The 117243-nt window shown below is 39.8% G+C and overlaps 2 protein-coding genes across 3 annotated transcripts; both read right to left on the reverse strand.

Moving 5' to 3' along the window:
• Nucleotides 1–962: 962 nt before the first annotated feature.
• sema3e (sema domain, immunoglobulin domain (Ig), short basic domain, secreted, (semaphorin) 3E) lies at nt 963–29525 on the reverse strand. Of its 2 annotated transcripts, none has more exons than XM_084733808.1 (17): nt 28410–29525; nt 16251–16411; nt 15858–15917; nt 13769–13888; nt 11245–11338; nt 10834–10950; nt 10159–10301; nt 9950–10064; nt 8911–8980; nt 8682–8826; nt 8121–8346; nt 7272–7363; nt 6834–6875; nt 5865–6031; nt 5478–5545; nt 5016–5149; nt 963–3949 (listed from the first exon to the last, which is right to left on the reverse strand). In XM_084733808.1, exons 1-17 carry the CDS (start codon nt 28513–28515, stop codon nt 3449–3451), a joined length of 2361 nt encoding a protein of 786 aa, XP_084589934.1. In that variant the 5' UTR covers nt 28516–29525; the 3' UTR covers nt 963–3448. The 2 variants fall into 2 exon arrangements, with proteins under 2 accessions (XP_084589934.1, XP_084589933.1); XM_084733807.1 differs by having other exon boundaries at nt 5478–5548.
• Nucleotides 29526–47478: 17953 nt separating this feature from the next.
• Nucleotides 47479–78142, reverse strand: sema3ab (sema domain, immunoglobulin domain (Ig), short basic domain, secreted, (semaphorin) 3Ab). Its single transcript, XM_084735133.1, has 17 exons — nt 77324–78142; nt 66658–66818; nt 66144–66206; nt 62240–62359; nt 61245–61335; nt 60320–60439; nt 59351–59493; nt 57250–57364; nt 57061–57130; nt 56817–56961; nt 56479–56698; nt 56234–56325; nt 56080–56121; nt 55278–55435; nt 53490–53557; nt 51449–51594; nt 47479–50853 (listed from the first exon to the last, which is right to left on the reverse strand). The coding sequence occupies exons 1-17, from the start codon at nt 77439–77441 to the stop codon at nt 50305–50307; spliced, it is 2421 nt and encodes an 806-aa protein (XP_084591259.1). The 5' UTR covers nt 77442–78142; the 3' UTR covers nt 47479–50304.
• Between the last annotated feature and the right edge of the window lie 39101 nt (nt 78143–117243).

A 117243-nucleotide genomic window follows, 5' to 3' on the forward strand; every position in this document is an offset into this window, starting at 1 on the left:
AGATCAATGAATGGATTGGGAGCATTTCATTACATTGAATTAGCCTCATGAACCTTAAAATGTATGTATTTCAGGAAAATAAATATGTGCAGCTCCAGATTCAAGTGTGCATCTGTTCCCCAAGATGCTCAGATGGCATCTATCAATGGGGTCAGAAGCTCCATCCAGCAGGCAAATGCCAGCTTCAGTCCCAGAAGAGGAGAGGACACTTTGAGCTTAACTAAGAGGACCAGTCTCCTACATGAGAGTGTGATATATGGGTGGCTACAGGGACCATTGGCTACAGGGACCCAAGGGCCAGAGTAACTGTGTTAAAACTTGACAGAGAGAGGAGAGCGAGCTTTGATGAGGAGGGGAGCTGAACTGGTTCAGAGCCTGTTGCTATGGTAGCCATGTGGAATAAATCAGCAGCATGAATTCCATTCTCAAATGCCTTCAGCACCCCACCGGCTCAGGTAGACCTAGACAGAATTTGAATGAGTATGGAATCCCAGTACGCAACTCATTGTGAGAAAAAAAAAATCATTACCAGTCCTTACTGGTTGTACTAGATTTTGTTAGAACTGCAACTAATGATTATTTCAGTTTTCTCAATTCATTAGTTTGTCGTTTGGTTCATAAAATACAAGAAAATGGTAAAAAAAAAAAAAAATCAGTGTTTCACAAATCCCAAGATGAAGTTCTCAAATGTCATGTTTTGTCAACAACCCAAAAACATTCAGTTGATTGTCATAGAGGACCAAAGAAACCAGAAAATTTTCGCATCTGAGAAACTGAAATAGGAGAATTTCTTTTAAAAAAAAAAGAGTCAAAACAATGAATTGACTATCAAAATAGTTGGATATTATTTTAATAGTCAATTAGGTTTTTGCAGGTGCAGAATTTGTATTTCTCCAGTATATGGCACACTTTGCACGATTTTTTTTAAATAATAACTCTTTGTAATAATGAAAAAGAAAATATTTCAGTTAATTTAATTTTATTTTTGCTGAAATCAAGTGAGTACTGCACAATGGAGATGCACCTAAATCTAAATACATTATTGGAAATATATTTCATAATTAATCATATGCCCATAATTAATCATTTTGATGCTTTGTATGTACAACAATTGCATTGCCAGTGACTATTAGATCAGAAAAAAATATTCACCCAATTAAACAAGACCTCTGGTGTTAGCCACACACAATTTTGGTTTTCTATCCGAACACAGATACACAGACAGATCATTTTGTTGCTTGACCAGAGACAGGTACAAATACTGACGTCTCTGTGCACCTCCACTACACAATGTTCTCTCTTTACCTCTTTCTTTCTGCATCATTGGCTCAGTTACGGGTGTGTATGTGTGAGTGTGTGTGCACGTGGACTGAGCATACTTTGTCATTATTGATGGCTAAACTACAGAGGTGACACCGAGGAAGGATGGTCCATCATTTTTTAATGGCAGGTATTTATAAGGAGTAATAAGCAGACACAGTACTTTCAATCTTAGTCTTAGTTGAAGAATATTCAAGGAGAATGACAAGTGGTGATATATTCCGGCCTTGACAGAGACCAAGCGATTGTTTTTTTGTTTTTTTTAACCACATTATGAATACGGTAAAGACAACAAGGTCAAAAGTATAAAGTGACAAAATGAAGAGATCAATAAGGCACGACATGGGAAAAGAAGTGATCCTCCAGACTGTATTATTAGCACAACCACCAATATATTTCACTAACATCAGTTTGTTTGATGTTTCTGTCGTCTCAGAATGAACTGAATATTCATGAGGCTGACTCATCAGTTTTGCTAATGACACGCTTGGACGGTCACCCTAACATTTGTCTTTTTTTTTTTCTTCTGAGCAAATTGTGGTGTTCTACATTGCTGTTTGTGATGGTAATTATGAATCCCATCTGCAACATCATTACAGACCAACAAAAGGGGGAAGGAAGGAGTGATAGAGGGAGGAAGGGAGAATAAGTTTAAGAGAAAAAGGGAAAGAGGAGGGACTGACTTTTTGAATACACAGTTATAGCTGATGTGCACGTTAAGACCACCCTGAAGTTTAGATAAATAAAATATACAATACATACAATACTGTTGGTACATTTGTAGACACTCAATAATAATAATAAGAATCATAATGATATCCACTGATAGGACCACTTTTCATCTACTGTAACAGTTTTTACAAGTGCTTAAATAGTCATTATTTCCATTGAGGGCATAATTATAACTAAAACATGCCTCAAATATCCATAATAGTGGCATTGCAACATCTTACTGTATGCACTGTGGCCATTGGAACCACATACTCCACAGCCATGACCACATTATAATCAAATCTTAGAGCTCTAAGCATTTTTCACTGTACAAAAACAACAACAACACTATATTTTCCAGTTTACGACATCTAAACAACTACAGAACTCAGCTGCACTTTATTTTCCAGTACCCTAATCAGATGTAACAGGCTGTACTTTGTATTAAATTAGCAAAAAAAAAACTTGAAATAATATTATTACACTTATTCAGAGGGTAGTTAGGGATACATTTCACTTAGGTTACAGCACAGCACAATAATGTGTCCCTAATTACCCTCTAATAAAGTCTAATAAGGGTGTAACAGTGGAAATTAATGAACTTTAGTTTACAGTACAGTTCTGTTGTAATGTGTCCTAATTTTCCTCTAATAAGGGTCTAATAAAGGGTTGAATACTGTCTAATAAAGAACATATTATTTCTAGTTTTAGTCTATTTTGATACAAAGTACAGGTTGTTACATCTAATTAGTGTACTGCAAAATAAAGTGTGACCAGGAACTCAAAGTAGAGATCAAGAAAATAAGTTATCATAGTACCAAAAAAGATAAGAAGGCCGTTACCTTTAACATAGCTGTTTTCTCTCATAATAGATACAGTAAGAGTTTGTCATATCAAGCCATTGAATGAGAGGTGGAGCAGAGGTTTCGTGTAGCAGTCTCTGTGTGCGTTTGGATCGACAGCTGGGTTGGGCTGGGTCAGTCCACTGGAGCTGATATATTTATATTCTGTCTCTTCGGATCAGAGGCAACATCGCCTAATCAGTCGTCCATCTTTTTCCCAGGGCCTCTGCTCTGCACTTACAACTGACATTCATAGTATTTACCCTGGGTCTGCACCAGATAATCAGTTTACCCAACACAAAAAGGCAAAATGCTGCTTCTTAAAATAAGTGGGAACATCACAGTCAAACTACTGAGTGATAAATGTAGCTACAAAAGCAAGGCAACCTGCTACTGTTGTTTTTCTGTTCTGCTCTTGTTGAAAGCAAAGTGGAAACCTTTTACATGGTGCAAACATTGATTGAGTCTGACCTTTGGACTGTGTGTGTGTGTGTGTATGCGTGTGTGTGTGCGTGTGTGTGTGGGTTGGGTGGGGGGGGGCATGTTAGTATATGTGCAGTCAGTCTGTGCTCTCCTCAGGTGTCTAAGGTGTGCCTGGGCGCTCGGTGGGAGTTCTCCTCTGCTCTCCCTTTCCCTCTTTTCTCGCCGCTGGGAGGAACATACTTCCTTTTGGTCTTTTTACGTTTCTTATCCGTGCACCACACTCTCTCGCAGTACTCCTCTACTCTCTGGGCGTCCCCGTAGCCAATCAGCTGCAGAAACTCCTTGTACCACAGCCTGGAGTGGGGCCCTGGGACTGACGATGGTATCAGAGCCCTGGGGCTGATGCTGGGGCCTGGTGGGGGGCCCGCTGAGTAGTGGCATGGAGCTGCAGCTTTCTCTCCCTCCTCGTCATTAGGCCTGTGGATTGCTGACTCCACCCTCTCCCCTCTGAGCACGTGTAGAGAAACGCGTAATAATGTGTGCACGTATCCGTGCTCCACAGTCTGGCAGACGTACACACCAGCATCAGAGCTCCTCACTCGTAAAAACAGCAGCCCATGGGAGGTCATGATGACCCGCTCATCACCTCGAACCTACATGGAGAAATAAAAAGCAGAATATTTTTTTTCTTGCCATTGATGTTGCCATTATTTGAGTCCAGCAATTCAGACATCTGCTGCACTGCTGCAGCATTTGTTCTTCTCCCGAGAGGAATTTTAATTAAAAAAACCTGCAGAACTAAATTAAGGAAAGGATAAATTAAGGGATGGTAGTACTTCAATAGTGCACTCAATACAGCTACTCTGTACTTAAGGTTCTCTGAGCCATATAACCATTCCAGGTTTCTGTTTGCTGTACATGGTGCATGTATAGATATAATGTTTAAATAGAAATGTTAGAGACATAAAACATTCAAATTAATTCTTAAGCTTTTCCCAAGATTTTGAAATGAGTGGCACTGAGACTTAAGTCACCACCACAGTACAATCAATGAGAAAGAAATATTATTTGTGGCACTCCATGCATGGAAAACTAAATATAAATACTCAACAGCATCAACATATATTTCCAGAAGTGATATCCCAGTTACTCATGACAGTTTACAATCCTCACAAGGCAAATGTAAATACGTTACTGCCTTGAGCACAACAAATGAAATTACATTCAGCTGTACGTCAAACTATCTGCATGGTCAGATGGATCAGTGGGGGTAAGAGGAACAATATGTTTTTGAAATTGGAGTACACTGTTAGTGGCAAAATATGATTTGTGTTAACACTAGAACAGTTTTCAAATTTATATTTGAAATAACTTAATTGAATTAAAAATACAGTGCTAAATACCAGTAAGCAGAACAAAACCCAGTGATACATCCTGGAAATATTATATTATTTATTTATGCTTTTTTAAGATTATTTTTAGATCCTTTTGCCTCTATTTGATAAGGACAGCTCAAGATATTGGCTGCAGGCAGGAGTCGAACCGGCAGCCATTGCAGTGGACTGATAGCCTCAATATACTGTATGGGGCTTATGCTCTACCAACTGAGCTACAGGTGTGCCTATTTATTTTTTATATTTTAGATCAGGTGTCTAGCCTTTTTTTTGCTCAGTAAGTTGACATTTGAATTGTTTTCATGCACGGTTCCATTAAACTCACCTCATGTCTGTCTCCTCCTTTCTGTAAGAACCAGAGGACCTTTGCTTGAAGTGATCGAGGGACGCACTCGAGTAAAGTGCTGTTGCTCTCTACACCGTACACCAGCCTCTCCTCAGCTCTGTGCCATTGTTCATCTACACACACGCACACGCACACACACACACACAAATACAAGATAGTGAGCACAGGACACGACAAGGACCTGCTATGACCTTTCATCATATCTATAGAGTGGATTGTTCCACCCCAGTCTTCTGCCACAGTAGAAACACGCTAACCTCATGAGGAGTTGATATTATGTCATATTCAGTCCAGTGCTTCTGAAAATCTGCATCATTTCATTGCTTGCACACAGTATTTGTCTGACAAAATTCTGAGATATCGGTGCATACACACAAGCATGCCCATGCACACACACACTCACAAAAACACACACATCACACAGTCATTTTATACACTAACCATCAATTTGCAGCCCATTGCACAGCTGGACGGCGTTGCCATGGCGCACATCCTGCCGCCTGAATCGTCTGCTGAGATGGGAGCAAGGGAAGCAGAGAGAGTCATTTTGAACATGTGATGAGGTGGGTGAAAGGAAAGAAAGAAAGAGAGCAGAGAGGGAGAAAGGCAGAGGGAAAGGGTAAAGGAGGTGATCAGGTGCATACTGATCAACATTACATAACACCTGGCTGTCATGTCTCTAGGAGCCTGTGACTTGATAAACCAGCCTGTGACATTCAGGCCAAGATGCAATGATGGTGCTGGCAAAGGTGTGAAGAGCTGATATCACACAAACTCATCTGCAGGGAGAAAAAAGAGCTGTCTCAGAGGGTGTGTGTGTGCTGTTACCTCTTGGTGTAGATTCCAGCAGGGTAATATCTGGAGCAGGTGAGACCATCCCAGGCACAGTAGGGGTCTCTTGCTAGACAACAATCAGCACATTCTGAGCCATACAGGTCACACTGATGCAGTCTGACCTGGGCCACGCCCACTTCTGAGCCCACATACAGCTGTTGCTGTGGAGACAACAACAGGGGGCATTAATATCAAGATATGGTTTGAGTGGAATCAAAGTTTATGTACATGCTTTCTGTCTTTGACTCATTTATCTGGGTTACACAGTGGTAATGGATTTGGAAAAACACAAATAATGTGATGAAAATTTCCTCTAGCAAAGTTGCTCATTATCATGCAGAAACAGTCAGCTCCATCATTACCTGGACATGGTTAAAAAGGACGTATCTGCCTTAATCAATCAAACATTTAATGCACCAGGATTCCCTTAAACTGAAGGATATTATATATACCTCTATATCTTTATCATAGAGTTTATATTTCCATTGCAAAACAGAATCTTTAGATTTATAAAACATTTTTTCCATATCTAATTTTTCAATAGCCCCCAGTTCAAGGGGAGGTGGTGGTGAGCCTCAGACAGTTCAGAAAACTTGGTTTAGCTAAAACTGAAAAGTATGAGCATGAAAAAATATATATCTTAAGTAAATAAATGCCAGTCACCCATGTTATACTTTGTAGGCACAACAATAGCATTACCAATGAATAGGAAAATGTCCCATTGTATACCACAACCACTTGTGGTGTTCCATGCAAATACAGATACAGATAAATTTATTGGTTTGAACAAATACAGACACAAATGATGACATCTCTTTGCTCCTCTACCTTGTAGCCACATGTATTCTACATATAAATAATGTCAATAAAAGTAATGAAAACTGTTGCAATGTTAACATCTTGTGGCTACACAATAGTATTGCATGACTTAACAACAAAACAGGATTGAGACTGTGCTCTTACCCTTTTAGGTGATATTATGATCTCTCTAATTGGTGCTGGCACCTGCAAACAGGAAACATTTCAAAGTATTTCAGAAATGAAGCTGAATCAGTGGGTCATAATATGCTATAAGCATAAATTAACAAGAGCTGACACAAAGTTCTTTGTCACTGCAGGCTTTCTGTCATGCTTCTATCCATCCCAAATCAGCTCTTAATTAAAATGGCAGCAGCCACTGCCTGCAGACTAGATTTTTTGTGTATTCCAATCACTCTGAAGATCTCTCAGTAGGCTGGCTGCCCTCTCATGATGGAGAGGACGCAAATTAGCAATCATTGATTTCAAAACAATCTGTCTAATAGTGCAACTGCAATAATAATGGGCTGTGATATACAAGCAGTAAAATGCTCAGTTAAAAGTCTACTTTGCTTTCACATTTTCTAGCTAAAAATAGAGTACCTTGAATACTTGCAGCTCTTCCAGCAGCACCTCCTCCATAGTGTCTGTGTCTTTGTTGTAGATGGTGATAACTTTCAGCACCACTGAGTCATCTAATGGAAGAAGACATTCGTGTTACGTACACAAAGGTTTTACAGGTAATAGCAGGAAATTCTTCTCTTTTTCACAACCAGTAGAAAATTTCAGGCTCATAACTGCCTCAGTTTATGCAGCAACTGCTACAATAGTGTTTCACATAACGGTAACACTTTATTTAAAGGGATGTGCATAAGACTGCCATTACACAGTCATAACCATGTCATGGCACCTGTCATGAACATGAAAGAATCTTTATTAATGTTTATGTCTGTGCCATTTGGTTATTAATGTAATTTTAAAGCAAAGTTGGCATTGTTTGACAACTTGACATTAACCAAGACAAAAATGCCTTATGCCCTATTACTATTTGACATTTTTATCAAGATAACATAACCTGTCAATATCTGTCATGACAACTTGACATTTTAAAACTTAAAGAAACAGTTTTAGATTAATTAATGCAGCACTGGTTAATGTCAAGCTCATAACAAAGACATGTTTTGTTGATGTCAAGTTATCATAGCAAAGACATTACTGGCTTGATTAATGTTAAGTTGTCATAACAAAGACAACTCAAACAATGCCAACTTTGCACTTAAAATGACATAATTAACTGACACTTAATGACAACAACCATAAACATTCATAGAGACTTCTTTGTGTTCATGATTTCTTTCGTTATGTAAGGAGTAACATGCATATTGTTAGTGCACTGGATTCTGCATTATCGTAGCATGTATTCATTTTTGACATTATTTACAGTTTGTGTACCAGTGCCGATGTAGAGAACATGGTAATGTCCATCCTGTGCTTGGACTCTGTCCACAGCGATCTGTGTCAGCTTTCTCCTGCCTGGCTCAGTCTGCAGCAGGACAGGTCTACGGTGTTGGGGAAGCACTGGACGATACATCACGGGATGAGAACGCACAAACCGCAGAACCTCATCAGGAAACTCCTTTGAGCTAGAGAAGCCACCACCATTCACTTTACTGGCACACTATTGAAGAAATGGTGTGCCAGAAATAAAGAGAGCAAAGGCGGGAGCAGGGGCAGAGATAGAAGAAGGCCATTAATTGCATTGGAACTTTATACAGTGTAGAAAAAAGCTGACATGCTGTAGTCTGGCTCAGACTGTCCCTGTATGACCTGCTGAGGTAGCTACAACAGTACTGACATTCACCACAGCTGGCCTACATGCTCTCAACACTGTCCCTCTCAAAGGACGTCTGTCGTAGACACAGACTAATAGAGAGTGCTGTGAATGCATAATGTTGTTGTGCGTCAGGCAGTGAAATCCTATAAACATTCCTATATCCAGACTTTAAGACTCACTGATCCAGGTCGAGGGTAGGGGACTCTGTCCTCGTAAGGTGTCCAGTGATGCTCAGGTCTCTCTCGGTAAGCAAATGGACCGTTAAAGGCTGCTCTGATATCCTCCATGCGATAGACACATACTGCATAGCCTTTAAACACCGCACTGCAAAAGAAGGTTTTATGAGTGATTTGATGAATGATAGAATTGTGACTGTATAATGTAATGCTGATGTCATCGTCCTCTCACCTTGTTGTGCTAAATAGGCCAAAGATTTCTGGGTTTTTTCCATCCTTGTTCTTGAGCACAAATACATCCTCTGAAACACCAAATGCAGAGGTTATTAGCTGGTTGAGGTATTTTGCAGGTTGATATTTCTGTGTTTTGGTGAAATGAAAACTTCCCCCTGAGAGGTGACTAAACCAGAGGTTCCCAAACATTTTTAAATCAATATTAAATCTAGGATCACAGTCAATTAAAATAGCCACCCCTATTTCACTACTTGCTGTTCCAACCTCTAAAAATGTGATAGAAATTAAAATATTGTCACATATGGACACATTCAGAATCATTACGACTTTTTACGTTATCATCTCACATGCAGCTCACTTTATGCCCCAAAAACATATTTGACAAAAGTGCGACGACTACTAGGAAAAGCTTTAGCCGGGGGCAGCCATATTGTAAGTGTTACACCTGCTAAACATCAGTTAGCATTGTCATTGTTAGCATGTTTGCATGCTCACCTTAGTTTTTAGCTCAAAGCACTGTTGGGCAAAGTCCAACTTCAAAGAGCTGGTAGTAAAAAGTAGAGTGCCTTGGGGAGCTACGTAAATCAAGGTCTTAAGATTAGCTTGAGAACAGCTTGGGAAACAGGTTAAAATCTCTTTCATCCTGCAGCAGACAGAATATGTTTTCCATCCAGATGGTCAGGAGAGTTGTGTGGATTTTGGAAATGTCTTCAGAACAGCAGTAAATGACTTTCAGGGTTTTTCAAAGATCACTGTTTATTTATTTTTCAGGGAATGTAATGCTTGGCTCTCGACTTGAATACAATAGTAATACATTAGATGCACAATGGGGTGTTACACTACTGGCTGTGCATCTTATGGGAACAAGTGTTGAAATATGTTGCTGCACTATTAAGTACTGGTTACCACTATTGCATGAAAATCCCTGAGAATCTCAAGGGATGTAGATGCAGATGTGTGTGCTACTATTAAACAATAAAAACTCATTAACAACAAATAAATAAGATAGCATGCAAACAATCTCTTTGTAGCCCTACCAAGCTCATCAAAGTGTGTGTCAATGCCATTTGGTCCGGCCACAGAGCAGATAAGGCGAGTTTTCAGGAAGGAGCTCCATCTATTCACCAGCATCCTCTGCCCTCCTTGATCATTCTGAGAGATGGAGGCAGATATGGAATGTGAGAGCAGTACTTTGGCTTTAGCAGGATCAGGCCCAGAAATCTTTAGACAGCATTAGCATTCTCACCGCACAGACCCGCCCGACACGTGTATATACGGCCTTGTTCAGCCCCTCAGCATCCGTCTCCCGCTCAGTGAAGAAGAAGTAAACTTTATCATCATCTCTGTCATCATTGTCAGGAATAACTGCTGACCCCACAAACTTTGGTTCTGTTGGAAGAAGAATTTGCAACAGAGACTTGGACTGAAAAATGTGAAGTTAAGTTAAAAACAGTTAAATTGTGGAGGTAGAAGTAGTGATTAGGTACTGAAGCCTGTTACAAACTGTTAATTTTAAACTAATACTCATTTTAGCTATTTTATGGTGGCTATTTCTTAAAATTTTTCAAACCAGGTCTGAGAAAAATCTCTGTGAAGAAATTGTTTAATTATTTTAAAGAAAAGTTCATGAATCCTCAAACAGAACCAGTCGTGACGAGAACAGTTATATCGCCATCGTGTGGACAGCATATAGTACACTCATTAAATGCATTAAGTTGCATTAAGGGTCCTTTTTACCCAAAGAACACCCTTTGAAAGAAAGAGTTCTTCAAGGAACGCTGAGATCTTTGAAGTACATTCTCACAAACAAAATATTTACACTATAAACATGCTTAAGATTTATTTCCACAAATACTATATCTTTTGGCACTCTCTTGAATTTAAAGGGAAATGTGATAATTTTCCTGTAATATAAACCAACCGTTGAGTTGCTGCCTGTCGTCTCTTTCAGTGCGTGTGTAGGTCTGGTTGTTAAGTCGACACAAAGCACCGTCATTCTCCCAGTAGTCAGTGTATAGGCCAATATACAGTTCTCCTCCTAATACACACACACACACACACACACACACACACACACACACACACAAACCCCCTCAATTAATACCAATGCATATGTTATAAAAAGTTCAACCCATTTTGCTGTGATTAAAGTGCTGGCATGAAAAGAGACCACAAGATGGCAGTATCGACTCTCAATACTGCCTCCTCAGCATGGAAGCATGGTATGTATTCATCCAGCTGTAATGAAAACATGCATTGCAGTCTCACAACTGTGCTTTTAGCTCAGCTGATGGTGAGGTGATGACAAGCAATAGAGTGATCAGTGTCTTACTGGAGAGAGTGGACGTGCAGGGACTGTTAGGATCGTATGGACAGCGTCCTCTGCCACTCATTACACTGTCTTCTTCTAGAGCAAACTGTCTGCCCTGAGGACAACACATACAGAAAAAGGCACAATTATTCATACACAAATATACGTGAATATAAAATACTGTAAGCACACACCCGAAAGCCTTGCAAAGGCTTTTCCAGCAACCAGCAAACCACAGTAGGTGACGTGTGGAGAGACAGATAGAAGTGAATTAGAGAGCAGGGGGATCAGAAAGTGATGGATGAGAAGAAGGAAGAAAGATAGATGAGACAAGGAGTGATGGATGACCAAATGAAGGACTGTTGTCTGAATGTGTATAACCCACCATTCACTGCTCTTTTATCATAGTGGGTTCAGTATGTCTACTCTTCTCATCCTGATGTCCTGCACAGCAGGTGGCAGAAACGCACACATGTACATATATACACACTCTGAACTCCCTCTAGAACCACAGCTCATATGCTGTGGGCCACAACAGTGTTTATGACTGTCACTGCCAGATCAGAGGGGGTGTCACATAGTGATTTATGAGTAGCCAAGGAGCCCTACTGTGCTGTGACTACGGCCCTGTGTTTGACTGCAACACAAGTCAGTTTCTGGGTTAAACTCATCCATCATGTGATGTGGTCTATCAAAAATAAAGGTAAAATAGGTAAAATTGGCTGAATCAATACTACTCTGCATGCAGGACTCTGAAATGTGGGCTGTTTTTTTCATTTCTTGATGCATTAATACTTGATTTGTTGGTCAGTGGCTAGTTTGATGAATGGCGATTGTATTTTCTATCATGGTTTATCGTTATCTAAATATTATTCAGCTCAACCTCAACGGTAATTGCAGAGTAAATGTAATCTCATACGCCATGTATGAAATTTATGTGAGGCAATCTCCGAGAGATTAAGTTGCTTATCCTGGAGTTTGTTCATTCTGTGAGCATTCCAATAGTATGAGAGATGGTTGAGCTTGGTTCCTGGACTGGTCGACCTAGTGGACCAGTGTTGGAATGCAGGGTGGAAACCTTCTCCCCTCCTCTTTACTCTCTAAATCCACACAAACACACACACACACCTAAGGCTGTTCCATGTTTGACATCTGGGAGATAAGTGTATATGTGTCATACTGTAGACAAACATTCTCGCACAGATGTATGCAGGCAATTTTGAATGGACACCAGTATGCACGGAAAACACTCCCCCGTGCTCAAATCCCACTCAGGCAGTTGAGACACACATTTAAAATTGACCCCAGAGTGAGAAAGAACATTAGTTATCCCTGACCTAAAATATTCTCCTACAGAAAGCAGCACCTGGCCTGTTCTCCTTCTACCTGGATAGCAGTGGTGTCAGCTTTTTTAAAAAAATGAGAACTGTGTGTGTCAAACTGAGGACAACAAAAACAACACCCGCTCTTACTCACTGTCTTTTCTGTCTCTGTCTCCACCTCACATCATGCTTTCACTTGTTGCTAGGAGGATAAACTCAACCACAGTAGCATTTGCTAAGAGTTTAACAGCTCTTCGATCCAAGCTGAACTAACAACGCTAGGAACCCCTGGCAAAAACATTATCAAAACAGTGTGAAGACAGTTTTGGCTAAGGTCATCTGAAGAATCTAGAGTAGAGTAGAGGAGCACAATAGGAAATTGGACTGTCTGTACAACCAAGGAATCTCCAACATTTTCTTTTAAATAATCATCTGTTTTGTCTTTTGCAAATCTGATGCTCACTAAAGGCAACCACAGTTTTTAAAGCGGGCAAAGTAAGAAACAGCATGACGTTGTTATTGGGCAGAAACCTTGTATGTCCAAAACTGTTACTTTTCAGGAAATTAAATGCTTTAAAAAAGTATTTTTCATAGGATTGAAGCAGAAAAATTCTGTCAGAAAGAGTTTCTGGCAGAAAGCCCTGAAGGCTAACTTGTCTCATGTGCATGGCATGCAAGATGGAAGCAGAGTGGAGATAGTAGGTTTTTGAGGATCTAATGGAGTTACAATGTTACAAGCACATTTTAATATTTTTCATTGGTTACATATTTAGAAACAGACAGATGTAAAGGATGACTTATAGCATTGATTTTTGAAAAACAAAAATCAAGAAAAACAAAAATCAGAATATGGAGATATGAGGTTTCTGCTTGACAGCAATGATAACTAAAATATACACCATGGATAAACAGACAAGTAATGTCAAAGTGCTGTATGACTTTGAATCCCACTAAAACAGTGTTTCCCAATCCTGCTCCTCAGGGCCCACTGTCCTGCATATTTTAGATGTTGTCCTGCTCCAACACACCTGATTCAAATGATCAGGTTGTTATCAGGCTTCTGCAGAGGCTTGATGACGAGCTGATCATGTGAATCAGGTGTGTTGGAGCAGAGAAACATCTAAAACATGCAGGACAGTGGGCCCTGAGGACCAGGATTGGGAAACACTGCACTAAAACATTTAATTTTTAAACCAAAGTCTAATTCTGTCTCTGGGACTCACCTGGCCTGTGTGTCCCACCCTGACCAGGGCACAGATGGGGTTAAAGGCTCCTGTTCCACAGACCAGCAAATGGGTCTGGTTGTACTGTTGCAAGACCTTGATGTAGTTTGCACACTCCGGCTGGAAGAAATACAGAGACGAAGCAGTCGGTGGGTGAGGTGGTGTGGGGAGGAGGGTGGGTGAATGAGAGGTCAGAGGTCATGAGGGCGGATTGAGACCAAGTAGTGAAGATAGTGTGATGGAAAAATGCCAGGCTTTTTACTGCACCATCAATAACATCAATACTTCAGGTTAAACAAAGGTTAATGAGCACAGTGAGGTATGTAAATAAATCCATACATGCTGACAGTATCTATCTCTATAATGGCTCTATCTACCTATATAATAAATTAAATAGAAGATGCACTCAGGAGAGTGCCGATCTCTGCCAGGCATGATGGCGATGCATCTACTGCCAGATGCAACCAGCAGAGATTTGCAATGTTTTGAGCAGATTCTTTGTATACTATAGTCTCAGTTTTGCATGCATAGTGAGTCGTGTATTTAAACCAAGCGTTCTGGGTTTGCCTAACTTTATATCTTAATCAGAAAACAAAAAAGCAGGACAATAAGTCCAAACAATTTAAACACTGTTATTGATGTCAAACATTTTATTTATTAAGAACATTACAAGCAGTGAGGTATAGAAGTCTAAATTTTTGGAGAAACTTAACAGAAGCTGAAATTCCAAATAATTTATCACTTGTCCAGACTGTAAACATCATATCACCATCTCACTCGCATGACGATAGCATCAACACCACAGTGAAGTGTCTGTCTATCAGGGATCAATACTGTCCACAAATTTTAAAGAAAATGAGCAGCCAAACTTTCTTTTTGAATATGCCTTATCTTTTTTCCCATCAACACAATGCAGATGACTGTGTGTGTGTGTGTGTGTGTGTGTGTGTGTGTGTGTGTGTGTGTGTGTGTGTGTGTGTGTGTGTGTGTGTGTGTGTGCAGTGAGTGTGGCTGAGCAAAAGAGACAAAAGAAATAAAGAGAATGCCGGTAGCTGTGCTATGGGTGTTGATGATCAGAAAAGAGGTATAAAAGTTTAAAGGTTAGCAGTGAAGTTGTCTAATGGCAGTAAATGTACAGGAACTTCAAGAAGTTCCCATGTCTGTGGGATTACAAACTAAAGTGGTACTGGAGCACACACTGCTCTCCCTAGGTTACAATATGTGGATAAATATATGTATTCAGTGCCTCTTTATGGGGAACCAACCTCATATTTGTTGGCATATTGACAAAAAGTAGACTTGAAGTCTAAAAAACAATTTGTCATGTTTATACCCCTGAGGCCCAGCTGAGGCGTGACATGCATGGAGCTGGTGCAAACAGCTGCATAGATTAAAATGAGGGTGTTTCTGTTGCGTGAGACGTACAAATGAAAAATGGATTGGACTTGTTTGCAGTCGAGTCAGGGACTTACACTTGACCTTTCTTGTTTGTGGGTTGCAGCCTGCATGACCCAGTGGAGTTTGTGGCTACTCAGAAGGTTAGGCTAATATTTTGGCACAATGCTGATTAGACCAACCCCACTAAGTGAATTTAATTCTGACAGGTAACCAGTGTCATCTTCAATTATTTAATTTAATTTTTTATGTATTATAACAATGGCCAAAATATGGGCTGCAACACGCTAGGTAAGCCTTGTTTTTAGCCTAGCAGTTTTTGATGACTTTCCACCCAGACCTACCAGCTGGGTAAGAGGAGTGAAGAGTAGCAATTGGTATAAAACAGCGGAGTCAATAAAATAGTTTTTTCAAGTCTTTTTTAAAATTGTGAATCACCACAAGCATTAGATGTCTTTGAGTATACAGTAACAAATGTGCACAAACAACGTTAGGCTGACAGATCCAGTAGTATGTGAGATGGTGGACAAGCGGCAGCCATGGTGGTCATGCATGACCCATCTTTTACACCTGGTAGTGATACTTTGACATTGTAAGAGATTATAGATGCTCTTGATAATTAACATCAGGCATACTACCAGTGCCCATTTGAGAACATTTATTTGTATGCAGTTATGTAGAGAGTGTCTCTTACCTTTTCCCTCCCCTTCATCAAGCACTCTTCTATCTGAGATTCTGTACTGGCCCACTGGATCTGAAAGAAAACACAGTTGCACTAAAAAAAAATCAGCTGTGATGTTTCATCCTGAGCTAAAAAAGAAATTGTGAAATATTTTGTAAATGCATAGACAATTTGACCAAACAACTATTATTTCCACTGCATTATTCTCAACTGCGCAATAATCTCACAGGGTTATTATGACACCTTTACAGCTTCTCAGTAAAAAAAAGAACTGTTTTATACTGAACACAGACCTTTGCAGACCCACACATGCACATAAAGTTTGGCTAACCTATTGCCCTATGGGTGTATGAGTTCAATATGTCTCACTTCCTAACAGGCATAGAGGGATGAAAACAAGCCCACCTCTCTCTGGTGTGTGTTAACCCGGTCCAGGCTAAGGGAGTACAGAGCATTCTTGGCCCCAACATAAAGCCTCTCATGGCCCTCATCCAGCAGCATGGTCTGGGGCTGAAGAGATGCTCCATGTCCCTGGAACACCCAGGTCCTGTTCAACTGCCAAAGCTCTACAGACAACAACACACACACACACACAAAGACAAAATAATTATAGCAACACAATAGAAGTCTGCAATTTAGGTAGGGATGGTTCCCTGATTAGATAGGCAGAGTTTTAATTTCAAACGTGCATTCTCATCTTGCTGCTTGCCTGTGCTAACCAGCATGATCAAATTTGACCAAACCCCTTCCTCGAGGGATTTGTAACTTCTCCAGTAACCTGCATTTGAGTCCCATGGCCAAGGGCACATTGCAGCATGTGTTTCTGATTCAGAGCTTCCCCAAGAGAGCAGAGAGCAATAGCCGGGTTATCTTTCCATCTCATCTCGCACTCTTGTGTGGCACCCATGCTTCCTTTCTCTCAATTCAGCTATACAACTATGTGTCATTTGCACGATCATAGACCTGCAACGCATTTTGTTTATATCATCAGTAAATGTTCACATGTATAAACAATCAGAGCTTGAAGACAACCTCCCAGGCACCAGTACGTACCAAAAAATTGCTTTCGGGATTAATGCTGATAACTCTTGACCAAGCTAAACTGAGAGGACACTTTGGCAGCCATGAAGGAACGGATGAAAGAAGCGGGATATGAGTCCTGGGAAAGATGTTGTGATTAATGGGAGGGACATTTGATGTACACAGTATGGTCTCTTTTACCAGGGGGAAGCAAGTTTTATCAGACAGGAAACGGAACCACTCTCTTTATCTGCCATTAGTTTGAGATCAGCAGCCACACCCTGCCAGTCTTGCTTTAGGTGATTTGAAATCCGTTTGTAAAAAGGAAGCAGTGGACCATGGCAAATATGTCATCACATATAAACACACGCTCATCAGAATAACCACAGAGCAAGTACACACACACAGATAGTTTGCATGCACACACACCCAGTAGTATCTACCTGATTGAACCTGACAGGCTGCTCCTCTATACCTGCTCTCTGTGAGCTTCTGGAGAGGTTGAGGGTGAAGGATTTAAACTAAATGAAGCCCCAGAGGTGTGCATTTCCTCTGAGTCGCACTGGCCTGAAAAACCTTTCATTAACACATGACCGGGTTGAACCGGTTGTCCTTGTAAAAGAAGAAAAAGGGGGATCTGGAGTGTGTTAGCAGAGGTTCTGAAACCTCAGACAGACTCAAGCAGACAAGGCAAGGTTTGTGATCAGATTTATAGCACTAACATTGCACAGGCTGTATTTGCTACTTGCAATGTAGTGTGACATAGAGGCTATTAAGGTGACCAGACTTCTAAAATGAAAACCAGAGACATTTCCACTTCAGCTGTCAATATATCATTAAAATAGCCAAAGTTATTATCCATTACATAAGAAAATGGTTTACTATATTTTTGACCATGGTATTTATACTGTAGTAACCTATGGTGCAAGCTGAGTGATAAAATTGGATACGAACTAATAATAATAATAATAATAATGTTACCTTTGTCATCAAACTTCACAGTTAGCTTGGCATGGATTTACCTTTTGTTTTGTGTTTTTGAGCATTTTGATAATCACTTCAGTGTCTTACATAACCGTTACCAAGGTTAGCTAGCTAGCGAGCATGGCTATCTTCATTCAAGCTCAACAGAAACAAAATAAAACTCCCCAAAAAAACATCTTGGCTCGTCTTTCCACTGCTCACTAACTCGCCGACTCTGGCTGGTCAAAATAAATCCTTAATTCACACAGTTAGATGTGAAAATATTAGCAGAGGAGCGAGAGGAAGGTTGGACATCAAACAAGCAGCGGGTAGAAACGGCATGCACAGCCAGAATATTTTCACATCTAACACAGTGAATTAAAGATTTATTTCAACCAGTCGAGAGCTGGTGAATTTTGGATCAGAAGAAAGGTTTACTCCATCCATGCACTCCTCTTCTTAAACGAAGAAAGGAAAAACCATCAGCTATACACACACGACTGTAACACTATGCCAACCTTTAAAACCTCAAATAATGCCGAGATGTCTCTACATGCTGGGGTTGCAGGGGGTAATCGCGTGATTTGCTTTCTTAGCATCTGTATATTTTTAGTGACACTCGATCTCCAGGGTAGCCAGAGCTATTGAGTGTTTATCCCATTTCTGTAGATTACTCATAGCAACCAGCATACATTCTGCAGCGGGTTTTATTTGTTTAACATGGGATTAGGTATCCACAGAGGAGAGGGTGACTGTGTATATTTTGTTGCTATTAAGATCTCTGTGTTGGAGACAAGCGACTGTTTGTTTTAGAAGCATTAGATCTGGGCTGGTTAGGTGGCAGAGAGTGAGGGGATGTGGCAGTGGTGTTCTGCCAGGGCTCAGACATGCTTCCTGTAATTATCTAATCCACACACACTTGGAGCTCTTTCTCTCTCTCTCACACACACACACACACACACACACACACACACACACACACACACACACACACACACACACACAAACCGCACTGTCTTGCCCTCTATCTCTCAGCTCCCTCTAAGTTAAGCCGAACTTGGATCAAGGACAGTCCTCTAACATTCCACTCCTACTTTTCTACAAGTGTTCAGCCGCCTCTCAAACAATCAGCTCCTTCTTTATGTAGACTCAAATCTGCTACCACTTATTCAGATGACAGACTTAGACGGCTATTTAAAGCGATGAAGTAAACAGTGAATGCGCCAAACCCTTTTTTTCCATCTACTTTTCACTTGTCTTTGTTAATAATGGTGAGCGGCAGATGATTTATGTGGACACACAGCGAGATGCATAGAGATGCACAACCTCTCTCACACACACCTAAACACAAATACAGATACATTTCATTCAATGATTTTGTTTACATATGTATAATTGTAAATATGATATTTCAGAGGCAGCGTTTGACTTTGAGTTGAAATCTTTCCATGCCGTGCACATGATTCAACAAAAGGAGGAAACCCTAACAATAACCAGATGGAAACTTCAAACAGACAGACAGAAAGAAAGAAAGAAAGAAAGAAAGAAAAAGAGAAAGAAAGAAATGTGAGTTTTTTATGAATAATTTATTGAGATAAAAAATATTAAAGCAAAGGTGATTCCCAAGCCCAAGTCTTCATAATCCCAAACCTTTTTAAAAGCATCCAAACCATTTTAACATATTATTACAACAACACACATGCTCCAACCAATGAACTATCACACCCCTGTACTCTATCCATTTCTTTCCTGTTTGCTTGGCCAAACATGTAATTCAGCAGTCTTCTCCTTTTTTTAACCACAAGAAAAACCAAATGTAAGCATATGTTCAGTAAAATGTTCTTCAACAGATGTCAATAAAGTGCTAAGTGCTCTAAATAAGGACTTTAATCTAGAACATTGTATATAACAATGAAATGTGGTCTCTCTTATAGAACAAAAAGGACTGAGACTGTATAGGATTAAACACTGACACAAATGCATTCACTGCCACAAGTCCATGTAAAATACACCACTGTAAATCACCAGTGTTTTTGGTTGTAGTGGTTTATAAAGCAAGCTCCATATGTTTTACTTCATACTGGACTTTGAGAAAATCTCCATTCAAAGACAGAACAGATCTTTGAATTTAAGTTTTTTCTTATTGACACAAAATCTCAAAAATCATGTCATTTTTATCTATATAGAACAATTGCTGGTTGAAATTGTGGTTGTTATCAAAGATAATACACAGGCTTCCAAGATGGAAGCAGATGAAATTCTGGGATGAGTTTGGACCTATGACCATAATTGTAATGTCCACAATGCACACGTGAAGGCTGCTAAATTGATTGGTGACATTAGTGTCAATGGAGAGATATAATTGTGTGTCATCGGCATAGAAATGGTAACCGCTATTTAGTTTTTTAATGATTGGACCAAGTGGTATCATATAAATGTAAGAAATGAACTGAACTTGTCTGACCTGAAGAAAGACAGAAAGAATGAAAGAACGAAAGAAAGAAGATTTATTACCTACCAGTATACAAATACAAGAAAGAAGAAGCTACTGTATAATCACATTTATAATGAAAGAAGCTGTTGATTAATCAGCTAAATTACACATGATTACAGAGTAACTGTAAAACACAATTGTTGGATGTGATTATGCTGACAGACTGAGAGATGCTTCAGAGCGCACAATGCTGTTTAAAAGGTCTCTCCTCTGTCATTATGTGCACCAGGCGCAGACAGTTGCAGCCTCTGCTCAGACTGAAGAAGGGGAAGGGGGGATTTCCGCATTTCCTCTCTCTCCTCTCCAAGTTTTTTCACCATCTGCAGCCAGCGAGGGCTCCTTAGCCATCAGCTAAAAGAGCTGAGATGAGGAGGAGGAGGAGGAGGGTGTTTCTCCATCAGCAACTGAGCCAGGGAGACACATGGGCCCACTGTGATCCCACTTCAAATGGAAAACACAGAGAAAAAGGACTCCCTTAAGACAGACACTTTCATCGGCTGTCTGAGGAGCGCTGAGAGATGCCTGAGAAGATTTGGGGAAGCGAAATCAAAATAAACGTTGTGATCTCCTCTTTATCTGCGCATGGAAACGCTGCTTTGCTGCGCCGGGGAGAACAATATGTGTAAGTGTGTGAGTTTCTGTGTGTGCAGTACAGTAGCAATCAGCTTTTGATTATACGGTAATTCTCTTAACAGCGGGTTTTAGTCAAAGAAACCAAGATAAATGCACACAGGAGTTCATAAAAAGCATTCAGCAGGAAACTTAAAAACACTAATTAAATCTGATATTATAATTTGATCCGTTGCCAACATTAAGCACACATTTCATGTCAGACATTAAACTCGGTATAGGCAGTCTCATATTTCCAGACAAATAAGCCTATGGAGGTTTACTTACTGAGTAATGGGACTCTTGCTGGAACAGAAACAAAGAGAATTATTGGACTGGGCTGGAGTTAAAGGGGACAAGAATAAGGACCGAGTCTGTTCTCCCCGTGCCGTCGGGGCAGGACCGAGGCCGCGGAGCCCCTGGGGGTGGGGTCAGGAGCTGGAGAACTGGGGTGTTATGCCATTATCGGTATACAGCCTTGTATTCCCGTATCCTCTTGTGTGTGCGGGGGTAATGATGTCACAGAGCAAAATGAAAGCCACATGGAGTGTCTGTCCGAGCAGGATGTGAGAGAGAAAGCGAGCAATGTATGTTTTTCTGTAATAAAGACCAAGCATGAGTCAATAGTTGATGCTATAAATCAGAGAATACCTTGACGACTGACAGCTGAGATATATACCACTTAATTTAAACAATGCAAGCATTCACAAACAGTCCGTGTGTCAACTTTTAATATGATTTCTAAATAGAGGAATGTGCTGCATTTGACTGATGTTTGATCAAAGTCTATTCCCATCTGGTCCAAACTATAGGCTACTGCCTCAACCATACTGGTACTGTATATGACCTCAGAGCCTGAATGAATTATTTATTGATGTGGCTTACTGTGTGTCAATGCATAGCTATATCTCAAATCACCCTCAAAGTGTAAACTGATTTTCATATGAACTATATCTGAAGAACCTTCTTTATTAAGAAAGATGCAATGTTTTTTTAACTGTGTCGAGGTAGTCATGGAGCTCACTTCTTCCAAATAACGATGAGCAACGCTAGATAAAAATAACCGTTTCCATCACATTTTGCTTTTGCCTTTCTGAACAATGCTTTTGGATTTGGGTGCATCCCTACTGTAGAGAAGCGGCAGTTCAACACAGCAGAGGATCTGTGCTCTCTGTACATATAAAAGACTCACTCTAAGGTAATAAAAACATCAGTTCTTATTTTCAGGTGAATAATATCCTTTGTTCAATATGTTATTGAACAAAGTTAAACTTGCATATCGATTTCTTTGCTGTACTTGTTAATGCATTAATTATTCCATTTATTCTACTTTGGTATTGTACTTCTGGATGAACAGTTCTCTTTTTTCTTCTCTGGATAACCAAATAAAGGAACACAAGCTTTGCTTAGCTTTTTACTGCCAGCCAACAATGGACAATATCCACTTGGCATTTTCTGCGTCGAGTGCTCACCTCATTTGTCATCCTTTCTCCCCCTCTGTTATATCATTTCAACATACTCTCCGAAGACTCAAACAATTGCGTCTTCTCTCCTTTTCCCATTTCACAAACTTAACTCATCTCCTGTCCCTGGTCCCTTCACCGGGAAAAGGTCAGAAAGGATATTAGAGTTTCACCAGCTGCCTTCCCCTCTGGACATCTCATTAATGAACTGGAGAGCACACACATAACACAATGGGAGAGAAAAGGACGCTGTGATGTACACAGACAAAATGAGAAAGCGAGAGCAAGAGGTGACTGTGGAGGGGAGCTGAGGGGAGGGGAGGGGGGCTAAAAAAACATCATTTTTCCTTTGCTTGACCTAAAAGGTGTGATTTATCTAATCATCTCCATACCCTCCATTTTCTAGTGGTTTGATATAAGGTCTGTGACTGCCCTGTGGCTTCGATCCAGGGTGGTAAATGTTAATTATAGGTCTCCGCACATGGAGGCGGAAGAAATTTAATGGGACTCCTCACTTTACACATTAGCTTTAAGTAAAAAAAATAAAAATAAATAAAAAATCCCCCCTTCATTTCATTTCAGGCAGACACAACTTTAGGCCATACCGGTATTCCCCGTCTCACCCGCAGAAGAAAGTCACCTCCAGCCACGTCATTTCAAGGTTGTAAAATACATAGAGAGAGCGTTTTCTTGTCTGGAGAGGAAGGTTTAAAATTACAGCTCAAACGGGGGTTTCATACATCAGTAATTGCTACCTGAGTAATCCCTGTGTTCACACACGCATGTTACTTCTGCTTAAATCTCACAATTTTACAGCGAGTGCTGAAGAAATGTCTAAGGAAGGTTCAGTGTTTGTTGACTAAGGTTGACCCACATTCCTCTTCATTCAGTCTTAGAAGAGTATGTGTCTCACACACACATATTTGAGTAAATGCAGCTGTCATGTGCTTTGAACAGCTTTTGTTTAAATTTTCTATGAGGTAAATGTTGGGTTGAAAAAAGGGAAAGCACATGCGTATATTTATATAACCGTACATATACAGTATGACATTAACCTTGTCAGAACAGCTTAGGGTCACAATAAGTTAATTTACTTTCACATTACTTTTGAAGCAAAATATTTATATTTTACTAAATGATTATGACTTTTAAGTAAACACGTCCTTGGCAGACATGCCAAAGACATGCCTGGTCAATTTAATTATTGCAAAATGGAATTTTATTCCATGTGTTTGTCATAGCTGCCCTCATGAACACTTTTTCTAAACTCAGACATGGAGACAGTTGAGACAAGCTTGTCTGTAGTAATGCCTTCATATAACACTATCGAAATAGAAATAATTTTGATCATGTCATATCTTTTCAATTTATTTATATATTTATTTATATTTCTGACATGCCTCTATGTACGTCTCACGTGCCACAAGTGGTACTCGTACCACAGTTTGAGAATTTAGGACTGATAGGATCTTCTTTTTTTTATCAAATTGCCAGAAATGGGCTTCCATAGAGAGAGACAACGCTTGAACAGCTGTGCAATGAAAATACAGTCGTTTCCTAAAGGAGACAAGTGTACATAACACAGATCTAGTTGTTTGTTACTGTTAACAGTCTGCAGTATAAATCACAGAACTGTAGCTTAACATGAGACTTTATGATCAAACAAAGTTTATACAGCATAGACACTTCTGTCCATATTTGCATGCTGTCTTTCTCATGCCCGTCCTGAGTGCTTTGTCTGTGCTGCAAGTCTGTGCCTCGTTTTCCAGTGGTTTAAACCAGGCTGTCGTAGCCACCGTGAAATTCTTGCCCTGGTGCCAACTCAGGGTATTTCTTACAAATGCAGGAAACAATTTTGGAATTTTCCTGTTTTTTTCAAACAAGAGGAACAGGACATAGACTCTCTCTCTTAGATATGAAGGCATTTGTTGTAATATTTCTCTATATCAAATAGTGGTTTCTGTAACTGTACACTGAGAGCAAATCTGGACAGGTATCTGTAATGTGGGTGGGGTGAAATTTTAAGCTTCACTAAACCAGGCAAGAACTGGTTTGTCAAAAAAATAAAAACCACACAGCTGAATTTAAATTAACTGACATGACTGAATCAACAGCAATTGGACGTCCAACACGGCCTCACCTTCAAAAGTAAGTTACGCAGAAGTGAAGAGTTTTGGAAGTGACTTTGGTCTGATTAGGTCATCACTAATATGAAAACTGCTGTATCACTCTCTGCAGCTCAAGCCAGGCATCATGACAGTGCTCTAGAGGCAGCAACATAACTCTAAGCTTGGCCATCTACCTGCAGCCTGCCGGGACTCTGACACATGCTAGAAGCGCAACAGCTTCATTAGTAGCAGAATTGATGGTTGTCCTAAAAGAAGAGCTCATTTCACTCCACAGGCCACCATGGGCCTGGAGATCTGAAGCTGCTGCCAAGAGCCTTGGATGATGCAGAACTAAATTTCATGGATCTCCGTCCAAAAACATAAAAAACAGTGCAAAACAAACGGCACATTTTATTTTCTGTTCTACTGTGAGCGCATCTCCCTGCAGAGCATTTATATGTATAAATAATAAGCCAAGATTTAGTGAGTTTGATTGGCCGAAAGTCCAAGCAATTGAGCTGCATTACAATCTTTAGCCTGTGTTTAAGGTCTTTGGAAGCTGGCAGTCAAAGATTAGGCTCAATTCTCTTTAAAGACAGCAGAGGGTCTGTGATCGTAACTCAATACTCCATGTGATTTAGGAAACAACCTTTTGGAACTGGAGTTAATTGGGGGTGTAAGCAAATGAAAGGATGACTGGGATGAAAGTGAAACAAATGTGAGCATTTGGAAAAATCTTCACTGGTCCAGAAGTCAGTCTAGACAAGAAGAAGTGGAGCAGATGAAAGAGAAAGTGGATAATAATTCCAGCCCGTGTGTGAGGTGTGTGGCTCACATCAAAGCATGCAGAAATTCATACTGCATGGTAGTAAGTTTGTCCTTGAAACACATGACGATGTGCCCAGAGGAATTCATTCCCAGAAACCAGGAGAAAGTTGATCTGATATTTTATTGAGACTATTGATCCAACAGTTGGTAGCCTGCAGGTCCATCTGAACAGAAGCGGGTTAAAAATATTTCACTTCTGATATTATTAACTTCTCTTTCTCATTATTAAACCATTTCAAAGAGGAGATTCTAGTTTTTCAGCCCTGTTTTGATACCAGATGTTATGGTAATATTTTCTTTGTCCTAAGGGTGAATTGTTAAAAACCACATCCATCTCTCCTGGACTGCGTCCAAGTCATTGGCGTGTGAAGAATTCACACTATTCTGCCTGTGGACAGAATGTGTGTATGAGTTTGTGTGAACTTAAGGGTGTGTGCAAAAATCACAGAGCCCATGAGGCATATATTAAGGCTTAGATGTTTTTCATTCCATAATGATAGGATCCAACTGCAGCCTTTTCATAGCACTCTGTGCTAGCCAGAACATGTATCACGGGCGAGAGAGAGAGAGAGGTGGGATGTCAATCACTGTAGCAGCTCTCCCCTCAGGTCTTTAATGAATTGGGTGATATGGGAAAGTCACGATCATAGCAAATATTGATGTGGTGTGTATGACTAAGCACATCAGCTTGGATCTGCTCACTTTAGTTGATATTTGAACTATGGCCAAAAGAGCAAAAACATCTCTTCTTCTCAACTTTTTTTCTCAGTATATTGCTCTAATTCATTTATCTTCTGCTTCCATTTCCAGTACTTTTCAGGGGAAAATTGTGTTTTACTCTGTTTACTATTTAGTGATTTATTGTCATGCGGCTGACAAATTTATCAGTGGAAAAAGGGGAGAAATAAATACAGGGTTGAAAAGGTTACTTTGAAAAATGTATTCCAATACAGTTATTAATTACCTTATGGAACATGTAGTCAGTAACCTAATCCAAGTATCACAATATTAAAGTAACATAACTTCATTTCTATCTGTTTTGGATTATCTAAATAGCCATTATGGTGAAATTGTTTAGTGTAATATGTTTTAAGTTCAGCGGTTGGTCTAACCTAAAATTTAATGTTGAGTTCTTGGATGTTGACTTTCACAGCTGGAGGCAGAACTGTCACTGTGGTGCGATGTTGTTGTTCCTTCCTGATTTCAAAACAAAATTATCTTGAAATTTCAATGAAGCCATGATAATGAATTGACACAATGATAGGTCGACTGAATCAGCTGTAAGATTCGCTGGTTTTGCTCAGACCAGACTGGTGTTGTGAGATGATAAGTATCTGTCTTTATTTTAGAATGTATTTTAAAATCGGAATCCTGCTAATAATCACAGTTTTTACTATTTGTGATCTCATTACACCTTTTTTTCTGTAGCCGTTACTCCCTAAGCCTGATGCTAAATATCATAAAACAGTAAAACCTCCTGACAGATGTAAGTGATGAACCAGACTTGTCAACTCTCATAACAGAGTCACAGCACCGTATTTATGAGTTATTGACCGTCCAAATTCCACACCTATATTCAACCATGACTAACAGGCTTATGTGGAATCATCACCTTCTGTTGGTATAGAGACATCAAAGAAACTGTGAGAAAAAGACAGTGTTTACTCAAGAGTTTTATCTTGATAAGATAAAAAAGACCCCCATTATTGTAAGAGATACACAACAATCAGTCCGCATTCCAGCGCATGTCTGTCCATATCACACACTCCCACACACGTAAACGGGCAAACACTTCATGCAGACACATACACATGTCCAAAAAAACCTCCTCCATCTCTGCCTGCCTCTATGGCACGAGAGAAAGCCACACTGTGGATTCTCAGCCACCATGGCCGAAGGATCAAAACAAACTACGAGACGGCCCCTCAAACATCAACACTGAGTGAAAAAAAAAGTGTGTCAGAACGGGAGTCAGCCTCAGATCCAGCGTGCATGGTGACTTTTTCTCTCAGGCTAAACATAAATCTTCAATGGCCATCTCATTACAAGATAATGATTACCTGCGGCTTCTGTCAATCGCACAAGGAAGATGCCGCTTCTCTGACTTCGCTTGTTGACAGCAAATTGTGTATGTTAGTGCATTTTTTACTGTTTTTTTTTAGTTTGCATACATATTGACTTCATGTATATACATGCATATACATATATTTGTGTGTGTGTGTGTATATACAGAGAGATAGCTATAAATAAATTTACTAATTCAAGTATTATAAGTAAAGAAAGAAAGGGAAAATAGGAAAAGTAAGGAAAAGGTCACAGAAGTTTTTCTGTTAGAGATGGAAACACGGATTTTGCAGTGGAAATCGGCAAAACATGGCTCAATACATGACAAAATCAAACCTTTAGATTTCACATACTGTATTTAACATGCCTTGATCGGTAGACAAAGTTGGTTTTCCTTTAAAAATGCAAATAAATCACCCAAATAACTTTAAGATTCATTTGCAATGCTGTTTATCTGATTTCCACCAGATCAAAGCACATATTATTGAATATTATTGAAATTAAAGTTGCTTTGAATCCAATGATACCAAACATTTACTCACTGTAGTTGTTGAGATGCAGCCATTTCTGTATCATATTGTATTTAGTTACATGGGGATACTCAAGTGATCATTTTTTACAAAAATAGTAGTGGAAATGCAAGTTTTAATGATCCCTTGTGACTAACAATTAAAAAACATGTTAAGAACTTCAGCTCAGCTAATGCCTATAGTGATGTAAAGGAAGTGATAAAATCCCACTATGGATATTCATGGATTACAGTAGACGTCTATTAAAGAGTGAAAAATTCTGTTCTGTTACACCTGTCTTATTCTCAGTCTGCAATGAACGCACTGAACAGAGAATGATAGTTTCAGTTTAGGCTGCATTGACTATTCTGAATAGTTCAATAGACAATGCAGCATCACTTAAACACTGTCTTTGACTTTATGTTGGCGCAACACAACATAGCATTTAAATTTGTGCAACATCACCATTTGTTGCCAAAATGCAACACACACTAGGTATTTCTTACCTTTGTGGGAAAGCCGTATCCTCGGGTAGATGCTCTGGGCTGCGTGAGCCGTGCCCAGCAGCATCAGTGTCAGATACACAGTCCTTATGCACTCTGCCATCCTCATTGAGACACACGCTCCGTGTTCATCTGCACAGAAAACCTGGAAGAAGTCCACTCAACATGTGTCTGTGAAAAGAAAGGCACTTCTTCGTCCTGCAAGTTCCGATTTAATAAGACACTGTCTCAGACATAACAATCCAACAAACTTGGAGGCAACAGTCCTTTTTCTGATGTATCTCTGCAGCTTCTATACAGTCACTGCTTTCCCCTATAGCAGCCTGCTGAAAGCTGCATCCACCCACCACCTCGGTGGACAGGATAGTGCTCTGGCTATTATCCTTGTTTGGTCTTAGTAACCAGGGAGAAGAGAAGTCCAGTTGCTACATTCACGCCGCAGTGCCCACTGCTCTCTGTCCATATGTCAGTCCGTCTGTTTGTTTGTCTGTCTGTATGCCCAGCTCAGATCCAGTCTTTCTGATCTGATGACAGGGAAAAACAAATAATGAATTAAGTCCCACAAAGGTGTAGTAGCTGCTGATTTGTAAAACCTCAATGCATTTGTCTGTCCCAGCAGGCAGGCAGGCAGGCAGGCAGGCAGGGCTGGAGCTGCTGTACTGTATCCTCAGGCTGCGTTCCTCCTCTTGGGTCCACTGGAGCCAGTCATTCTCTGGACAGGAGCCCAGCAAAAAAAAAGGCAGAGTGGGAGAGCTAGGGGAGGAGTGGGGAGCCTCGTGCCTGGCGTGCTGTCTCTCTGCACTGGGGGGGAAGAAAGTGAAGCTCCAGCTCCCTATCTCTGCTCACGCTCCAACAGTCAGGGAGGATCCCAAACCTCAGCTCCAACCTCAGTGAGTCAGTTAAGATGGCTCCTACCTCATCAGCTACTGATCTGGGCAGAGGCCACCTGCCAGGGTTTGGTGGGTGTGAGGAAAAGCCTGAGTGTGTGTGGTTGGGAGAACGTGTGGGGAGTGTGTATCAGCTCGAGTCCTTCCTCTAGATTGCCTTGAGATCTCCCTTCTCCCTCCCAGGCAGCTGGATTAAGTGTGCTGTGAGTCTCCCAGGCAGACAGGCTCTGTTAGAGTCTCCCTGCTGCCTCTCATGTCACTCTACAGACCACCCCTTACCTCTCCTCTCCCCCTTCTCTCCTCCTCCTTCACCACCTTCTTTTTTGCTCCTACCTCCGCTGCATTAACATGGACCTGAGCCAAGGTTTTCAGCCTCTTAACTCTGGCGCTTCTTTCATTTTCAATTATTGCTCTCTTTGTGTTTGTTTCCATGTGGATAGTCATTACCACTGTTACCATGGATTTTCATGTACAAGGTTTCTTTCATGGCAATTTTCTTCTCCCTTCCCATTTAATCTCTGTTTGTCTGTCTACACATCTCTCACGCTCTTCAGTTCTGCAAAACCCAGTTATTAGTTTGTCCTTTTTTGTCCAATTCTTCCTACCTTAATGTACCATCACATGTCTTTTTCTGTTTTATTTTCTGGTCTTTGTTTCTCTGCTACTGTACTCTGTCTAAATGAGTTTGTATCTGTCTCTGCTCCCAGTCCAGCTTGTGTATCTCGCTTCCTTGGAGTTGTAATGTTCTATTCACATTCGGAGTGGTTTTAAGATATGAGCTTGATAGTTTTTGCACTACAAATAGCAAAAATTATATGCAAAAAAGTCTCATTCATACATGAAAATGAATGCATTCAGTGTATTTTAAAAGTACAATATCAAAATATATATATATATAAATACATTTATTCCAATCATAGACGTAAACCCAAGCCTATCCTTTAGTGCTTACCTCTATAAAATATGAAAGTGGCAGGCAGATTTCACACACAAAACAATTATTTACTATGTGGCTGGTGATTTTTAACATTTATCTGTCAGTGGCTGGAGGATGTTCACATTTTTAAAAACTCAATTGCTCACCCTGCGTTGTCAGACTAACATTAGGAAGCTAGTGTTAACTGGCTAGCATGGTAGCTAACAAAGAAAATAAACTCCTCAGCAAAGATCTGAAATCATTTTAAAAAGACTGAACTTTCCTGCTATCCTTCATGAGAATAAAATGCTTGATCTTGTTGTGTGACATTTCCTCATCTCTTCTCTTCTTCTTTCCCAGTGTCACTGACTAGTGCAGCAACTGTAATACATTTACTGTAATTAATCATAAAATGAGCATAATATGTCATCAGAGATCAAGAAAATATGTTAAATAAAATTACTTGTTTCTCTGACAACAATGCTACATAATTGTCTTACTTGGAAATTTCAGAATAACTGTTATTGTTGGCCCCCCATTAAATAAGTAGTTATTAGTTCACTGAACTAGTTGGCGTCTTTTTGTGAGTCGTATGAAATCATTATCTTCATCTTTTAGAAGGATCAGATGTTTATAACTGTAAATTGAGCAATATGTTAATGAGGTCTGGCAGGCAGCTCCAAAGTGTGTATTTTCGTAGCAGTGAGCTTTTGTTTTCAGGATGACACTGACAGACAATTAATGGTTTTAAACAGCTGAAAAACTTAAGAGTGTAAATCTTGCCATCACTTCTTACTGTCAAATTACAATGGTGCCCTTGTCTTACTCCTACAATTTATGAAATATACAGTCTATGGCTCCAACTCGCTATTTGGACTGCAGTACTAATTTTTGGACTCTCAGTCACTACATATTGCTTCTTTAAAGAACCAAGATAGGGTTTGATTTTGCAGATATAACCTTCTTGTTGTCTGAATACAACGTGCAAATAAGGTATACAATTTAAAATGCCTCACAGAATGTTTTAGTTATCAGAGAATAAGAATATGTGAATAACTCTATTTTGACAAAAATAACAGAAAGAACCTTATAATTCCAAGTTGGCAATGTGCATCTGTGGGTGAGTTCAGGTATTCAGGTACTGTCGGTATTTTGTAAAATATTCATGTCGAACTCATTGACATGCAGTCTTGTATTGTGTCCTTGTAGTCTTTTGTTTTGTCTCAAGGTCCACAGCTTTCTGAATCTGATTAGCAAACTCACACTCAAAAAGAAAAAAAAAATTTACAAGATGTGACTGGAGTCATTATTGAATTTGAACATATCCCCCAGGAAAGTCCCACAGGCGTCCAGTTACCGGAGCAGAGTGTTGTGTGTCTCCCGTAAAGCCCTCTGTCGTACATCTGTTTCTCTCTGTCTCTGTCTCATGGCTGTGTGGTGACACCAACATTAAGTCATTCTGATCCCTCATATGGAAGCGTTCCATCAGTCGGCAGAAGAAGAGAAAAGTTTCCTTTTTGTTGGTCTTGAAATGTGTCTGGTTCACATTGTGGTGTAATTGTTTTTTAATTTGCAAAACAGGGATTTAATGAGAACATTTCCCAATGGCTATATCCATAATTACTGTAGGATCACTGCATTGATTAAAAGCAAAAATAAAACCAATTCATATCCTCATACACATACACATACAAAAGCAAACACATATTATTCAGTCAAAAGGATGAACAGCTAAAAGGGAGGCAGAAAAAAAGAAAAAAAATTATGCACAGTGTGAATGTGAGTGTGAATGTATTCCCATCAATGAATGGCAAGCCTTTACATTTAAACACGTACAGTAATATGGAATTAGAAATGATTGCAATAGGCTGTAGCAGCTGCATCCCCACCCCCTTGCACCACCCTGAGATCTGATAACTCCAACTCCCACGTTGCACCTGTTCCCTGCCAGAACAGAAGGACTTTGTGTGTGTGGAGGTCTCGTAACATACACTATCTCTGTTATTCCATTGCCTGGTGCAATTATAGCCTCTCATCTGTTGTTGAGGGTGAGACAACTGTTCAATGTCAGCTTCCCATGGAGCTGACACTATCTGACTGACTGTGACACATAATTTCATCACTTTGAACCGCAGCATTAATGTAAGAGCATATTTCAGCCTCGCATCCTGATGAAAGGTGCTCCGGGAGATTTTCATTTCCGATCTCTTAAGCCACTACATCAGATTAATAGCCATTTAAAGAGGCTAATGCACACAGGCCAGTGGGCACAGCATCCACTCAATCGCAGCGGCCCCTCTGTGACTGAATGGGTCTCTCCCTCCTTCACCCAGTCTAATAGCAGCAATCAGTCAGATATCTGCCTCAGACCAAACAGCAACAGCTCAATCCCCCACCTCTCCACTCCTTTTTAACTACCCCTCCCTCCCTCTGCCCCTGCTTCCCCCCCTTTTCTTGATTTGTGTTGTACTTTCAGCCCTTGATGTTTCCATTAGTGTGATTCTGCCTGTGTTAGTTGCTTGTAGCAAGGGCCCTCCCATGCAGCACTCCTACACAGCAGACTTTCTGTCCACCTTCAATTGAAATTCTGTCTTCTTACATGTGTCCCTGGGATTCCAATGATACCCAGAATATTTATTCAGAATGTAGTGCACTGCAGAGGTATTTGCCCTGCACTGTCTGAGTGCTGTGAATGTGTGAAATTTCAAAGATGGTAACCAGGGCTGGCCTGTGGCATCGGCTGGCACCCTAAATGAGGGGAGAAAATTTTTATTATTAACTTTTGGTGCCCCAGTGGGTCACTTGGTACAGCGTGTGGCCCACGTACAGAGGGTGAGTCCTCAGTAGCAGCTATGGGTTTAATTCCAGCCTGTGACTCCCCACTCTTAATATGACTTACCTAATAGAAGAGTTAGCTGAACTAGTGACTGAAACTGACCATGAGGTGTGATATGATTAAAATCAGCAGTATATTACATGAAAAAGTCAAAAGCTGAGCCCAGGGAAGAAAAGGAAGAAGAGAAGAGGAGGAAAAACAGGACAAAGATAGAGGTAATTTGATCAATTTCATAGTTGTTACTATTAGAGATAGGTAACATTTGCTAATTTAATAAATACTTAGAGTTAATATCAGTTACTCCTACCCTGAATCTGTTAGGGAATGGTGGAAAGCAGGCTTGAGATTTAATAATTTTTGGGGCAAGGCTTCTTGGCCTTTGCTGTAATCAAATTTATTAGGGCTATTTAAGTCTACAGCAATAATGATTTTAAACTAAGGGTTAAGGATGATTTCATTTTTATTCATTTTTTTTAAATTAGTGAATGCTAAGTACAGGGACAATGGAAGTCAGTCAGTCTAAGGTCAGTCTATAAAATGACATAATAGTGTATGATATATAGAGAGTTAGTATCTCAAAATAATGAGAAACATTCGCATAATAGTCATTGAATAATATGGGGAGAAAGTTTCTCATCATTTTGTTTTTTTTAGATAAATCTTTTTTTTTTTGAGATACTAACTAATATGAGAGATAATATGTATACATATGAGTACATGTTCTGTGAATGAATGGTAGGTGTAATTACTCCTACTGTTTGTGTTAAGAATAATAATATAATATTGTTTAGAATTATATTATAATATAATATAATATAATAATAGTATAATCAGTGGTGGAAAGTAGGTTACATTTACTCAAGTATTGCTGAAGTATTGATTGTATTGTCTATTCAACTACATTTATTTGAAAGTAAGTTACTACTACTACTTACTTCTAAGATTACACAGTGGATCATGTAACAAGCTTTGAAAATGCAGCATATTATCAAAGATGAAATGAGTATTTTCCAACCTTTTTTGCTTTTGACATCTCATAAAAAGCAGTGCAGTCTGGGTCAAATTTCAGACATTAATGAATTAACATAACGACTGGGGTGCAATGACACTTGGCTATGATGCACCAGCTAAAATCCTGCAGAGGGCCGCAAATTGGTCAGGGCCGGCTTTGATGGAAATGTTCATGGTTACAAAATATGACCTGCAGCATGTCACATCAGATTCCTCCTTCTTTTGGCTGCTGTTTTGAGAAGTGCTGTGTGAAAGGACTGTTTGATTGAGTGCTGATGTCCAGCGTTTGTTTGAATAGGCCATGTCCAAACGTCTGGCGGTGTTTCTTTCATGCTCTCTGAACACAGAAAATATTTTCATTCATGTTAATGCTGTGTCAATATCCGCCCCTGTTCGACAGAAGCCTCCCTCGCCTCCTGTTTGACCCTCAGAGACAGACATGTAAACATTTCTCCTGCCCCCAATATACACACAGTTTATGCCCATGAAAGTGTCCAACAGTTATGTGCATTGAACTTCAGCGTTACAGTGGACTTGATTGGGAAGGAAAAAGAAATAAAGGGATTTTAAAGCAAGATAGACTTAACTGGGTGGGTATGCCAGCATGCATTTATGCATGAAATTGTGTGTATGTTAGTGTATGTCTACCACTGACCCCCTGCAGGGCACCCCTCTGCTAAAGAGAGGTCAGGCCCCTGGTCTCCTGTGGCAACAGAAGCAGGACTCTGAGGATCCAGTGTTTCAGAGCCACCAGATACTCCAGCCGTTTACACAGGTGGCTATCATATGGCCATTGAAGTTTGTTCCCATGACACAGAGGCATCAGTCAGAATTTGACGGCAGGTAGCACGACTTGTTTCCTCGTCATCCACCGGTGATTATGGTACACGATAAAACTTGAGAGGCTAGGTAACAAAACCTAACCAAGACATGCAAATGTTCATCCTTTTTGAGCACTTCAGATTCTATCAGAGTTCATGTTGTGCTATGTGTGATACCACGCCGCGCGAGGCTGAGCCACAGATGAATGAACTGGGAGTGAGGCAGGCAGCCGCAGAGGAGGAGTTGTAGACCTACTCTGACTGAGAAGCCAGGTGTGTTATGGTTGGCTTAGCTCTGTCTGCTGAGTGTGAACATTATGATATAAAACCCACTGTGCACACCTTCATGCTTATAAAATCATACTTGTAACCACTTTTAACACATGTTTATAGGTACTGTAAGTGGAAAGAGGCCTCTATATGTTCCGTTCCACTCGATTATTTCTTAAAATTTCTCTGACTGACTGTTGCTAACCCTCAGGTGAGGCCCTAAGTAGGCGCACGTTTTGCATGAGTGTCCATAGCACCAAAGCGTGGTAAAACTGTACATTCTTTCTACGCCAAATGTAATGCCAGAAACTCAAATGCATGCTCAGGTAGTTACAGAAGAATCAAAGAAGCTACACGGCGACCATTCTGGCTTTGTTTTCTTCCTGTGATTGCGCTCTGAGGACATATTTCTTAGCTATAGGGTTAGTAATGGGAAACCCAGTCCAGGGCAGTGCTGTGCAGTCGTAGACAGTAAAGAGGAGGAATGGGTTACGCCTCTGGAGTGATCTGTGGAAGTGACCATCTGGCCTCATCCATCATCATGGTAACCGTCACATTATCTACAGGTGTGTGTGTCAGTGTGAGTGTCTGCTTGTGTTCCTGTGTTTATGTACCTTCAGGTAAATTTTGCCATGTTTTTGCACAGGGAGAAAAAACTCCTGGACATGTGGAAGTATCCATTTATCCTCCTGTGCATTGTCATCCGTCATGCTTGGCACAGTGACACGAGCGTATTTATGTAGACAAGTTTAAGATTGAAAAACCAGGCAGCTTGAGAAGCTTTTTAAATGCAGTCAAGCCTCTGTCTTGACAATTTGTCTTAAAAAGGCTCAGCTATGATCACTGTTAGCATACAAAATAAAGACAGATGGGCCAATAATGGTGATGAGTATAGACCAAACATCTGTCTTCAACATGTACGTATGGCTGTTTTTTCTTGCTGACTGGTTTGTGATTTATTCCCACACAGAAATGTCGGACACATTTCATTCAGCACCAAAGCAAAAACACAAGGATAGATACATTAAAAACAGCAGAGTTTGAATCACTGTGGGAAAACTATGGTGTCTTATATTGCATCAACTCAGACAACCGTTCAATCTTTATCTGTGACAAAAAAGTGAGAAAAGTGCTGATGTTCAGTTGCAGAGACATAATCCAGGCATACAAATGTCTTAACCAGTTACCATGCCTTTAACCATTTTCTGCAATATTGCTCTTCTAATGAAATTTACAAACAGGTTTTGGAGCAACATATGCTGCCATCCAGACAATGTCGTTTTTAGGAAAATCCTTGCTTATTTCAACAAGACAATGCCAAGACACACTCCGCATGTGTTAGAACAGCATGGCTTTATAGTAAAATAGCTCAGGTACTAGACTGACCTGCCTGCTGTCCAGGCCTGTCTCCCATAAAAAAAATGCATGGTGCATTATGTAGCATAAAATACAACAACAGAGACCTCAGTAAGCTGAGCACTTGAAATCATATCAAGCATATCGTATTGCACTTATGAAACTTCAACAATTAGTGTCCACGATTCAGTTCTGCTTATTGAGTGTTGTTAAAAGAAAAGGTGATGTATCACAGTAGTAAACAAGACCCTATCCCACCTTTTTTGGAATGTGTTGCAGGCAAATATCTTGTCTTTATACTGTATTCAATTGAAAATAGGTTGAAAAGGATTTGCAAATTATTGCATTATGTTTTTATTTCCACAGCATCCCAACTTTTTCGGAGTTGGAGTTTGTATGATAATTAAAAACTTGATGCAATAATATTCAGAGCAGACATAGGCCACCCAGATAACTCTTTGGGTTTTACTTAAGTTTTGCTTAAAATTGGCTAAACTGGAAAAGTAAGGTCTATGACTTTGGGTGTAAATGCACGCGGTGCCCGTCTGAGTGTGTGAGACGCCATATGTTTATGTGCCCGCCTCTATGTTTATGAAATATGAATAGTGACATGTAAATTGAATCAGAGCGCTCCCATCCTGCTCCAGGGAAGGACCACCATGCACTGCTGCAGCGAGGAAAATGTTGCGGCACTTTTTCACTGCCTCCCGTTTCTGACAGCCAGCTTTGAAGTGGCTCAGAGGCAGTACAAGTTCCTTAAAATCCTATATGGGGTGATTGTGTGTGACCAAGAAAGGGCAGCTCTCATGTTTAAACCCTGTCATTAATTAACCAATCTGTCAAATAAACAACCAACTATATGAAAAAGAAACCCCTGTTTGATGTAGGAAGACATAATGTGAAAACATTGGTTTAATTGAGACCAAATGCCTGAAAAAGTAGTACATACTGTATCCACAGCCGAGAATTTAGAGTGTGACTCACGCTTTGGGTGTATCTGTAAGATTGTATGTTTGTGTTTAGTAAATTAAGGGCTAGTGTTTGTTGTTTCCTGCTTTTTTTTTTCTCCTCCTACGAATGCCAAACACGCTTCACATCAACACCTTGTCTTTGCCTGAAGTGGAGGTCTTAACTTATCAAGAGGACAAAGGTGTGACAATACCCTTCAGTACTAAGTTTCACTGTGCTTCAGTCGCTCGTACACTGACATGCAGTAAACATGAGTAAGAATGTGAGTGGGAAGATGAGAACTGGGTGGACGGTATCAGGGTTGATGCTTGTTACAGATGTGTTGTTCCTGCTGGCAGAACTATCAGTTAACCTGTTAACCTACATGTACTATATCACTCTGACTGCTTTACATGACACTATCAGTGACCTGTGTCGAGTCTCCTGTTAATCCATCTGCAGATGTCTCTGAGTTTACATTTCTCCCTAACTCTGATTAATAACCTTTGGGAGTCCTGTAGATCACAATGAGACATATACCAGAGAAACACAAGTGAGCTGGAACACTGTAAGTGTAGTCCTGCACACACACACACGCACAAGAATGTGTAGGCAACACCATAACCTTAAAAAAACAAAGATGGCCTTTGCCTTTTTTCCGCAGCTAAGTCAGATATGTAACATTTTGAAGGAATTGTCTAACAGTTTGGTAAATATGCTTATAATTTTTCTTACCCAGTTAAATAAGAAGCTTGATACCACTCATGATTGTCAGTATAGCGTGTTTGCTCCTACATCTCAGTTTGGTCAGTAACCCAGATGTGCAGCCATTTCAGAATAAACTACTGAATGAGTTACACGTTGAACATTCAATTTAAGCTGATTTTGGGATGTCTAAACTATGGAAAGGTGCAAAAACCTGCAAAGAATGACTTGATCAGCAGGAACAAGTGCAACATTTTGAGAAACTAAGGTTAACAGGCAGTAAAGATCCATACAAGCTGGCTCTTCATCTTTTAATATTTATTGTAATCTAAATCTTTTAATCTATCCCTCTTTGTGAAAGAAATTAAGAGTATTTCCCAAAATGTTGTATTATTTGTTTAAAAATCCAGTGTGTAAGATGAAGGGTGATTTACTGCCAGAATGTGTCAGAAATGGAATATAATATTCATACGTATGTTGTCATGAGTGTAAAATCCCTCTAGTTACCGTAGAAAATGTTGTTTATATCTACAGAGGGTGTGGGTCCTCTTCCATGGAGGCTGCCATGGCTCTAGATAGCTTTTATGTTTTTCATGGCCATCGTAGTTGGTTGCAATCTCAGCCTGAGTGCTAGGTGCCATTAAATCCTACACACCGGCCCACGCAATAATGTAGTTTCTGCTGCTAAGGGTCTCTTACATCAAATCAGTTGCAAAAGACATAGTTTGATGGCGTTGTGAAGTAGTGCAGCATCATGGGAGTTGTTGTCATGATTGTTAAACAACTACTTGACTCAAGCAGAGATCATGATTGACTCATTACTGACGAGGTAATGTATTAAAGTTTTATTACTGTTACATTGAGTCACATTTTCTGACTTCCTTCTCCACCCTCTGATGTATTTTGTGTTTTCCCAGAAGTTAGTGTAAACGCAGTGTAACCAAAATTATGGATTTCTCATGTTTGAAGATGGTTGGAAGTACACAGTTATAAAAAAATATAAAAGTTCTAGTTTTAGCCATTTTTATCTGAAAATATTATATATAATACATTTGACTTCAACATGTGTCTCTACAACTAAAACAGTTTGTAGCAATTACCTAAACTTCCACACTAATGAATATATATATATATATATATATATATATATATATATATATATATATATATATATATATATATATAAACTAGAAACTAGAGAAAGTAAGCTATAATCCCATTAATAAGTTACAGTTTTAGACTGACGTCAATGTAGCACTGATCAGAGCAATGCCAGTAAGACTGGTGCCTGCAGCGTCTGATTGTTTCATGCCTCTGTAACCTTCACCGCCTTTGTTTGTCACTTCATGTGTCCATAATTACTGGACTAACAAATCCACAAAAACCATTTCAAGATCCGCTCTGACTCCGAGGAGAAGTGGAGGTAAACACTGGGGTTTTCAAAGTCAATAAACAGTCAACAGTCAACACTTTATGTCAAACTGACAAATACTTTTCCTGGAACAAAACACACTTGTTTGGGGTCACATATTTTAAGCCACAAGAGGATACTCATCAACATAGTATCGTGCAACCAGTGCGCTGTGAAAAGTAGATGATGCGGTGGCTGAGAAAATTTCGTTCCTCAACCACTAATTGGATAATGCAGCAACAGCACAAAACAGATGTGCTATTTTCATGTGTTCACCACATGAAAAGGTTAACTAATGTTTAAATTTAGGTGAAAAAACACCTTGAATCTAACACCTGCAATTAAAGGTCCTGTTAAACAGAACTTTTGCTGTAAAATCATCCTGTCATCCTGACAGCTACCAATAAATCAAAATACCCTTAAAAAAACAACACAGTTTCTGAATGTTCAACACCGAGGCCATGTGGTTCAGTGAGCTATTTGAAAACTTCACAGCACCTGCATTTTAACAAGCACTCACACCTGTGTGAGGTGATGTGTCTGCTTTATTTGTTACTAAACTTTGTGCCCTATGCGTCTCTTCTATGTCTTATTTTTGTTTTGTGACATTGACATCACTTGACAGCAGAAATGAAAAAGTTTTATCATTTGAATTAATACCATTCTTTATTGATTAACTTGTCAATAAAACGTGGACAAACTGCAAAGAGAAAACAATTTTGTCCAAAGAGGTGGCAGAATTATATTAGATCTGCAACAATTAATCGATTGGTTGTCTACCGTTAAATGAATTGCCATTTATTTTAATAAGGGATTAATTAGTTTGAGTAATTTTTTTAAAGAAAAAAGCTTATACATGTGAATATGTTCTGGTTTGTTTGCTCCTTTATGACGGTAAACCTGTGGACAAGGATGTTGGATGCAAGGATGTTATATTGGGCTTTGGAAAAAAGTGCTTATTATATTTCATCATTTTCAGGCATTTTGTAGACCAAACAATAGAAATGCAGCAGAATCCTAATATATTATTCAGGAAAGCACAAATAATGTCTTGGATCTTTTAAATTAAAAAACTTTTTTAGTTTCAGCCTGTCCGTTAATCAAGAAAATAACGGACAGATTGATTGACAATTTGCAGCAGTAAAACAGAAAAATTTTGCTGTGACAAAATAGTAATTTTACTGGTGGCTTTACTGTTTGAATAACAACTAGACTGAGCAAGCAAATGAGTGTTTTGCATAAAATGTCTGGAATTTGTTTACTCCATGCTAACGGAGTAAAACTTGATCATTCTTGTCTTGAATAGTCTCGTATGTTCTCCTGTATATTTTTTTTTCCTCTTCCAGCTTGAAAGAAAATTGAAGACAGAGGAAACCATAAAGAAATTTAATTATGAGTCTGTATTTCTCATTCTTGGCACATTAGTGCTGCTTTGTAAGCAAATTAAGTTCTGTGTGTGCAGTAGATTCAGCAATGCAAATGTATGCCGACAAATATCTGTTTTGCTACGGAAAGGTTTTAATTATGTCTAGACTTGACAGCATCACAGTGTTTTACATAAATGGTAAAGGTTTTTTTTTTAGTGCACATTCTATATGGCTGCAGTGGCTAATATAGGCTGACAAAGATGAATTTTAGTGGTGAATGTTTAAGTTTTCTTAAGTCTCTAATTTATCATAAATCACATCAACATTTTTTTCATATGGAACAAGGGAGGGGGAAGAGATGGAGATGGGGATTTACTTGTGTATACTTCTAAATTCTTGCGGTTTTAAAAAAAATGGATTAAGTTTAGGGACAGTCTTTGCTCATGGTTATACAGTATTAACATACAAAACTCAGAATCAGACCTTTCTAATGCATTTTTGTTCGGCTCTGTTGCTTTCAAACGAGCAGTCACTAATTCTTTATCTAATATTCGTTAAGCAGGGCTAAGCCAGAATGCCACAGAGCTAAGCCTCCACTGGCTGATACGTTCCAGCAGTTCCAGCCAAACCTCAATCAGTTACAGATTAGAAGTATGGAAGGGAGCAGCCGAGCAACAAGTCAGACACACGGCAGGCTACCTAGACACATTTATCTGGATAAGTCGACCTCTGCTCTTTGCTGCACAGACCTTTGACTCATCTCAGCCTCTGCTACGGTCAAACGCAAGGCCTCATTCATCCATTGTCTGATCCTATCTCATTAGCTCCTTTCAGCAGTTTTCATGCTTTTGTTTTCATTGACCTCCTCTCTCACACCTTTAGTCTGATAATCTGCTACAGCTAAAAGCCTTTCCCTTGAGGGCTTGGAAGCTCAGCCATTTTTCTCTGTACTCTTTTTAGTTCAATAACTAATTTTACCAAAAATATATCAGAAAGTGCATAAAGTAGAATGGGAAACTGGGATTTTTTTTCTTGCAGTGTCTTCGGTGTGAACTCAAATCCACACTGTCCTCCATCCATCTGAACCTGATGTGACAGATAAACACACACATGCACATTCTCATTTAGATTAACACAGACTCACACTCCTGCCAATGCTAATATTGGACTGTCTAGACAATTACATTACACAGCACTGTACACATACACTGATTTACTGGACTTATACATCATTGCCACTGGATAAACAATTCAAGGAGCTTACAAACAGACGTCGCGTGATTGACCATTCATGGTGAAGTTTATTCCAGTGTAATTGTATGTTTATACGTGAGTCAAGAGTGAGCTAGTAAAGGTGAAGGAAGAAAAGGGCTTCACTTCTTTTGTTTACTTGATCTGTGAGATGTTCCAAAACTGCCTCAAGTGTCTGGAGAAAAAAAACAGACAAATTACCTGATTAAAAAATCAGTTTTGTATTTGTGAACTGTCAAAACTGTAGTAGTACCTCTTGAGATGACAGCTCACAAATTACAGTGTAATTCTGTAGTACTTAAGGAAATGAATAAAGTACTTTAACATTTAACATCACAATTATATTCTGACGTGGGAATCATCTTTTTATCTCATCATGTCTGGCTTTGCCACTGCAAATTATGATAAAAAAAAAAAAAGAACAGTGATCTGTGTTTTTGTGTGTGTTTATCTTCATCTTATCTGTCCTATGTTGTAAATAAAAATTCCCAAATATTTTCAATTAAATGCATGACATGTAAATTATGCTGCTGGGATAGGGCATTATATCTATATTATATCAATTTTGTAATATGAGACTGAAATACAGCCAATACTGACCTTTTTTTTGTTCTGTTATAGCAGTTACTATAACATATCCCATTTCCTGTTTGCAACTCAGCTTTACCTAGAATATGGATTTCTTTGGGTTTGAACATTGTTGGAAGCATCTAAGATGATGTAAGTACACAACTTAACAAAATATCTAACATATGTCTGACATTTCTAGATATTTTAATGTGGACATGTCGCATATTACAGCTTTAATGTGAAATATCTGGATAAAATAAAACAGGTTTTGTTATATAAGGTATAATAAAGCATAAATGCATGTATTGTAAAATAAATATGAAACATCATCATCATTCATGAAACATCAATACATGTTTGTTCCATGAGGGTATGTAACAGACATAAAAATAACATGAGAGCATTTCTTTTCCATGTCGGAAATGAGCTAAAGGCCTTGTCACACCACCAGCATAAACCTCTTATGCCATGCTGTCACTCAGAGCAGAGAGGCACTTGAGGTTCCTGCCAACTGTACAGCACACCACCAACATCACCGCTGCCAAGCTGCCATTCCTGAATACGCTGTCCTCTGCTTTACCCCTGGCAAGGGATGCACCCCTGCATGCTAACACAACGCTAACATGCTACCACTGACGCTCACGAACCTGACCACGCTTCAAAGCATTATCCATCCATGATCGAGTAAATCCCCTCAGCTTTCAAAATGAAGTTTTCCAGAAAATAACTTCATACCCCCATCCCCGCTCACACACACTCGCGCTCACATACACACACTTCCAGCACCAGTATTGACTCAATGACGCAGACAGAGACAGTGCCAGAAATCTACACGCCTTTGATAAGTGACAGCTGGAGGGAAAAGAATAGATCATTACCTCACTCTGAGAGCGCTTCGCTATACCATACTCTGCTATAAGGTGGCAGAATCCAGTTATGACATATGAATGTTATTTCTCTCCTGGCTAATGGGCTGGATGCTGTCAGGGGTCATTCTTTAGTTGAGTAAATGTCAGACATGTTGTGGCTGAGTGGATCGTGTTTGGCTGCACTGGGGCTGCTCAGAGGGTAATGCAGCTCTCTCCACATCTCCCAGCTGTGTGGCGGCTCCTCTTTTAAGAAGCTGTTGGGAGTATCCATGTCTGTGCTTTGCATTACGATCCAAACATCAGCAAATATGTGGATGTATTTGCAACAACTTGGTGCTGAATCTTCTCCTTTTGGAATTTTTCCATCAATCTTCCAGATAAACCAACACGTTGTCTCTTGAGGTGACCCACAACGGAGCAGCTGTACGTGTGTGCGCATGTCTCCAGCAGAACCCTACTGGGCCTAGTGAAGCATCAACCCAGTGTATTGTCACTAGTGTAAAATAAATGACTATCTCTGCTCCATTTCACTTTTTCCAAGCCTCTTGATAGGGGGGGAATACACTGTTGCCTCTTCCCCTTAGCTGCAGTAAAAGATGCAGCTGCAGTGAAAGATGATGAGTGTCTGAGGGGAAGGAGTGTGTGTCTTACATATTCACTCAGCTGCTTGCCAGATGACTCCTAATCCACACCTTTCCTGTCAAGAGCCTTCACTAGAGCACGAGTTTCACATGATGAAACAGACAAGGTGAGTAATCACGCTCAAGTTTCTTTGAAACTCCCTCCAGCTATTCCAACTCAACTTAACATGGAATCTTGTCACTTCTTTCATCTCATTATGTATTTCATCATATGATCGTACTCACACCCATTAAGAGTACTGTTTTAGATGTTTTAAAGAGACAGTCCAAAATCATGCATATTTTTCTCCTTGTTTTGTTTTTGGCTTGTGGTGCTCAAATCACCAAAAATTAGATTTAAAAAAAAATAACACAAGATCTGGCTACTCAAGATAATCCATGTTGTGAGTAATTTCATGTAGTTCCAGTAGATTCTATTGATGTAAGAAAGAAAGTAGTTCCTACATAAAACTGCTGAATTATCTTGAGTAACTGGGTCATGATTTCTGAACAGACACTTTGTCATTTACTTTTATAAATCTATTTTTTGGCATTTTGCGCACCAGTAGCTGACTGCCATGTAGTCCCATTATATTCAAGAGAAGGCAGTCATATCAAAACTCTGCAATGTACACTAAAACAATCTAGATGGATAAATAGCACTACAGCTGAGAGAAAAGGGTGTATTTTTAATTTCAGGGTTAACTGTCTCTTTGAACAAACAGATTGTATTGAGCTGTAGCCCCTGAAAGTGTGTTAAGATGTGTTTTTGATGAGTTCAACTCTTACCAAAAACATACAAACAGCTTTACTGACTAATAATCTCCACAAACAAAAAGTCTCAAAGTACTGGAGCAGTCTCAGTGTAATAAAAAAAACAGCAGCAAGAAGGTTATTAACTTCTCCCTAATCTCTGTATTCTCGCTCTCCAACTCTTGTCACTCACGTGTGTCAGTTTTTCCACTGGGTGTAGTGGTCCTTTGTGTGAGTATCAGGGAGGCCCTTCTCACTCATCCGTGGCCTTGGCTGGGAGTCAAAGGGGGAGCTGCTATTTTCCATCAGGCTGAGTGGGATGTAGTAGCTGAACCATATTGAAAGAGGTCCCGTCAGCCACCGGAGGGCAGTCATGCGCTGTGCTGAAGGTATGTCTACTATGCCAAAGAGCAATAATATCAAGGACCTCTGTGTATTGGGGCAAATGGAGAAAAGCTTAGACCCAATGATGACATGATCAAAGTGTGTACTGTATACTGCTTCACGTTCAAATGTCCCTACAGTTCTGCTAAAGCAATCTCTGCATTTGTGGTTTATATGGCTCAATGTTATCGCCAAAATCTAATGTTATAGTAATCCTTAAATATTTGTTTTTTGTATAACTGGAGCTTTGGGTCTCAAAAAGGACTTAAAGCTTTTATCCTTATTATAATTATCATTAAATATTGGCATAATATTGTCATATCCAACTTTATTAACCTCAGACCATGGTCGAGAGAATCTCATGTCTGAGTCAGTCAGCTGTTGTATCACAGTGTGTCTTAAAGCCAGGATAAGCGATTCTGATCAAGATTGTTGATTGTTGAGCCCACCAACATAAATAAAGATTGATGACAGTCGCCAGTTTCTCCCACTGCACACAAATTAATACAAAATATCTTGGATACGAGTGCAGCCATCTCGTGCTGGTAATCTGGTCATTTGGAGCCAAAGTCAACAACCAGCCGTCTTTCTTCAGAGCATTCTTGAAAATCTCTGTTTTATTCTCTTTAGCAAAACACCTGCGCCAGTAAGTGGTATTTGCAGGTGTGTTTTTTAACCTCATTTCCAAGAGATCATCATCTGTAGTTCTTGATGTTTTCTTTGTTTGTTCAGCCATAGTAACAAATTACATTTACAGAGACCTGAAAAAAAAAAAAACAGTAAGCCATTTCAATCACAAGTGATTAGAAAAGCTCTGCCTATCTTCTTTGGCAGACCAACCACTGCTGGATCATGGACAGCATGTGACTCAACAACAACAACTGCACACCACTTGTGATTTTTCCTGGGAATGTCACCACACCCACTTTGTAACACTACAAAGGGCTTCTATCAGTATGCCATAGGCTCAAACAGGACCAGTGTGACCAGTGAGTATGAGGGCACAGACTGAAATCAACTGAAAACCCTTTGCTTCCTCCTCCTCCTCCAAGCATATAAGAGAACCTAGAATGGCCACGAAACTCGCAAAAAACACTAGTGCTAGTGTTTCAGAGTTGACACCAGAACCTCTCAATAATGTTTCCTTTGAAGCGTCTGAGGCAGTTTGTACTGAAACTCACGAGCTCCCACAGCAGCAGCTGAACTGACTACAGAGGTGAAGGTCAAAGCCCAGGTGACACATATGCTGACTGACCTTTGACCTTGTATCAAAGAGGACCAAACGTGTCAACAGAAGCTCTACTGTGATAAAACAAGTCTGTTGTGTTTTCAGCTGCAGCTTCAGGACTGTAACAGTAAGCTATACAAACAGATGTAAAATGTGTAATCACTTTTTTCCAAGCACTGTATAATTGAATATGTGCTTTTCAATAATGACCACTAGAGGGCAGTAGTATAACATACTTTACTGCAGGATCTTTTGAAATCAGGTTCTGTCAGGCTCTTGAAAACTGATTATTTGATCGGTAGACGGTTGGTTTTATGACTTTTATAGGTTCTGCTTGACGACTGAAAATCATACTGTATCTTTTTACCACCAACTCCTGTTGATATGCAAATACAGCAGCTGGGTTTCAGTTGGAGACTGAGGGGAGCTCATGTATTATTCACATCACATCACACATCAAGGTCTTAATAACAACTTACGGTAATTCCTTTACTGCCTGAGGCACATCATGCTACACAGCTTCACTTTTCAATACATATTATGATATAAAAGGCACTTGAGCTCACTGTTTTTCTTCCTGAATGACTTTGATTTTTATTATGTTATGTTAATTATTTCAGCTAATTAAAACATTAATTAGGCCTAACGTGTCTGATATGCCGGGACCTACCAGACAAGTACTGCATTAAATAAATCCAAATGTTAAGTTTCAGAAAGTTTTTCTCATTAATACAGAGTTACGCACAGCAAGGTGCTCCGAAATCTAATCTGATCATCTACACTACACGACACTTTTCTTTTCACTGAACACATGCCGTGATAGCAGCAAGACATGAAAAATAAAAAAAAAGATTTAATGAAACCAGCACTTTATGAAGAGACATTTATTAGATCAGTAGAATACATCACCACCATCACCATCATCATGCCAAAAAGCAGCAGCAGCAGCAGCAGCAGCAGCACTTCATTTCCTCACTTTAATTGTGTATGATGCAGTGAGGCGCCCTTTCTCTCTTTATAATGATGATCTTATCGTATGCCCCATTTTCACAGAAGGTTCCACAACTTGACTTGTTAGCCTAAAATCACTTACTTAAGCTGGACGGCTCCAGCTGTTTCTCATCTTCCTCAGTCGTGGCTTCCAAAAGCAGATGAGGTTTGCAAACACTCACTAGACAAGGTCATCTGACATACTGATGTGTTGCAATGCTCAGTTGGCATTGTTCAATGTTGTTGTTCATTGTTTTTAACTGGTTTGTGGACATTTAAATCCACAGTGAGATCCTTTTTATCTTCTTTATGAATACCTACTTCAGGAATTATCAATTATACAGTTTAGAGTCCTAACAGAAATAGTATGTACATCTTTGAAATAGTTAATATTGTGTACTGCATAAGCAAACAACAGAATAACGGTGACAACACCAGACTAGTATATCATTGCTATAGCAAAATAGGAACACTACAATAGTATTCACATGCACTAGTACACAGTGTCATACTTGTTGAACATAGACCATAGTATTTATATTTACATAATGTTCACAGCTACATTCCAGGTTTGTGTTTCGGTGTGTGCATTGTATAATAAAGGACTGTTATTAATCAGAAAAAGTTGAGTTTTTTTATGTTACATGCAGTGAAATGAAGTTTTCGCACTGCGCTGCCCGTGAAGAATATGGATATGAGGCAATAAATGTGGAAGAAAATATACAGTATGGACACTGGTTATTGCTCAGTGCATCTGATATGTAATGCCTGTAATATTGACCAATATTGATAAATAACTTCCAGTCTTACTTCAGTATTTGTGGTAATACGGTTATTTTAAGAGCTCGGTGACGTAAATCAAATGTATCAAACCAAATGATAAGTTGCTAGAAAATAAGCCTGCTCATCGAAAAATATCTTTACAATGTACATAACTGAGTCGCATTTTATTTTACAGTACATTAATAAGACGTAACAACCTGTACTATGTGGCAAAGTAGACAAAAACTAGATCTGTTTTGCTCTTTATTAGTCTCTATTAAACAAATAGTGTAATTAAGGACACAATGCAATAGAACTGCACCGTGAACTAAAGAATATTGTTTCCAACTGTTAGACCCTTATCAGACTTCAACAGAACAGCACTGTAAACTGTCACACAGCTGGTATGTCATCATTCAAAAACAATATGTGAACCAGATCTCTCAAGTAAAGGCCAAAATCATAGAGGTAGAGGAATATTTTGTCTGTGGGTAACTGCACAGACTTATTGTAATACTGTAAGCAGATAATGTGATTTGATCGGAGCAGCAGGCATCAGTCTTTGCTACGTTGCCAATTTTATGGGAGCAGCTAAAGAGGGTGTGTCTCTAGTAGCAGATATGCGATTTCACTTTAGTTGACAGCACAGCTCTGTTATACCGTGTCCTTAATTTCTCTCTAAGCAAATCTACTAAGCGTCTAATAAAGGGTCCAATACTGTCTAATAAAGAACATGTTATTTCTATTTTTGTCTAATTGAATACAGAATTCCGCTACGTCTTTTTATTGTTCTGAAAAATAAAAATGCAACCCATAACTGTATATCAATAAATACACATGTAGTGGAAACAAAGTGTGTACAAATGAAATGAACATGGAAGAACTCAGTGTGACATTTCTTGCACTGAGACGATGCAGTTGGCAGGCATCCCTGTAAAGTGACAGTCAACTTTTAACAAGTGTTGACTTTGGAAGGAATCGGATGATTCAAAAAATGAAGACAAACAAAAACAGAATAATAAAAACCTGACTTTGTTTGGGAAGCTTATCTAGGGCGTAGACACACAGACTAGAGTACAAAATCTCCCTGTTTACAACTGCTTTCCCAAGACTTTTTTTCTTAAATAAATTTCTATCTGGGGAAACAACATAAAGCAACAAGACAACTGCAAGCCATTCCCTTTAGTATGAGGAGATGTCATAGAATACAGTATTTACACATCTTAGCTACATTAATTATATTTGTTGACAAATGGTGATTGTTGCTCCCAGTTTCTTGCAGTGCTTGGGCATTTTTCTTTCTCATGTTGACTGATTTAACCCCCTATAATACCAAAAACAACCTTGTGAATCTTGTGCTTTCCATGAGCTTCACTTATTTTGTGCTTGTAATTCCACTGCAAGTCCATTTACTTTCTTTTTTAATACAGTCCCACCTCCTTGTCTTTCGTTTTTGTGAAGTAGAAAAGAAATTATCTGGTATTTTTAGGTATCTACTTTAGTTGCACATGTATGAAGACACCTAACTAGCATGCCATGAGACAATGCCGTTGACAGAGACATCTCAACATGGAGTCAGTCATGTCTGTAGGGTGGGTGTACGTATGTATCCAGTTCTTGTGCTGTTTGACACTGTCCCTCTGCAGTGTTCAGGCTTCAGAGGCCAGCTGAGATAATATGCTCCAATGGTCTGGCGTGATACAACATCCTGTTTCCTGTGGTCCTCTGTACCGGCGTACTGTAAACATGGCTACCCACGCACAGACGCACCAGCTGGCAGATCAGGGTAGTATTACCTTTTTCCAGTTTTCTATCCAGTCTTTGTGGAAGAAGACGTCTGCATCTCAGTATGAAGGAGAAAAGTAGAGAAAGTTAATCAGGGTTACAGAATGACAACTGGGTGTGGTTTCAGGAACTGGGTGTTAAAAGTCAAGGTTTTTGGGTCAGACGCTGCGGGGGGCCCTCTCCAGTTCATGGGTCCTGCGGTTACGTCCCTTCTGCCTCTCTTGCAGGTGTTTCCATTTGGCTGCCAGCCCTTGAGCATGCATGTGGGTGTGAGGGCTCACCACCACCTTCTGCTGCTGCTGCTGGTGTTGCTGCTGCTGTTGTATTTGTACTTGCTGCACCAGGTGAGCTTTCTGCCTCCTGTGCTTCCTCTCCCTTTTCCAAACCTGCTCACAGAACTCATCCACGCTGTTCAGAGTTGGGTGATTGACCAGAGACAGGAAGTCTCTGTACCACAGCTTTTGATTGGGCGTTTCTTGAGGCGAGGAGCGACCCTGAGCCACGGGGATGCTGGCTGCGGCCTCTTCGTCGCGGTGTAGCAGATCCTCCAGGCGCTCGGTGTCGATGACCTCTAAGGTCACCTTCAGAAGTGTCTGCATGAATCCGTGCTCCACCGCCTGGCACAGATAGATCCCAGAATCCTTCTTGTTGAGTGTGCGAATCAGCAGGCCCTGGTCTGTGCGGATGAAACGTTCCTCTGATTTAATCTGCCAAATGAGAAAATCGGAAGCGATAAAGAGAGAGTGAAGGGCAGAGATAAAGATAGGAAAGATATGTGTCTCAACATGAGACAAAAACTTAATCAGCTATGCCTCATGGCTGTTTGATCACACAAAATTTGCTTAACTTTAATCGATTATGGCATTAAATATTCATAAAATATGATAGTGTATCATCTGAAATAATCTTTGTTATGAAGAAACATCAGTTGCACTATGTTTTACAGTACACTAATTAGGCAAAACAACATTCAATCAAATTAGACAAAAACTAGAATTAATTAGAAGTTTTTCATTAGACAGTATAAGATCATTTATTAACCCACTGTTAGACTTTATTAGAGGGGACACATTTCACTTTAGTTTACAGAACACTTCTGCTGCAATATATCCCCAATTACTCGCTATGAAAATCTAATTATGCTCTTATTAAGGTTCAAATACTGTATGATAAAGAACATACTTATTTGCAGTTTTTGTCTCCTTTCATGCAATCGAAGTGCAATCGAACCATCTATTACGTGCGGTCCAGACAGATTATATCTGAATCTATTTTAACTAAATAGATGAAGTGTGTGCTAACCTCTTGTTTGCGGTCATCAGCAGAGTGCTGATACTGCCAGTATGTCATGGCTCTCTGTGACTTGGGACTGCACTCAAGGAAAGTGCTGCTGTTCTCCACACCGTACACAGTTTTATCCAGGAGTGTCGTCTGCCCACTTAGTTCATCTAGAGAAAAAAAAATCAGAAAATATTAGTCTCACAAGTTTGCTAAAGTAAATTATTTTTTTCTAGTTTGTTGCAGATGTTACCAGTTGTGGTAACAGATAAAAAAGAAATACGACTTTTTTTTTGTGATTTTCTGTATAAAACTCTGCTTTTATCAGACTTTAATGTAAATACTTTGTTCTCCAAGTACTGCCTGAGTTAGGGGACTGGTTTAAGATGATGAATGCATTTTAGATTACTTTGTCACATTATCCTGTCTCTTTTCTTATCACTCTCAATCATAAGCAGAATAGGCAGCTCCCATTACAGAGGCAGTCTAAAATCTGGGTTTCATACAGTCAGCTACGTGCTATTTAGTCAGAAAGCTTAGGCAGTTTAAGACAGTATATTGTTTTCCCCTCTTTATTTCCTAAAAATGCTTTTTTTTCCTTTGATTTGTTTCTTTATACAGTGCTGTGTCTGGCAACTCTCCAAGTCCACAGTAAAGTGTTGCTGCTTACTGAGTGGGGAGCAACAGGTAACAGTATTTTTTGTGTGTTCCTCCTCCTGAAATGACCAGTATTTTCTTTTGGTCTTCTCAGTGAATTTAGGGAAATGTATAATCAAGGAAATGAGCGCAGTGCGAGTCCTGTTTTTGGGCTGAGACCACTAACAGGGCAGCAGAGTGGAGGGCTCGGCGACAGAGAGGAGACTTGGAGGAATCCTGACCATGTTAATTATAAGCTACACATGGACCGGCTCTAATCTTCACACCACCAGAAACACATAAAACAGAAGGACACAAACACCACACACATTCATCCAGCTTCTCTACTCATGTAAGGAAAGGCCAGCAGCAGCTTTGAGACCCTTTTTATGTTCAAAGAAGGAATAAATTAAGAATAAGCTCTTTATGTTGTGCAGTTGGGAAATTGACAAGCTCAGATTGTTATTTGGATAGCACTTATCCCACAATGCATCATAAACTTATTTTTAATGTAAAAACATCGACTTAAACCACCACACCCTGAACTGAGTTACTGTGATTTTATGAGAAGATTCTCATAAAATCAAATCACAGTAACTCAGTTCAGTTTCCGGTGGTTTATGTTGCTGTTTTCACCTGAAATGTTCCTATGACCGAGTAGCACCTGATTCCTGACACTGGCTGCACAGGGGGAGTTCTGTTTACTTACCTTTAATGTGTTATAATCTGATTATAGCACTGTATAATTATAGTCACGACTCCTCATAAATATTTATAGTACTTAAAACATAATCATGAAAAATTATGAAATGAATGACTTATAGAGTCAAGTATCATAACACCTCATAATAACTGGTCGCTCATTGATTTTGTTTGAAAAAGACCATAGTGTTTTATAATTCTCATTGTTGTAATACCTTAAATTAAATTAAATGAACTTAACCCTGCCTCTGGTGTTTCTCTCTCTGAAAGAAAAACGCTTCATAAAATCATACTTTTAGAAATATTACTTTTGTAAATGCACAACAGCTAATCTTTTCTTTTTATTTAACCATTCTTTAAATGTTATGTTTAGTGTATTATAAATGCACTATGATCTTTGACCAAAAGAAAAAGTGAGTGAGTGGCAAGAAGTTATGAAATATTATGATACTCGACCTTATAAGACCTTATAAAAATCTTTTCTGTGATATGATATGAGTATATATATGATAGAGTGAGTGGTTATCACTATAATTACACAGTGCTATCACCAGATTATAACACATTGTAAGTATGTTTATAATGCATTACAGACATGGGTAATTGCAAGTGTTACTATTATTTGCTTCATTATATAATTTGCAAATTCAAAATTATGTTATTAGCCAACATAAAATATTTTATCACACATTTCCTTGATGATGCACAGTCTGTTTCATTTCTGTACCGTGGTGTTGCAGATCTGAGCACTGTGTGAGTGGGTCTCCGTTCCTGATGTCTTGTCTTCTTGTTCTCCTGCAGAAACACAAATATAAACACCTTCATGAGTCAGCAGAGACACCGGTCTCTTTGTATATGTGTGAGAGAAAGAGAATACGTGTGTACAGGGAGTTTGTGTGTGTTTGTGTAGGTGTGTATTTGAATGTGGTTTTGATGTGCAGCCATAGCGGGGGCCAACACAAACAGATATACTAACACCAGGCAGCACATAGCATCGTAGTAAAGCTTTAATTACAGGGTGTGAGAAGACAGAGGAATTCAAACCTAATGAATCATTTCACCCTGTCATCTCTGGGCTGCAGATGCAAAGGGATGGAGTTTCGAGTACAGTATCATACATAACCTTGAGGATATTTTCTGTAAACAATAATTGAAGAAACTATGGAGACGCCAAAGCAAACTGGTAACATCTCCCCTTCTGCTTTCCCATTGTTCCAGCCCAGTGTTGGCGTGTTAGTAATTGGAGGTGAGAGTTTACTCTGGCTGTCTTATTTTGAATGTGGGACTCTAGAGTCCAACTAACAGCGAGAACGGGATACTGAGGAACTGGCATTCAAATCAATAAGCCCCATGGAGCTATGAGTGGGAGGCTGCACACACATGAACACATACAGATCAGTCCACTACTACTACCACACTACCAGCTAACCTCTAACACCAACCTCACCCCGGGTTCACCCAGACAGCCTCCAGACATGGCTGACTTTGGTTCTAATTTACAGTAAACACACAAGGCAGGTTATATTTCTAGTTTTCTGGCAGAAACTCGACCCCTGTACCTTTAGGCGGTTTTGGCGCATATACAAAGCCTACAGTACAAGTGTGCCCTGAATCGCAGTCTGACCACATATGTCCTCAATCTGTATTCTAAAACACTTCTATATAATCTGGTTTGACCTCTGTAAAATATAGTTGATATGTTAAACATAAGTCATTATTTAACAGGCATTATTTAAACAAGTTTAAATCCAAAGCAGGTTTCTCTTATGCAAAACATAAATATGCCTTTTTGTTGATGTTCTTTTCATAAGAAACACACATCCTAACTGTGCTACTTTCAGTGCAAGAATGTGTTGATTTATCCAAAGAATGCATCAAATTCAATGTGTATACTTAGACAGATGTGTTAAAGGGGTAGTTTGGATTATATGAAGTGGGGTTGTATGATGTACTTATGGATCGTCAGTGTATTACCTACAGTAGATGGAGGTCAACACACCCCCAGTTAGGAGAAGCAGAGCACCAGCAAGAAAAGTATATTTTAGGCACTTAAATATTATAATATGATATTATATTTTCATTGCTTTACTTTACCGTTAGACATCCTTTTTTGATGGGAAACCATCAATACATACAAGCCAAATATCACTGTCTCCAAACTAACCAAAGTCCACAGGCAAAATAAATAATTTTACCTTGCAGAACTCGGGACTTGCTGGTCTACCACTGTCTCGATCTGCTACTTTATTTGTGTTATTATGTGACTTTGGTATTTTAGCATCACTGACTATCGATAAGTACTCATACAGCCCTACATCAAATATTCTGAACTACCCCTTTAAAATGCCTGATGTAATGTATCATATTATCAAAGTATCATGTTGCATTGTAGGTAAAAATACGTGCTCACAGTTTTGGAGCGCTGAGTGATTAGTCACCATGTTCAAGGTGTTGAGCAGCTTGTAAAACATAATGGCGACATGACAAGCATGAATGCGCTGTATGTGTTCAGTACCTCTTAGCCATGGGAAAGTATCTGGAGCACTCTGTGCCATCCCACGCACAGTAAGGGTCCCTTGCCAGGCAGCATTCAGCACAGGCCTTCCCATAAACCTCACACCGATGCAAAGGCATCTGGGACACACCGATGTCTGAGCCCAGGTACAGTTGTTGCTATGCAGGTAAAAGAGAAAAAAAAGGCTCAGTATGAAATATTTTCAGTTTTTGGAGCTACAATTTAGGTTTTAAACCTCGTTGCGTGGTGTGCTTTGAGTAACGCACCTACGCTCGTCAGTGAAGCAACAATAAAACTGAGGAATGTGGCCGGACCATCTCACTACAGGTGCTCAGCACCCTCCTACCTGTCAGTTATATGACTTGTTGTGTCTCTGCCTGCCATTTAAGTTGTTGAGCTAACTGCCACTGAAAAGCCAACAATTGAGATCTTTGTGTGATAAAGTGTTTAATCTTCAAGTGTTAAAATGTGCAGACAAGTGTGCCTTTGTTCTGTATTTCAGTTGTGCAGCAAGGTGTGTCACCCATAAGGAAAGGCTTTCACTCTCTCGTGGCAGGTTTTTCAAACGCACACATGCAAAAGACAGTCGTTGCTTGTAACATTTTTCATTATGATTTATATCTCCACATTTCTCCCAAATGCCATCCAGGATTCTTATCTCCAGCTTTCACTGAACTCATTTACCAAGGTAATATTATTTTGCAGAATTATCTCGATATAAGCTTGATGCCTCCTCTGTGGCTACAGTGCTTTGTTCTGCTATATGTGGTGTTTTACATGCAACAAGAGCTACAATCAATACCTGTTTAGTTGAAAGCTCCATCGCTGTAATAGCTGTTGGCTCCTGTAAGAAATGACAAAATGACAATAAAACAGATTGATTAGAAAAGTCTTGCTGATTCTGCAGCCATTCTTTAACCTGGAGATGTAATACAGGTGATAAAAGATAAACCTACTCTGAAGACAGTCATTTCTTCCAATAGAACTTCCTCCAGGTCATGCCAGGAGCCTCTGGGGATGGATACCACTTTCAGTATCGTCCCCATGTCTATAGCACACAATGGAAGCACACGTGTTTTGAGTTAATATCTATTTTAATTGTATATACTTATCCAGCTATGTCAATCATCATCCAATGTTTACTTGACAACGTTCAAGTTTAAAGTGTACAGAATGCATGCAAACGTATTCAAATGTTTACCTGTGCCTATGAACATGACATCATACTGTCCATCTTCCGCTTCTACTTTATCAACCACTATCTGGGTGAACTGGTAGTCCACATCTGTCTTGACTATGATTGGTCGGTTGTTAATGGGGTAGACAGGGTTGAACATGGCTGGGTGGCTTCTGGCAAAGGTTACAACTTCATCTGGAAGGTCTTTGGTCGTGTCAAATCCCCCAAATGTCTTGCTTGGGCACTGCAGAGAAAAAAACAATCAATTGTTACAACAATTAGATAACAGGACTAAAGAACATGAACTTTCGAATTCAGATTGTTACACACAGGTTTTCCAGATAAGACTACACTGTACTCACTGTGCCAGGACGTGGGTAGGGAACACGTCCCTGGAAGGGCACCCATTGGTAGTTGGGTCCATCTCTATGAGCATAAGGACCCAGGAAAACTCTCCTGATGTCTGTCATGCTGTACATACACACAGCTGAACCTTTGAAGATGTTGCTAATGGGCAGAACGAATGAGTCAGTAAGGACCGGGAGGGTTCACAGGCAATGCAATTAGTCATTATGCCCAAAAGTACTTAAATGTCATCCACAGTACCTGGAAGTAGTGAATACCGCATAGATGATTGGGCTTTTAGGATCCTTTGTGCTCATGAGAAAAACATCCTCTGAAAGTCAAAGAGAAAACATTATATATTACAGACATATTCGCCTCTGAAAAACGAGCATTTCATCCTCAGGAAATGATGTGTGAAGCACATTTTAAGGTGGGGAGGCAATCACTTACGTAGTTCATCAAAGTGTGTGTCTATTCCATTACTGCCAGGCACGGAGCAAATAAGTCGAGCCTTCAAGAAGGTTGTCCACTTATTTACCAGACTCCTGTGACCTCCCAGGTCGTTCTGTAGGACGGATCACAGCAGGGGAGATTTTCCACACTTAATTTCCCTTTTTAGCATACAAGTATATATCAAAGTATTTTCAATAACCGTCTTTAACTTTTTGTATTTGAATGCAGCTTTATGTGTTATTAAATGAAAAAAAGCATTCTATAATGTTAATGGAAGACTTGCATTGCCTAATTTTATATTCTACAGCTGAGCTGAGAACACATGCCTCATTACCCTTTGGCTGAATCAGGTGAGGTGTTCTCTTGCTAGTTGCATAGAGAGTTAGAACTGCCTACCCTATTCCACTAATGCTATCATTTTCCCCCTCTTATGCCTCTTAAAGCATACTAGAGATGTAATCTTGTCATTCATATTACAAAACAGATATGGAGAGAAGAGAAAAAGCCGTACAAAATCTGGCCTTATCAAGGAACCTTTAGAGACCTCCAGATTAAAAGATAAAAATCCAACGTAAAATAAAAAAAATCCAACCCCCTCCATTTTAGTAGATAGGACATGGGCCAAAATAAAACATGAAAGTCTGTCTTTTTATTTAGTCTTATCATGCTGATGTTTAAGTGTAATTTATCTGAAAAGTTTGGTTTGAATTTGTTATTTGATGCAGGAGGTTTCATGACTGGTTGTGCGGGCAGGAACTTGAAAGCGCGGTTCCAACCCTGCACATTCTCTGGCTTGAAGTCGTCATCAGCTCAAGATGGCAGCACTTGTATCCAGGATATTTTGGCTTCATTTTTGTAGAGGGAGTGGGAGGAAGTGCAGACACATTGTCATCCTAATTTCATGTCAGTGGTTGGAAATTGTTCTGGTTTATTGGGTCAGATCACGAGGCAATATCTCTATGCACAGTTACTGTGATAAACGATTGCATTTGTTGGTATGACAATGCATTTACAGAATAAACTTGTGAACTGTCTTTAATGGTCTTTGCATTCACAGATTCTACAGCTCAGTATACGATATAGTCCAGAGAGCTTATTCAAAACTCATAAGGCATACTATTTTATATTTTTATTGATGGTTATAATGAAAATTTCAGTGTGTTTTCCCTTAATTACTAAACAAGTCTGTCACTCAACCAAACATCCATATTTTCGTCTTTAAAATGCATTTCCCATGATTAATAAAAGACTTGTAGATGTTGCGAAGAAGACTGTCTCTAACGTACTGTATGTTCCTGCACACACCCTAATAATATGTGTCTGTGAGCTTCACAGTATAGTGTTTGTTTTCCAGAACATAGCACATAAACACAGAGGCACAAAGTGCTGGCTCATAAAAACGTATTACACTTGGTGCTGATTTATGAATAAGAATGTGTCCAAGTATGCATAGGCCCAAATTAAAAAACATCTTGCATAATGGATTGCTTGTCTTGTGTTGAGCATGGCAGATTCCTGACATTCTGGATAATCAGGCTGTTATGACAGAGGCACGATAGGCAGTTAAATGGGAGGTTGAGGCTGGACATCACTGACTGATCTGCAGTCAGCTGGGTGAAATCCTGCCTAATGAATAAGAATAGGATTTGGAACGTGAAAGCCGATACAAGGCCAGTGATTTAACATAGCCATCCCTTACAGCTGGAGGGTGTAGCAGAGCCAATCAGTGCCAAAGCCTGGCATTAGGATAACAGTGCCGCCATTGAGAGCGTCTTTGCCTCTCAGGTTCTGGTGACATTTAACTTTTCTCTCAGGTTTCTGTCTTCAGGGGCGTTTGTACCGCACATAACAAAGCCCACTTTTCTGCAGGCTAAAAATAATCACAGATAACAGCCCCTGAAACCTGCCATTATGAAAGCCACTCAGACGCCCGTCAAGTGTTTTTCCAGATACAGAAGCTATTTCACATAATGTCTGTGTGAAAGTGCGTGTCTTTGTCTCACTCCTTTTGTGTGTGGCTGAATTTTCCTTTGTGAGAGCCAGCTCGTGTGAGTGTGCGTTTGCATGGATACGTGGCTATGTGTTAATGTGTACATACTTTGCAGAGCTGTCCAATGCGAGCGTGTGTGGCCTTCCCAGCATGCTCTCCATCAATAGCATTTTCTTTGAAGAACAGGTAGATTTTGTCATCTTCTGGGTTGTCGCTCTCTGGAATCAGATGAACACCCACAAACCTGGGGTCTGCAACACACAGAAAGACACACATTTGAGATAAAGGAAATCAAGGTCCTAAGTGCTTCACAATAAAAGCATCTAGTATGAAATATCAAACAAATGGTAATTTCTTCATTTTAAGCTGGGCACTGGATCATCCAGCAGGTACTGGTTAGTCAAACAAAAATATCTGAAGAGACTATACAGTGACAGCAATTCATAAATGTACAATTCATACATATGCAAGCTAAATGATCCACCTGACAGGTGGGGCATATGGAGATGCTGATTAAACAGCATGATTGTGACACAGATATGCTTTGGACTGGTCACATAAAAAGACATTCTAAAATGTGAATTTCTATCTTGAAAAGAGACATTTATTAGGTACAGAACTGCAGCTATTTCACATAGGGCTACAGATATCAAATTTTCAAAAGTTATGACATCCCCTTCTCTGTCAGGTGGAAGGATTATCTTGGCAAAGGAGCTAACTAATGCAAATTTTAACAAATTTGTGAACACAAACTTGAAAGAAATAAACCTTTTGCTTGCATGTCTTGCATCTTTTCTTTCAATTAATGAAAAATAGTAGCAAAAACAAAAAGTGTTATGTTTATATTTTTCTTGAGTAACAGATAAAAATAGAACAAAGTCAAGGACAGAACCTTGAGCACCAGACATGACATTATCAACCACCACTGAAATGTTCTTTTCTTGATAATAAGGACATAAACCACTAATAGAGGACTAAGAGTTGTTTGGAAAATCATGAACCCTATAATTATTGTATCTTTGCAACTATTCGTGAATATAACTGGGCAGTTGGGCAGTAATTTTCCTCATCTCTTACCATTTAGCCACCGGGAGTCATGTTGCTCTGTCCTGATTGGATGATGCTTGCCGAGAGTGCGAAAAATGGCAAAGTCCCGCCCCATGAAGTCAGCTGATGTCCCAGCATACAGTTCCCCATCTAAGAGTAAGAGGAATGAGGCGTGTTAGTGTTGTAACACTCGATGTGAAAACAGTCTGGGTTGATTTCTCTCCAGTGATGCAGGTGTGATGTCAGGGGGAGTCTGAGGAATTGTTCAGGGGCTTAGCAGTACAGGTAGACTTGGCGTCCTGTGAGAACACAGACAGTGATGGACGTGATGAACATCAGGAGTGTGAAATCGACATTAACACAGCAGGCAGGGCTGAGAAGGAGGGCTAGAGAAGGATGAACGGATGGAGGGACAGATGAGGAGGGACAGGACAGAGGTGTGAGACAGGGGGAGTACATAATAATGCTGGTGAGAGGGGAGAGAGAAAGGGAAGAGGAGATGAGGGGCGATGGGCTGGAAAATGGCCATCTGCTAGGTTAAACTGTGTGATATAACACAATGTGACTGGCAATAATTGGGGGTAAAAAAGAAAGACATGCTCACATACGTAGCATGGCTTAATTTGCCAAAAACGGGGATTCATTGCAAAGAAAACTCAACTCAAGTGTCATCTGCCATGCACGCCCAGCACTTACAGGATGTAAATTCAGATTGAAATAGAGTTTACAGTCCTGTGAATGAGGGGGTTCCCAGTGTGTAAATACAAACTACAGAGCAGATCCACTTGTAATGAATAACAGGAATGCCCTGTTCTGTTATTCACATTTACTGTACACCCTATATCTGCTGAAATGAAAGAGGAAGGCAGAGGGTGTTTTCAGGACTCCCATGTTTTAATATGACCTTGCTCTGACACACAGAAGAACAGCAAAGTGTATCCGCTCTTAAACTCACCAATTAGCATGGAGGCAGTGAGCAACTTGGGATCGTAGGGACTCTTCCCACGGCCATTTTCTATGTGAGGCTCCAGTCTGAACATGCTGTCCTGGACATTAAGAGACGGAAAGTCACAGATGTATTGAATTATCAAATGCGCAATACTGTCAAAAACAGGTTGCATTATTTTCAATTTTCATTATTTCATTCAACTCATCATTTCAAGTCAAAAGACTTCTAGTTAGAAGAACTCATGTTTATGAGTGTTAAAGACTCCCAAAAATAAATAATTATGAGAAATTATAAGTGTATATGTAATAAAATATAATATATAATATAATAATAAATAATAATATATGTAATAAACAGTTAAAGAATACATTATGTGACATGTGGACAATAATAGGAGAAATTAGAGGAAACTTATGAGACTGGTCCAGTTTAAAACCTTACTTACTCATAACTCATACTCTAACAGGAAAGAATTTAAATAGAAAACAATAAATTTCAGCACTTTCTATGACTGGGTGACCTCGACACTCATAGGAAACCCATCAGATGAATTACATTTCTCAGTTATGATCTATATGAAGTGGATCGCTTTTCTCCAAGAAATTTCCTGCCTCTAATTGTCTGTAAATAGCCGTCTAATGAATGGGAAACACACATTTATAAGTCTGACTCAGTGACATTTGGAGGAGAAGAGAGCAATTTCCCCTGCTCACACTCAAATGAACACACACATACACATACACTAGTTCCATATTAGAGTGATGAATTGGAAATCCCGCAGACTATGAAACCCTGCGTTTAATTTTCCACCTCATTTTGCTGAATGAAACCATTTTTATGTACTTAGCAAATATAGGAAGAGAATGCACTCGCACCCGACTAGACATGCTCCTTCACAACTTTAATTATTTAAACTTTACTATGACATGAAACTCAGAATAGCTTTTAATACAAACATAGCGTTTAGGAGCAAATGAAGAAAATTTGACATGTAGGTGTACCTCTGGTTTCTTGCCCACCTCCAGGTAGGAACACACAGGGTGGAAGGCTCCTGTCCCACACACATAGAGATGGGTCTGGTTGAACGGCTGCAGCACCTTGATGAAATTTGCGCATTCCCTCTGATGAACCAGAGACAAAGAACAGATGAAACCTGGTGAAAACTATTTTAAAGCCACAATTTCAAAAGTCTTCAGTGCCATGGTTGTTCAGAGTTTTGTTGTGATAGCACCTGGGCAGGGATGGGTAGTAAAGAGTAACACACAAGTAAAAAAGTAGTTTTTTAAAGGATCAGGTCCTCATTCCTTTCTTAAGTGTATTTCTACTTTTTTCTCAACTTTCTCTATTTACTTGAATTAATTCTTATGAGAATACTTGGGCATTTGCTGCTCTATCCACCACTGCACGTGGGACATCTGGGTCAGTAAAAAAGGGTCAAACTGCTGGATAAAAAACAGATCAGACCTCACAGAGAACAAGTCACAGAGGAAAATCTAGAGATCTGCAATAACAAAGAGCAAAGGGCAAAGCTTACTGTAATCTACTGTAATTCTCCAGAGGATGGTTTACAAACCCCAGCACTGTGCTGAGTAATACTTCTGAAAATAATATTATGACCTGACTAATGACATTATCATCCACATGACTCATTACTTTTTTTCAGATCCCCTTCATAAAGTGCTCCCCATCCCCTCTCCACCATGACACACTTGAGTGTTTCTCTCTGAACTCGGTGACATCTGTCACTTCAGAGATTTTATGCACATGAGCTCTGTAATTTCCCATTGAACAATGTTGAAAGCCTTACAGGAGGGAATTAGACTGCAGAATAACAAAAGAGGCAGTCAATAAAAGTCAACCATAATAATGCTGTTACCATCACAGGAATGCTGGCCAGCATTGGCTCTGTCATTCTGTCAGTAGAAAATAAAAAACTGATGTTGCTGATTCTGGATCCTGCTGAGCTCTTATGTCTTTGTTTTGTGATTATAGTAAGAACATGGGAATATTCCAATGTTTTCTGGATCCAGTAACTTTAACGCTTAGCGCAGTCCTTACGTATTACTTGAAGATGTAGTTCGTTTAATAATTTCCCTGTGTGTCTTTGCGTGTGTGCAGCACAACAGGCATCTGTATTTGTTGTACGCATCGCTCTGCTGTCATATGGCATATTTCCTCGTGCTTTAGCAGCACGTGCCTGAACAGACCTGACCTCAAATAAAACTGAATGTGTCATCACATATTTGAAAAGAAGAAAAAAAGAGAGAGAATAGCACCACAAATTATGCATGACTAAGTTCATCTGGCTTTACTAGGTCATCAGCAGACAGCAGCCTCTGTTTGAGTAAGCCTTTGTTGTCATTTAAGCAGCTGCCTTTACTTGGATTTATACGGCCTGTGATTTCATCTGAGTAATTGAACACGAAAGTATCAGCATGATCTCTTCGCACTGTGTACCTGTCATATCTAATATCTAACATGATGATGCAGATAAGATGACTCAAACCATACAGATGTGCCTCCATGTCATACCTTACATTAATCAGTCCCTCCAGGAAGTTGCAGCCACAACAGCTCATGCAAATTCAGCCATTCCCATTTATCAATGCTCTGTGCACTTTTATAAATTTGTGCTTGGTGTTTTAAGTTTTAATCCCAAAAATGTTCTATTTTGTTTGATTTTTTTGTAATACTGAATCCTTTTTTGGTCAAATTTTACTCTCACTGCTACCTTTGATTTATAATAATTTATACAATCATGCTTTTTTTTTTTCAATTTTTATTTGCTCCTGCAATTTCATTACTAAATATGCCTTAAAACATTGCAACATGCACCACAATTTCTTTGGAAATCAGACATTTAGGCCACAACAATTTTGAAAAAAAGCCTGTGAAATCCCTGAGTTTTTGCTAAATAATAACATTCTTACAGCGTCATCATCAATAGTATGCAAATATCCATAAAATACCAATCAAGCTTGCACTTCAAGAAATGTTGACATGACTCTTTACAAAATGTCTGGTATTTGATTTGAATTCAAAATTTGTCTGAGGTGAGAAAAAGTGAGTGAAAGCATCAGACATATAGAACTAAATGTGCAGTAGGAAGCACAAACAAGAATATTGAACTGAAACATCTATTCAGTTTTCCAATATAAAGCTTGGTCCACAAATTGTTTAGGCATTTTAATGCTTTGATTTGTTAGGCTATAGAATAGCTTTTCTTCTTCTCTTGTTGGTGTACTGTCACACCTTTCACACCCCATCAATCCCTTTCTTTCCTCTCTGATTCACCACCAGAAGTGTTTGCTTACAGTACATCAGGGAGCATCAACGAACACACTCTCCATCTCTCTCCCCCTCCCTTTAATTCTCACTCTCCTCCGACTCTGTAACAGAAAGACCACCCCTCAGGGCACCTTATTCATCCCTGCCACAGTGTTTACAGAAAACACACAAAGGACTTCATGGCGCTTCAAATCAGCCATAGAGAAGGGTAGAAGGGCAGGATAGCTTGCCCTGTTCTGGCCAATGCTCAGGCAGCGAACTGAAGCACAAACAGCATCGCCATGATTTTGCATTTCAGCCTATTGCCTTAGGCCTTATTGAAGATAGAATTCATAACACAGCTCGCAGGGAGCAGAGACAACCTCTCAGTGTGTTTACACAGAGTTTCACCACACCACACAAGCAGCCTTAAAACCGCACTCTTCCAGATACAGGGAGATGTGATGCTTGGCTTGTCATGCGAGGGTTGAGTGAGGTAAGGAGTCTGAAAAAGCCCTGGATCTTAACGCTACAACAGATACTTCTTTGTTTCAGATTCAGCGTCAAATTTAGCTCATCAGATTTAATAAATATTTTTCTTGAATTAAATACGCTGCAGAATTTCAGAAAACTCAGATGATTAGGTGTGTATGTGTTTTGTTTTCAGACATATTACTCTAGAGAGCAGGATGAGAATAATGTTCTTCATTATGTAGTTTCTAATGTTGTTTATATCAAGCTTTAATTTTATTAGTTAAAGTGACTGATTTTGAAGACTTAAAGAGATAATTTTAGGGAGTTGCTGGTCTACCACTGCCTAGATCTGTTAGTTTTGACTTCAGTGAAGCTGAACTAACCTTTTATAATATCACACAATAACACCGACAAACTAACATACTGAATCAGTGGTAGACCAACAACTCTCCTATCCTGTATATCCCAATCGGCATACCAGCAACAGTAATATACTTCTGGGTGACACCAGTTTGTCTAATTTAAATGTGGTAAATGACTAACAGGAAAGGAAAGGATCAGCAAACTAATTATGACCAAGTCCAGTTTTAATGTGCACCCTGGGGTTAGTCTGAAAATACATGAAAAGAACTGGGTGTATGAACTCACAGAAATTTAAGAGCACAAAGGGAACATGGAAAATTACAGTTTAATATGACGGGGACACTAATGCTTATGATCCCTGAATATATGACAGCAGTCATTATTCCTGCAGTACTGTTATACCAGTAGGTCTGGCAGTGATTTCCCAGGCCTCACTCTATTAAGTGGAGTGCCCAGAGGCTTGATAAGTGATTAAGGTCAAACGATGGTCTCAGTCTTGGCTCTGAGATTATGATGAGATCTATGGCGAGCAAGCCAGTGTGTTGTCCATGTGACAGATTGTATATGTCAACACACTGGTATGAACAAGCTGAAAAAAAAAAATCTCATATTGTCTATGATTAAAATGGAGCACACATTCCATGTAATCCCAGTGCAACTTTGAGTGAGGTCTACTTTAAGACCTGCAGAGTTGCACATCTTTCATAGTACAGGAGAACAAAGACATTTTCAAAACATCTGTGGGAGTGGAGGGGCAAAATGCTGACACCCACGTGCAAGATGGATGGTTTTAGCTCTTACCGAGAGATCTTTTCCTGCCCACTTGCATTCATCTCTCCTGGTGGGAGAAGCTGGCCAAGGGATCTGCAACACAAACACAGTTCCTGTACATGTTAGAAAAGAATCACCCCCTCCTAAGAATCATTTTAACAGAGTGAGTCAATACAGCTACAGCTTGTGTGCATGCATGTATATATATGAGGGTTGAAGGGGTCACAATGCGATTTGTTATCCACTTTGTTTCAGTTTGCTCCATTATTCATCCAGGTGTGCAGAGAGCAGCTAACATGCCTGGCACAGCGTGTGATCGTGTGCGACAGCCCTGGTCTGAAATATTCATGCGGCACTTTTCTGTAGAAACAGAAAAGAAAGTCCCGAGGTACCTGAGGCCCTGACTGGCACTCTCTGGATGTAGATGCACACTCAAGGCAGATATTAAGTCGGCCAGAAATGCAAACAGACTTACAGTCATGATAAATGGATAAATGGATGAAACCACCAGACAGACTGAGTGCAAATCAAACACTGGTTTTACCTGTGTGTAGTCTCTGCTGACATTGAGGAGGTTGAAAGAGAAGATGTGGTCCTTGGCTCCCACCACGAGTCTGCCTTTCTCCTCATCCAACAGGAAGGTGTGGTAAGCCGAGCTGTTGGCCAGGCCTTCAAACGTCACAAGGTTGTTCGACTCCAACATTTCTGCAAAGAATAATGGAAAGAAAAGTGATAGTCATCATAATCTGATAATAATCACTTTGTAGGCAGCGTGAAAGCAAAAGAAAAATAGTACATCCATCAGGTCGATATTTCTTTTCAATTATTTTAAAGACCCAGCTTTAGTTTTAGAAAGCTTTCAGCATTTTCAACCCCCTAGAATTTCTGTGACCGCAAGTTCACCTCTCCATTCACTGCACTCTTGAAAATAAAGGTGCTCACTAGAACCATTAAGAGTTCCTCAGCTTGTCCCCATAGTAGAACCCTTTTTGGTTCCCAGTAGAACATTTTAGAAGTTTCACTTTTAGAGAGTTCTACCCAGAAGCAAACATGAAGGGTTACACCCAGAACCCTTTCCTCTAGGGCGCTTTTCCACTACATAGCTCTGATTCTTGAACCAGTTCCATTAAAGATCCTTGAAACCATTCCTACCGATTTTAAGTGGAACTACTGTAATCTAGGATGTCATCAACAGCGTGTGCAGTACAGTGCACAACAACCTGGAGAATATGACACGCAAACTTTGGTTCCCACTTTGGTTTCGACTGGAAACCAATTTTTCAGGCTCAGACCAGCTTGTTTTTGGTGGAAATGCTCAGAACAGTTCCAAATTGGGTTCTTGAACTGGAACAGGGCCACTTCTATGGGGGTGACAAAGACCTATCTGGGGCTTCTATCAAAGACCTTTTCACCTTCTGTGGGTGCTTACAAGAATCCAGGGGGTTCTACTAATAACCCTTTTATATCGTATATATATATTATGGTACAAAGAACCTGTGACAAACCCTTGAGAAGACAGTTCTTCAAGGATTTCCACAAACATAAAAGAACAGTTTCTTCAAAATACAGTCCTTCGGAAGACAGTGGTTCTGGGTAGGGACCCTTATTTCTATGAGTGTTTTTGCCAGCTCAGTTGTAATGTACCACAGACAGTTTGAGGATCACTGCTTTATGCCTTGAGGGCAGACTGCATACATTTAAAAAATGTTACAGTAGGTTGTTTTGGCCATATCTCAAACAGACTGGTCTGCCTTTTCTTTTTGTTAGGGCCCTACTGACTGCTTTTTAATGTGTTTTAATTGTTGAGTAAATGTTGTGGTTTTGTTGCAAAAGCTTCCATTCTTTTTACAACATTATCTCAGGACAAGAAATTGTATGGCATTGCCAGGCAAGGCAACTGACAGATAGTGAAGAACCACTGCCAAGCCAAATTGGACTGGGCAGGTAATGCCAGAACTGGGAGCCAGTGATCAAACTGTCTGCATGGGGAAGTGACCTTGATCAGAGCAGCCAAGCAGAACTTGGTACACTCACAGTGGAAAACTGGGCAGAATATGTCATGTCATATGACTCTGCTAATATTTCATAGTCCAAACTGCAGGATTACTGTAAACCACATCAGCTATTAGCACACGTTACTATGGGCTACAGCTCACGTTTTGCAGTGTAATGCAATGGTCTGCCAAGTCTGGCAAAGCAGCGACATTTGCTTTCACAGCGGAAAGCCGAACTTGTCACAAACAGACATTGAGGATCTCATTACCGTAACGACCTCTAAAGGTGGCATTATGGCTATGGCATTATAACACCTTTTGTGCAAAATGCACATACACACACACACGCATTCATGCTCTGTCCTTCTCACATTTTGTTCTCACCCGCAAAGTCTAACCACACTATGTATGACCCCCTCCCATTGACCACCCACACAAAAGGGTGGAGAGTTATGGAGCAGAGGAAAACTGGTTCCTTTCTCTCTCTTTTACTCTTTCTCGGGGAGTAAATAACAAATACGTTCATGAATGTTTTAGCAAGGAGAATGCCCCCTCTCTGAAGTGTGTCAGAACCCAAGAGAGGGAGAGGACACAAGCTGGAGCAAATCTGGCATAAAGGAAAAGAAAATTGGAGAAGAGAGGGCATCACACCAACTGCCTTTACTCATTCATAAACTCTCAAATTTTTATAAGAATTCCCAGGTTAAAGCACAGGTCATGAAAGTTGTTCAACAAAACTTTGGCAGCTGTAATCTGAGATTGGTTAAAATTTGAATGTGTTTTGTTTATACATTTGATATCCAACTGTGGGCCATTTGAGTCTCTTGCACAAAAATTACACAAGAGAGTGGACAAAAAGCTAAATGAGAAATACTAGTACCAAGTTCAAATGTGATAACGATAACAATACAAGAGAAAATTAATATTTACTCATGTTTTTTAAGAGTATGTCTAGGTGTTCCCTAAAAAAGGGGAAAAACATTTATATAACCCTCTTTTTTATTATTTCATTGCCCATACGAACACATAGATGTATATAAGTGGAAGATAACAACAAATATTTGCTCATTTATGCAGTTTGTTGGTATTTATCAAATTATTTAATTGACTGGACCTAAAGTAACAGGACCATTTTTGTCACAATATTATCGATTGGTGGGTTACTACGTAGTGTCACAGGTGGAATAAGAATACATATTATTGAAATATATGCCTATTTGAAATGACAATTTTTTTCTAAATGAAATTCAGATCAATATTTTATATTATAGTGAGTAAATAGTACAGTTATTTCAAATAAAGGGGCTTTGGAGAGTTGAATTTACACATATATTCCTTATGGAGCCAGTGTGATGGTAATTATAGCCATTAAGAATTAGTGAAAAATAGAAAAAGGTTGCAAAATAGATGAAAAAAAACCAGCTGAATTTGAAAAAGGAAAAATGTTAAAAGGTGAGGAAACACAGCTGTGGCAGAGAATAGAAAAAATAGAGACCCTCTCGGCTCTAGTTACAAACTTCCTCGTCTTCATGTAACATTTTGGCTCTGGCATTCAGGCAACCACAAACCCTTTTTTTCACATATATGCATGCACACACATGTGAATGCCTCACTCACATGGACACCAATGTATGAACAGGATGGTAATATACAATGGGTTGACACCTTATTGTTATTGTCATTGTCTTGGGGATTTATTCGGTTTCCTGTGGCTCAGCACTGATGGGGAGAGAGTTAAACAGTCTCCTAAATATAAACTCATGGTGCTGTGTGCTGTGGTCAATTTGGATTTACTGATTTATTGATAAGATCAACTTTTTGTTGTTTCTTTGGCTGCTCACATTATTTTTTTTTTAAATGTGGTCAATGTCAGATTCCAGTGTGAACTGGTCGTTAAACCCACCCTACGTGACCTCTGATTGGCTATTCCTCATTGCCTTCATTGGTTGGACTGGTTATGTTTAGGCATGAGGAGTGATGATTGGTTGGGGATAGGGCAGGGATATCAGGGTAAGCCAATCAGAGGCAGAGTAGGGTTGCCACAGTGGGATTTTTAAATTTGCAAACTTGTCCTGAACTGACCTGCATGCACAAAAGAACAGTAAGGTCAAGAAGTACACTGTTGCACAGAAGTAAACAGACCACTGAAGTCAGTGTTCAGTGTTTCATTTATAAGTTGCAGCAGAAGCCAGCAAATCTGTGAGCAAAAGATAATGAGGATGAGGAAGAAACCATTTTTAATTATGGCTTTTTGTGGAGCAATGGCTGCTAGTTCTGTATGGAGATGTGTGTTAATGTCACTAAATCCTAAACACTGGTCTTTATGAAAAAAACAAAAACAAAACAGATCTGAGTCACAAATTTCCAGACATTTATACCTATAGTGTAAGTTTTGCTTGATTTGAGACAAGTTACTCTATTTGTATTTTATTGGGTAATTATCTTGGAATATCAGTAATTTAAAAATTTATGAAGAGAATAATGGGCTCCACATAAGTGCCACTGTCTTAAAAATGGAAAGAAGCTCAAGGTCATAAAAAGTTGCAGTAAAAGTATTGCGTAGCCCCGTCCAAAGCTGTGTCCCAGATTTATGTTCCTCTGTAGCTTCGGTGATCAATCATTAGTGGATCCACTGTAAGCGTTTCAGTGACAGCACAATAACACCCACCTGCTACCTCTGACCCTTTTTCACCTGCATCCAAGGCTGCGTTTGTGTGTGGGAGGGAAAGATGAAGACAGACAAAAGCCATTCTCTGAATATAATATTTGTACTTTTGCTCCATTAAAGCTAGGAAAATACTTTTGTTATCGCAAACTGAAGCAAATTCCTTCCCACTACCTCACATTCAACAAGGTAATTATACACACAATCACACAAAACGGCACACTGATGAGTCCCCTGGAAAAGCAGATCACATACTTAAATAAACCACAAACAACACAAGTACAACAACACAAGTCTGTGTAATTTGTATATTATTTGTTTATTTAAAAGAAATAAGTATTTGGCCACAGAATGACACGCTTGTTTCATAAACAGCAAGGTGTCGAGGAGCTGTAGGGAAATTGCACAGACATGATGACTGCACTTCACTTCTCCTCAAACCACATCCCTCTGTGAGAGAATGGAGAACAGCATCACCACATCCACCCACCATACACACACACTTTGGTTTGTGGAAATTGTCTATGGGAGTAGTGTCCATGGCAACAGACCATTCAACAGAGACTACCACTAAGTTATTAAAAGCTATTCATCCAGAGACAGATACTCTATGGGTATTGTGTGTGTGTGTGTGTGTGTGTGATGTGTTTATGGACCATATGGTAATGTGTGTTATTGGAAAGAAACAGGTTGTTTCCAAGCCATGCCAGAGGTAGTAGCCAATACATGTCTGAACTGGTCTCCCCTCTGACAGAGTTGACACCTGGTGAAGGGATGCCGCAACCCTTTTCTCCCGCTTAACCTGCAATTTCAAACCAAAAACCCAAGAGGGGACATGTCCACACCCCAAATAAATTATTTCAAAATAAATGATGTAATTGAAAATGTATATTTAACCAACTTGTTTTGAACTGATTCACACATGAACCCAACATTTTGAAGGTTTTGTTTTTTATAACCCCCAACCCCAATTCCGAAAAAGTTTAAACACTGTGTAAAATTTAAATAACAGTAAAGTGTGTTATTGCCCATCCCATGGCTAACTGTGAAGGCTCAATTAAAGCTGAAAGGTACATACATCTGCCTGCAGTCCAGTCTCCTATTAAAAATGTGTGGTGCATTATGAAGCACAAAATACAACAGAGACTCCAGACTGAATTTCACTTTCAGAACACCAACAATTAGTGTTCTCAGTCCCCAAATGTACCAAATTCAGAATGAGTTTATATTTACAACAAAAAAAATATCTTGTCTTTGTACTGTGTTTGAAAAGTTTTTGCAGATCATCCTGTTTTTATTTATGCTTTACAAAACTTTTGCACTTCTCTATGTCTTTAGCAGAGGGTTGCGTAATAAGCACAAGCTGCAAGCAAGAAGAGAAGTCCAGGACTGATTTTCACCATGGTCCCTCCTAAGTTGTAATGAGATCTATGCCCTTGGATACACTGCAAGCTCTGTGAAGTTTTTACAGTACTAATATTGCTTAATACTGTGCTTTGAAGGACATTCTTGTCTGTAGTAAACGAGATGGAAACTTTCACGCAGACAAACTGGCAGACAGACAGAAAGAAAGACATACACGAAGACAGGTGGATAGGCAAATGTGTAGCCTGTAACAGGTGTCAGCTGCTGCTCTGCTATATTTTACAAATTTTCTCTTTTACTACTTCAATGTTGACATAGTACTGTGGAGAAATCTGCAAATCAGCTGTTTTAATCCACTTTCTTTTTTATGTCCCCTTTACCATTTATTTCAGTAAAATTTTACCAACTATCCTCCCTTTCTTTCTATTTCAATCCCTCTTTCACTCTCACCACCACTATATTCTGAAACAATGAATTTGTGAGAGAAGGACATAGAGAGCAGAAGAGAAAGAAGAGCGAGAGGGAAAAATGGAAAGTGAGAGAGAGATAGAGAGTGAGAGGAGAGATAAGGGGGCAGATGGAATGGATGCAAAGAATCAACAGTCCCATGTGAGACTGATAAAAATAAACTCTTTTAGCCTACATTCTCTCCGTCTTTCTCTCTTTTCTCTTTCTCGACTGGAGGGCACAGGGAGTGTTATCTAAGTGCTTCCTAAGAAAAAGCAGAAACACATCTTAACAATAACCCACGTGTGGCCGAACTGTATATGGGAACACTGATGTTAGGCACTGGTTCAGTAGCTTCATGATGTTCATCGTTCTCATGACTGAGTGTATGATTGCACACTGACAAAACACAACATATCACTGCGTCACTTAAAGTGTATTCAGCCACTGATTCATCTGTGCCTGAGGGAAAACACCACAAAGCCTCATCAGTCAAGTAATTTGTTCAGTGACACAATGAGTTACATATCCAGGGCTGCACAAGACTTCAATATCGCATCAACACCTCTGGTATTGTTTTACAAAAACCTGTGGTTGAAATTAATAATCCCATCCTAATTGTAGTTTAATTCTAACAAAGGCAGTTTTTGTTTAACACACTTTTGCCTGGTGCAATTTGTAATGTGGAACAAAGTTCACTTTAGCCTTTAGTTTAGTGCATTTCAGTTTAAATGTGTTTTTTTTTCATACAGTTGCTATATTGTGATTTGTAATGAAATTGTTTTTTATTCATATTTGACTTGAACCATATTTCCCAACCCTACATGTAGTGAAGTTAGATTTGAAAAACAATGTTCTTTTTGCATAATTGTAAAGAAGAACAAGTTACCTCAATTCACATGTGGAATCCTGCTTCTGTACATGCAGTAGCACATGTTAATTTCGGGCTTAGAGGGTCTCTCTGAGTCAGAAGTTAACACCATCTGAGCAGAAGAATGAGTAAGACCCACTGTTCAGTGACTGACTCTTGTTAAACAAGCTACCCAGAATGATGCACAATGATACACGTTCATGAGCACATACCCACAAAGCCAAAAAAGCAAAGAGCCGAATACTGAGTGAGCCATACTTAGGCACTGAGTTGTAGGAACTTTCTGTGTTAGAGATCAGCTGTAACTACAAGGCAGGTAGCCAAGTTGTTCCTGATAGCTATTTTGCTTGTTTTCATATGATTGTGGCATTTGACAGAGTTGTTAGACTTAAAACACAAAGAGAGGTTGTGGGACAAAATAATTTTTTTTACTCCTCATGACACTATGCCTATTTGTCAGCCAAGAGCCATTGGCACTGGAGGTTATGTAAGCATACGTATTCAGTTGATAAGAGACTTTATTATTCAGACTACTTTAAGTTCCAGTCAGTACAGATGATAAATCAAATGACAACAAAGATTCCTCTTAGCGCTCCTGGAGAAACACGTCAAACAAAAACTGAACAAATCCCGAACATGCCTCCAGTTGGAGGGGATCAGACTATTCCAAACCTGAGAAAGCCTCCAGAGTGTATAGGATACCTTCCCATGGCCATTCAGGGCCATTCAGAGTTTATACTGCACACACCACAAGAAACCCAACTCCGCTCCGAAGATTCTTAACGTGCTTATGGATTAAAAGTCTTTAAGAGAACCTCTCCCATTCTCCAATGCTGATTATAAGCTCATTCATACCACAATGAAACAAGAAAAACACAAAACCAAAAACAGCTGAATGTATGACTGGATTAAGAATTTTGAGAACAGTGAAACCAAGGAGTAATTTCATGTTTCTTTTCCTCCTTGGTATTCAAGAGTAAGAATTTAGTTGTGCTGCTGTGAGGGTATTTGCTTGTATGTGTATGCGTGCATGCGCTTGTGTGCAAGCCCTTGGCTCTGCTCAGAAAAGGGGTGGACAGGTCGAAAAGAAGCACTTTTGGCAGTACACCCACATCCTATAAAACTAAAGTACCCTCTCTTCCTTTCCCTGGACAGTAAACAACATGTGCTCTACTTCTTGGGGCCCATAAACTTGCAAACCATATGGATCTCTGTTTACTCCCTTGAGGATCCCTTTACCCCGAGGGGTGTGAATCGATCTCATATCAGTTTAAATGTCGAAGTATGTGAAGTCACTCCATGTATGGTGCTGTGGTGCACTGTAGACTCACTGCCGCCCACTACCTCATCATCACCCAATCACCTAGTTGTTGATACAGTTGGACCTTAGCTCATGTTTAGGTAGCCATGGGGTACCATTGTTATCTTTCCCCCTACTCCACTGCCCTTCTGCCCCTCGACCCTTACTTTCAAAGACCTGCTGGAATCTCCTGGGGTTCAGAAGGGAGGATGGGGATATGTGTGTGTGCTGGTGGTTGGTCAGGGGAAGTTGGTATGTGTGTCTCTCTGAAGGGCTCATACTGTGGGGGAGCAGGCTGCTGGTCAGATTCACGCATTCGAGATAAACACTTCCCTGCTGTGCTCGTGTGAGTTAACTCCTCAGTAGATTCAAAAACATGTGGAAGTGCGTGGATGCCTGCACCCACACAGACAAATAGACATTTGGACAAATAGAGATTTTCCTAATATTCCCAGCGACCTGCAGGGGTCAGAGTTCCTTCACCTCGCAGTCAAATGCGTCACCGACCAGACTCCCTCCACTGGACTGGGCAACTTCTCAGGATGTCAAGGCAGGTAGTTTTCTGTAATTTACTAGAGCGAATCATCTGATTTCTTTCTCTCCACAAGTAAATCTGAGTCTACTTCACCTATCACAGGGGTAATACATAATTTATATGATGATATAAATGATTCATAATGCAATAATCCCATGTCACTTGCCTAATGGGACCTACAGTGGATAATGTTTGATGAAATTCTACAGTATTACATGAATAATATTCAGCACATTGCAGGCATGAAAATGATACCTGCACTATCATCTGGCAAGAATTCCTAAGCAGGGCTGGTGCCAAATATTGTCCCCACCAGCCGAAATGTGAATGAGATCTAATGGAGATACCGAATGTGGAGATGGCAGCCAAATAACCCAGCTGTCCAGGCTGCTACCTGAAGGCCTGACATCTAATAGAGATATCACTGCATGGGCGTGTTTCACCAACCTGACAGCATGTTGTTTTAAATGACTGATAGGCTCACAGGTATCATTAGCTATCTACAGATGGCCGTGTATTTATGTGTGTGAGTGCGCACACATGTCTGTGTGTATGCGCGTGCTTGTGTGTATAATTATGGATCTCCCAGTGCTGAGCGAGAAACATTTCTCTTTGGGAAAGCCATCTGCTGAAACAGACCTGCACCATTCATCCCGAGTATAATTACCATGCAGGAAAAAACGGAGCGGAAAAATGACATCCAGGAAAAAAAAGAAAGGGGGGAGAGGGATAAATGACGCTCAACTGCCAGGGAGTCCATGTCTGGCACCACTTTTCATCACAAAACTGACAACAGCAGTTGATCAAAACAGGGACAGAGAGACAGGAAGGGAAAGTGCCTCAGAGATGGACTTCTGTAATAAACAGACAGGAGCACTGCTTCTGATTTGGAAAGTTCAGTTACCTTCCTACCCCTACCCCAAAAACGCTTTGTTCTTGGCATAACGGTAAATCTAGTGAATTATTTGGTAGCTCCTTACAATAAGAGTACAGCATCTAATATTAGGTAATGGAGTGATAAGCATTACGTAATGGTTAAACAACAGTTAACTAATGTATCTAGAAGCTTAAAACAAATGTCTGGCTGTAAGTTAAGGAACAAGCAAACCAACTGATCACAACTTTTACCCAAAATAAGTCATAAGTTGGAGGACGGACAAGTAGACAGTTTCTAAACAGTTTTCTCTTAATAAAATGGCTTTGCTGTAAACTTTATTACTTACATGTTAATAAACGTCTTTATCAGCTATATACTAATCTGTTAGTACCTTAATTAACATGTAAACCTTTAATAATATAACAGGTGACATTTATTAACAGTTTCCTAATGCTAATTAGCATATTAACTATGTTGATAGCATCTTTATAAACTATTAAGTTAGTTTACATGAACACCATTGTTAAATGATGACTAGACACATTAGTATTAAGTATTAATTAAGTGGTAGTTAATGCTTATTCGTGCATTAACTCATGTTAATTAATGTACCCTTATTGTAACGTGTTTCCAATTATTCATTATTATCCATTCTTATTTACTCAGTTTCACTGAACCAATTTAGCGACACTGCTACATGGTTTCCATGAGAACAACTTTGCTTTTTTCCAGCTGACATAAATGTAATGCAGTATAGCTGCTATATTTGGAAGAGTTATCTGCATGACTGAATGAACATAAAATGGGAACTTGCTTTAGAGACATGCAGATGATCACACACACACAATACCACATTACACAACCAGAGCATACACCTGATATGCCAGAAAGCTTGACAAGCTAGAAGAATCTACTTCTTTCAACTATGTTTGCGTTGCATTTTCACAGGTGCCTCACAGGGATATCCAGGATCCCACAGTTACTACAACTTCTACAGACTCTGCTTTTCTAGTAATCACTACAGCGGCACTGTACACCATATGTCGTTTGAGGATTTAAATCTACATGATCAAGAGTCATGGCTCCAGGCTCTAGGACACAGGCTCTACCTCAGACCATTTATGACAGACATTTATGACAAATGCAATGAACTCACCTTTATAAGAGAGTTTTAGCCGGGGGACGTTGTTCTTGGTCTGTTGGGCTCTGCTACCCTCCGTCCTGAGGAGAACCACCCCACACAGCAGCATAACGCTGCCCCAGAGAGAGCCCATGGTCCTGGGGCAATAAGAGGCCAGAGAGGTCCTTTAAATTCACGCCTCCAGTGTGGTCAATCTCAGATCTGATGTAGTAAGAAACGCAGGTAGAAGAGATGTTCCTGCTGTCCAGTGACGATGAATAAATACTGGTGGGTCAGTCCAGACTGGTTCTCAACAGGTCTTGTCCTCTGCCAAGTAAAAAAAAACCCTTTCCTGTTCCAGGGGTCAAAAGCCAAAATTAGAGTCCAGCTCCCGGAGAGACAGAACCTGCAAAGCAGAGTTGGGGGTTATGGGTCAATGTCACTGCAAGTGAGCCTCCCACACCAGCAAGTCCAAGGTAAACTTAACCAAACTAAGCACGAATAAAAGATCTTCATGCTAAATTCTGGGAAGAGTGAGGGGGTCTGAGTGTGACTGCCATAGTTTTCTTGCACCCAACCAGCATGCAGCTCAGTCTAAGCAGCCATCCACGTTACCGCTGAGTCTCTACCTTCAGCTAAAGAGAGAAAAACAGGTCCAGTTTGTTTCAGCTGTTAATCCAGTCTGCTTGCTAAGCACAATCTGCACTGACTCTCTCCCTCTTTCACTCTGTTTCTCTACCTACCTCTCCCTCTCTCTCTCTCTACTTAACGCTGCTCTGGACTAGTTCAGCCCCACTCAGCGCAGCTCTGCCCTGTCCCCACAGCACAAGGCACACAGTGCAACTGAGAACAGCTGAAGCAGACAGCGCAGTCAGAGTGAGTGAGAGAGGGAGAGAGGGGGAAGGATTAAGAAAAGAAGAGAGAGCGGTGTAGGTGGGAGAGAGGGTGAGAGAGAGCAGAGAAAGCGTGAGAGAAAAGAAAACAGAGAAAGCAAAAGTAGTAGGAGTAGGAAAAGGTTAGGGCAAGGCAAAAGGTTAGGATGAGGATGAAAACAGGAAAACACAGCGGAACATGAAAGCAGAACATTCAGAGGAAACTCATTCTCAGTAAAACAATTGGTCGCACTTTATTTTACAGTACACTAAGATGTAACAAGCTTTACTTTATATAAAACTACTTAGACAAAAACTAGTAATAGTAATAGTTCTTTATTAGACACTATTAGACCCTTTATTAGACTCTTATTAGATTTCATTAGATGTAATTAGGGACAATTACAACAGAACTGCTTTACACTAATTTGTATTATTTTCCATGGTTAGACCTTCATTAGACTTTATTGGGGGCATTTTGGGACACATTACAACAGAACTGTACTGTAAACTAAAGCAAAATCACATGTTTGCTATTTGAGACACTCTGTCAGACACAAGACTGATGCTTACTTCTTGATCAAATACTCCCCACAGTACTGCAGTTCTGTGCAGTTTCCAATAGACAAATTATTCCTCTACCTTTATAATGTTGGCCTTTACTTGGTAAATCTGGTTCACATGTTGTTTTAAATCACTTTAGTTAACCGTAGTGTTGTATTGTAATGTGTCCCTAATTACTTTCTAAAAAAGTCTAATTAGGGTCTAAAAGGTTGTTTCTGTCTAATCTGATACAAAGTATGGCTTTTATGTATTATTAATGTACTGTTAAATAAAGTGCAACCAAAAATTTAGATTTAGATGAGACCCTATAATATAGCACATTATCTTTTATTAGATTTTGCAACTGTTATTAACAATTAACTAAACAGAGGACCAGACAAAAACAGCGAAGAGTTCTTGTCCCTGCTGAATTTGTATCAAAATCCATACCACATGTGATATTTTCTTTACCTAAATCTACCTATAAGATTATCTTTGCTCTTCCTCCATACATCAGTGTGCACAAGATTTCTTTTAAATACATTTTTTTAGTATTTATGCATTATACAGATATTAGAATTAGCTGCTGAAAATAATTTTCATAATTATCCATAATAACCAGCTATATCATAAATTAAATCATGCAGTACATAATTTAGCATTTAAAATTAATTTTGCTCTTAAAGGTAGAATAAGTAGGATTTGTTAGTTGCTGTGTGTAAAAGCACCAGAAAGATAGTTGATTGCTAATTCTCATTTCCGGCATGTCAAATATTGAAAAAATATCTAATTGTGATTATATTGACTGATATTTTAATTACAATATGATTAGAGATAGCAGAAGGAATTATAATTTTTGCTGCATTATTATATTTGATAAAATTTCACTTAGTTGTTTAGCCCTACCAAGTGTAGCAAAATAATGAGAAAATAGAAAGGTATTGTTGGAGGTCTGGGTCTCTGCGGATGCAAGTGTCCACAGTATCCACTGATTTGGGGGAAATCCTGCATAGTTTGCCTTCCAAAGGAATCAGTGCATTAAGAAAGTTAAAAGTCCTTAAAGACACTTACTTATTGTTTACTGTTATTGTGTATCAGAAATGAATGTCAGATCAAGAATATCAAAAGTCCATTACAAATCACATAAAGTTTTTCCCTGCTGGATAAAGAAGCCAGACAGTGAGACTGCAAAGAGCCTATACCAACTGCATGCTATTTAACTGGCTCCTCTGCAATGTAAAACATCAGCAGTCTATTTTACCTGAGTCTGATGGATTAGTGGTGAAGCTGACAGTACAGTTTGCTAGCTCATGGTTCATATGGACTATCTGGACAATAGACAGATACATCTTGTCAGGTCCATCTGTCTAGTGATGGCGCCACTTGAGTTGCAACAATCACATGAGTGAACACAGAAGTACCAAGAATGACGTTGTTTTCAAGCTTAACTTAATTTCAAGCCGAACAGTCTGTCCTGTGGGTCAAAGTGCGACAAATCTCATTCTGTGAAAAAACAACACAAAGATCATAATTTCCAGGGTGAGCTAGACTGACACTGATACAAGTGTAAAAACTTACACCATGCACAAGTCAACAATAAATCTCTCTACTGACAATTTAAGCTGTTCTTGAAAAAAGATGTGAGTTCCACAAAAATAATCCAAAAATAATAGAGTGATCCAAAAAACATTACAAGACCAGATTAACAATTTTATATGGTCACTTAAGCATAAAAGCAGATTGATTGGGCATTTATTGGCCACTCCATCATAGTCTGAAGGGGAGTTCCCTGTCTTTTCTCTGAAACCATCCCAAATGAGATGTCAATCTCACTCTAAACAGCAGACCCTCAGTGAGCTGATTCCTCCTCGTGGTGAATGATAATGACTCTAGTGCCAATGGTGTGGTTAAGACCTCTAACAGGCTGTATCCATCTGGATAAAGAGCCATCAGACAGTGGGAGGAGAGCTGAACTAATCCTGTAGTGAGTGGATGGGCCTCACGGTTATGCTAATGTAAGCTGGCGCTTGGAGGTTCCAGGGAGAACACTGGAGACTATGGGGAACAAGTGTCACGCCACAGTCTCTGCTTCCCAAACAGACTGGATTAGGGGCTGGAACGGACAGATCCCTTTCTCTGCTATGTGGGATTGGCAGTGTTGACGTACCAGTTCATTATTCCAAGGATCATGTAACACAATCTGCCATAACTAAGGCCAGACGGAGCGATTGTTTGAGGTGAATTAGGAGTGAATGGCCCACTTGAGAATGTTACTCCGCACTTCTGTTGGCCATACTCCTTGCATGTTGATAACTGCAAAGTGTTTTCATGCTTTTCATGTCCAAGTGTGAAGTGGATAACGGCGGCTACAGCTTCTTGTGCTATATGTCACATATATAATGCCATCTAAACTCCTACTTGAAATACTGTCACTTATGATTCAGTTTGATTCCTATCAAAATGCATACACAGACTTAACAATTGGCTGTAAAATCCTCCTGGCTCCTCCTCAAAGACAAAAAAGACGGCGGTGAGAATGTCCCACTTCCTGACATAGGCGAGGTATTCAGAGCTTCCAACTCGAGAGTTCTCCACTTCGACTGAACTCCACTGAACCCTCTCAGTTCACATCTTATTCTATTCTATTCAATCTATGCACTTTCACTAACTTTTTCTCTTCATCTTTTGTGTTTTCTTCTTTAGTCTTACTCTCTATTAAGTTAACAACCTAGAAACATGTTTTCTGCCTAGGTCACCTTACAGATTCAAAATTTATGCTTTAAAAAAATAATAATTTAATGCATCAAATATGGCAGCTTAGTCAGTATCCCTATGCTTAAAACTATGCCCCTTCAGTGTTATTTCTGGAGGAGCCTCTTTCATGTTATGTTTTGATGTGCTGTTGAGGTCAGGTGATGTATTATAAAGAGCAAGAAAGTCCATGTATGGAAGAGGTGGGGTGGATGGACGGGTCAAACAAACAGAGGACTTGCACCTTGGGTTTGTGTCCATTTGAAACCTATATTCAGTGTTGACTTCTTGTTTGCAATGTTCCATTATGTAACATAGAACATAACATATGTTATGTGACTCGTTTATTTTTAGAGATGAGATGATACCATTTTTTCCTTCTCATTACCAATTCCAATACTAAAACTCTGCGTATCAGAGTACCGATCTGATACCAATGTGTTAAAAAAGTCTCAGAGTTCAGTAAATTCAGCAAACAGTCCATTTTGTTTCCCCATAACAGTGCAGTCCAATCATCTCAAAAAGTCCACTATAGATTTCACTGATGCCCACAAAAACAAACCAGGAAACCAGAAAATAAAGATTCTACTCATGGTACTGATGGGCAATCAGTCAGGTTTGCTGCATCAGCTGTAGCTTCACTTAAACTAAACTTTTAGACGCTCCTATAACTCTTGTAGAAACTTTAGCTGGGAAATAATCCAGCAACACAGACTCCAAAGACCTTTTGATTACCAGGAATTGGCTACAATAATGCAGACTTTGCAAACAAATCTTATGCTAAGGCAAAGCTGGTATTTTGTCCTCCACTGATCATAAAATTGGCTTATGGGATGCTGATGGGAAGTAATAGGGTCCTGTTTCAGAGTTAATACATTGCGCGGCATTGAATTTCTCCACAGACTCGCACACTCTTCGATACCCGATGCCACATTTTAGGCAGTATTGGAGGCATTGTCTAATAGTGGTATCAGTGTAGGAACAATCCTACTTATAGTAACCCAAGACACAATCTTTTCCTAAACCTAACTAAGTAGTTTTTGTGCCGTACTTTTGAAAGTTTACCCAAACGTTGCACATTAATTATTGCTAACTTGAAAAACAGCGTCATAGTTTGAAGCCTAGGACCACTGACCAGCCCGGTGTATTTGGGGAATTGGGAGTGAGAACATGTTGGCCTCTTAGCTTAGCTACTGTATGGTTCATAAATATACTGAATAACATTTACTGAATAACATTGGGCCAATAAAAAAATAAAAAGAGGAACACGTCCTTGACTATGCATGAGTTTTTGCAGAGCCCAGGGGAGTTGTGTGTTTCAAGGAGATGCCCCTTTCTCAAGCACCAATTCAGCCTCAACTCCTCTATTCACTAAGACAGAGAGCTCAGAGTACTCTGACCATCTCAGAGTTCATCAACTCATATGTGGAGGGGGGATTTCTTTAACTTGTGGAGAGGCATGGTATGTTTGGAAGTGGGGCTGATGAGGACCGTGGAGTGGGGACAGCAGTGGAGGAGATCTGTCGATACCCATTGAAAGTTGGAGCCCCCCATCTGAGTTCACTCAGCCCTCTTTAAACAATACCCTCCCCACCTCACCACACCTCCTGCCCACACAAGTGCACCCCCAACCCTCAGATCTCTCCACACACAAGCTGTTTTCCTCCTCTGCCTCCCCTCTACTCCACACCAGTACATACATTAACCCCCATCTGCTGCCATGTCACAACATCCCTCTGCACTTACACACCTCACCGAAAAACTCTTTCCATCACTTTCACCATTCTCTGTTTTATCCTTTCTGACCTCCACCTACTCGCGACAAGCTTGGTAAACATAATCCCCTAAATGAGAGGATTTGGCTCAGCGAAATGAACCACAAGCACAAGACAAGCAAATTAACCAGATTTGCCACCCACCTACCCTTTACAATACCGGCCTGCATAGTTCACCCGTGCATCCACCCACCCAGCTGTAGTTAAGATTAGATTCACCACAAGCATTATTGAGTGACTGGAACAGGCAGCATGCAGGGGAAAAACACATCCGGAAAAAGTGCATGAATAAAAACTATTAAGGCTAATATTACAGACTTCAGTGCAGAATAGCCTGTTTAGAAAATGATTCGTCAAGGCATTCATGCTCCATCTGTCTTCAGTTCCTCTGAGTGGAATAAATTACCATAAGAGACTTTAAATACCAGTGTATGACATTTTATTCCCATGCCCCAGACAAGATGAGATATACGATGCAGTGACACAGTTTACACCACTGCCATGGATATTGGGTTGCTGAGTATGACAGAACTGATATATTGGCATTATAACATAAAACACACACACAAACATGCAGTGATGGAAGCCAGCTGTGTGCTTTGTATGAATGAAAAAGGGAAGGTCTTTCTTCACCTTGGGAGCTACTAGAATTATCTCAAGTCCTTGCTAACTTACTCCAGGGCCATCTGGGAGACAATATACAAGAACAACACATCAGATCTGACCACTGCTGAACACTAGTAGCTCTATTTAGAACAGTAGTTGGGAGAGAGTAAAATCATACTTGAGTGCATCTGTCATCGCTGTCATCAAACAAAGTGTGGCAAAAACTCTTTTCCACTCCAACTCTTCCATGTAAGCAGGCTCATGAGAGTATGGCATAAATAGATAGAGGATGCTGTGCACTATTCATGACTGAATAAACCGCATGCTGTTGGTGATTTACTCTTTCTTAATGAAAAATTGATGAAAAATACAGCAAAAAACCTCTGAGTTATGAATAAATTACTGAGAACAGCGCATCATCTTCAACACCGAGGCAACCACACCCTTATTGTGGCAACCAGAGGGTCCGCCATGGCAAACCTGAGAGCGTGTATTCTGCCAGATTATTTGATGATGCCGTGAAAACATGCAAACTGTAAGCACAACAAAATTTGAATAGTGATACAGCATTCTCAAATATCACTGCATATTAACGAGAATGTAAATTTCATTTCATTCACAACAGCTCTTCTCTAGAGGACAATATCAGTTTGCAGAGACACAACGTCTATTTGGATGTGCTTCATTCTTTCACCAGCCACATGAATTTATCATCATCCATCAATATTTCAACCTCCAGGCTACCTGCTTCTCACCTCCACAGGGAACAACAAAAACACAGAACCTCTCTCTGACTCACATGTTGTCACCCAGAGATTACACAAACAAGCACAGGGGCTGTGACGGCACCTTTCTCTATCATATACTCAGAAATAGGGTCATGCGGTATGGAAAATAATTAGCAGGAATTTCAAAACATATTGGTGTATAAAATAAGACGTCTTTTCACCATGTGATTGCGTTAGATAAGACATAAGACACATCATGTGGAAATCAGACGATGACACATGAACACAATATAATATTTGTGAGCAGAACCTTTGATGAATTAGTGAAAAAGGCACACAGTGTTAATGTTATGTTTCTTGGAGATTGGAGTGCAGGGTCAGCTGCACTGGCCTGGAGCTGGTGGCACGTCAGAGGTTTAGTCTGCAAAAAAAAAGATATTTATCCACTTTTCTAATGGTAAATCAGCATTATATGAGCCAAAAATCATTCTCTCCAAACCAACCCGACCCCATAGACAAAAATCAATCATTTTACCTTGCAGAACATGGAAGTTGCTGGTCTGTCACTGTCTGTTTTGTTTGTTTGTGTTAAAGTTTGTTGTCTTAAAAGGATAGTTTGAAGTCATCAAAGACACACAGTAGCACAAGCAAACCAATAGATCGAGACACATATAGACCAGCAACTCTTGTGTTCTCTGAGTTAGAATGACTGATTTTGCCCATGGAGTTTGGTTGGACTGTAGAAAGCAATATTATATACTTATATAACAGCAGTTTCCTGTCAGAAAAGTCTGTCTGATGGCAAAGTAAAGCAGTGAAAATATTCTAAATAGAGCATACACTTAAACTGATCGATTGTTGGTGGACCTCTATCTAAATGCCTAAAATACTTTGTGTTTCTGACCACATCCACAGTACCTGATACAAGCCCACATCGAATAATCTAAACTATCCCTTTAAGTTCCAACTTTTCTCAGCTATATTAATGATATTATGACATAGGCAGAGGTGTTGTGCAGCAACACTTGGCAGACAAATTTAATTTCCTTGACATGCTTAGATTTCTGGAGATGTTCCCTTCATGGCAATCTGCTATCATGGTGAATCAGCTTCTGTTCTAAACTGCATTTGCCCCAGCTGAGCTTTTATGGTTGGGAGATACAAACCAGACATACAGCGCAGCTTAAGTCATGCACCATATTTGTCTTAGCCATCTATTACTGCATTAACTGAAGAATAATATTAGTACTATTGCTTCCTTAGAAAGAAACCATCACAGTTGCTCGATGATCCTGTAAGACTTTTCCAAATACCCTTTCATAAACTGAGTTTGGACACTGTAAACTGTGCCTCTTACTGAATGGCTTGCTGATGGTTATCTGCACTGATCCTGACAGGACACAAAATACTTCCTTTCTAGGAAAAACACATTTCAGACATATGTGTGACCTTGTGGCTTTGTCTTGAAATTTTGCGAGTATGTAAATTGGTCTCTGTATCCACATATGATTTGTGAATGGGAGAAAGGGCAAACACACTACACCTGGAGGGACTGATATGTTACAATGATGATGGATGAGGTGTGTTCAATAAAATATGGGACACTGAACTGAAATTTTTTCAGGGTCAGGACTAATGTGTTGGATCTTATGTGAAGCACGTTGATGTTTTCCATTTTTTAAAAAATGTCATTTGTATAAACTTTTGTATATTTACTTTTGTTAACCTGCTCTGCACTTAGTTGATTTAACTGTGGCCAGGATGTGCTGAATTTGTTTGGGTTTATTTTATGATTTTTCTTCCTTTGTTTATTGTTGACATATTCTTCTTCTATCTTAAAAAAATATATAAGTTTAAAAATATTTAGAAATTTCATGTTATCACACCAAACAATTCCTGTTTATTACAAACAGAAAGTTACAGCAAATATATATTGTGGCCAAGAAGCAGTGCAACAACAGTGAGACCCACAAACCAAACCTGATTCACAGCCTCAACTTTCAGGAAACTTATGCTGTTTTGGCTATTTTACTCCATCATTAATTCCAACATCTGTCACATAAATTGTATAATTTACAAGTTATGTAAAACTGCAGCAGTTTTGCACATTTACTACACAAAAGTAATAAATCACTTGAGAATAAAACACCTATGTTTGCAAAGTTGATGTGTCATAGCAGAGTCCATTTTCCATTGAGGGGGGAGAGTGTGTGTGTGTGTGTGTGTGTGTGTGTATGAGTCTGTGTGGAGACAGACAAGCTGAAACTCATCACTGATGCTGTTTATTGACTCAGCTCCGAGTGACAGCGGTCTAGACATCACACAGCTCACTTCCTTCACACTATAACAAACCTGAACTGATACGTCCATACACCACACTTTCTGTCTCTCTGTCATACTGCTGGTGGTTAACACCGCAAGCCTCTGTGTAGCTTGAGGTGTGAAGAGGAAAAGAGAGGAAAAAAAAGAACCATAAAGTACTAAAACATAGCCCAGCATGAAATGGTATACCGTGTGGAAGTAGACATAACAATAACTTCTTCTAAGCAAACACGTGAGCGACTCAAACCTCTTTTTTTCTGCTCATTGCGGGCAGTGCCAATGGCAAAGTAGTTAGCAAGAACACAGGAGTTACTGTTTCTCCAGTCTCAAAAGGTTCAACCCTGCTGATACACTATTCTTAAGACAGGGGCATCTTTCCCTACCTACCCGCCTCTGCCAACGCATACAGAGTCTAGAAATAATAACCAACATTCAAGAAATTTTAATGGTTTTGCTACATGAGGAAAAAAATGTGACTGCTTAAAGTAAACTACTTTCACACTGTCTGCTGACTGTACATTGCAGCCAAACTCAGTCCCCACTCAGTTACTCTTGTCATGGTATGCTAGGGCTTGTTGGGGGTCAAAGGTTAGACTTCATTAAAATCCAATACTGAAGACTGAAGGATTATACCTCTGCTGAGTCTTTGATCAGAAAAGAAGGGGGTCAGCTGACAGCCTGTGTCACTCTGGGTTAAGCCCACCTCTAAGCCTGTAATTATGCAGTGTGAAAACAATATCTCTCATCAGTGAAGGCTAAACATGGACACAACTAAAGTTGTTAAATTCACCAACAGAAACTCCGTGATCATGCCAGATCTGTAGTTCTGACAGTTCGTCTCAATTAATGGGACAAAATTGTTTGTCGTAAGTGAGCCTCAAGTCTTTCTCTTTAAAGTCGCAGTCAAGTTTCAAGTCTTCTTGTTCAAACCACAACACAAGTCAAATCATTGCTCAGGTCAAGCAAAGAAGTGAAGTTAGCTAGTAATGTGTCTGCAGCTTAACTTGTGTATTAACTTATATAGCCCCAAATCAGTCCCCCAGATATCCTCTACATTGATGGTGTGTGTTCTCAATAAAAGTCATTGTAAAGTCTAACAGAGCTTAACTTTAATATTAGCTTTCTAGTTTAAATGGAGTTAAGTCAACCAGCCAATAAGTTGGTTAAAAGGACACATTCACATAATGGTACCTTCCTTTGTAGGATTTGTAGTGACAGATAAGTTTGGATGTTGTGGTGATCCTGTCACTGATTTTTAGCTGAACACCTTGCATATTTCTCTTCTTACTACCATTATCAACATTATAATCCTTCAAGCCATGTTTTTTTTGGACTAGCCCCCTTTGTGATAGCTGATAGCTGCCTCATGGCTGCATCGTAGTAGGTTTCCAGCCAGGTTTGCGTACGTCTCACTACAAATCACCAAACGTGTTTCAATATGTAGAATATTGAATATAAATATTGAATTTAAAAAGTCTGTTCCTTTCAAGTTATCTGCCTCAAATCTAAGTCAAGTCAGGTCTTTTATCAATGTTTGTCAAGCAGCTATCAAGTCCTAAAAGATGTGACTCAAGTCTGACTTGAATCAAGTCATGTGACTCAGGTCCCCCACTCATTAGCATATCTGATATGCCACTTCTATGGTTAAAGTTTGGTCAAGTATAGGCAACCATAAACTGCTTGGTCATTGTAAATGTGGTACAGTAATGCAGTCATTATCACGTTGACCTCACAGCCAGAAGGTCATAGGTTTGAATCCTGGTTCAGGCAGGTGTAGAGTTTGCATGTTGACAGTAGGAGATGGGCTGTGATCCATTTTTTGAAATATACTTGTCTAAATGAATAGCACAAAAGCTTTGATTAAAAGAATATCAGAGAAAACTAAAGCATTGCGTAAGCAATCATTTATGTTTTAATGTTTACCTTGCTTACTGTTTACTGAGATTGTACATGTTGAATGCCCTTGTAATGCTCCTTTGTGCATTTTAATCAAAACCCTGCCACTGCTGACCTCTGAATGTGCACATCAGCACTGTCAGTTCAGCCCATAAACATTGTGTGTTCTGACATTTAACAATGGATTAACTGACCTTGTCAATAGCAGGGGAGTCTGGGGTAAGGAGGGGCTTGATCGATCGATCTGGGGTGGCTCTTTTAATGGGGCTTCTGGTGTTAAGCTGAGGTCAAACAGGCAGAATCCATGAGCCTCCATCCTTCCACCCGGATTTATACCTCCAATCAGAACCTTGACTCTGACATAAACCCCATAATTCCCATTCAGCCTTGGACTCTTCTGTCCTCACTGAAAACAATCTACCTGCTTTAAATCACTGAGGGCCACAAAATATGAAGGTAGGGAGAGGCGTAAAGGGAGGACAAAACCTGGATACCAGCAAAACTTGACGAAAAGGAGGTGTGAAACAAGAGACATAAAAATGATACAAGACCATTCAAGAAAGAACCAGACATCCGGATCATTCACTACTTGATGCTTTTGAGTAAAGCAAATAATGTATCACCTCAGGTTATCATGGATCAACTCTAAGTTAATTTTGTCACGGTGCAAAAGCATCATGGGGAGTAATGTTTACTGACCTGCTGCATGGCTCAAAGGCATCATCAGTGTTCTTAACATAACCTGAAGTGGGAAGCAAGTAGCTGCACTGACAGCACTGAGATGGAAAAAGGGGCTTCTGTTTCAGCCCACTTTGCCTCGTGTAAAACCAACAGTCACCAGCCTCTGGCTGATGTCTTCTGTCGCTCCTTTCTTTCTTGTTCATACCTCTCTGTCCCTGTCTTGTCTGTGTCTGTGTATAATCATCCAGACAACTTCCAGCATCCTGTAGCTCCAGCTAGAAGCTCACGTTGCCGAGGCCCCGGGGAGGTTGATAAAACAGCACCAATTCCACACTAATTAGCCAAGAGGAAATTGCACCTCATTTTAGCTTATTGCTGGACACGTAGCAGAAATGTGTCACAACATGTCTTTCACGCCGCCCGGTCAGCCCAGGTATTGACTTTACCATGGTACAGTCCCATGTACATTTTTTTCTTCAAGAATGCAGAAAGTACATATATATTTTCCTAGGATAAATCTTCTGCCCCTTTTCCACGCAATACTAACAACTCCACCCTTCATTCCACTTCTGTCCTCCTATATTCTCCCTCGTCCACAGGTATGTCTTACACATGCTTTGACTTCTGCTGCAGTCTGCCAGGTGCAGCTATATAATTTTAACAAGATTTTTAACATCCGGCTCAGAAATATTGTTGTAGCAAGTAGCATTTAGGATTAATGTTCCATTTGTATGGAGCCTTGCAGTGACCCTAATATTTCATTGATGTAAACACTTCATACGGACTTGTTTGTAGAAGATCAAATTTCATGTCACATAAAGCATTTATCAAAATGAGTCACCTGGAGACAAAACAGGCCATCATTGAAAGGACTGAAAGTGTGTTTAGTTTCACTTCCAAATAGAAAGCCTGCATTCCTGTAAGATAATATACAACACTCACTGACTACAAAGAGTTTCTGCTGCAAATTAGGTTGGGAGGACCCCTACAACTTGCAGAAAGAGAAGGGAGTATTATTGTATGAACCTCTTAGCTAAAGTATCAATAACTGCCGGGCTTGTCACGGTCGAGTGAGAGAAGCTGTTACCTGGAAGAAAGAAGAAAGAACACATATCCGTCGTTCAATCTCTGATTACAGCACTGATAGGAAACACTCCATGCTGAAGTAATGTCAATACTGGGCAAACAAACCTAGCGGAGAGCAAAGTGGGGTGCAGAAATCATTAGAGAAGAGAAGAGAAGTGTACGGCATCCTCTTTTGTGAAAATATTTAGGGGAAATGGTCCAGCTGTCCAATTAAGCAGAAGCTCCAACCCAGAAACTCATGCCCAGGAAGGAACCCTTGGCCCTGCTTTCAGAACCCAGTATATCACGCCACATTAGTCAGGCACCAGTCTCTGCCAAGGCATCAAACACAACACAGCCACTGCTCTCCAAGTCTAAAATCTCATTTATACACCCTTCCTTCCCCCTAATCCCTTCATCTCATCCTCATCCAAGCCTCATGTTCTTCTGCTTGGGTGCCTCATCATGGCACCCATAGATGTGTAGTCTTAAGTGACCCATGGGTGAACGAAGATGAAGGCGACCACTGTTACAGTGAGCGGACACATTCTGGTGATGCCGCTGATTGAATACAAACACAAACAAAGGAACTCAGTAAACCATCCCAACATGCACAGTCATTCTATTTCTGTCTGTGCCCTCTTGACCTCTGTGTTCAATGGCTCTGCCCAGCTGCCCGCGATCACACGGGGTTGAAGTGCCCAACCTGCCATCTCCAATCATACTGCAGCGCTCTGCATCTTTCATGTCTCCATCCAACTGGGAAACATTGTATAAATGCATCAATTTGTTTTCATCATTATAGCTGATCCATTGAATAGAACCACTTTGAGTGTTGTAAACATGGGTTTAAGTGATTCTTAATGAAGGCGTTTCAAATGTTTCCACTGTTTCAAGTTTCCGCTACATACTCAAGCCATCTGAATGTGAATAAGCTCTCCAGTAGCCGACTCTGGCTGTCTGAGGGGCAAGGGCAAAAAAAAACCCCCAAACAAACGAGTGCACCAAAAGTCATTATGCACTTCATCATATTTTGTCTACTGTAAGGGCACCCTAGAGGGCACATCACCATGTTTTGTACACTTGAAGTACACCCTAGAGGGCATTCCCATTTTCTCCTCTGGAAGGGCAACCTAGAGGACACTGTATAAAACGTGGCAAATGTGGTCACTCTAGTGTTAATGATGCCTTTTGGAGATGCATTACAAACTAGCCCACTGCCAAGCCCGTACACCACTGAATATTTTGCCTTGTTTGTGTAAAACAATCAAATTGAGTGGAAAAAGGATGCGGTGAACTTCACCACTTTGCATATGAAACAAATAATAATTGAGAACACAATGTTAGCTACATTGTTAAATTGAGTGATTAACCAAATCCTCAGCAATGTATTATCATGCTTGGCTCCCTCCCTGGTACGTGGTCTGCCGTGCTGCTGCATAATATATTGTGTTGTGTTAGAGACAGCAGTAAATGAGAAGAAGTAGCAGCTCGGTATTATCTCAAACATATAGCTCATGGGATACATAAGGCCACTGAGCAATAATAACGTTATGAACAAACACTCAAGCTTATTTATGATTTATATTGTTTCTATTCTTATTCTTCTTTCTTTGCTAGCACTGGCTGACTTTTATTTGACTGGAGGTATTATGAAGCTTCTGTAGACAGAAGTGACCTTTTGACTGCTGTCACTCACACCTGCACAGACAAGCGCATCATAACCCGGCCCCTCCCCTTCCCCCTGCACTCTCCATGGGGAGGAAGGTCAGCAATTTAAGGAAGAGGAGCAGGAATTAATGGCACACTTAGGACGCCTTCTCAAAACAAAGTGAAACTCACCTCAGGACATCAGGGTCATTATGACACTGCTCTACAATGTCTGTCACCTTCCCCCTCCTAAATAAGATAAAGGGGAAAGAAACATCCCTCAGGCTCTCTTGTCTACAGCGTTTAGTCAAGGAGTCTCTACACTGTTACACAGGTTGATAAATATTATCATTTGACCATGTCATATTTACAAGGTAATTGCACTCAACTGCTCCTACTGCTGTTGTTTCAGGTATTGGTGAAAAGATGAAATGCGAAGAATGTAGGCTTGCACACATTTCATTAGCCAACATTGAGAAGAAAAGCTGAACTCAGTTCAACTTATTTTCCTGAATGGCCGCACATTGTTTTTAACAGAGCCATTTGCACGCATCCACAATAATTTTGTCAATGCGGTAGTCTCAATAAAATGAATAAGGAGGTTTTGTGTTTGCAAGTTGTAAAAGTGTGACTGAAACAGCAGTGCACAGTGTGCCAGATCATTCAGATACAAAGGGTAAAGGGATGGAATGACAAGGCAGAATGCAGAGTATGAAATGTTCAATTTAAAAAGAGAATAAATTCAGAGTGAGCAAGGACATGCTTAGCTGAGCTAGCAATCTATCAAGCTACTTATCAGCTACTGAAGCCATTTTGCAAGTTTGCCGTATTTATTCATGATTAAATCATGTAGGGCTCTCCTGTGGTGCGGTTTTTGTTGTTTGCTATCTTATTTGTTATTCTTATGGCGATAAATATGAGGATCTTGGGTCAGAAATTGTGATGTTGTATATAGGCCTGGCATGATCACTGACTTAGGACAGTTGAACAGCTGATCGGGGGTGGGGGGGTGGAAGGACAAACAATTTTCAACTCTGCAATTATAAACCTACAGAGTAGTGCTTAATTTGCTTTATTTCAAGTTGATTATTTCATCAATCATCTGCTTTCATGCAAAGACCTGATTATGATGCTAAGAAAGTAAGAATGCCTGTTATTTACAGACCATTCCTGACAAAGTAGAAAATTGTCCATCTGAACATCAAGAATGGAGAGCCAGCCATATTGAAAGGAATTTGTCAGTTGGCAGTAACCTGGATCATACAGGATTGTTTTCCATGATCCAATGTCTTAAGGCAACCTTACTGTTGGACAGTGCAATAAATATGATCAGTTGACCATGTCATATTTACTACGTAATTTCACTCAAATAGTCCCACTGCTGTTGTTTTAGGTATTGCTGAAAAGATGAAATACAAGGAATGTACGCTTGCACATATTTCATAGATCAAGACAGAAACTGCATTGTGAAAAAGGTCAATGTTTTTGGAACTTTTTAAGTCACTGTGTTTTCCTGGAATGTCTTTTTTGTGAGTGTGTGTGTGAAAGAGAGCGCATGCAGGCATATCTTAATGTGTTAAAGTGATAGTTCACCCAAAAATGAAGTTTCACTCAATATCTACTCAACCCTGTGCTGATGTGAAGATGGGTAATGGACAGAGGTCTAGCTATGCGCGACCAATGAATGTGTGTGCCATGGAGTATGACGCGGGTGGGATAGAAAATATGGAGGATCAAGGCCAGATCTTTTTTTTTCACCTGGACCATTTGCATTTCTCATATCGTGCCAGTGCAGTAGTCTCAATAAAAGAAGGTTTGTGGGGTTTTTTCATGCAGTGCTGTTTGGTCTGCCTTATCTGTAATTGTTGCAACTATTAACACTGCTTGCAAGTTGTAAAAGTGTGGCTAAAATAGCAATGCTCAGTGTTTTATAGCACATTATAGCACCAAATAAAAGTACAGCAAAGAAGAATGTAGATCTTAAAATGCTCAGTGCATAAAGAGAATAAATTCAGTGTGAGTAAGGACATCCTGGTCAGTTTAGTTAGCTATATAACAAGCTACTTTTCAGCTACAGTGTCTCAGGATACACTCTTATGGCAACAATAGAAGCCCAGTTAATCTAATTGTCTATATTAAACTTTCTTTTCAAGTAGGCCAATTACAATGTTTTCTACCATGACCCTATCCCGATTAGTTACTTCACACCAGCAACAGTTATCAAACTAGTAGAGTAGTAGTGTATATTTATTGTTTTATCACTCATGCCTGGTCAGGTGCATCCTTCTTGAGTGGGAGTTCTAAGAGATTTGGACTTCTGTGTTGTGCTCTGGCAGCAGCAGTTCCAGGCATCCACTCTTTTTTTAGCTACGTTCTGCAGCTAAAGCAACAAGCTGTACAATAGTTTTTCTGCAGGCCTGTGAAACATCGCTGCAGAATAAAAATAATGATGATGATCTGTAAAAGTGCTTAGATACGCTGCAGAAAACTAACTTCCCTCCAAGTCCCTGCTAATACCAATCTCTAAGATAAACCAGCTGGATGACACTTTTATGTCTCATTTCCAGGCGACATTCTGCAGTAAAAGCAGATAAGTGTGATAAGAAAGAAGCAGTAGATAACGTGTTAATGGGTGTAACAGACATGTCGATTCATCATGTCTTAATTAGTCTTACCTTCATTAACTTTATCTTAATAACGTTCCGCTAAAATTAATGACTCATTTAGCTAATTAGGATATCTGTGTGTGTGTGTGTGTGTGTGTGTATAATTCGTTGCCTTGGAGCAACTTTAGCAATGCCAAATAATCACTTACGTTAATTTAATAAGGCTTTGTCCTTCAATGACAAAGGCTGACTTTTATTCAGAACATCAGTCTAACCACAGAGGGTTTCACTCGCTTGGATTTTCCTGGAATGTCTGTTTGGTGAGTGTGTGTGTGTGTGTGGGAGAGAGAGAGCGCAGGCATGTCTGCATGTGTCAGTGAATGTGTGCACCGTGGGGTGTGATGGGGTGTGATAGGTGGGGGATCATGCCCAGATCCCCTGTTCCTCCATGCTGCCTGCACCTACAGAAAAGGGTAAATCTGATACTTTGTCACAGTTTGCAAACAGAAGCGTCCGGTGGGGCAGAGGGGTTCACCTAATGGGTCAGCTAGCATGAACTAACAGAGCACCCATCTGTGTCAGCACCAGGAGGGCTCTGGGTGGGGAGGGGAGGATTGTGTGTGGCTGCGATGAAAAGAGGTGAATGCTGGAACAGGAACTGAAAAGAGGATGAGGGGATTTTAAAAAGAGAATCCAAATAAAAGAAATAGGGAGCAAATAATCCTAAAAAGGAGGGATGAGGTGGATGGGGAAAGTGAAGTAGAAGCAGATGGAGATTCAAGGACAAAAAAAATACACAACACACATCTGAGCAAACTTCAGTTTAGTGAATGCAGTAGGCTAAACAAATAACTTGCTGCAAATTGCACAAGCACATGCTTGCACTGCATCAAGCAAAAAGACGAAAGGCTGTTGTAAAAAAGAACTTGATGCTCACAATTTGACGAAGATACATTGGTTGGGGAGAGAGTTGAGTTAAAGCATATCTGAGCAGGTGTGAAGGGGAAGTCTTTCCAAGATAATCTTCAATATAGCAACTGACAGCGTTTCAGAGATTTAGACAGTTAAGATACATGATCACATTTTAGCAAATATCTAAACTAGTTTTGTAACGTATAGTCTTTTCCCACAGTCAAACATTGGCCACCCTACAAAGCTTGTACGCAGCTGTCAGCTGGTCATGTTTCTGTTATAACAGCTATTGTGACTGATCAGAATGTGTTGGGATTTGTATTTTATTATGTGTTTCTCAATAAAATATAACAGAAGTTGGCTGACTGTAGCCTTTCAAAACGTGTGCTAATACAATATTTCTTCTAAAACACACAGTCACAGTGGTGGGCAACCACCCATCCATCCATCCATCCATCCATCCATCCATCCATCCATCCATCCATCCATCCATCCAGTCAAGTCACTTTTTACAAGTCAAACTCAAGTCTCAAGTCTTTAGTCACAAGTCCTAGTCAAGTCTCTAATACTCATAATGAGAGTTTTATCATCTGCTGCGTGCCATCCAGTGTGTTTAAACACTGCATAACTATATCTATGTAATTCAGCGCATGCGCTGTATCATCACTTCTTTAATTAACAGCACACAGTGTTGGCATTGATTAGTTGTTGGTATAAATGGATAGATGAAATGTTACTCAGTGTTAACCTCCCTTAGCTATAAAGTAAGATAACATTAGATAGCTGATGCTGTCTGATGATGATGTCTGCTAAGCATCCAAAGGTGTTGATGCTAACTGTCATTACAACATTACCAAGTGACTCACCTGTCCAGGTGTGTTTTCAGGTGCCTGACAAAGTGTGATGTGGCTGATCCAGCAACTGTTATTTTGATGCCACAGATGTCGCATTTAACGATTATTTTGTTTGGGCCCTGTGTGCAGTTATTGGTGCCAATGACAAATGGCACAGCAGCTATAGGTGTGCTTACCTGATGTGTAAGTTTACACATGAAAACAAGCAGGGGAATGATATTTCGTTTGTCAGACATTTTCATAATGTTGATGTGCCAAAAATGTAAATAAAGATTGTTCACGACTTGCAAATCTTGATGAGTCCACACTTAGTGCAACTGGATCTAGCTACAAAAGCTCATGTTGTAGCTAGATCAAGTTGTAAACTAGCTGATGTCATAGCTAACTTTATGCTCAAGTTCACCTTTTTAAATAGATCTGTGGTAGGCACCTCAAAAATGTGGACATGTCTTCCTAGCTTTGACAAATTTAAAGCAGAATCACCAGGACTTTTGACTTGAGTTTAACATAGCTGACAATATTGACCAAATATTAAAAGACAAAACTAGCAATGGAACAAATGCAAAAATGAGTGGCTTGCATAAGGTGAATAGGAAAGTCTTTAATCACCTACACGTTTCCATGAAGAAATAATGCCCCAGACTGTCCCTTTGAATGTAAGTTGTTGTATTTAATTTTTTTTTATTTATGGGGGATATTTGGTTCATATTAGTAGTTTGTAGGTTAGGGTTAGGGAAATTATTAAAGGCAGTACTGTGCATGCTGAAGAAACCTTTCATATTACTGGAGCTTCAGATACATAAAGCATAATAAAACCCCAAAACTTTCTTTGAGAAGTCCTCTGTCCTCCTCTTTTAGAAACAAGCCAGCGGACTATTGAGAGAGCACTGGTTCTGTCTGGATTCTCAACAAAGAGCCTCTGGTGAGAGAAATGTTTAACTGCCACCAAACATTGAAAAGGAATGCCTGTTTCATAACGAAACCATAATAAGCACTCAGGATTGCTGTTCATGCCAGTGACAGACTGTGGTGGGAGTAAACTAGTAGCACATTTCTTTTGAGCTAACTTAATGCTCAATTAGCCCTCTGCATGCTGTGTGTGATGAGGGTGTGATGAGAGGAAATAACAGAAGTGACTCCATGCTTTCTGACACCCTACGTGATGACAATAGACGGCGGGGAAGCGACATTTCCAGCTGTATTCAACAGACTTGTTGTTGGCAGTTTCACTTCAAGGTGCAGCACCAGATATTGATATTATTGATACAATAATATCTGATATTATTCTAAACCTATAGCCATTTCACAGTATGCTTAGAGAAATTTCAAAGCACAACAAAACTTCCCTGACTGAACTAATTTCTCTCAGTTCCTTCCAAGCCTGTAAAAGCAAATGGTGTTTTGTCTTGCTACAGTTGTGTTTTTGCATATTTCATATTCAAACATTCAGCTCCCCTTTCTTGGAATCCATTTGAATTTTACGGCATCTGGTTGAGCAGTAGCAGAAGAGTTATGCTAACCCCTCTTAACCTCACCTCCATGTGGTAACGGTCAGCTACACTTAATGAGAGGTATTCTGTTGCATTGTGCCCAGAGAAACAAAAACCATGTGCGTGGTTCTGGCCTTGCAACAGCTGACCATGTGAGGAGGAAAAATTTAGACTAAGTGTCAGGAGACAATGCATTTTCAGTTCAAGCTGGCCCAAATATATTACCTCAACAGAGATTCAGCACTTTGTGTATCCCAGAAAGCAGGCTGCAACTTTTCAGGAGCTGGGACGCTGATAATGACATGCTCTGTTTGTTAAATCTGACATGTGGCTGTGATTTAATAACGTAACAGCAAATATGAAATCTGTCACTTTTTTCTTTCATTCTTTTTGTTAGTTTGTAAATAGAGAGCGTGGTCTTCTTCAAGAGAGAAGTCTGTACTTGCTGTCCCTCTCCTGAGACAGGGCAGCTGTGCTCTATCTATTTCTCCCTAATGGTGTGTGCATCTGTTTGTGTGTGTGTGTGTGTGTGTGTGTGTGTGTGTGTGTGTGTTACAGTATTTGGACCAGCCACTGTCAGCACCTTTAACTAGTCCCCACAGTGCAGCGTGGCAGTAAATAAGCTTTCACGCCTTTCAGCCTCTCACTTAAGAAAACACATCCCTCTACATAGCTTTTAATTAGAGACTTAAAAGATCAGTGTAAACACATAGAGACATGAGGAATAACATCCCTTGGAGTACTGCACAATTTTCAGAAGTTATTTCCAGCGGCATTCTGTTGTACATTTAATTTCCCGGACTAATTTTTGACAGCTTACATCATCACAGCGCACCCCAAGGACTCATTTTAACCATTCTGTGTCCCATAGGTGCAGATATTTAGGAACTTGGGTAACTTATCCCCTGGTTGCTGATGGTCGGGTAAAGATGAACTACAATGAGTGTTGTTAGGGATGGGTTTTTTTTAAGGTTATTTTTTCACTTTATTTGACAGTGACAGCCAAAGATATGAGAGAAAAGGGGGTAGACAGAGGGGATGACACGCAGCAAATGGGCCACATGTGGGACTCAATCCAGTGGCTTCGAGGGTCACCAGATGGTTGTAGAGAATAACATAAAATATTGTGGCAAGCACATAAAAATATGGCAAATACAGCAATGTAGCAGCCCCCTCGCCAATAGACAAAACAAAAATGACAATAACCCCTTCTTAAGTCCTGGCCCTTTTGGAACCTCGATCAACTTTCTTCATTGCTGTTTCTTTTACTAGATATGCTATGTGTTAGTCTTGTCTATGCCGAAAAGAAAACCAAATTTTGAAGATAGTTAAAATATGTCGTTGGGGACCTGTAAAAATGACATATAGTCACATCTTAAATTAACATTAGCAAAACATTAAATAACTAGCTAGGTAATCTTGGCTACATCAGTTGTCAGCTAATTACCGAGTTAGTGTTTAGCACTAACTAAGTAACTAGCTAATCTATGTCAATCATTAGCTAGCAAACATTTTTACTAACATTAGTTAATTTAAGTTGTGACTATATGTCACTTTTACAGGTGCCCCAGAAACATCTTTTATCTATCTTCAAAATTTGGTTTCACTTTAACTCAGAGGAGCTTAGCATGTAGCATACTAAATACTGGAAACAGTAAACGGATATGTTTGCTGAAAATCTGCTTGGTACCAAGGTTGCTCAACTGTCACAGAGCCAAACGAGGCTGGACTGAAGAAGGGTCAATTACCAATATAAACTGCCATGTTCTGATCCAACACGAACACTAACACTGAATTTTGTAGCATAAAATAGCAAACTTCTCAAACTACTCTCTTTAGCAAGTATGATGTGAATTATATATGTATCTATATGTATTTTAGACTGGAAAATGTTTTTTTACATACATCACCTGTACCAATGATATAATTTGTCCAGCTCAAGACTCGGACCATCAGGAAACTTGACAGGAAATGAAGGTGGGTCACCTTAAAGTCCAATGGCAGTACCATTAATTGAGAAATGGAAGGCGCCAGAGTTCAGTTCATACTGAAGAGATTTCCTCAAGCGTCTCACCTGAATGAAACTGCGAGAGCTGCGAGTGTTTTCATCTGCTGAAAGTCTGACTCCAGACCAATATGCTAATTATGAGGCTCTACCGACTGCCATAAAAGCCTCAAGTTTATTACTGAACACTTCATAATTCCATAAACTGGGCTGCTATTATTAATGACACACAGAGTTATTCTCACAAGCTGAAAAACACCAGATTGTGTTATGAGAACACATGGCAGGCTCTCTCCGTATCTGTTACTCAGCCCCACAACAACAACAAACTGTAATTGAGACTCATTTTATTGCCATGACAAAAGATGTGATCACTGAACTCCTTACCCTGACAGCGTGATATCAGCGATGACAAGACAATAGACGTGTCTATGGACAACCAACAACAACTGTCCTGTCTCTCACCCAGCATAGACATATCAAATCTCCTGTAGAATGCTGCTTAAACAAACAAAAGGGTGTACACTTACAATTAATCCAGATCGGTGTTTGTATAGAGTCCTGTGTGAAGAGTGTGTATGAGAGCAAGCGCCTTTGGGTGCGTGAGAGAGACTGTGGATGAGTGTGCACTGACTCCAGCCTTGTAGTAGTGTTGGGGGTTGGAGTAACAGCAGATGAGTTTAAGTGGGCAGTAATACCAGTCCTCGCTACATCACTCCACCATCTGCCAACTACTGATCATTAGCATCTCTATCTCTCTCGCTGTCCTCCAAACATAAACACAGTCGCGCTTGTGTGCATCTGCGTACACACACACAAACATACACGTCTCCTTCCTTAGTTACTGGTCTGATGCGATAAATCATATTGGTGTGTGAAAGTGTTGATGTGTCTCCAAGAAACACCTGGGAGAAGAGCAGTGACGTCAGCTGCTCTCAGAGGAGGATAGGGGCTGGCACTGGGCATGCCTGCCCGCTGCCTGCCTCTGTGGGGAACCTGCGAGTACACTCTTAGACATATGGGTTCTTACAGGTATGGTGTCTAACCAGAACAATCATGGAATATAAAAGGATGAACTCCAGAACACCCAGGGCGGGTTCTAGATGAAACCCATGGAATATAAAAGTATTCTTGGAAGAAACCCCTGGGTGGGTTCTTGTTAGCACACTTGGAAGGTGGAAAAGTTCTGGATAGACCCACAATGAAGGGTTCTGGGTAGCATTCGCAGAGGGTTCTAGGCATATATCCCTTTAGTTTTCATTCTAGATAAAGAATCCTTTTTGGAAGAAAGAGTTGTTCAAGGATTGTTGAAAGAATGAGTGTTAACAATGTTTTCTCTCAGAGGACAAGAAGATTGTAGGTGGTGAAACCCTCAACCCCCCACCCTCAATTTAAGAGTTCTAGGTAAAACCCTCTGAAAGAGTTCCAAGTGAAAGCTTTATAAAAGGTTTGACTGTGAATCAAAAAGGGTTCTCCTATGGGAACAAGCCTCTGTGGTTCTTGCAAACACTTTTATTTCTAAGAGTGTATGCAGTATTTGGTGAAGAGTGAGAGCATGATGGGGAGAGGCAGGTAGGCAGGTATAGGGAGTGAATGAAGCGTGTGGGTGGGGAATCACAGATGTGAACGTCTCCCAGTGGAGAAAGTGATGTGCCAGGATAAAAACATTGTACTACAGAGGTCCTGTCAACGAAGACAGATTCATCTGTGACTCATTCATGGAGACTGTGCGACTGACTGTGTGTTTCAGATGCCACAGACACATAAAAAAAGCTACAGTATGTGTAGCCTATGGTTCCCAAATGCCAAAGATTTACAACTCTCCAAAGAGCTGTACACAGTAGAACGGACTGCCTGGTAACCATTCAGAATATTCCAGCTGAGCAGCAAATCTTTCCTCTACAACAGTCCAACGTATGACTTCATATGACCTGTTTCTGTATGTCCTCATTCACAAAACACACACATACAAACATATCAGTGAGTATTAATTTGGAGACATGTGTCATCACGTCGACTAAATGCACTTCACTGTCAGAGCCTGTTAATAAGATGAGCCCAGACCACAATTCACTTAGCTTGAGCTTCCATAAAAGTACACACACAGAAATGGAACCGCACACAGCCTCGGAATTGCATGTGGTTTTCATCAACACACAATGTCACCACCATGCGGCAATGGAACAGCCACATATCCAGCACCTACAGAGCAGGCACTTTCAAAATCACACTTATGTCCCCATGAGGCCACCTTGAAGCAACATTTTCCTCAATTCATGTATTTGCACATCTGAATTCAGAATCATAAAGCAAAACACGTGGACCACACCATGCACAGTATTCTTTCTGCTCATAAATATTCACTTATGTGGACATTTATGTGTGTATATATATGTGTGTGTGTGTGTGTATTTGTGATTGTGTGTTAATGAATCCATGCCTGTGTATGATCTAATATCATTAAGCAGCTCTATGTGCAGATTCCAGTAAATGCAAAACACAAAAATATAAATCTCACTTAAGATATTCCTGCTGGTTTTCACAATGTTCAGGTCCAAAACAACAGTGTACTGACAAAAGAAATTATGCAGATCTGTTGTTGCAGGTAAAAAAAGATGCAGTTTAAGGGCAGAGAGATCACAGACCAATGGTCCAGTCATCTGGCCCCTTTTACACTGGACAAAAATCCCACTAACGCTCAATTACGTCCGTCCTTTGTCTTCAATGAAAAAGGGTACAATTGACATTCACTCCCAGGTCCAAATGACTCTGCAGTAGTCATGGATATTTATCACCTCCTGATCCAATCAGCAGTGATGGGAACATCACACCTGGACATGCTAATTTTTGGCCCTTTTTGTGGAGGCAATGAAGGCTTGTTGCCCCTGTCTGTAACTTCTTTGACTCTTTTGTTCCTTTTTTATGCACATGTGCTGGCTGGGCCTTTACTCAGTTAAACCTGGTGCGTCAGCCCAGCACAGCAGAGTTAGCAAAACATGCTTTTGTATTTAACTGATGATGCACTCATCTTTAATTGATTGGCTGTAAAACTGTGAATATACATCTTATTAATTAATTAATAATTTATTAATTCCTCCCAATAAAATTCTCACGTTATTTTGTTTTCTAAAAGCCTTTACAGCAAAATTGGTAAATGTTGGTTTTCATCTTAACACAACTCCTATACACCTGAAAGCAAAGATGAAAAAGTAAAATAAGGCAGAAACCCGAGAGTACAATGGCAGTTAAGGAGAGAAACTAAACTTCAAACCACAGAGATTCAGTAAAAGCTACAAAAATCCTAAGAGCTGAACACGCAAAGACACTTAAAAACCTAATTCTCTCAGCTCTCCTCCACAGACATGAGTTGTGCTCCAAAATTAAATGTCTTCCTCCTTGGCCCATGCCACTCTCTTTCGTACTTTTTCCATAGTCTTGCTGACAGACAAAAACAAAGAAAAAAAAGAAAAGAACTGAAAACATGATCTCCTTGGCAAAGGTAATAATAGAACCATTCAATTGAAGGCTTATCAAATGCCAAATACTTTTCTCAACAGTTGAAATGTGGTTACTCTGGTCATGTTACAAGATATAGTATGTCTTACCTGGAATGTGTACTGTGTCAGCTTTTTTGGTGGATGTACCACCGCATGTTTTTCGACATGGCCCTCTGTGCACCACAGCTGTGCAAAAATGATGATCTTATTGAACTGACTGAAATGTTCTGAATGCAGTTTTACTGCTCACACTACAGTGATGTTTAAGTCACTCTACCAAGGTCATACTGAGCACAGCCAAATGGCATCAAGACACTTGACAGCATGTCAATACTGTCAACTCAGGACAGGGTTTAGCCAATCAATAGTGAAGACACCAAGCCACAAGCTTAAGACACAGGGTCAGATCTGTTTTCATCACTCAACAGCTAGTAATGGAACTATGGTAATCTGAGACAAGAGATGCTTTCTTAACCATAAATTCTTTACATACATGTCTGCCCTTCACTCTGAGGATTTCAAGTACAGAGTAGCCATTTCAAATACTATGCAGTCAGCACTACTAACTGGCAGTCAGCACAGTGGTGAAGTCCCAACAAATACATGCAACCACATGCTCACACACTGTACTTGTGTGTGGCTGCTATTGATGTTGTCCAGGAAAGTGGGTATTTGGCCCAAAATTAGCCAATTACAGAGACCACGGAAACCGATGCAGACTTGGCATACTGTGCCTGAGTAACTGTTTAAATTTTTATTTTTCACAATATTATTATTATTATTTTACCACAGAAATGTTTTCACTACATGATCAATTGCTCCATTATGTCCACACAATGAGCAGTCAGAAATGATTGATCAAATGGTGAACATCTGCAGTAACAATTCAGCTCTTTCAGATAAAATTTTCAATGAAGTGCATGTGTGTGTTTGTAGAGGGGGTTGAAGCTGGAAGGAGTGGGTGTCTGTCCTGGTCCCTGTCCCAGGCTGTGCTCACCAGGGTCGTAAAGTTATCCAGTGTCACCACAGGACTATTGGACGGCTGTCAGCATGCTAAATTAAAAACCACAAGCACGCAGCGTTTAATTTCTGTGTTTTTACCCCTAACGGAGTGGGACTGCCTGTCGCCGTGGTGCTAGGAAGTGTGTGTGGTTATGCACACGGATGCACGCGCGTGTGTGTGTGTGTTCCTGGTTACCTTTACAAAGCCCCTCTGTACTACTGTCTCTCCTGTGGGGGGCAGAGCCAGACAGACTGGCCCAATCTAATGGCATTACATAAAACAACATGGATGAATAATTTGTCTGTTATGAAAGTGATTATAATAGAATAAAGTGCATGATGAATGGCTGAAGTGAGGCATGACCTGCTCCATCAGCGAAATCTCATTTAAATCAAATTAGTATAAATGACAAGACAATTTAGCCTGACCAAAAAGTTGTGAGTCTAATGAAATCCAAGGAACAAGAACAGCCAAGAGACAGTGAGAAGTCTTAAGGGATAATTATGTGTCTGTACAGATTAGCATACTGTTGGTGAACTTGGTAAACAACAGTTATTCAAGGCTCCAGTGTGATTAGTGGCTTAACAACAGAAGAGCAGTAGACCAAGTTGTACTGTTTACAAGCTTGAAATTAAACTTAATAGCCTAAATTGGACACTGTTGAGAAAATTAAATTTTTCATTAAAGGTCAGTGAAGCCCGACGGAAGGACTAAAACTTTTGTGAATTCAGCAGATCTGTTTAATAAAAGAGGTGAGGATGTAAATGTGAACTTTTATGTACTCTGGCATCCACATTCAAGGACCATAGCAGACCTTTCACCAGTAATCAAGCACATTAGCGTTCAGCCATTTCAAATACGTGACACGTCTTTGACCTCCACGGTAAAGAGCACTGCACATGGATACACTGCTGATGCCCTTTAACAACCTGCACCGTGGTAATGCAGGGGTGAAGAGAGAAACGGATGTGACCAGACAGTTATTAAAAACACAGGAATTTCTTTTTCAGACCTTCGTCTAATCTCTAACCTTGTGCTAGATTCATACAGAGTGGAGGGGTGTGTATATTTAAGATCACCCTGTTTAAAGAGAAGAAAACCAGCAACAGGCTTCCAACAGTACTGCAATTTGAAAAGTCTGAAAAGTCAGACTTATAAAGAAAAATCACACCACTGGATAACATTAATAGCAAATTTAGAATATCCTTACTTGATTTGATCAACTAAGACTGCTGAAGCCTCCGATTAATTTCATGAAACTTTGGAATAAATGTTCATAAGGAACAAGGACTGTGATTTTTGACCCTCATCTCCTCCATGAAGTTTGCTAGCAAGTGATCTTTAGGGAAGGACAGAAATTATTACAGCAAGCAAAACCTGTTTCAGTGTACATATGGGCACCTGAATATTCCTTTAACTGTCATCCTATCAACATATTTAAAATCATACATCTTAAGGGGTTTATTCTGAGATGCTGTTTTACATTTTTAACACATGGACTACAGATTGGGACCCAAGAATAAACTACTGTAAGAAACAATCAGCATCATAAAATGTTAACTTATTTCTTCTCAAAAGTTTATTAGTTATGTAATTAATGTTTTCTGAGGAAAATTAAAGTTATTATTATTTTAGTAAAGCTACAGTTAATTTGCATGTTTAAAATGCATTTGAATTTTATATTTAAAACAAAAATAGGCATAGTAGTACATGCTAGTACTAGACGATATGAGGAAATCTTGGTCTGGTGTATTTGTGTCTGTCACCTTCAAATTGACAGACACCGTCCCCCAGGACCCCAGTGCATTGGTATTTTTTTTAAAAAGTACTTATTAAAACAGATAGAAAACAGTGATATTTAGTCATTAGGAATAACTGTATAGACAAATAAACATATAGTCATGAAACATTTTTGATGATACTGACAGAATAAAGCACCTGTGACATATGACAAAAAGTATACCTCTGGGATTTGCAGGTATCCCAGTCAGTGGGATTAAGACAGACTTGGAAAATGCGAAACTGTCCTTTAAGTTAAATAACTAAAAGCTCTTGCTTAACCAACATCTATAGAGCTGCTTTTAAAAGCTGTATTTAATATTTTTTCCAGGGTTGTCCGCAACATTACCTAAATATCAGAAATCAGAAGTAGCCTGCTGCACACATCACTACATACCAAGATAAACTGCTTTTCAAAAACATATTTTAGAGCGTATTTTTCCTTTAAGTTGACCTACAGTAGCAAGGTGGGTGGCACTTAAATCAGACTTGGTAATGAAACTGGTTTTCCCAACAGCTTGAGCCAGTGAGATCTCTTTTGTGCACGTTGTAGACTATGACAGGCAGATTATTATCTGACACAGTAAATCCCTGACGAATTGCTGTGTAAAGTGTGTCCTCCAAGAATGTCTACACAGACATTATCGGAGGCCTGGTCGGGCTTCGGCATAACAGATAGATGGTGAGAGAACGGCGAATGGGATACATAATCCCAGGTCATCCTGTTTAAACAGAAAACCAGTGCCAAAAAAACTGGGCTCCAAACAATACTCCATTACAGTCTGACTTCATCAGTTTAGTTATTTTGTGACTGTTACCATTTATATCTATATCTACATCTTTGTATACCTTTCTCATCTAGTTATACTATATTTTGGCATTTTTTTTCTCAGCATTTTCTAAAATGTTTTTGGAGATATCCAAAAAAAAAAAACCTGCCCAGACTTGCTGCAGCTGTTAATTTTACAGAAGCGGGAGAGCGTATTCACGGGAAGGGAGAATGTTTATTCTGGATGGATTTCTGTCTCTGTGATTGTTAACTGTCAACAGCCAGTCTGGAAAGAAAATCATTTCCTTGTGACATTAACTCGCAATAAAGAAAGCATCTTAAGATCTTTTATTTTTATGCTAACAGTATTTGTTTTACTCTGAACTTCTCTTTGAATGCGACCCAGCAAAGGTCAGTGCTTAATAATTTCTGTATTTTTCTCTACAACCTGAATCAGTGAAAAATGTTTATAACAGGCTGTAGACTATGACATGCAGATTATTATCTGACATGGTAAATCCTTGACGAATTCCTGTAGACAGTCTATCCTCCCACCAAGTCTACGCAGACATATCAGAGGCCTGGTCAAGCTTCAGCATATCAAATAGCCAGCATGGAAAGAAGCTATGTCCTGGAGTTGACTAAAGTGAGTGGAACCATCTGTAGGGCATTAGAGCTTCAGTATGCAGACCTTGTATGAAAATACACACCGGTCTCTCTAATCTGACCCTCCCAGTCTTACTATTTATTATTTCAACCTAAGACGGAAATGTTTGGTAACTGGACCTGCACTGGACTGACGACTGCATGGTGACTATAGAAGATGAGGAGCTTTAGATAGGTGTGTCCAGGAGCACTGCGAGCAATTACGGACCCCTTCAAAACAGTGCATTTTGGGTCCAGTGTTCAGACCAAAAACAGCCCTGCGTTTTAAAAAAAAAAATGTAAGGGGTGTATTGCTTCAGCTACCGGTAAGACATGAAATATGATCCAGGAAATCCAGTCTGAAACAGATCCTTACTGGACGCCAAAACACTGCGCAATGATTTATAATACTCACAAACAGGATTTTACAACCCGGGGAAGTTATCACCGCGGAAATAATTTTAGATTTTAGATAAGCAGAATTATGACATTCATGTAAACAAAATAATCTACCAGGGATGTCTGCTTGCATGTATCTGAGTCCAGTGGATTTTCAGTGGATCCCTCCACACTGACACCCCTGTGTCAAAGCAGTGATCTCACTGAAATGAATGAAGGGGACAAAAATCATTTATAATCTTGTCCTTCATATAGTGTGTGTGATCTGTACCATTAAGATATTGTGTGGTGATGATAGCTGATGTGTGATGTTTGTAATCCAGAATGAGTAAATGTGATTCATCAGATGGGTGTCTGGGGTTAATGGGAAAAGCAGCTGGACCACAGAGAGTGTGTGAGAGAGAGTGTGTGTCTTTGATTTGTCATGGTGCTACTGAGGTCATATCAGCAAAAAACAATCATATGTGGAAAAAAAAACAGGTCGCACTCTGATTTTACAGTACTCTAATAAAACTTAACATGTCCTACTTTGTATCAATTTAGTGTAGAAACAATTTATTCTTTATGACGCAATATTAGACACTTTATTAGACTTTATTTGAGGTTAATTTAGGACTCATTACAATAAAACTGTACTGTAAACTAAAGTTAAATCACATTTGCTACTCAAGATAAACCTACATTCTTTGGCTGGTCCTGTGCAACAAGACTGATTACTTTTTTAATCAAATACCATTATCTGCCTAAAGTATACAATACATCTGTGCATTCACGAATAAACAAAATATTCCTCTATCTCTATAATTCAGTTGGAAGATCTGGGTCAGATATTGCTTCTTAAATGGGAAGTAGTAGTTTAGTTTAAAGTACAGTTTCATAGTAACATTGTATTGTAAGTGTCCCAAATTACTCTCTAATAAAGTCTAATAAGGGTCTACTAAAGGTCTAATACTGTCTAATAAAGACCATTTATTACTAGTTTTTGTCTAATTTGAAACAAAGTACGGCTCATTATGTCTTATTCGTGTATCCTTTTTGTTTTAATTTTCCATCCACATTCACATGAGCTCGTGTTTTCACCGTAGTCTATAGTTTTTCAAAAACACTGAAGCTGTTGGTGACACTGCAGACCAGTGTCTGCATGTATGTGTTTGTCAGTAGGCTCATGGAAAGTGTGTGAGTGGAAAGTGTCTTCTGGGACTGTTGTTGTTATTCAGTCACCGATGAGTCACGTGATGAGCAGCAAAAATCTAGTCGATTTTTATTTAGAGAGCCCAATATCACAAACCACAACTTGCCACAGGGGGCTTTACAATCAGTACAGTGTGTGACATCCTCCTCCATCCCTTAGACCCTCTCTTACTTGTTTTTTAATTTAACTCCACCGGTCTCTTTTCTCTGGGTGTTTTGTCACAGGTGGCTATAAGCTGGCGTGTGCGACAAGGTGTTGATTTACACGCACAGCAGGAGCTCCACATGGTGACCAGGACCCACCAAGAAAGAGCAATAAAAACAACACTTTGTAGAGAAGAGGAGAAGGAGGAGGGGAGGCACATGAACTCAATAAAGAGTGAATGTCAAATAGCTTGGTATTCACCCTTTAATACATTGCATGACATTATTGGTATTGCCCAAACTGCGGAAGTAAAGATGTTATTCTGTAATATGAGTATTAACCACCATTATATCTAAAGTACTCTCTTGCCAGAAACTGAAAACACAATAATTTCTGCTGTTATTAACACCGTTAAATGGCCCATGAAATGTTTATTAATGGTAGAAGCAGCATGTGTGAAAGAGCTTGCACACACACCAACACACTCACACTCACACAGACCGCTTGCAGGTCATGAGTCTGGCCTCAGCACCTGGTCAATGAGAGGAAATGAATGGTCAGCCATAATCAGGACAATGGCCACAGTGTCTGTCCAGCTCTGACCTCTCACACACTCGCAACCAGCACGCCGAAAACAGTCACAGCATCATGGGAGGCCTCGGCCAATCGCACACTGACCTGGCCTCTGTGACACTGTCCATGCATCCTGTTGCTGTCGCGCCACCCCCCCCCAGCCCGTCTCTCTGTCTCTCATCTCTTTTTTCTCTCTTCGTGTGGCTTTCTACCGCTGCCTCTCACACTTTGTTTCTCCTTGAACTTCAGTCATTCCCCACCATTACAAACAAGTCAGCGCAATGAAACAGCTTTCTAGAAAAACAAGCATACTCTTTTCTGTCAGGTGCCAGAACCCTCAACAACAAAAACCAACACATGATACACAATACATGAACTGACTAACTGTTGAACACTTACCATTATTTTTCTGTTTTTTGAAATAGTTTTGATTCTAGTAATGATTATACAAAAAATAAAGGATACATACTAAAACAGTAATCAATAAATAAACAGGAGTAAGTATTAAAAAAATCAGCATAAATTTAGCATTATATGCAGATGATGTGATTGTTTACTTGAGGTCCTCAGGTCAATCTCTACCTTAACTTAATGGACACCATCGCAGAATACTGCAAGCACTCAGGTAATGAACCAGATTAAAGTAAGAATGAAGCACTAAACCTCGGAAAACAGATATTGGTAGAATTCAAAGATTTGAAGAAAATATATATATATTTTTTTGGCAGTCTATCTTTTTGGAGACATACAAAATCTGTACTAACAAGTTTTGGAAAATAAACTGAGACAAGATGGCAGCATGAATTCAGTAAATTATGGATTTAATAACTTAAAATAGAAATATATATATATTTCAACAGAAGGCTTACACTATAGGTGGTCTGTCTCTGTGAATATATTCAGATGGGATGGCATTACATTCCTGGCCTGAATTAGTATCCCAATCTGACCTTGCACACAGACTGTCTTTGTTGCACACTGTCGGATGCCGCCTGCGTGTGAATGTGGACGTTTCTGCTAAGACAGTAAATCAAAAGTGCAAAGGAAACTGTATATTTATGCATATATAAATACAAATTGAGGCAACAATCATGACAGGGAGTGAACTGATATGTTACACTAATAGCTATCCCACCAGACTGCTTTGTGCTTTTTATTTTCTCTTTAACCACACGCTGTGCTGCTCTGCCAGACCACTAACTAAAAACAAGAGATGTAAGAGATGTGAAAATGGGAAGAGGAAAGAAAAGCACGACCAAGGAGGTGGGTGAGAAAACAGGTCATGGAAGCTGTAGAATGTGCTTGCGTACAGCCCATTCACCTCCAGAGCAGGGCGGGGGTGAACACACTCTATATATAACTGCAGTGAGGGTGCTTTGGTGTGGCTGCTCATCTCTCTGCCCTATAACTGACTCCAACTCTATTGACTACAGAGGTACTAAAGCACAACCACAGCTTCCTGTCGGCTTTCATTAAACCCCAAGATAAATAGAGACAGAAATCTCTACTCTCATTTCAGACTCACTGAAGAATCACTTCATCCTTAATATCCATTTTTATTCCTCATAAGCACATATATGGTCGTATAAAATGCTGTTTAAAGGTATAACATTGCCTATATCTTGCTCTGCTTGTTCCAGTATATCATTAAAAGTTCACCATACAAAGTGGAATAAATCCAAGATACTGTGGTCGCATCATTTCGTGAAATGGAAAGCTCTTGTTCCTTTTGGATTGTTTTATTCATATTTAGCAAAACCTTTAACACTGTCTGTCAGCACATTTATCATGACAGAACCATAAATTGGTCCACAGGGCAGATGAAATAGCATAGATTAAAAATGGGTTCACTGCCATACCTGTCAACACTATTTGAAAATAAGGAAATTTTTCTGGCACCCCACCTTCACTACCACACATACCCATTATATTTACAGCACTTTCACATCTGACACAACAGATATCACACAGTTTCAACCTCATATTTCATAATTATGATTTTTTTTTAACTCATTATTACAGATTTTTTACTCATAATTTGAACATTGTAACTCAATTTCAACTTTTTAAAAGCTCAATTATAACATTTAATCTCATAATCCCCCTTCATTTTACCCAGCAGCTGGGAAGTTAGCCACATTACCTTGTTGAACTTCTTCTACAGTGTTTCTTCTTGGGCAAACTATACACTTACTGTCACAACTTCACTGCTAAACTTTAATCTGTCTGCACTGATCGACACCTTTCTTGGGGGTCGGGGGGATCAGCTGGCTGATCAGCATTCGGAGTGGGCAGTTAGAAGTAGATGTTGAACCTTGAAGGGCAAACCACAACCTCCTCAGTTTGCCTGAATATGAAAGAACCTGAGGCAGTACCTCAGTCTGGTGACTCGTCTGTGATTAATGGGTGTGACTGTGACCCTGAACTTGATGACGGACCTTTGTGCACTGGAGGCCACATACAGAAAACACACACACAGCGCGCACATAGAGGGACAGTGTGAAATAAATAGCCCGTGCTGTGAGGCTGGTGACGGTTTACAGCCCAGGTTGCATTTCTTCTTGCGTTTGAGCTGATAGAACTGTAAGAAAAATTTTAGGTTTGGTATTCCAGGCCAGTTCCTAGCTTGGTGAGCAGAAATGCACATTTCTATGCATGGATGTTGTGTGTATAAATGTCAAGTTTTTAGCTCCAGTAGTCCGACATCTCCTGTTGAATAGCCCATCCATCAACAGGAGTCAGACTGGCTGCAGGGCTCTGGGTCACCTTATACCACGTCTCACACCACACTCCTTGTCCCTCTCTACCTTTTTACCCTTGTCGACTTCTTTCTTCCCCATCTCGTATCAATGCATCATTCCTCCTTTCATCCTGGTGAGTCTCTCCGCTATCTTTACTTCTGTTTTCTGTCTCTCTCTCCCTCTCTCTGGGCTTCAGTACTTCTTTTTCCCCCAGGCGCCATCACTCTTTCCCTTCCTCCCTCCCACAGGCTGGGCAGTAAAACAGGAGCAGGCTCATGGGAGGCCATTAACCACCAGAAACACAGCATTAGAGCTCTGCTGCAGAGCAAAAACGACCGCAGACTCTGAACCAAGTATGGTCGAGCAGCACGGTGCAACAAATGGCCCTGCAGCTATACTACACGCTGTGAACAGTGATCAGCAATACATCAAGAATATTTTTGTATCGACAATGGAGACTTACATTTTTTAATTTACATGTCTCAGCTCTGGCCATAAATTGTTAGTGGAGACAGATTACAGGATATTGCACATTTAAGTGATGCATTTAAATAAATGTCTTTTCATGGAAAAATATTACACGAAAAAGAAATAAATTTTAAAAAGAAAAAGAAAGAAAGAAATTAAAACTTGTACTAAAATGACAGTAAGTGAACATTAATAATTGTTGTCATTCTGTAGTCCTGAAGCTGCCACTGCCTGATACAGTCGAGTGTAGAGCCAATGAGCCTTTGAATCTGTTCTTGGGGTTTTAGATTTGATGAAGGGACTCTGGCAGACAGACAATCATAACCCCTACTGCTGTGAACCAGGGCATCCATCTCAACATCCAGGGAACTAACTAAGCATGGCTTTTTCTTGTGTAGTGAATTAGGGTTTGGATTAAGGGCTTTAAAAAATACCTTGGGATTACTGCAAGTGTGTTGCACAGGTTTATTGCCAAACGCTTCGGTATTTAACAAATTTTCCATGGCCAAAAAAGGTGATTTTTCAAAAGTTAAGGTTAAGATCATCATCAGGTTAAAATCATCGGTGAAAGACTTGTTGACGTGTTGTTAATCGTAAAACTAATCTAGCAATAAGGCCAAACTGCTCCATCTGTGATTTTGTGAAAATTACTGGAAAACACATTTGGGGAAATTACAACTTACTGTTTTAAGCAAGATAAATTAAGCAAAATAATTTAAAACAGTCTTTTATTAAAACCTGTTTGTTTGTTTTTTAATTAGAACCATATTGCATCATTACTTTTGGCATTATAAACTAATTAAAAGATTCTGGGGTATAATTTCTCGAGAAGTGTGTGGTGACTTTTATCCATTTGCATTTCAAACTATGTGACAAATTAAAATAATTTATCCAGAAAATGTATTTTGATTAACTGGACTAAGGATAAGCCACAATGTGGTGCACAGAAAAATTCAGGGTCCTCTCTCATGATAGAAGCAGTGCAGTTTTGAAGGGTAATAACAGGTCTTTTTCTGGAATGTGATCTGCTTTGCTTGAGGAATTGACTTGGTTAGTGCTGTAGAGTCACTGTCCTTTGCAATGGCCACATCCCCACAGAATACATTCATAAGTGTTTCTATGCCTGTGTCCGATCAGTAATGTCCAGAGGCATTATGTTTTGGGGTTTACTACCCTGTCCATCTTATTCTCGTGAATGCAACATGTCAAGGTCGCCATGAGGGAATTTCTTAAAATTTGGTACAAATGTCCATTTGGACTCAAGGATGAAGTGACAAGATTTTGGTGGTCAAAGGTCAAAGGTCACTGTGACCTCATGTCAGTCCTTTGAGATCATGTTATTTCAGGAATGCCTCAAGGGAATTTCCTAAACTTTGGATAAAATGGTGATAATGATGTCGGTGTTGAGATTTTATAACCAAAAGGTCAAAGGTCAACTCTGACATCATAATGTTCTGCAAAAACACTCATGATATCAATCAGTTTTCTGTAGTCCTCTGTGAAAATAGTCTTTAATTAAATATAGCGTGTTTCACACTGGAATCATACTGTTTATGTCAATATATGACTTTCATCCAAAAATTAAAAAAAACAAAATACACTCAGTAAACCCCTCATTAATTCCCTCAAAGTCTTCAATACATTTGATATATGAGTCTCAACATGGATGCAAACAGCAACTTTACTGGTTGGTGGAGGCGTACAACTGCGAGCAGGTAATTCTAGTTCTCTTCTAGTTGATTAAATATTGTATATTTTAGTGTTCTAACTTTTCTTCATGTGTCACTATATACAGTGCTATTGTGAAACATGAAATTTGGAGGACAATATGGAAAATTTCTGTGTGCAATATCAATTTGAGGGAGGGAGAGCTGTCACCTGGGAGATTTCTCTGTTGAGAATGGAAGAATAGCAATATTTTATTTTTTACTATACTTATCCTATTTAATTCATTTCCATATGTGTAGTATTCATATGATGGCAAAAGGTATAACTCTTGCTTCTGTTGAAAACCAATAAAATTCTGTTTTGGGAAAAAAAAAAACCTGTTGCACAGAGAGTGCAGTAGTGTAGTTTTTGTGGGTGTTCTTGTGTGTGTAGTTGACTGGATGAGTGCTTGGCCCTCACCCCGGTCAAGGCAGCTGCACTGAGGACTAAACCAGACCTTCCTCTTCATGTCCCTTCCTCTGCCACACACAGAGACACATTGACAGGATTTTCTACCCTCTGCGAGGCTTTAGCCGGGTGCCGATCTTGCGTGTGGTCTGTAAAGCAATGCCCTTGTTATGAAGTGCTACGTGCTCGAGACGCTTACCTCAGGATTTACATGAGAGAGAAGTCTCAACTGTACTCCTGATCCAGACATGTGAACCCACACACACACACCTTACAACTGCCACCAAAAAACAGCTGGTACCATCTCACTAACGAACACAGGCAAGCTTTTTGTCACATAGTGTGTGATGGGAGTAATACATTTGTCATAGAAAGTAGATTAAAGCCTCACACATCTAAAAGAAGGGTTGAGTTACTGCTATCAAGCTGTCAAGAAGAGGCTAGAGTTACCAGGGTTGCAAAAGGGGCAGTAGCATCAGCTTTTGAGAGTCACCCAGGGGCAGTTTTGTGTGTCAAACTACAGACTAACTTTACCTTTTCTCTGCACACACTGAGCAATTTGTATTTTGCAAATTGCACAAGAGGCATTTTCACCTTATGACATAATCTACATTTCACTCCCTCAACGTAGGTAATGTAGCCAACAAGCAAAGGGCGTGTATTCATTTATTTATGAAAAGCAAGTATGGTTTGGTGGTTGTACTCAGTGTTTTTGGACCACAAACAAAATAAAAATCAAGAATCCTAGGGCAGGCCCTGATCACCACAACGTAAGAACATGACCATGTAAGGACATGAGGACGAGCCAAGATAGAAGTACAGGAAATATACCTGCAGTTAATATTTTTTGTATCTTAAGTTAAAACAGTAGAGAAATTTGATCTTTAGTTTTCCAGTGCTAGATATTCCCATTTTAAATCGAAAACACATGCTACTGCAACATTTTTACTGCTGACATAAAATATAGTGCGTAGCTATTTATGCAAATGCTTATACAATCTGTGTCAGCTTTCTGCATCAAAAATAACACTTGCAAGACTTAAACATAGCTACAATATGTAAGTTCTGCTGCTGTGGGGTCTCTCTCATATTAAAGCACTAACAAAAGAAGATGATGACGTTGTGAAGTGACGTAGGAGTTGTTATCTTCACTTTGAACGCACCACCATATCTGATGAATTTTTTTCTGACATGACTATTAGTAGGTCACCTTAGCTGACTTCTTTGCTCACTCTCTGACGTACCCGACATATCCCATGTTTTTCCAGAGGTTACAGCAATTAACAATTAGCTAGCAACAGCTAGCAGGAAATGCACTGTTACCGTGAATAAATTATCTCACTACCTTTGAACATTGTTAGAAGCATGTGGGATAATTTAAGTACACAGCATGAAAAACATATAACATATGTCTAGGTTTTTTTTAGACATTTTACTGTGGAAATGTTCAGTGTCACAGCTTTAAAATACAGTAAATAAATAGTGCTATCTCTTTGGATTATATGATGGATGAGGCCATCATCAGCACCATGTCAACTGCAGGCATCCTGCAGCGCTGAAGCAACCCAATCTGCATACCACTCAATTAATTGAGTTTTCAGTTGCGGTGGAACATGATCTCATACTTAGTGGGCTGTTCTTCAAATTGGATTTAGCGTTACAGTGCTTAATAAAGATCAAATAGAGACATCTCCAGACACCTGTGTGCATGTGTATGTGTCTGTGTGTGTGCGTCATGTAACAGAGACCCCACGACTGCTCCCCAGAGACAGGCTTGACACACAAGCTAAGAATAGTTCTGGCTGTATTACCACCAGATGGGTGGGGGGGGGGGGGACTGAGGGGGTGAGTGGAGAGAAACGGCAAGAAGGCAGG

This window comes from Lutjanus erythropterus, chromosome 13 (genome assembly GCF_056507025.1).
Source record: "Lutjanus erythropterus isolate fLutEry1 chromosome 13, fLutEry1.hap2, whole genome shotgun sequence".
In the NCBI taxonomy this organism is placed as follows: domain Eukaryota; kingdom Metazoa; phylum Chordata; class Actinopteri; order Lutjaniformes; family Lutjanidae; genus Lutjanus; species Lutjanus erythropterus.

Excerpts from the sequence above, each read along its gene's own strand:
- sema3e (XM_084733807.1), bottom strand. The coding sequence starts at position 28,515 with ATGAGGATGGCAGAGTGCATAAGGACTGTGTATCTGACACTGATGCTG. Across the intron at positions 10,065-10,158 it reads GTGTCGGGCGGGTCTGTGCG|AATGATCAAGGAGGGCAGAG; the intron begins GTGAGAATGCTA and ends TCCATCTCTCAG. Across the intron at positions 8,827-8,910 it reads GGCCTATTTAGCACAACAAG|TGCGGTGTTTAAAGGCTATG; the intron begins GTGAGAGGACGA and ends CTTCTTTTGCAG.
- sema3ab (XM_084735133.1), bottom strand. The coding sequence starts at position 77,441 with ATGGGCTCTCTCTGGGGCAGCGTTATGCTGCTGTGTGGGGTGGTTCTC. Across the intron at positions 62,360-66,143 it reads GGGCAGGAAAAGATCTCTCG|AGGGAATGCGCAAATTTCAT; the intron begins GTAAGAGCTAAA and ends CTGGTTCATCAG. Across the intron at positions 60,440-61,244 it reads CACTGCCTCCATGCTAATTG|ATGGGGAACTGTATGCTGGG; the intron begins GTGAGTTTAAGA and ends TCTTACTCTTAG.